The sequence below is a fragment of the Bidens hawaiensis genome, unplaced genomic scaffold (assembly GCF_021521415.1).
Source record: "Bidens hawaiensis isolate Kalapana, Puna unplaced genomic scaffold, B.hawaiensis_p1.1 tig00010796_1, whole genome shotgun sequence".
NCBI lineage: Eukaryota > Viridiplantae > Streptophyta > Magnoliopsida > Asterales > Asteraceae > Bidens > Bidens hawaiensis.
The window spans coordinates 589,324-733,502 of NW_027491829.1; the positions used below are offsets into that span (position 1 = coordinate 589,324).

Consider the following 144,179-nt stretch of genomic DNA (forward strand, 5'->3'; position numbering starts at 1 on the left):
TCTACATATAACATTTGCGTAATTGAGCTCCATTCCATGTTCTTGGGATGGGAGTGCCATCGAGCCTTTCGAGCCGGTATGCGCCCTTTCCCAGGACTTCTTTGATAATGTATGGCCCTTCCCAGACCGGGGCCAGCTTTCCAGGGCGTTCTTGGTTCGAAGCCTCGTTGTTACGCAGTATGTAGTCTCCTATATTGAAGTTGCAGAGTTTTACCCGCGTGTTGTAGTACTTTTGCATTTGTCGCTTGTAGTTCTCTTCACGCACTGCGGCTAAGTCTCTGCGTTCCTTGGTTAGCATAAGATCCAACCGTCTTTCCGCATCATTGTCTTCTGGCTGAATCAAGACCCTTGGTGAGGGTAAACCAATTTCGACCGGGACCATGGCTTCAGTGCCATAAGTGAGGCTGAACGGGGTTTCTCCCGTACTGGCCTTCTTCAGCGTTCTGTTTGCCCAAAGGACGTGCGGAAGCTCGTCCACCCAGCCGGATCTGTGTTCCAATAGTCTTTTCTTGATGCCTTCGACGATGCTCTTGTTTGCTCTTTCCACCTCACCATTACCTTGCGGGTGTGCCACTGAGGTAAAGGTGTGGGTGATTTGAAGTTCTTTCAGCCACTGTTGTAGCTTCTTGTCAGCAAAGTTGGTGCCTTTATCGCTCACCAAATTCTGTGGAAGTCCAAAAAGACAAATAATAAATTCCCAAATAAATTTTTTGATATGTTTTGCGGTTGTTTGGGCTAGAGGTTTTGCTTCTATCCACTTGGTGAAGTAGTCGATGGCTACCACAAGGAACTGAACATTTCCTGCTGCTGTAGGAAATGGGCCTGTCACATCTATGGCCCACTTCTGAAATGGCCATGAAGAAGTGACTGGAACAAGTTCATTCTTCGGGCGGTGCGTGTTGGGTGCGTAAAGCTGGCAAGACCTGCATTTTCTGATGTATGCCAGTGCATCCGTATGCATCCCCGGCCAAAAGTATCCCGCGTTGTTTAGCTTGGCTACAACAGCGCGGGGACCTGCGTGTACTCCACAGATGCCTTCGTGTACTTCCCTTAGGAGGTAGTTAGCATCTTGGTTGTCCACGCATCTTAAGAGTGGGCCAAGAAAGTTACATCTGTAAAGGATGTCATCGATGAGTTGATAATTCAGTGCTTTACAGCGTAGTTTTCTTGCCTGTGTTTTGGACTCCGGGAGTGTACCTGTCGCAAGGTATTTTATTATTGGTGTCATCCACGTTTCCGTGCCTGTTTGGATGACACAAATTTCCTTGTGCGGGACCGATGGTGTCTTGAGGAGTTCAATGCGGATATCCTTTCCTAAGTGGGTGAAGGCTAATGATGCAAGCTTGCTTAACGCATCCGCATATTTGTTTTCACTTCGCTTGACGTGTATGACTTTGCAGTCATTGAAATCGCGCATAAGGGATTTTGCTTGTTCGAGGTACAGGGCCATTGTATCGTTCACGGCCGTGTACGTCCCGTTGATTTGATTGGCTACTAACATGGAATCCACGTGGGCTTCCAAGTTTTTCACTCCCATCTTACGCGCAATTCTCAGCCCAGCCAGGAATGCTTCATACTCGGCTTCGTTATTCGTACTTGGAAAATCCAGTCGAATAGCGTAAGTGTATTCTTGGCCTGCTGGGTTGGTTAGCTTTAGCCCTGCGCCTGAACCCTCGTTACTGGCTGCTCCATCAGTGTAGAGTCGCCAGACATCATTGATGTCTTGTGCTGGAGAGGGTTGAGCCTCTTCCTGGCACTCTTTTTCCCGCGATGCAGGCACTTCTGCAATAAAGTCGGCCAGAACCTGGCCTTTTATGGCTGGTCTTGGCTTATACTTTATCGCGTATTCCCCCAACTCAATTGCCCATTTGGCTAGGCGTCCCGATAACTCGGGTTTGCCTAGAACGTTTGCAAGTTTGAAGTTTGAGAGAATGGTGATTGGGTGACCCTGGAAATATCGTCTTAACCTGCGTGAAGCGTGTATTAGTGCTAAGACTAATTTTTCTAGGGTAGAGTACCGGATTTCTACGTCTGTTAGGACACGGCTAACATAGTAGATTGGCATCTGGATGCCTTTTCGTTCTACTAGCAGGACTGCCCCGGTTGCTCTATCAGTTGCGGAAAGGTATAGGATTAATTCCTCTCCCGCTTTTGGTGCTGTCAGCGTTGGGAGTTCGATCAAGCGTGACCGAATCTCCTGAAAAGCTGCTTCCGCTTCAGGTGTCCAGCGGAAGTGCGTTTTCTTTAAACAGTTTCTCAATGTTGACACGAATGGAAACGACTTATCCGCGTGGTTTGCCAAAAAGCGATTAAGTGCCACCAGTCGTCCATTAAGTGTCTGAGCCTGTTTGATGGTAGTAGGTGATTCCATTTTGATAATGGCTTCGACCTTTTCAGGGTTCGCTCTGAAGCCATCTTTAGTGACGATGATCCCCAAGAACTTCCCTTCTTCCATTCCAAAGGCACACTTGCTCGGGTTGAGCTTCATGTTTATCTTCCTGAGCGTGTTGAAAGTTTCTTCGATGTCTTTCAACATCGCTTCTGGGTCAGGGCTTTTGATGACCAAGTCATCCATGTAGACTTCCAAGTTCCTCCCAATTTGGGAATGAAACTCTTTGTCCATCAGGCGTTGGTATGTGGACCCGGCATTCTTAAGTCCGAATGGCATCATTTGATAACAAAATGTGCCATCGGGCGTCCGAAAAGCAGTTTTGTCCTGATCATCAACGGCCATGTGGATTTGAAGGTACCCCTTATACGCGTCCAGGAAGCATTTAAGGCGGAATGGTGCCAACGAATCCACCTTAAGATCAATTTCGGGTAACGGATAACAATCTTTGGGGCATGCTTTGTTCAAATCTTTGAAATCTATGCACATGCGCCATTGTTTGTCATTCTTCGGTACCATAACGGGATTTGCAACCCAAGTTTGATATCTACTAACGCGTACGATGCCTGCGTCAAGGAGTTCCTTGACTTGGGTTCTACACGCGTTAGTTTGTTCTGGCCCCATTACTCTGCGCTTTTGTACGATCGGCGTGACAGCCGGATCGCATTTGAGCTTATGCTCTGCCTTACTCCGGGGTACACCAGTCATGTCAGCTGGTGTCCACGCGAAGATGTCAGCGTTCCTTTGTAATAAGCGCTTAAGTAAGGTGCGTGTGGGACCAACATTTGTTGGGCCAATGGTGACGGCCTGGTCCGGGTACTTGCCGTTGAAGGCCCATCTTTCTGGTTCGGTGGTGGTTGGTTTAGCCATCTTTGGTTTGGGTTTAGATGAGACAGATGCGATGCATACCTGGGGAATGCCGGTGATCATCGCTACACCCTCAGCTGTTGGCCATCCCATCATGCCATGGACTGAGGATACCACGGCGTTGAATCTTGCCATCCCGTCTCTCCCGAAGAGAATGTCGTACGTGTGGTGTGGCTTCCTCATCACGACAAAGTCCACATCTTCTGTGCGGGAGTGTTTCCCATCCGTAAGAGTGACGGGGAAAGATAGGATACCCAGGGGGGTGTTTGTGCTGCCATCAAACCCTTCCATCGAGGCGCAGATCGTTTCCAGGCGTTCCTTGTCTTCGTCATCTAGCTTGTCGAAGAACTGCCTGTACATCACCGTCGACGAGGCGCCGTTGTCAGCAAGCGTGCGGGAGGTGATGTAGTGCCCCAGCTGGCTTTTGATGACGATAGGGCCTTCTTTGCTGGGTCCTCCGGGTACTCGCGGGAAGCGTACCTCAGCTTCCTTCCACGCACATGGTTCTATCGTTCGCCTTTTTCTTCCTCTGATATTACCATGAACCATGTTGATGCTGATGTCAACGGGCTTTCGTCCGTTGCCTCGGTACCGGTTGTCGTTCCGTCCTCTCTTCTTGATTGATGCCACCAGGTGTGCCAGTCTTCCATCCTTGACAAATGTTTCAACAATATCCTTCAAGGATGTACACTCTTCCGTATCATGACCTTTCGTCCCGTGGAAGTCACAGGATTTGCTCTGATCCGCATTAGGTCGCTGCCGGATCATTGGAGCTTTTGGCCACGGTAGCTTTTCAGTGGCAAATATCTCCGTGACGCTTTTGGTGAATGGCGTCCACCGGTGCCTTTGGCTTGGAGGGTGCGTGTGATTTCTTCTGCCAACAAGAGGTTGAGAGCTGGATGTGGTGTCAAAGTTTACCCTTGACTGCCAGATACCTAGCTTCCTCTTCTTGTTCTGCCGGGCGATCCGGACATTGTTCTCTCTTGTCCTCTGCGTGTAGAGGTGTGTACTCTGGGGAAGATCTCTTCCCAGTTGCTTCTCCGTCTCGGCAAAGCGCTTGGCCGCCGTCATGATGGCATCCCATGTTGATGGCATGCCATCCTTACCCGTCAATGTGCGGATAAGCTCCGGGTATTCGGCGCCTTGGATGAAAGCGGCGCGAACAAAATCTTCACTTATGTTGCCGAGACTTAGTTTTTTGGAGTTGAAGCGGGTGATGAAGTCTAACAAAGATTCATCCTCCTCCCTAACGCAGTTGAGAATCGTCCACTGTTCTTCAGTATATTTCCTCTGTTGGCTGAAGTGCTGGCTGAACTTGTTCTGAAAGTCCGCCCAGTCATATATGTGGTGGACCGGTAAACGGTCGAACCATGCCCTGGCCGCTCCGACCAGAGTCATCTGGAACATGTAACACCACGTGGGTTCCGTCCAGTTGCTGACGGTAGCCCCCGCAATGAACCTGTTCAAATGGTCGTCTGGGTCGGATAGACCATCATAAGTGCCAATGTTGGACATTTGTTTGGCACTTCTCGGGGCAATTGCTTCCGCAATGTCCCTTGCGAATTTTGACTTTCCTGCGTTTGTAGCAGTTGGTCTAAAGGTTTTGGAGAAGTCACGCGGGTTTCTCTCCGCATTTGTTGGTTTAAAAGCTTCCCCAAAATTCCTTTTTGGTTGGAAGTCCGTTTCCTTACGCTTCCCTTTCGCCTTATGGCGAGGGTTCGTGTCGGTATCGGATTCTTCCCTCTCGTCGTCTGAGTACTCGCACTCACTGTTCATATTGAGGTGTTGGCGAGTACTGCCGAATTCGTCAGCCTGTTGAACTGAACGCAAGCGTTCATCCAATTCAGCTTGGAACTCTCTTTGACGTGCTTCGGCCCACGCCTTCACTTGATCTAGTGTTTGGCGAGGGACCCTCGTTCGTTTTTCCAACTGGGCATCAGTGAACCCCAGTGGAATATTTACTGCACTTGCCCCGGCTTGGGTAGTCGGGGTAGTGTTCGTAAGATTTGTATAACCGCCGGTGTTCCCCCCAGTTGCTGGGGTTGTGGTTACCGGGGTTTCCTGGTCGGTTACTGGCCTTGGGACCGGAGTAACGTTAACCATTTCTTCAGAAATTTTGAAAAAACTAAATTAGTTCTAGCTTTTATGCACGGATGGCGCCAATGAAGAAACACTAAGTGAACCCTGGACAGATTATAGATAATCTGGGGGTTAAGTAATGTTTCCCACGGGGATGAGGTCCAGCTGAGAAGGTTGTTCTTCTAGAGACCTGCAAAACAGACACCGTAAGCTCGTCACTGAGAAGGGGGGGGGGGTCCTCCTTGTGACCACCCTCCGGCGTGAGAATCAGACTAGATTGCTCTGAATATAGGTGTATATTAAGAGATTGCTAGATAAGATTGAGATATCAGATGATGTCCTTACCAATCCAAGATGTTGGAGTATTTATAGCCGAAGGTAGGTTTCCAAGCAGGTACAGCCGGCTGAATAGTATTCCTGTTCTACCAACAGTGGACTACGCACAGGCCATACTGGTTGGTGGATAGGTTATGGCCAACAGTAATAAGGTCGGCTGTATACTGTTCCTTTTCTGCCGGCTACGCACTGTTCCACCAACTGTAGGCTGCGCGCGTCTCATCGTAATGGTTGGTGAGTAGGCAGCGGCTAATAGTGACAAACAGTACTAGAGGGTGCTCCTCCTCGTATTGTTGTCGGTGAGCTGTCACCCTGTGATTAGTTCATGGGCTGCTCTGGTCAAACTGTCTGTTCCACCCATACCTTAGTAGGTATAGTACGAAAGACCTTCCAGAAGCATACGGACTGGCTCATTTAGGCGGGAGTGTTCCCGCCTTGCTCATTCCTTCATGTGACTTGAAGTAACGAATGCCTTGTGCGTGTAGCCTTGCTGATAGTGCGGGTAGCCTTCCCTGATGGCTTGTATCCGCAGCTGCGGGAACAGGCGGGGTACTTCACCATTGGGAGGCTTTCCCTGCGGGTACAGCTGGCGTACTGCGCGTAAGGTTCTTTGAGCATGGTGGGTCCTGCTGGAGCAGTTGGTCATTGCGCAGACGTCCCTGTTCAAGGTGAGTCTTGCGGGTCCAACTGGGCTCTGCTGGGACCTACCTCTTCAAATGGTGATTTCATGAATAATGTCTTGTTTGGCTGTTTCAACTAAGATTAAAAGCCTAAAAACAACTTTAAACTCCTATTGCTTCTTTCTCTTTCGAGCTTACCGTGTTATTATTCGAAAACATATGTTATTAATAACGTCCAAAAGTATATGCTTTCTTCCTTCAAATATCTCACACATAACACCACATAAGAAAACAATATAATGCTTTTCCTTCAAATATATGGCCACTATCTCTAAAGCCTATATCTGCTCTTAACCAACTCAAAGATTTCAGAGGTCTAAATCGAAATGAGATTTGTGGCCCTTTCATGATAGTTGTGAATAAAAAAATAATAAAAAACGCTTGAAACAAGTCTAGAAATCAAGATTTAGAGCTAAACAACACTAATGTTTACCACTAGAAAACGCTTGGAACGATTTTGGAGGTCTAAATCAAAATAAGATTTTATGGGCCTTTCATGATAACCGTGAATAAAATAAATACTAAAAAACACTTGGAACAAGTCTGGAAATCATGACATACAGCTGAACAACACTTATGTTTACCACCAGATCAATTAATACATAATTTTGTTTTTAATATTCCAATTATAATATATCTATATTTAATAGGGTTTTCTTTTTTTCTGGATTTGGAGACCTTAATTAAGTATGGGCCAAAAGCCATTGCTTGATGTCCCTGACCCACGGGCCGACCCTACCACTAACGTCGTGCACGCATCATATATGCCACCCAAAGGTGTAAACCATTTCGTCAAAGAAACATATAAAATGAACATAATCTGAAGATTTTTTTTATAAAAATAAGAACTAATATGTCACTGGCATATGATACGCTCACCACGTATCAAACAATGGTCTCGAGAAGCTACACCCAAAGAACTTGTTATACACAAGCTTAGCAAAATACTAGGTCACATACTAGGATTAAATTTTATAGGTGTTCGTTTGAGGCTCGAGATATCACCTTGGGTTTATTGGCATAGAAACTTAACTTTTCAAATGAATTGAATTACATAGAAGCAAGTTACCGAACCGACGGCTGATTCAAGATCGAGTCTCGACGCGGATCACCGAACATGAAAATTTTGAAAGTGATGGTTATTGTCAAAGAATCAAACTAAGCAGGTTGTATATTAATTGATTTATATTTAGAACTAGACTCTTTCAGTTGTTGATAAAATTTTATAAAGCTGGAAAGACACGATCTTATACATATCGATTTGAAAATATAAGAGCACTTTCGTGGTATATATTTTAGAGTAAAATTTAGAATAATTCTTCTAAAAACAAAGATGTGTGATATCTAGAAACATAAATCATGGGATTCATGGTTAACAAAAGTCGAGTAACATCCAAAAGATAGATAAAAAAAAAAGAAAAGAAAATTGGGTAAAAGGATATTGAGTTAAATTTGACAAATTGTAGTAGAAGACTCCGACAACGAAATAAAATCGGGACGAGAGTAATAAATTCGAACATACATAATTTGGTGTGACCTTTCACTTTCTGATATTAACAAATAGGCCCCTCACCTTTCAAAGTACTCACCGCATTTTTTTCTTTAAGCTTTTCATGGACCCATGCACGATTTGTTTATTTATTATATCAAAATTTGAGTGGAAATAAGTCAAGTCCAATCAAAAAACTGCTCCACTTGACTACATCATCTTGAAATATATTTGAAATTTACATTATTATTTATTTAGTAAGCTTTATATGTTAAATAGACTTGTAAATCTCTTAAAAGTCCAGTGACCTTCATTCTTTTATGTGCTTAGTCTTTGTTTATACATAACTTACCAATAAACCGAGTCAAGCTTAAAACTTAAAAGTATAAGTGGATAAATCATACATTTCATTAATAAAATTGAGAAATTTTATGACACGGATAATTTGATGGGAGCTTAATTAAGCTCGAAACTATCAATTACACCATTGAGCTTTTAGGTGTACCAATCTGGGCCGGCTATTTTAAGGGCATGAGTAATGATTAATGTCTTCTAAAGAGTATTTTCCTGTCACATTATCATAACACATTTTGGTTAAAAACATGTTAATGGATAATGCCCTTCAATAGTGATCACTTCAAGACATATAAGGCCATAACACCCCATAATACCCATGGGGGATGGTGTGAGGATTTTATCCACTTCTATAAAATCTATTACACATAGCCTAAGGCTCTAAGTAGTTTTTTTTAGCATCCTGCCTTAGGCTCATAACTTTTTTTTCAGCCTACTATCTTGGGCCCACAAAATTTTCAGGCCCTTGGGCCTCAACTAGAGGTGTACAAAACCGGTTTTGTTAAAGGTTGGTCAAAACCGGTTTAATCCAAACCGGTTTGGTTTATAAACCGGTTTAAAAACAAGATAGGCCGACCTGGTCCAGGTCGGTTCAGTCCGGTTTATAACCGGTTTTCCTCAAACCGTTCGGTTGTAAAACCGAAAATGGGAACTGGTACCATAACCGGCGGTTTGGGTTAGTTCATGAACCGGTTTTGTTAAAACCGGTTTTGGTGAAACCGATTTTTTTGTCACCTCTAGCCTCAACTACTCAAGATTTGATAACTCACCAAAATATTACTGACCCAAATGTCGTTTGATGTGTTAAGTGTCAAATTAATACTAAGCAAACATAGATTGCTTTGTTAGATTGTGTTATTATTTTGGATAATAAATCCCCCTTGTGTTAACTATAAGTTGAAGGTAAAACTTGTCAATTATTTTATTGATATGTTGACAAAACTACTTACCTTGCAATATCCATCTCTTATATCAACTAATATTTTTCTTATTATTTGAAGAAACTAACATCGTATATTACCGGAGTCAAAACTCACAGGAAAGTCAAATCATCTTGAATTATTTCCATTAACTGTGAAATTATGCTATTACTCACAATCAATATGTACATCTAATCAGTTAATGTGGAAAAAATATCGGATATCGGTTAAGAATCGATATCTAAGATATCGGTTATCGCAGTAAGATATCAGTAGGATATCGGTAATTTTAATATCATGTAACATTCATATATATAACATTTTAACACTTATCATTCGGTATAGTCTTCTATCATTAACAAATTAACCTTTTGCAAATTGCAAAACACTAATAATCGTGGCAAGTAAGAATTGATTAGGACTTAAAACATTAACATTGAACACTAAAAGTTGACAAGTAAGACTTAAAGCACTGATATCGAGAATATCGGTGATATATCAGTCAAATATTAGTCAAATATCGGTCAACATCTGTCACACCCGGCCCTGAGCGGCGGAAACAGCCGGGCGCGCGCGAGTGGGGATTGATACTTAAGCACGGGCCATTGCAAAACATTCAAAGATTTTTATTGCGCATGAGAAGTTTAATACAAATACATTACATTGTTTAAGTATTACATAAAAACATCCAAGTACAAAAACTGAAGATTTTCTCGCCATATCCCCTTGCGCGGCGGGTAACCGCGCGCATCGAGGGGATAAAACCAAAATCTTCCAAAAAGCTTGTTTTAGATGTTCAGCGTGTGGTGCTCTAAGTGTGACTCCATGCGCTACCTAGTTATCTCCTGAAAGACACGTAAAAACATTTGAATCAGTATAAACTGAGTGAGTTCACAAGTTTTAGTAACTTGATAAATCGTATTGCATCATAATCATTCTGAAACATAATTCTGTTAGCATCATTAAAACACATGCTTGGTAAAACATAGTTCTGTCAACATATTCTGATAAAATCGTTCCGCGGGTTACGCGCGAACATTTCTGGGAACTGTGCTCGTCTGTGTAAGTGGCGCTGCCACTACGAGCTAAAATAACGTAATACCGTCCCGCGGGTTACGCGCGGACACTTCTGGAAAACTGTGCTCGTCTGTGTAAGTGGCGCTGCCACTACGAGCGAATATATGCTGTAATACCGTCCCGCGGGTTACGCGCGGACGTTGTGCCGGAAAACAAGGCGCTCGTCTGCGTAAGAGGAGCGACCTCTACGAGCGGGCTTAATCCCATAGTACTGCCCCGTGACATGCTAGGCACTCGTCTGTGTAAGAGGTGCGACCCCTACGAGTGGCGGATCAAACCAGCAGTCCCTACCCTTAGAGTTCCAATGGTAAAGTGATCACTTACTCGAATCTGGTGCACTATCATCGAAAAACCATAGATAACTGTTCGCATTGCTCATCATGAAACATAACTTAAACACGTAATCGTTTGCTTAGCTTGTAAATATACCATGATAAAACATTATTTAAATACGTGTCCCTCGCCCCGAAAACAGTTTAAAATGGTGAAAACAGTGAAAATAGGGGCTGTGAGACTCACCTGTGGTTCTTGTTAAGGGATTAATCGAGATTCGGGTTTTCTTGGTGTTGGCCTCGGAATCGAAGGTCTAGAATACGATTAAATAACAAATATATATATTAAGATCAAGATATAAGGGTTGGAAAGTAGATCTCAAGGTTATAATCTCGGCTTACCTAGTAACAGGATCGGAGCTGGAAACGACGGATGCTTGGGAAAAGATTAGTGCAAGTTTGTAGTTCTTTGAAGTGTGTTTTGGGTGATAATTTAGGCTACAAATTTATAGGCAAACTCAAGGGAACATAATCCCTTGCTTTAGGGAATTGTAATCTTTTGAAATGATGATAAAGTATGGAAATTATTATTATTTATTAAAAGAGTAGAAAAGTAGATTAAAGATTCTGATTTGATATGGACAGGACATGCAGGGCTGTGGTTGGTGAGAGTGGGTGGCTGGCAGTTGACTTTTACAGTTTGCTTTTTCAGTGCTTTAGACAGTGTACAGTAAAAAGTAGAAGTTTTCTGAAACACGCTACCGCCCTCTTTTGGGCGGGGACAATTTCCTTAAATCTGATCATTTTGACTAAGTGTTCTGCGCGTATAACTTGGTGCGCATAGCTTCCTGCGTGTAGAACATTTCTTTGCTGCGGGTAGGTGCGTAACCTTCTCGCAGTTAGGGACATTTGAGTTTCATTTGTAGATTCTCCAGGTGGTTTTGGTATTTCAACATAGTGATCAGTCATGTTGAAGTCAATTCCATCCTGGAGCTTCAGACAAACTAGCTCTCAAAGTTCCCGCCATGCGGGTAGGTTAGTTCCCTTCCGCACGCGCATAAACGATGTAGGATGCACCCGCCTTAGCATCATGCGGGATGGTCAACCCATAGACAACATAAAAGTTACATGAAAACATAAGGCCAAAACGTTCACGCATGGCGCATATAACATATGCTCACGCTGGTTCTTAACATGGTGCGTTCGCGCAGGGCGCACATAACACATGCACGCGCTGACTAACATATGCTCGCGCCGGGCGCACATAATGTGCCCGCGCTGATTCTTAACATAGCGCGCTCGCGCAGGGCGCACATAACAAATGCACGCGCTGACTAACATGGCGCGCATAATATTTACAATCACCTAATTATTAGGTTGATTACTTAGTTTAAGGGGTTGGGAATTTACCGGGTGTCACATTCTCCCCTCGTTAAACGAATTTCGTCCCGAAATTTAAGAGACGTTGCTGGCAGAAGCCATATTCTGAAAGAGGTGTGGGTATTTTATGCGCATCTGATCTTCTCTTTCCCAAGTGAATTCAGGCCCACGCCTTGAGTTCCATTGAACTTTTACCAACTTGATTCTGCTTCTGCGCAACCTTTGTTCTTTCCAATCGGTTACTGCTATAGGCTCTTCTACGAAGTGCAGCTGTTTGTCAATATGAATCTCTTCCATCGGCAAAATTAACGTTTCGTCAGATAAACATTTCTTGAGGTTGGATACATGAAACGTATCATGAACTCCACTGAGTTCGGCGGGTAGACGGAGTTTATAAGCAACTGGACCGATCCTCTCCAGGATCTCAAAAGGTCCAATGTAGCGCGGATTTAGCTTTCCTCGCTTACCGAAACGGGGGACTCCCTTCCATGGAGAGACTTTCAAAAGTACTTTATCCCCTACTTGAAACTCCAACGGTTTCCTTCTCATATCAGCATAACTTTTCTGTCTGTCGCGTGCTGCCTTAAGGCGATCCCTTATCTGAAAAATCTTGTCTGTTGTTTCTTGGATCACTTCTGGACCAGTCATTTGCTTGTCGCCCACTTCAGCCCAACACAGTGGGGATCTACACTTGCGCCCATATAAAGCTTCGAACGGCGCAGCCTTAATGCTTGTGTGATAACTGTTATTGTAAGAAAATTCAACCAACGGGAGGTGGGTATCCCAACTACCTCCAAAATCGATCGCGCACGCGCGCAGCATATCTTCCAATGTCTGGATCGTTCGTTCGCTTTGTCCATCCGTTTGGGGGTGATAAGCCGTACTCATGTCCAGACGAGTACCTAACCCCTCTTGTAATGATCTCCAAAACCTTGAGGTGAACCGACTATCTCTATCAGAAATGATGGACACTGGGACTCCATGTTTTGAAACTACTTCTCGAATATATAGTCGGGCTAACTTTTCCATTTTATCAGTTTCTTTAATCGGCAGGAAGTGCGCTGACTTAGTTAGCCGATCTACAATAACCCATATCGTGTCATAACCCCCAGGTGTCCTTGGTAGTTTGGTGATGAAGTCCATAGAGATTTGTTCCCACTTCCACATGGGAATTTCTGGCTGCTGAAGCAACCCCGATGGTTTCTGGTATTCAGCCTTTACTTTCGAACACGTCAGGCACTTACTGACATACGTCGCGATGGCGCCTTTAAGATTGGGCCACCAATACAGCGTTTTAACATCTTGGTACATCTTGTCTGCGCCAGGATGTACGGAATATCGCGTCTTGTGAGCTTCGTTTAAAACTTGCTCGCGCAATCCTCCCTTGAGGGGGACCCATATGCGGTTAGCGAAATATAGATTGCCGTTCTCTTTCAGTTCCAAACTTTTAACCATACCCCCAAGGCATTCGTTTTTAACAAACTCTGGTTTCAAGGCTTCTTGCTGAGCGTCTCGGATGCGGGTAGAGAGATCTGCGTGAATGGTCAACCTTAGAGCCTTGACTCGTAGCGTTTTTATTCGCTCCTTTCTGCTTAGCGCGTCTGCTACCACATTCGCTTTCCCCGGATGATACTTGATCTCGCAATCATAATCATTCAACAATTCAACCCATCTTCGTTGCCTCATGTTTAATTCCTTCTGATCGAATATATGTTGGAGGCTCTTATGATCCGTAAAGATTACACATTTCGTACCATAGAGGTAATGGCGCCAAATCTTTAGCGCGAAGACGACAGCTCCAAGTTCTAAATCATGCGTTGTGTAGTTCTTCTCATTGGTCTTAAGTTGGCGCGAGGCATACGCTATAACTTTGTCTCGCTGCATAAGGACACATCCGAGTCCCTGGTGTGAAGCGTCGCAGTAAACAACGATGTCATCTGTCCCCTCGGGCAGGGATAAGATTGGCGCACTACATAACTTCTGTTTCAACATTTGAAACGCTGCTTCCTGGTTCTCGCCCCAAATAAACGCCTTGTCTTTCTGAGTTAGCGCGGTCAGAGGTAGAGCTATCTTGGAGAAGTTCTCAATGAAGCGTCGATAGTAGCCAGCTAGTCCTAGGAATTGCCTCACCTCAGTTGGGGTTTTTGGCGCTTCCCAGTTTTCGATGGCTTTAACCTTAGAAGGATCGACGTGTATTCCTTTCTCGTTTACAACGTGACCGAGAAAATGAACTTCTCTAAGCCAAAACTCGCACTTGGAAAACTTCGCATACAACTTTTCCTTCCTTAACAATTCCAAAATCATTCTCAGGTGTTGCTCATGCTCGGCCTTGGTTCGAGAGTAAATCAAAATATCATCTATAAACACAATCACAAACTTGTCCAAATATGGTTTGCACACACGGTTCATCAGATCCATGAATATAGCCGGCGCATTAGTTAGCCCGAAAGGCATCACTAAGAACTCATAATGGCCATATCTGGTTCGGAAGGCTGTCTTTGGCGCGTCTTCCTCATGGACCCTAAGTTGGTGGTATCCTGACCGTAGATCTATCTTCGAATAATAACTGGATCCCTGCAACTGGTCAAATAAGTCGTCAATCCTCGGTAAGGGGTACCGATTTTTGACTGTCAGCTTGTTCAGCTCCCTGTAGTCAATACACATCCGGAACGAACCATCCTTCTTCTTTACAAACAGTACTGGAGCTCCCCAAGGTGAAAAGCTTGGGCGTATGAAACCCTTATCCAATAGTTCCTGTAACTGATTGGATAGCTCTTGCATCTCAGACGGAGCTAAGCGATAAGGCGCTCGAGCTACTGGCGCAGCTCCTGGGACCAAATCAATACGAAACTCAACTTGTCGCGGCGGCGGTAACCCGGGCAAATCTTCAGGAAAAACTTCTGGAAATTCGCGCACTACTGGTAAGTCTTCAATTCTTCGCTCATCTCCTTTCTCTACTACATGCGCCAGGAAGGCGTAGCACCCTTTCCTTAGGCACTTACGCGCCTTTAGGCACGAAATCAGTTTCGTCGCAACTCCCCTTCTTTCCCCTTGAATCATCAAAGTTTCTCCGTTCAACAGTGGAATCCGAACCTGTTTCTCATGACAAACAATCTCCGCGAGATTCTCGACCAACCAATCCATACCTACCACAATATCGAAACTTCCCAAATCTATTGACAACAAATTTATATTGAACTCATGACCTCCCATGAATAATACACATTGCTCAGTCCTTTCATTCGCGCATAACTGCCTACCATTGGCTAGTTCTATAGTATAAGGTTTGTCTAGCCTACTGGTCGCTAAGCCCAGGGAGTTTTTAAACTCATGGGATATAAAACTTAGGTCAGCGCCAGTATCAAATAAGACAGATGCATAATGACCGTTAAGCAAAAACGTACCGGTTACCACATTCGGCTCTTCCTTTGCTTCACCCGCGCCGATCACAAAAGCTCTCCCGCGAGCTTGGTTTCCTTTCTGTGGGCAATCCCGACTGAAGTGTCCAGGCTTCCCGCATGCGTAGCAGTTGTCATTGGCTCCAGCTTCTTTAGCACGGCAATTCACCGTCTTGTGTCCTGGTCTGCCACATTTGGCGCACGTGACGTTCGCGCATTCGCCTTCGTGGTGATACTTGCATTTGCTGCACCATGGGTAAGGCCCGCTGTATCCTTTCCTTGATGGTTCCGCGGCTTGAATCGCGTAAACCCTTGTGCTTTCCTGCTTCTTGGGCGGTGGCTGCTTGAAGTCTGATCCTCGGTGGGAGTTCCATTTCCTCTTGGAGTCAGAGGTTCGCTGCTCGTTCAAGCGGGTGGTCAACATACCCGCACGAACCGTATCCCTTGTAAGGGTGATGGCTCGCGCAACCGCCTCGTCAAAGGTCGGAGGTGCGGCGGCGTTGAGCGGGACTCTAACGACAGGAGGTAACCCAAAAATGTACCTCTCGATTTTCTTTTCTTCTGTGTTTGCCATGTCTGGCACCAGCTGGCAAAGCTCGTTGAAACGATTGGTGTAGGCATCGATATCCGTTCCTACCATGGTGTGGTTCCAGAATTCTTGTTGCAAGCTCTGAATTTCTGCGCGAGAGCAGAACTTTCTCATCAACATTTCTTTCAATTCTTCCCAGGTCTTGTGAAGAGCAACTTCTCGCCCCAAAGTCTTTACTTGGAGCTTCCACCAAGACGAAGCTGCTTCTTGGAACATGCAGGTCGCGTAAAGGACCTTCTGGTTTTCACTACATCCGCTGATGGAGAGAACTGTCTCCATCTTGTCAATCCAATTGTAGAGCCCAATGGCTCCTTCGGTGCCTTTGAACGGCCAAGGCCTACAGGCCATGAATGTTTTATAGGAGCAACCTTTGTCCAAGGCTCCTGATTCGGGTTCTGGGGTCTCGTTCTCTTGGCGACCCTGACTAGATTCGGCCTTGCTGGCCTCATGTGTTGCAATCGCCTGCGCGATTATTTCTGCGAGCTCCTCGGGTGTCATGGTAATTCCCTTGGCTCTGGTTGGAGGCATTCTTTTCATAAAAAGAAAATATAACAAACTTAGCGCATGTACTCAGAGCACATAATGTTCTTATCTCTAGACACTGTGACCCGTGTTCCTAAGTGCGTGTGTGATTTTTCTTTTGAAAATATTCTTTGAAAAATATTTCATGCGATTCCCCAAAGGTTATAGTCTAGGTTAAAAACTTCTTTTCCTAGTTCGCTATAACCAGTGCTCTGATACCAATCTGTCACACCCGGCCCTGAGCGGCGGAAACAGCCGGGCGCGCGCGAGTGGGGATTGATACTTAAGCACGGGCCATTGCAAAACATTCAAAGATTTTTATTGCGCATGAGAAGTTTAATACAAATACATTACATTGTTTAAGTATTACATAAAAACATCCAAGTACAAAAACTGAAGATTTTCTCGCCATATCCCCTTGCGCGGCGGGTAACCGCGCGCATCGAGGGGATAAAACCAAAATCTTCCAAAAAGCTTGTTTTAGATGTTCAGCGTGTGGTGCTCTAAGTGTGACTCCATGCGCTACCTAGTTATCTCCTGAAAGACACGTAAAAACATTTGAATCAGTATAAACTGAGTGAGTTCACAAGTTTTAGTAACTTGATAAATCGTATTGCATCATAATCATTCTGAAACATAATTCTGTTAGCATCATTAAAACACATGCTTGGTAAAACATAGTTCTGTCAACATATTCTGATAAAATCGTTCCGCGGGTTACGCGCGAACATTTCTGGGAACTGTGCTCGTCTGTGTAAGTGGCGCTGCCACTACGAGCTAAAATAACGTAATACCGTCCCGCGGGTTACGCGCGGACACTTCTGGAAAACTGTGCTCGTCTGTGTAAGTGGCGCTGCCACTACGAGCGAATATATGCTGTAATACCGTCCCGCGGGTTACGCGCGGACGTTGTGCCGGAAAACAAGGCGCTCGTCTGCGTAAGAGGAGCGACCTCTACGAGCGGGCTTAATCCCATAGTACTGCCCCGTGACATGCTAGGCACTCGTCTGTGTAAGAGGTGCGACCCCTACGAGTGGCGGATCAAACCAGCAGTCCCTACCCTTAGAGTTCCAATGGTAAAGTGATCACTTACTCGAATCTGGTGCACTATCATCGAAAAACCATAGATAACTGTTCGCATTGCTCATCATGAAACATAACTTAAACACGTAATCGTTTGCTTAGCTTGTAAATATACCATGATAAAACATTATTTAAATACGTGTCCCTCGCCCCGAAAACAGTTTAAAATGGTGAAAACAGTGAAAATAGGGGCTGTGAGACTCACCTGTGGTTCTTGTTAAGGGATTAATCGAGATTCGGGTTTTCTTGGTGTTGGCCTCGGAATCGAAGGTCTAGAATACGATTAAATAACAAATATATATATTAAGATCAAGATATAAGGGTTGGAAAGTAGATCTCAAGGTTATAATCTCGGCTTACCTAGTAACAGGATCGGAGCTGGAAACGACGGATGCTTGGGAAAAGATTAGTGCAAGTTTGTAGTTCTTTGAAGTGTGTTTTGGGTGATAATTTAGGCTACAAATTTATAGGCAAACTCAAGGGAACATAATCCCTTGCTTTAGGGAATTGTAATCTTTTGAAATGATGATAAAGTATGGAAATTATTATTATTTATTAAAAGAGTAGAAAAGTAGATTAAAGATTCTGATTTGATATGGACAGGACATGCAGGGCTGTGGTTGGTGAGAGTGGGTGGCTGGCAGTTGACTTTTACAGTTTGCTTTTTTAGTGCTTTAGACAGTGTACAGTAAAAAGTAGAAGTTTTCTGAAACACGCTACCGCCCTCTTTTGGGCGGGGACAATTTCCTTAAATCTGATCATTTTGACTAAGTGTTCTGCGCGTATAACTTGGTGCGCATAGCTTCCTGCGTGTAGAACATTTCTTTGCTGCGGGTAGGTGCGTAACCTTCTCGCAGTTAGGGACATTTGAGTTTCATTTGTAGATTCTCCAGGTGGTTTTGGTATTTCAACATAGTGATCAGTCATGTTGAAGTCAATTCCATCCTGGAGCTTCAGACAAACTAGCTCTCAAAGTTCCCGCCATGCGGGTAGGTTAGTTCCCTTCCGCACGCGCATAAACGATGTAGGATGCACCCGCCTTAGCATCATGCGGGATGGTCAACCCATAGACAACATAAAAGTTACATGAAAACATAAGGCCAAAACGTTCACGCATGGCGCATATAACATATGCTCACGCTGGTTCTTAACATGGTGCGTTCGCGCAGGGCGCACATAACACATGCACGCGCTGACTAACATATGCTCGCGCCGGGCGCACATAATGTGCCCGCGCTGATTCTTAACATAGCGCGCTCGCGCAGGGCGCACATAACAAATGCACGCGCTGACTAACATGGCGCGCATAATATTTACAATCACCTAATTATTAGGTTGATTACTTAGTTTAAGGGGTTGGGAATTTACCGGGTGTCACAACATCGCTGATATTAAAAGTACCAATATTTTGACTGATATTTCGCCAAGGGAGCGATAACCGATATATCACTGATATATCGGCGATATCAACTACATAGATGTACATATAGCACAAATGCACTCTTGATATACAGATTGAACATTCCTTGTACTGTGGTGTACGGAAATCTTTATATATCAATAAGATCGAGCATTCGTTATATTGCAATGAACGGTCATAATTCTTTATATCAGTGAAAAGACTATGCAGCATTTGTGTAACTAAAACAATACATAAACAATTTAAATCTCTTTATATGAAGCAGGGCGGAACTTCTAAATATGTATTTGGAATAATTTTGAGATGAGAAGTGGTAATATGTGATTTTTGTTAGTAAAACCAAACCTACAAAAGAAAAAAGAAAATATTGGTTAATAGTTTTCAGGATTATGGTTTTAACTCTTTAGATTGTACGGCACTTAAATGCACATTGCCGTTACTTTATCGGATACAATACCATACACAAAAAATACAAATACTACTACAAGCACCTAATTGAGACGAATTCTTGGTAGGGCTGTCTCTGATCTGGTTTTTCACTGCTGTCCAGTCCAAGCCTTCCATTTCCATTATGTCTGCTTGGAATAAAAAATTCGATCAACACCCCATAACATTAATATGCTCATAACATTAATAAGCTTATGTTAGGGCCGTCTAAACCGCTCGTCGCTCGCTCGAAAATTGCTCGCTCATTTTTTCGCTGGATTGTAAAAAAGCCACTTTGCTCGGTTTGGTTTGTAAACGAGCCAAGCAATGAGCAAAGGGCTGCTCGGTTTGATTCTGCTCAAATATTTTTAATTTATTTTTATATAATTATATATAAACAAATATATAAATATATAGACAACAAACATAATATATAAGTATACAATTTTTAAAACCCTTCTAAATTTTTCATATCATGTCAATTTTATAGTTTCATTAGTTCGATTCAAAATTTCAGAATACTAAAAGTTTGTTTATATATTCATTATATCTTACTTCAAACTACTTTCTTTTAAAAATTTTCAATATGTAACACGTTTGTCTAGAAATTACTAATTTGTTTACAAAATATATTATTTACACCCTTGAAACTTGTTTTTTATTGAAATTTTTAGATAAAAAAGAAATAAATAATGCTCGAAAATTGTTCGATGTTCGATCGAAAAATGCTCCATTCAATATTGGCTCGTTTCGATTTTCGCTCGGTTCAAATTTCAGCCGTTCGGTTCGGTTGTAAACAAGCCAAGCAACGAGCAAGCCTTCGCTCGGTTCGGCTCATGAACAGTCCTATTTTAGAAGGAGCTTTTTTTGGGCTGAAACCTGGAAATTTTGTACTGTAGAAAAGCCCATTTATGGTGCGTTTGCAATTTTAGAATAAGAAGCATTTTGGGCTTATGGATCCTCATTAAAAGCCCTTTTTTTCTGGCTGATTAACATTTGTGAAAAGATGTTACTAGGATAATACTTTTATCATTAAGTTATTAACCATTTAACCTTACATAGATTATCTTATTCCTACATGATCATCCAAGAAGCTACCGTTGATGAGATGGCTTCTAATAGTGTTGACTTCCCCTTTGACTTCACATCTTTTCCTTTGTAGCACACATGATTTAAGGATCTTGTGTTATCCGTTGGAGCGGTAAATGGACGGGATATACCAAGGCAAGCTCGGGGCACCTTAGAACCTTTATAAGCTTTACATATGAAACTTATGAAATCTGTGTAATCCTACGTGTCACAAAATAATGTCATTAATTTCTCTAGACAAAATTCAACAAACGACAATTTATTTATTGTTTACAAACATATGAAATACTCACATCATAAAGCGGTTTTCCATCCACAACGACCCATGGCACATATTTATGAGGAGGTTTAAGAGCGGCTGTTTCATCCGCGTATTGTAGCTCAAGCTGCATACACAGGATAAGAATAAGAGCGATGAAATTGGTATAAACTTAGCACGCGGTTAGCAAGGAAACGAACCTTGTGTCCGATACCACTCTTGTAACAGTCAACAATGGGTTTTGGATCCAAATCTAATTTCTTAAAGCATGTATTCCACTCGGTGTACCTCTCTTCGAGATTTAATTTTTCCACGCAAGATACAAATGGAAAGTGACCACTCTGCATCAAATAACCGTGTTAGAAAAGGATCAATACTACTACATCAAATGATGTCTTAACCCTGTTAAGGCTACATGCACACTGTAAGTTGTATTTTACCTAGTCCCAATGGCGGATCCGGGAATATATTTAGGCGGTGCACTAATTTTAAATATTTCAATTTCATGGAGTCAGATAAAAAATTTTGGGTCGATTCAATGGTTCGGTCAAAGTTCATTACATAAAAAAAATACCATTGAACAATAATTATAAAAAGACACCATCATTAGAAATTAGAATACACATGATATAAATACAATGGGAGAGAGCAAATGTCTATAACTTTGTATAATTGTAACATGTTTAGAGAGTTGAGATTTAAACCTAAGACCTTTAGTTAACAAAACTAGTGCCTTATCCACTAGACCAGTTGCTTTTAATGTAAATAGGATAGTTCTCTCCTAACTTATAAGTAGTTCACTTTGTTATTTTATATATACAGATAGACTATTATTTCGAAACTCGGGTGGTTCCAGAAAACCACCCATTGCTTAACTAGATCCGCTCATGGTTCAATTGGTTAGCAGGGTATTGATGATGAGCCTCTAAGTTTTTACTATATATCGGGTTCTCGTGGTTACTAAAAAAGGAACTTAAATATAGAGCTTTGGACAATAGTCTTACCACAGCAGGCCGTGCATGAATTGCACAAGCCTCTACAGTATTAAGTGCACACTCCCATTCACCATGCTGCAACAAAATGAACAAATAAATTTTATAGAATAAGGGCTTGATTATTAAATGTTGCAAGTTGAAAAACTGTATTATTATTGCTTAGAAGCCTTATAACTTACCTCATCATGATATTTGTGATTATTATATCGTACTAGTTAGTCAAGGTGTTGATTAATATTGTCATTGCAACCGACTGAACCATCGCTGGTTCGACCGTTTGAGATTCAAACGGTTTGATTCATGTTTCGGTTTTGAAAACGGTTTGGTTTGGTTCCGTTTGCAACTTGCAACTAGTCGTGTAAATGTAAATCGAACTGACAATTTACCTTTACTATTAATACATTTAAAAAACAAATTCGAATATGCAAGCATGTGTAATATACTAATATGTAATCAAGAAAACCCATATTTTTATAACTTTTAACATAGACTAAAGATTTTCTAGAAAAATAAAATAAAAAAATCGGTTCGAACCTTTAATCATCATGAAACTTCTCTAAAAATTTTAACTCAGACTAGCTAGTAATGCATTTACGAGAAAGTTTTTAGAAAAATATGTTAAAACATATATAAACAAACACAAACAAACGGTCACAAACATAAATGAATTGAACAAACAAAAACAAAACATGTTCGTTTGTTTAGTTACATGAATAAAATTTTGTTCATGTAAATTGTTCATTTAATAGTTTTAATAATAATAATAATAATAATAATAATATTATTATTATTATAATAAAATGATCCCATTTCAGTAAAGAGTAAAGAGGTAGGTAATGCGCCATCACCATATTTTGAATGGTAAAACCGATCTACTGAAAACAAAGTTTAATAAATAAGCTAAACGAACTTCCAGCCAAACAGTTAATGAATGCTCGGTTTGTTTACTGGCTTTATCAAATCAAATAGACAAACCTGGCAAACGATTGTACCGTTGGAACTGATCATAGCGTTTCCATACGGACTAAGCTTAAGATCAACAATCGAAATCAATCCGTCATCGAATATCTTATACAGATCATTGACTATGAAATCGGCACAAGACGGACACAAAGCTTCGTAGTACAATGTCAACTTCACTTTATGATCATCGGCTTCAACAACCACCAATGACGAGACGATTAACAAAAATATTGCAATACTTGATCGGCGATGAGAATCCATGTTAGGTTAGGATTATTATTTATTATTATTATTATTATTATATACGGTGAATGAAATATTTGTTTATGATGGTTTTGTGGTTTATATTTGGGGTTGTGGTGGTGGTTATTTACAGTGGTGCCACTGTGTGTTTTAGTTGGTTACAGTGGTGCCACTGTGTGTTTTAGTTGGTTGCATGAAAAGTAACTGAGATTTTTGACGGTGTAGCCGCGGTCGAGAAGGAGGCGGACGAGCCGATGAAGCCGCTGGCGCCGGTAACGCAGACGGTGGCTTTAGCTGTTGATTCTGCCATAGTTTCAGTGAGGTATGGTGGTGTTTCATCTGATATTTGGGTTGCACACATGTCCTGATTGATACGGGTGGGTCCAGTGACGTGGGAAAGATACCCGACTTGTGTAATTCTCACTAGAGTTTGAAAAGATTCTTCAATGCAGTTTTGGCGTATTACTATTTACCGCTGTTAATTATACTAATAGATTATCATTGTGATTCAAAACTAACAGTTGGATAAAAATCTAAGATTTATTCTTAGCCCTTCAACAAGCCTATTATAGTAAAGTTTATATCTGACTATCCAATAAGAATGAAGATTGATTATCAGCTGAAGAAACACTAAGTGAACCCTGGACAGATTATAGATAATCTGGGGGTTAAGTAATGTTTCCTACGGATGAGATCTAGCTGAGAAGGTTGTTCTTCAGGAGACCTGCAAAACAGACACCGTAAGCTCGTCACTGAGAAGGGGGGGTTCCTCCTTGTGACCACCCTCCGGCGTGAGAATCAGACTAGATTGCTCTGAATATAAGAGTATATTAAGAGATTGCTAGATAAGATTGGGATATCAGATGATGTCCTTACCATTCCAAGGTGTTGGAGTATTTATAGCCGAAGGTAGGTTTCCAAGCAGGTACAGCCGGCTGAATAGTATTCCTGTTCTACCAACAGTGGATCACGCACAAGCCATACTGGTTGGTGGATAGGTTACGGCCAACAGTAATAAGGTCGGCTGTATACTGTTCCTTTTACTGCCGGCTGCGCACTGTTCCACCAACTGTAGGCTGCGCACGTCCCATCGTAAGGGTTGGTGAGTAGGCAGCGGCTAATAGTGACGAACAGTACTAGAGGGTGCTCCTCCTCGTATTGTTGTCGGTGAGCTGTCACCCTGTGATTAGTTCATGGGTTGCTCTGGTCAAACTGTCTGTTCCGCCCATACCTTAGTAGGTATAGTACGGAAGACCTTCCAGAAGCATACGGACTGGCTCATTTAGGCGGGAATGTTCCCGCCTTGCTCATTCCTTCATGTGACTACTGAACGAATGCCTTGTGCGTGTAGCTTTGCTGTTAGTGCGGGTAGTCTTCCCTGATGGCTTGTATCCGCAGCTGCGGGAACAGGCGGGGTACTTCACCATTGGGAGGCTTTCCCTGCGGGTACAGCTGGCGTACTGCGCGTAAGGTTCTTTGAGCATGGTGTCCTGCTGGAGCAGTTGGTTATTGCGCAGACGTCCCTGTTCAAGGTGAGTCTTGCGGGTCCAACTGGACTCTGCTGGGACCTACCTCTTCATCAGCCATCCAACAAAATTAAATTAAAAGGCAGTTTTTTTTTATTATCTTCGTCTTTGGGAGGTTACACGCGGTTTACCATCCTCCCACGTCCCTTTTTCTTCTGATTTTGATTTGTAAATATCACTGATTGATTTATATATTCTCCGGTGCCCTCAATCTGAGCATAGCCTCCGCTCACTCGATCTTCACCGGTGCCAAATCGACCATCGCGGCCGCTGAATTAACAGTCGTCGCTGCTCAATTCTCCAGAATTCAATCTCATGGCCACCCATTAGTAATAAAAGAATTTTCATAAACGACGACGGAGACCAAATCAATGGAAGCAACACCAAAACGACACCGTTTCCGCCACTATAAGTTGTGGTAACTTCGATGTGAGTTTGAATCTGTGTAGTTATTGTTATTTTATTTACTTGCAAATTTTATGTTTTGATATTTAATTGGTTGTTAGAGACCGTAATATTAGGTCCCAATTTAATGTTTGATATTTATTAATTGGATCGCTTGGTGCTTGGTGGTTATGCAGGAATTGAAGTCTACTGAAAGGGGAACGAGACACACGAACAACGATGATTCTGATTTCATATTTAGGGCTTACAACACATTCGTGGACCGCCTTCTTCGACAGCTATTCAATTGAGTCAATCGAAGTCGTTCTGTTTGAAGGTACATTGTTTTTGCATTTCTATTTGAAGCTTTTGTTATTATTTTATGTTGGTATTTTTGATTATTTTGTTTGATGATCATCGCTTTTCTGTTGACAGTCACAGACTGTTTTGATGATTTTGTTGAGATGTTGTTTTCCTATCCAAAAATCTTTCAAATATGATGCTTAATATAGCTAAAGTAAATTGCAGTTGCAATATGTTACTATCTTACCCTCCTCAGACCCTACCATAGCATTGCTATTGGTGGGATATACTGAGTACGATGATGATGATGAATATGTTACTATCTAGAACCTTTTTTGGCCTTTTTTTTTTCTACTTTGTTCAGATTCCAGGGTAAAACCTATTCAAAGAAAGTTCTATTATTTGATCCCTCATTTGGCTACAAAATTACAAGATCATGGTTTTGTTTTGTGTAGAAAAAGTAGACTTTGCTTCATGGTGTTTTCCTTCAATGTCTCTTATTGTATCATGATTTCCTGTAAATGTACAGTTTTGTATTTCAAAAAATTATAATCAACTACTTGTATTTATTAAACCATTAAAATTGTATATTTCGATTGCAGTTTATGAACTTTGCACACCGGGTTTTTTTTTTTTTTTTTTTGGGAGGGGGGGGGGGAATATGCAACTATCTTTTATTTATAATAGCATAGGCGTCATATTCCCACGTCGATATTCCCGTCCACCGGACGGGCTAAGTGCTAGTTATTAATTAGTTTTACATGTTAGAGCCTAGAGGTGGTAAAAGAATCGGTTAATCAAATCGACCCAAAAATCGTATCGAAACCAAACCGACTATGTAGAAACGGTTTGGAGACGATTTAAACCCTAAGTTCTAGACCAGTTTGTAAGTCTCTCTATTGAAACTGATTTTAAAACAAACTCAAGTATGAAGTGTATTTAGTTTGAGGTCATCATGGCATGTTGGGCTATTTTGGACCTATGCAGTTGATATCGCCGATATATCAATGATATATCTGTCTCTTGGCGAAATATCAGTCAAAAATATCGGTACCGATAATATCAGCGATATTGACCAATGTTTGACCGATGTTTGACCGATGTTTGACTAATATCTTACCGATATATGTGTTTTAAGTCTTAATTATCAACTTTTAGTGTTCAATGTTAGTGTTTTAAGCCTTAATTAATTCTTACTTGCTACGATTGTTAGTGTTTTGCAATTTGTAAAAGGTTAATTTGTTAACGGTAGGAAACTATACTGAATTATTAGTGCTAAATTAATGCTATATGTATATATATATGAATTTTATATGATATTAAAATTACTGATATCTCACTGCAATAACCGATATCTCAAATACCGGTCCTTGGCCGATATCCAGTGTTTTTCCGCGCTAGCTGCTTAGTTTTGGACACGACATTGGTTAAACAGGGTACAGTAAATTTCATGGGTTAGAGTGGGCTATGTATTAAGTATTGTAGACGAATATGACAAAGATGAAAAATATGACAAAGATTTCATCAATCGAGCGACTCTCTTGGTGTTATCGTTTTTCCATTTAGGTTCCCCATGTTCGTGTTTTCCATACGCTTGATGTAGCTTTTATCAATAATATTTTTGTCGTAAAAAACGTACATGTTAAGGTATCATTTGTGAAAACAAGTTACTAAGTGTAAACTTAATAAGCATACCATTAGCCTTACATAGATTATGTATATTCCTACATGATCATCCAAGAAGCTACTCTTGATGGGATGATTTCGCCTTTGTACACGATTGCAGGACTTTACGGGCGTCAGTTGGAGCGATAATTAATATTTGACTTAGAACAATAGATCGATGTGTACCAGATAAAATGAAATAATATGAAAAGAAAAACCACACATAGAACTTGATCTAAAAATCAGACTTTTTATTTGATAACAATAAAAGGAATTTACTTGTTCAAATCAATAAACCATGGCCCTTGAAATAATAAACCTAGACCTAATATTGCAGTCCTTTCTCTTGTCTAGCTTTTCATGCCAAATTCATTAAGCCTGTTTCACAACTCGTTCACGTGTAAACCCACTCGGTTAGGTCCAATAGTAACTGGGCGGGTTATACCAAGGCAAGCTCGGGGTATGTTAGAACCTTTATAAGCTTTACACACGTCACGTACGAAATTTGTATAATCCTACATGTCACAAAATAACATCATTTCTCTTGCAAGTATCGATAAATGCCAATTTTATTTAGTCGCTACAATCTTAAGATGTCAAATACTCACTGCATAAAGCGGTCTTCCATCCACAATGATCCATGGCACATATTGTTTAGGAGGTTCCAGAGTGTTTACCTCATCGATATATTGTAGCCCGAGCTGCATACACCGAGCTAAGAATAAGATCAATGAAAAGGTATAAATTTAACATGCGATAATTACCAAGAAAACTAACCGCTTGTCCAATACCGCTATTATAACAATCAAGAACGAGTTTTGGATCTAAATCTAATTCCTCAAAGCAAGTTTCCCACTCGGTGTACTTCTTTTCGTGATATAACTTTTCCACGCAGTATATAAAAGGAAAGTGATCACTCTGCGTCAAATACTCATGTTAGAAGGACCCATATTAAATATTGTAAAGTCAAATGATGCTCTAATGGTTTCCTATCTTAACCCCCTTAATGCTATCTACATAGCGTAAGCTGTGCTTTACATGGTTCCACTAGTTAGCAGAGTACTGATGGACCCGTGAGCTTTATGATCACCAAAAGAAGGGTTCAAGTAAAAAGGCTTTGAACAATCGTCTTACTGAAACAGGCCAGACATGCATTGCACAAGCCTCCATAGCATTCAACATGCACTCCCATTCTCCATGCTGCAACACAAATGAAATAAATCCAACTTAGCAGTTTACCGAATAGGGTAAATCGTACAAATAGAATAACGGTTTAATTGTTCAAAGTCATAAGCATATCGGTTAGTTTGGTAGTTAAGCTAATTAATTTTCAATTGTACTTAAGGATGATAAATAATTCGTAAGATATATATTAGCTTAAATGTGAATACACATTGAATTGTATTTTATTTATAGAAACTAAACACATTATTCATGCATCCTTATTTTAGCACAATACATTAGTTATGCATAGAAAATAAAATTTAGCTCATTAAAATGTTTATGATTGATATCATACTAATTAATGTGATTTTGATTAGAGGTGTTATTTGTTAATAAATCGTTGACACCTACTGAACCAATGCAAGCTGGCCAGTTGAATCGGATTGAGATTCGAACAACTGGTTGAAGGTTTGATTCGCGTTGGAACATGCAAACATGTTTCAACGGCCGTATAAACTGAACCAGTCATTTAACCTTTATAATTTTTTTTATTTATCGAATATGCATATACGTGCACAGATGCATGTATTATAATCATGAACCATCTTTATATTAAAACAAAACCAATTAATCAAACAGAGTGAATATATTCACCTAGATGAAATCAGATCTAAAAAATGCCATTGGAATGTGATATGCCATCTGAATCAAATATTAAACAAACCTGGCAAACGAGTGTGCCATTGGAATCGATCCAAGCGTTTCCATAGGGAATAAGCTTGAAATCAACGATCGACAAGTTTGTCATCAAATATCGTGTATAGATGATTGATTATGCAATTTGCACAAGCCGGACACATAGATTCGTAGTATAATGTTAATTTCACTTTCTCATCCTTGGCCGCGACAGGTGACAGGAGGAGATGCGAGACGATTAACACAAGAAGTATTGCAATGTTTGATCGGAGATTATTGCAACGATGAGAATCCATATTTGGTTAACCACGGTGAACAAAAAAGCGTGGTGTTTGTTTATGATGCTTCTGTAGTTAACTGTGACCACCCATAATACAGTTTGTTTATTTTATTAACTTTATATGGAATTATACTAAATAACAAATATACTAATTTACTAAATAAAATTATATAAAGAAATGGTTGTTTAGGCTCGCGAATTTTCTTTAGCTCAGTGAGAAGCAGAGACTCGGGACTCATCTATTAAGGTAGCTTATTAATTTTAAGCATTTAGCGAGATGATTTTGAGTAGCTTACGGGCGTGACTCGTTTACGTCCATATTATTAATTAATATTATTCCACATTATATATTTATATATGAGGTACAAACTATCTAGTTCAAGTAGGCTTGTAAACAAACCGAGCAACGAATACAAACGAACATCAATGAACAGAAAAGAAACACAAACAAACAAGTCCAATACATTAAGTATCCAATAATGTCAATGGCTAAAAGACACGTCTTAATTTTTGTAATGAATTGGTTTAAGGGATTTAATTATTCACTAGTCGAATGCTTAAACTTTAAGCATTCAACCCAATACTCTAGATGAAAGTAAAACAAATGCTCAAAAAGTTTCCCAATGTGCATGAAATAGATGTTATACATGACCTATGGGAATGAATAACATAATTATCTAAATAGTTCCCCAAATCTGAAAAATGATGTACATGGATTATGGGAACTAAAATAATGCATCATTCATTCCCAATGTGTATAAACAGATGTTATATACATGACCTATGGAAATGAATGATACATAATTGTCTAAACAGTTCTCTAAATCTGAAAAAATAATGTACATGGATTATGGGAACTAAAGATGTGCAATATTGTGATTGCCTAGTTAGTTCCTCATTATACATATGTTATATGTAACGGGGTGATCGCCGAAAACATGTTGACTCATAGTACGCCCGACAAGAAAACAAGGTCCGGGATAACTTTAGATATAGATTTCAGCCAAGAATGGGGTCACAGAGAATAACTGATATTGGACATCTCCAAAGACGCATTGAAGATGTAGTAAGTTGGGAGAAGGTTAGATGTTGCACGTGCCGGTAATGGATGCCTTGTGACGAAAACTTGCAATGAATTTAACAACCACGATCTTAGCAGTCGTCAAATCTTCAATCACTATACAAGAATCACTAGTCTTTCGATTTGTTCATCAGGCTTATTTTTTACTCGTAGGATAAAACATATCACCAGCTGGCATAATGATGTAACTCTTAAGACATTGAATGTGTCTAAGGCCATTCCCGTTTGTGGTATAAAGTCAATACCCATGAAGAAACACTAACCGGACCCCAGACAGATTACTGGTAACCTGGGGGTTAGATAGATGTTTCCCACGAGGGGTTAGACCCTTGGAAGATGGTTCTTCTGATAACCTGCAAAACAGACACCGTGAGCTCGTCACTGAGAAGGGGGGGTTCCTCCTTGTGACCACCCTCCGGCGTGAGAATCAGACTAGATTGCTCTTTAAATATAAAAGTATATTAAGAGATTGCTAGAGCAGATATCAGGTATATTATGATGATAATGTGATAAGATATGATAAGATGAGATGGTCATACCATTTGGGGTATTTATAGCCGAAGGTAGGTTTCCAAGGAGGTGTGGCCTGCTGAATAGTATTCCTGTTCTACCAACAGTGGCCTACGCACGTGCCCTGCTGGTAGTTGGTGGGTAGGCAGCGGCTGATAGTGACCAGGCCTGCTGTGTACTATTCCTTTTCCACCAACTGCCGGCTATGCACGTGGTATGACAGGAGTTGGTGAGTAGGCAGCGGCTAATAGTGACATACAGTACAGGAGCATGCTGCTCGCCATACTGTTGTCAATGAGCTGTCGTATCTTTAGTCAGATCTTTTGCCCATACCTCGTCAGGTACAGTACAGAAGATCTTCCCGTATCGTACGGACTGGCTTATTTGGGCGGGAGTATTCCCCCTCCCGCCCTTGTGCGGGATTGTTCCCGGCTTTGCTCATTCCTTCAGGTGACACTGAGTGATTGAGAGCTAAGTGCCTTGTGCGTGTAGCCTTGCTGCGCGGGTGGCCTTCCCTGATGGCTTGTATCCGCAGCTGCGGGAACAGGCAGAGTCCTTCACCATTGGGAGGCATTTCCTGCGGGAACAGCTTGCGTACTGCGCGTAAGGACGTCACGTCTCTGAGCATGGTTGGTCCTGCGGATCCAGTTGGTTTCTGCGCAGACGTCCCTCTTCAAGGTGAGTCTTGCGGGTCCAACTGGGCTCTGCTGGGACCTACCTCTTCAACCCAGCATGTGAAAAGGGGCGTTAATTTCAATCCAACTAACATTTATCAATAACATAAATACATCAGCTCTAATCCCCAAATCGATATTTTCACCCGTTCGAGAACAAGAAGGCAGTTGCACTTGCACCTCGCTTCACGTTACTTGCACCCATAATTTGCACACTGTATATGCGTTGAATGCATTCTTAGTGAAATTAAACAAAGTTGTATGCATATGTGCTTAAAGTTTATGAAATGAAATTATGTTTATATATTTATTCAAATGGACCCCTAAAGGGACATTTTGTTGGTAAAGTGGGATGCTCCTCAAGTAGTCGCGGGTTCAACATCTACAGAGTGCTGTGTAGGTGTTGTGACTTTAGAAGTAGAGTATGTATAGAGTAGAGACTATCTATTTACTAGTAAATAAGAATTATTAAAATTGAAACTTTGTACCTAAAGTATAACATGACAACAATAATAACACATGAGAACAATATACCACACTAGCTAGTGAGATTGTAATCTGTAAACACAAGATACAAATGTAATTTTCCCTGACAAAAATAGAATGCCTAAGTATTTTGTACGGGATGACCTAATGGCGAAAGGTCACCGCCAACTAGCCCAGCCTAGCCGTAGGGAGCCCTTAAGCGCCTTCAAGTTATCTCTAGTTCCTCTAAAACCTAGACGCCCTAAGGATCGAATTAGAAATCACAAAAATCTCAGTCTTTCTTTATTAAGCCGTCCGTATACCCCAAAGTGTTGTACGTGGAGTTTGAACTTAAGTCTCCATTTAAAAACTCATGCTTCCTATAACTACAACACATTGTCAAGTGGTATAATGAAAGTGTGAAACATTTATATTTTTTAGAGTAAAGTGCCAAAATCGTCACTTCCTAAGGTTTGGTGAATTATATGATTTTCGTCAAAAAAGTTTATTTTTTACAACCACGCCATCGAGGTTTTCAAATTATTGCCAATTTCATCCAAAATGATAACTCCATTATTTTTTAACGTTAAATAAAGGGTAAAACAGTTTTTATATATGTTTTTTTAATTTAATTTATTTTTAAAATTACAGGGACATTTTAATTTAATTTATTTTTAAAAACAGTCTTTATATAAGAAAATCAAATGTGTACTTAAAATAAATAAATAAATAAGGCCATCACCATTTAATTAAAAAAACCGTTTTACCTTCATTTAACAATAAAAAACTAAACAAGTTATCGTTTGAACGAAATTGATAATAATTTAGAAACCTCGATGATCTAGTTGCAAAAAATAAACATAGTATAATTCATCAAACCCCATGAATAATTTTGACACTTTACTTTTTTTTAACACAGTAAAATTATTATTTACAACCTCAAACTCCCAACCTAAACCTTAACTAAATAAATTCTTAAAAAATCAAACAATACCCCACAAAACACACCCAAAAACCCCAACAATGTTTAGTCACACACCCACACGGCCACACCACCACTACCATGGTTCCACACCACCACTCCTTACCAGCAGTCACACTCCTCGCCATCACACTTCTCTACACCACATCCAGGGTTCAATCCATCGGAGTAACCTGGGGCACCGCCGCATCCCACCCTCTGCCACCGTCAACGGTGGTGGACCTACTCAAACTCAACAAAATCAACAAAATTAAACTCCTCGACACAAACCCACAAATCCTCGAAGCCATTTCTGGATCCCCAATCGATGTCACCGTCGGCATTCCCAATACCATGCTCCGGTCGTTGAATGCTTCGGTGAAGGTTGCTGAGAATTGGGTACATGATAACCTCACTCGTTACATATCCGGCCGTACACGTATAGAGTATGTTAATTTGAACAATAATGATGATATATTGATATAAATAGAATTAGGGGTTTTATAAGTTTGATCATTTTGCCTTGGGGTGTAAACGATCCAATTCGAGCCCGAGCTCGACTTGTTTTGACTTATGAAGTCTTTGTTTTTCAAGCTCGGGTTTGGCTCGTTTATTATTTATTATATACATTTTATTATTATTATTATTATTATTATTATTATTATTTTGAGAAAAAGTTAATTAGTCGGCTCGAGCCTGGGTGGGTATTAAGTGTTAACTTAATACATAAGTTTCCGAAAAGGGTAAAACTTAAATGAGCTGAGCTTTCCATACAGGGCTCGAGCTCGGGCTTGATAAATAAACGGGCTTTATTTGAGGTTTGGCTCGTTTATTATTTAATATATACATTTTTTATGTATTTTGAGAAAAAACTTAATCGAGCGTAAGCTCGGCTCGAGCTCGTTTAGTACCTTAAATGAGCCAAAGCTTGGTTCAAGCGCATCTGTGAAGTGTTAACTTAATACATAAGTGTCCAAAAAGGGTAAAACTGAAAAATACACAAGGCTTGTTAAGGCTTGACGAGCCTAAACGAGATTCCCATACGAGGTTCGGGCTCGGGCTCGGGCTTGATAAATAAACTGGCTTTATTTGCTTGGCTCTAGCTGAAAAAGCTCAGATCGTTTCGGGCTTTCTATTGATCCGAACTCGAGTATCTCGCAAGCAGCTTGGCTCGTTTGCACCCCTGTTTAGTTACTTGTGGCGGTTTATTTCAAATGGGTGAAATATAAAAAAACACTAGTATAAGGGGTGAGTTGGATGGGTTAAAGGTTGCAGTAGTCTATTTCTAATGCACAGAACATTGTTCATATAAATGTATATATAACCTATTTTATAGAACATATTCTAAAACGGACAACTGGTTATTTTTCCAGTTTCTGGGTCAAAATTGTTCAAAATTAGGATATGTAGAAACTAGGGGTGTATACGAGCCGAGCCGAGCCGAGCACGACTAGCTCGAGAAGCCCTGTTTGTTTTGACTTACAAGAGCTTAAGGTCGAGTGCGGCTTGTTTCGAGTTCTTTTTTCTAAAGCTTGAGTTCGGCTTGGAAGTCATTTTTCCAAGCTCAAGCTCGACTTGGGCTCGGGCGCTCGGCTCGTTTATTGTTTATTAGTTACTTTATTTATATACATTTTTTAATGTTTTTATGTATTTATTATAATAATTATTTTTACATATAACATAGTGTTTATTATTTAGTTATTACTTTTATCATATTTTTTATATTAAAAATATTATTATATAAATATATATTTAGTACATTAAGTTAAAAATTCTCTAAATTGTATGCTCGTTTACACTCGCAAGCCGGCTCAAGCTTGATAAGTGAAGCTCAGGCTTGGGATCATTATTAAACAGCTTATTTTAAGGACTGGGCTTGTATAAGCTCAGCTCTATTTGAGGTTTTAGCAAGCCAATCTCGAGTAGCTCACAAGCCATCTTGGCTTGTTTACTTCCCTAGTTGAAACTACCAAAGGATGAAGAAATTATAAAATGTTTACTTAATAAAATGGTTTGTGTAAATTAGACAACAGAGACAAAACTTCTGGTTCTATACAAAGTTTATTTGGTTGTAGTGTTGTACACAGAGCAACGCCTCGTGTATGTGATGTGTTCGCTTTTCAAACTAAGATGTATATGCTCTTTAAATAGATACACATTGTGTTTTTATGATAATTTGATATTAAAAAATGTCTACACACATTTACAGGTACATCACTATCGGAGACGAGCCATTTCTCCAACGATATGGCTCCCAGTTCTACCCTTATGTCGTTGGCGCAGCCATTAACATCGAAGCAGCACTGATCCGAGCTAAACTATCAACCAAGGTCAAAATCGTAATTCCATGTAGCTTTGATGCATTCGGGTCAGAATCCGGTCAACCTTCTAAAGGACAGTTCCGAGCCGATATTAACAAAACCATGATTGAAGTACTCAATTTTCTCACAAAAACCCGATCCCCTTTCTTTGTAAACATCTCACCGTTTCTTAGTTACTATCAAAACAAAAACATTTCACTCGATTTTGCGTTATTTAAAGAAATCGCGCGCCCTCATAATGACACACGTAGAATATATAAAAACAGTTTTGAGTTAAGCTATGATACACTTATTACTGCTTTAACGGTTTTAGGGTTTCCAAATATAGACATTGTTGTTAGTGAAATCGGTTGGCCGACTGATGGAGCTCCAAATGCCACAGTTTCAAATGCTGAGATATTCACAAAGGGTCTTTTGGACTTTTTCCGTAGCGGAAAAGGGACTCCGCTTCGGCCTAAGGTGATGCCGCTGGAAATTTACCTATATACCCTTTTGGACGAAGATCAAAAGAATATAACCGCGGGGAATTTTGAAAGACACTGGGGTTTGTTTACGTTTGACGGTCAAGTCAAATACCAGGTTGACTTTGGTCAAAGCACGAAAAAAGTTGCGAATGCACAGGGCGTGGAGTATTTCGCTTCTAGATGGTGTGTGGTGAATAATAACATTAATATGTCGAATGCGACCGCACGCGCGATGGAAGCATGCACGAATGCTGACTGTACCGCGCTTTCGCCAGGTAGTTCGTGTTTCAACCTTAGTTGGCCGGGCAACGTGTCGTATGCATTTAATAGCTATTATCAACAGCATGATCAACGTGCGGATAGTTGTGATTTTGGGGGGTTGGGAATGATCACAACCGTTGATCCATCGGTTGGTAATTGTAGGTTTAATGTAGAACTGAAAGCTTCTTCCTCGGTCCTGCTTCGCGGGTCAGAGTTTGACTATTTTTTGGTCTTGATTGTTTTGATGGGTTGGTTGTTGTTAGATAGGTTCTAATGGTAAAAGTTTATGTAGTAAGTAGATTAGGGTTATTGATGTTTCTTTGTGATTTTATGATGAAACATTTGGAATTTTTGCCACTAATATTGATGTGTTTTTTTTTTTTACATTTCACAGTTAATGGTAGTGGTTTAGTTGGTTACACAATTGAAATGTTGATTGGAATGTGATGCAAGCATGTTAGTTTCGTCTGCGTCAGGTTGTATAAATCGAACCTTGTTGTTTCTTGATCTCAGTGGTGCACCATAATTGTTATAGCGATTAATAGTTGCTTAAAATCTAGCCAAAATGGCGGGGTACGAGTCTCGCATGAGGTGATGGCTAAGTTTGTAAACGAGCCGCTCGGATCGGTAAAAGCTCGAAATGAACCGAGCTTTATCGAGAAACAAAGCCTGTCTAGTTATCGAGCCTGAGCTTTAACCGTGTATGCGAAGCTAATTTAGGCTCGTCAAGCTTAACGAGTCTCGTGTATTTGTAAGTTTACACTGCCCTTTTCGACTATATATTAATTTATTGACTTCTATATATTAATTATACTGCACAGTCTAGCTCTGAGATTGACTGCTTTGCTGATTTTCCTTTGTCCTCGGCTCGGCTCGGCTCGGCTCGGCTCGTTTATATTCTAATGATGGTGTGAAGTAAATTTAGCTGATTTTCCTTTGTCCTTGGTGTTTTTTTTTTTTTAATATATTAAATGGATCATGGACGACATAAAATCAAATTTTGCTTCCTTTAAAGTCAAGATTGGTGTCAACATACTGTCACATGTATTATTAAAAACTTATGCAGCTGAGGTTTAAAAAGAAATATAATACCCCTACAAGATAACCAAACTACACAACACAACTTAACAAAGATCACCAATCCATCACACACCATCCCTTAATCTCCTAATGCCGGTCTCCGTCAGCCACCACGTCGTGGCGATCCCATACCCCGGCCGAGGCCACGTCAACCCCATGATGAACCTCTGCAAGCTCATTGCCCTACAACGCCCTTCCGACTTCCTCATCACTTTCATTGTCACCGAAGAATGGCATGGCTTCATTGAAAGTGAACCAAAACCACCCAACATCCAGTTTGCGACCATCCCAAATGTTATCCCGTCCGAGGTAAACCGAGCAAATGACTTCCCAGGGTTTGTAAAAGCCGTGCAAACTAAAATGGAAGAGCCGTTGGAGCAGTTGCTTCGGAAGATGGAGGTACCGATCAGTGTCATCATATACGACAGTTACTTTTTGTGGGTGTTAAACATGGGCAACCGTTTGAATACTCCGGTCGCTAGTTTGTTCCCCATGTCGGCAACCGTTTTTTCCATGTTGTATCATTATCGTCTTCTCGTTGAAAATGGCCACGCTGGTGATAGCTTCTCAGGTCAGTTTAATTAGGGCTGTAAACTAGCTGAGCTTAAAAACATGAGTCAAGCATAGCTTAAATGAGCTCGAGCTTTTAGAATATTATGTGAATATCCTAATAGGGTTTGCCATTTTTTTTTTTTGCTATAAACACCATGGACTTATTTTTTAAAAAATAACAATAAAGTGGCAGGTAAGCGGGCAGCAAGTTACGCCGCAACCTCATTTTGAAAAGCAAATCCACTAAAAACGAAGTTTGTGGGTTTGCCATGTAAATCTTGGATATGTGTATGAATTGATCTGAAACTTGAAACTTAGTTTGTGGGTTTGATATTCTGCAGGAAACACCAATGAAATAGTTGATTACATACCCGGGGTTCCTAATATTCGGGTGGCCGATCTTGTGACTGGGTTTAATGGGAAGGGCAAGGAAATCACTCAGGTAGCTTTAGATGCCATTTCGATGTCGACTAAAGCTCGGTTTCTTATATTCGTGTCAGTTTACGAGCTCGAAGCCCAAGTCATCGATGCGTTAAAATCGGATATTTCCATACCCATTTATGCTATCGGCCCGGCAATTCCTTACTTTAATTTGAGCGATGTGCAAAATGATCAAAATACCCCCGATTATGTTAAATGGTTAGATCATCAACCGGAGGGTTCAGTGTTATATATTTCACAAGGGAGTTTTCTTTCGGTGTCAAGTGACCAACTAGACGAAATTGTGGCGGGTGTGCAAGATAGTGGAATACGATACATGTGGATTGCACGTGGGGAAATGACTCGTTTTAAACAAGAAAATGACGAAAAAGGGCTTGTGATACCTTGGTGTAACCAGTTAAGAGTGTTGTCCCATGGTTCGGTAGGGGCATTTTGGACACATTGTGGGTGGAACTCGACTAAAGAAGGTGCTTTTACGGGAAAGCCGATGATTACTTTTCCAATAGTCTGGGATCAAGTTCCGAATAGTAAGATGATAGTGGAAGATTGGAAAATTGGAAAGAGGGTGAGGATTGATGAGGGTATTTTGGTCACTCGAGAAGAAATTTCAAAACTCGTAAGGAGTTTTATGGATCTGGAAAGCAAAACGGGGAGAGAGATGAGAGACCGGGCTAAAGAAATCGAGAAGATTTGTCAACAAGCGATTGAAGAAGGAGGTTCTGCTCAAATAGACATCGACTCTTTCATTAGCGACATTTCAAAAACTACATAGAAAAATATAACAATATCACGCTAGTTACCTCCATGTCACATTCTCTAAAATAGAGAGATGCTTTAAGCTTTAAAGAGGTTAAACTTCTTTCTTATTGATCGAGTCTCTTAATCAAATCTCTATAAATTATTTTGAGTGTATAATAAGTGAAACATGATCAAATAAATATTTATGAGTATATAACAAAGAGGCATATTTGTAGAGTCTCATAATCAAATCTCTATAAATTAATTTGAGTGTATGAATAGGATTAAAATGATTAAATAGATATTTGTTTAGAGGTTTAAACATTAAAAGAAAAATGTGTTTTTTAATTAAATAATATAGATAGAGAATTAAGAATGTGATGTGAATTATACAATCCCGACGTCAGTGATACTCTTTTGCTTACTACCGATAGTAATTGGGCTCTTGGAGGGAAGTGTTTATAATTAATATCTACAAGCTCAAGTTTTTATTCATATAGACTATTTGATTAGCAGTAGATAACACGAAAAGCTAGATTATGAGGTGTTATATTTCCGTTTTATTGAGGGGAAAAAAAGTTATATTGGTTTTAATATATTAGCATCTTTTGTGAAAACTTATATTGTTAACTTATATTAGACTTCAAATAACACCTACAAGAAATTATTAAAGATTCTTGAAACTTAAATAAAAAATAAAAAAATCTAAATTCCTAAATACGTACAATCTGTTACCATAATATCAATCTGTTTGGTATGGGGTAATTGAATGGGTGATGGAATTGAATGAATGAGGTAATGGAATTGACGAGGTAATTAAGAATGTGATGTGAATTATACAATCCCGATGTCAGTGATACTTTTTTTTGCCTACTAGTGATAGCAATTGAGCTCTTGGAGAGAAGTGTTTGTTAATATCTAAAAGCTCAAGTTTTTATTCATATAGACTATTTGATTAATTAGCGGTAGATTACACGAAAAGCTAGATTATGAGGTGTTATATTTATGTTTTTTTGATGGGGAAAAAAAGTTATATTGGTTTTAATATATTAGCATCTTTTGTGAAAACTTATTTTGTTAACTTATATTAGAATTCAAATAGCACCTACAAAAAATTAATAAAGATTCTTGAAACTTAAAAAAAAAATCAAAAAAATTTAAATTCCTAAATACGTACAATTTGTTACCATAATATCAATTTGATTCCTAACGAGTTGCATAGCTAAAAGATATATATATATATATATATATATATATATATATATATAACCCTAATTAAAAGTTTAGCAGTATATTTTGTAATATTGTAAAATATAATCCATGGAATGAGATAACCACAAAAGTAATGAAAATCCTTATAAATTTGATCGAACTTAAATAACAAACATTCTATTTTTTTTTTTTAAATAAATGCATATGACAAATAATATTCATTATCAAATACATATGGCTTATAATATCCCATAATATTTATCAAATTGAATAAGAAAAGTTGTTATCGTTTAGGAGTTGTTGAAATATATGAATATATATATTTTTGTTTTAATTCAATGTAAAACATAGAAATATATAATCGTATAAGATATTCCGTACAGTTCAATATCATACTACATATCTAGGATAGGCTGTTTGGTGTTAATTATATATTTTTTGGTTGTGTGTGTTGTATGTATGTCTACAAATATCTGAGCTGGTGATGGATTGGGCTGATTGGATTCTACATTTGTAGGGTTGTTACTGATTGATTGGCGTATAATCGCATCATCCACTGGTAAGGAAGATCTATGGAGCGGCGGTCTTGATAGTCTCATCCACTACTCTTCCAGGTGTATTGAAGAGTTGTTCTAACAGTTACAAGAAGCCATAGTAGTCCTTACCTGCAAACCTTAGATCTGAAACTCTAATCTTCTTAATTCGATTGAAGTGTCTTGGTTTGAAAACCTACAATATTTGGGTTTCGTCTTTGTGAAACCCTAGTTATCTGGTAATTGTTCATCTGGTATGTCAACTGCTTGTCTGCATCAATAGTTGAAGGTGTCTTGTAGAATCGAGGTGTTTCACGAATTGTTGCTTGGAGCTGTATGTCTAAGTGAATGATGCAAGTTATCTCTCTTTTGGCTCTTATGGCATTGTAACTCCCTCTGATTCCTGAAACAATAGTTATTTCTCGATTGGACCCGGCTAGATGGACCATTGTTGATTAATGATGAGAGACACAACACAACACAACGTTGTCTTAGTTGTTTTTCAAATTTTGTTGTGTCTATGTATTATATTTTAGCCTAGAGTATATGTGCCTGAAGAGTGTGAAATCCTGGAATGTGATTAAGGCCTAGCTTGTAATAGACTATTATTGGGTTTATTGTCTTGGTTACGGTTTTGTGCATAATAGTTATGAAATGCTAGGAGATGCCCTAGATTCATGACTGGGAGTTTATGAGCTGGATACAACTCTAGCTATTTTGTTTTTCATGAGACTAGTAAGTAATTGTGAGTCGTGTGTATGATTAAAGTGCTTATGTTATTAATAATCAGTTTGTGCTCTTGTTCTGCTTTACATGGTGAACCTGTTAATGGTACTTCTTTGTATTCTCAAAGAGAAATTAATTGCTTGGTTTGATCTACTATGCTAAGTCATGTCCACACATATGTCCAGGTAAAGTTTGTCTTGGTGCTTTGATTTGCATATTTTCTTATGAATACAAAGTATTTTTTGGAAATATCATTGTAGTTCAAGGTTTTATTATTTGGCAAATTATGCTTGCTTTATTATTCTATCCTTTTTACTAAACAAAAGGAATAAAGGGGGCATTTAGAGTCTGGTTTTCTTTTGAAATTTGTTATGATGATGGTTTGTTTGTTTTCTTTTTGCAACTGTTACACTCTTGTTTGTATTATTTTTTTCCAACATTGGAAGAAAAACAAAATAAATAAATAAATCCCCGAACTAAGATGTGTGTGTTATAAGTTTGTTTTCTTTTTGTATATACAAGTGGGCATGAAGTTCCAGATTTTAATGTTGTTTATTTTGTTTCCTATGAATGTTATGCTCACTTAGTGGTTTATTTTATTGATTGGTCTTTGTTACCTATTGACTTTGTTTCTTTGTGGATGATATGTTCGATATAGTTGATAAGGTTAGTACCGTATTAACAAACTTATCCTTATACATGTTATTTAAAGTGATCGAGAAATTATTGTATTGGGTGATTCGATCTTGTCTTGTCGTCTATAGTCTTGCTGTTGTTGTCTGGTTAATTGAACCATGTGGTTCTTGTTTTTTAACTACAAGTATTGTCAAGAGTCAAGACTGTTCTTGATTTCTTTTTGACAGTCTCGTATGTTTCTTTTGTGTGAGAGATATGTTCGTTTCTGATTACAAATAGTGTGATTTTGTTTTTTGATCAGTTTTTTGTTTGGCTATCTCTTTGATATCTGGTATAGATCATATTTTTCTATGTTATCAGATTTATCTCTTGAATTGTGTGATTCAGTATTGTTTGTGAGGTTGTAAAAGTTTTTGCTTGAGTCAAATTAGTCTTTATGTTCCTCACAAGTTTTTCAGGCATAGTTCTGAAGTCTAAAAATCGTGTGACTTTTCTCTTATAAAATCTTTCTAAAAGTCGTGTGACTTTTGTCTTATGATATATGTTTATCATAGTCTTATTGAATCTTGTGATTCGTTTTTTTTGTGAAGTTGTAAAAGTGTTTTTCTTGAGTGAAATTAGTCTTTATGTTCTTTACAAAGTTATCTCTTGATATGGTTCTTGTAAAGTTGTAAAAGTTTTTTATCAAGTCAAATTAGTCTTTATGTTCTTCACAACTCTTGTCTTCAGACATGATTCTGAGTTCTGGAAAGCTGTGTGGCTTTATTTTCTTATCAGATGTGTTTCTGATAGTCTTGTGAAATCGTATGATCTTTCATTTTATCTTAATCAGAATTTTTTTTTTATTTCTTTTCTGTAGTGTTACAGAAAGTTCGTATATGTTGTGTGGCATGTCTTTGTCTTAAAAGGCTTGTGGCTTTATGTCATGGCTAGATATATGTATGATATCTGGTATACAATCACATATTTCTGTTATAATTTGAAATATGTGTATGATTGTCTTTTTATATAGTGTTCACTGCATGTTATGGTATACTATGTGCCATTTTTTGTGTTAATTTTGTCAACATTTGAATCTAAAGTTCTTTGTTGATTTAATTTTTTAATTGAAATAACTGTGGTGGAAGAAACTGTTTAATAGGTTGTATTATAACTTGGTTTGTTTTTTTTGTGTGAGGTTTTTTCGGTGCATTGATCATTGGATTGCTTGGGTTCATGTTCGAGCTTAGATCTCATACACCTACCTTACTTACCTTGTTCTTATATGAAGACCCATATGTAAGTTCTTTACTAACGCTAAGTAGTAATATCAAACCTATCTCCATATGTTGAATGGTTTTCTCTCAATCGTGGTGCTTATATTCTCTTTACTTGAAGGTTGTTGAAAAATTAAACCAAACAACCTTTTAAGTGGTATGTCTTGAAGGCTTTATTGTTGTTTGTTATGTTTGTAATCTGATTGGGTCATTCTTATGCATCATTTATTTATCAAAAGTCAATTTATTTTGAATGCTATGAAATCATCTTTGAATAGTTTTTTTCTAAAAGTGAAGTACAATTGTTCTTGTTAAGTCTTTTAAGGAGGTTGAAGGTAAGTATGCTAATTATCTTTCTAAGCTGACCGGTAAAAAGATTGTACCGGTGGGTCCTCTTGTCGCCGAGCCTAGTCATAATGCAAACTTGAAACAAGACAGTGTGATGCAGTGGCTTGACACGAAAGCCGCTGGATCCACTGTCTTTGTTTCGTTTGGGAGTGAGTATTTTCTTTCTAGTGATGATTTGGAAGAAATAGCCCATGGGTTGGAACTGAGCAATGTGAACTTCATTTGGATATTAAGGTTTCCAAAAAGTGAAACCAAGGTTGAACTTTCAGAACATTTGCCATTAGGGTTTCTTGAAAGGGTAAAAGATAGGGGTTTATTGGTTGACGGGTGGGCCCCACAAGCAAAAATATTAAGGCACGAAAACATAGGTGGGTTTGTGAGTCATTGTGGATGGAATTCAGTATTGGAAGCAATGAAATTTGGGGTTCCAATAATTGCAATGCCAATGCATCTTGACCAGCCGGTCAATGCTCGGTTAGCAGTGGAAGTAGGGGTTGCGGTGGAGGTACTTAGAGACGAAAATGGGCGAGTGAGGTAGGACAAGTTGTTAAAGAAAAAGCGAAGCAAATGAGAGTTTGTTTAATGAAGAAAGGGGACAAGGAGATAGATGTGGTGGCTGCGGAGTTGTTGAAGCTGTGTCAAACCAACCGCCGTGGCAATGGTCATCGGAAGACGAAAAGCGAAAGTTTTGCCATTGACAAGTTATATTGTGGGTTGAAAACTGAAGTTTAAATGAAGTCACTAAGATAGGAGAGAGTTAAGAATATTGTTCCTTCAGAGTATAACTAATTAGCTAAGGGTTTGACTGTTTTTGAAGATGTTTTTATTATTATTTTCACAAAGACTAACTCACTTTCTAGTGTTTTATTTCGTTTTGTGGAAGGCTACCCTCTTTTGTGTAGCTTACATTAATATATAACTATTATTATGAAAATTTGGAGTGCATGTTTTATTTTTTTGGTTATATAAACCATGCAATTTGGCCCTTTTTCTAGTAATTAAGTTGAGCAAATGCAAAGATTATGTTAGTAGTTAGTAACTTAGTATGCCACCTATACATTGCTTTATTACAATTTACATGATTTACTTTGTTCTTTGCTTTACTTATATTTTTTACAATATTATATATAACTTTGTAATACTTGCTGGTGTTGTCCAATGAATTGAATATGATCACTACAATTTAAAGAGGTGTAAGGGTTTTTGAGTATTTGAGTAAAAGTGACTAAGATAATGTTTCTATGGTAATTTAGGGTTTAAATTATCATATTTATAACACAAGTAGTTTCTGTCAAAAGTTTAATTAGCACTCTAATGGTAATTTACTGGAATCACTAGTATTGTGGTATTATTGATGTCTTATATTGAAACTTTCGCGTGAAGGTATAAGCATGATGGACAACACGAGTGGTGGCATTTTGGTAATTTTGACTCTCATTAATGAATGTGACTATTTATCATCTTTTTTAGCCTTTGTGCAATCTACAAATTACATACTTTGATGATTTTGGAAATCTTTTGGGAAGAGAAACCAATAATTTAGTGTTAACTGAAGAACATGAAAGATTACAACATCATTTATCACAAATAAGCCACCGGTCCTAGCTGGCAAAGAGGCGGTCGCCACCACACAGACATCAGCCATTGTGGGCCTCACATTTGATTTTGATGTCCGGGCATTCGGACGAGTGGTGGGTCCCATGTTAAATGGCCATACCAGTTTTATTTTTTATTTTATTTTTTTTTCTAAAACACACCCCAAACTTATACCACTCTCATTCAAACCATTTCACTCTCAAACTCAACCTACACACATTCGATCTCAAATATGGGTGGCGACTGGCGAGTATCCATTTTCCATTGCCGATTCCGTAATTTGTTAAGTCTTTAAAATGCAATTTACAAATCAATAAATAATAATAATAATAATAATAATAATAAAAATAATCCTCTTTACAAGTAATGTATAGTGATCTTACTCATAGAAGCAAGCAATACATTCAGGATTATCAATCATATCAATCACTTACCACTTTACCAACAATTACAGTTATATCATCCATCTTTCCACCTGCACAAAACACTCGGTCAACACGGCTTGTTGACCACAATTTATTAACTTTTTAAGATCAAATTTATAAAGCGATTAAATTGCGTTAATCATGCCTGTTAGCTTCTGTCCCAAAGCCTTTTTCCACCATGGAACATCAAGTCCCTGTGTCACCAAAATTAAAATACTTTTTAAAATAAATATGAATATAATATTGTGTTATTTCAAAATTTAATGATGTAAAGATATATTTACTCTGTTTCTTGCTTCAATTGAGTATGGGGAGTCAAAGTAGAAGTCAACTGAGTGTTTGTAGGCGAGATCAGCCAATACCTTTGCTAATATTCAAACAAAAACTTATTAATGACACTTGAAATTAATTTGTTTGTTTTTAAAATATGATATTATATATTCAAGAAACAGTTACCGGTTGTCACGGCATCTTTATGTTCTTTAACTATTGTTACAATTTCATGGTCAAACACGTTATCAAAAAGCCCGTCCGAGCCCATTACTATGATGTCCCCTTTCATTGAATCAATACTTGTAACCTGCGTTTGTTTGTATAGATAATAATATAATTTAAGAAACATAAATAATAGTTAGAGGTGGCAATTCTGACCCATTACGCACACCCCACCCACCCATCTATGAACTTTGTTACCGTGGCGTCTAGATATGTCTGGCTGACTGTCTCGGAGCTCAACTGATATGGACAATCAAAATAATGCTCTTGTGGAAATGTGGAAAATATTATTTGACCTAAAAGTTCAAGTTTTATAGGAATAATGTTAGGCCTGTATACAAACCGAACCAAACATGAATGATGCATGTTCATGTTCATTCATTTAACTTTGACTGAACAAACGATCGAACACGGACAACTAAATGAACAGACTTCTCTTGTTCGTGTCCGTTCATTAAGAAAATTAGCGTGTTCGTTTATGCTTGTTTGTTAGTTGTTTAAATGAACGATTCACAAACGTAAACAAATGAACATAAATGAAGATAGATGAATGGACATGCTTGAGCGAACACCAAGTATTAATAAGTTAACGTGAGGATCTGCTTGTTGGGCCTATTTATCAAAACTATATTAAATTGTAACATTGCAAATTTTAATTTCATAAAATTAATCAGACAAATATAAATAAACGAACGTTTATGAAATGAACAAAAATGAACGAATGAGACACATGTTGTCATCTTCATGTTCGTTCGTTCAACAAATGAACAAAAAATGTTATTTGTGTTTGTTCATTGACTAAATAAACGAACATAAATGAATGAACTTAAACAAGCAAACGTTCACTAACATAAACGAACAAACTAGACATGCATTCATGAGCGTTCATTTAACTAAATGAACAAAAAATGATGTTCGTGTTTTTCGTTTATTAAATAAATGAACTTCCTACCAAATGGTTCACTGAACGTTCAATTCATTTACAAGCCTAAATAATGTAACTAAACAAATAACAACAAAGTCGAACAAAATGATTAAATATTGTTTTACCTTTGCGAATAACCCGAAGTCCACAATCTCCAACATTAGCAATCTTAAGAATCCCATTATTGTCTAGCATAGAAACAATTCTACAGAAAACAAAAAAATTATTGTGTAAGAAAATATTTAGATGTGGATTTAACTTGTGATTAATGATTTAATTAAGATAACATGTTAAAACATACACAGTAGCTGAACCTGTTGATGACGTGGCAGCATGTGCTTTTCTAACAAGAATCCTAGGATCATAGTTAACCTGTTACAAAAAATTTCAATAGTATAAATTACACTTTTCATAGTTTAGGTTTACACCAAATTGCAGACTGTTTTCTTTAGGTTTATACTGATAAAACTGTTTAAAAATGACCATTTTGCCCTTACAACAAAAATGAAAAATGTGTAATTTTCACAATTCTTTTCTTTTCAGCCTTTCTCTTTTACTCTCTTTTTCTTATACATGTCGTGTTCGAGTTCATAATTCAACTTGTTTTCTAATTATTTAACTGCTTCTGACAAATATCTTAAAATCACTATAAAAACAATAAAATTATTTAACTACCTCCTCATCATCAACTAACGATGAAGCTCTTCTCATAAGTTCTCTTGAAAATTGTGCGGGGTCCACATCTTTTTCAGCCCACCTACCATTATATTATTTGCATATCAAAAGATTGTATGAAGCTTAGGCTACATTTAATAATAACATATTAACTAATATTCTTAATATTTATGGCTGCAATCTTCAAAGAAATCAACACGACATACCCTGAAACACCGTCTGCAACTGCAATAACGCCACCGCTATAACCGCTCACAAAGAAAGCATCTTCCCCACCTTTGTCAACCTTAATAATAAATATAAAAAAGTTGCAAAACAGATCAAACGAGTCATTTTTAGTACGGGTCAAAATAGGAGTATAGGACAAGTGATGTGTGTTTATACGAGCTGCTAAATGTTTCTTGTAAATAGTGAATGTGTTGTTTATTATGACTTATGAGTTATGATTATGAGAATACTGCTTTACAATCATACTTGTCTTATATAAAACACAGCCCACATCAACGTATTCATAAGTAAACGTAGGCCTGTAAACGAACCTAACAACACAAACGGATGAAAACCGAACAAACGATCGAACACAAACAATTTTCGTTCGTTCAAAGCCTAAACGAACGGTTCACGAAAGTAAAAGACGAACATAAATTAATGATCATAACTAGCTAAAACCAATAAAAAGTAATGTGGCACAACAATGTGTCAGACTGTCAGGCCTAAAAACTTACTGATACTAGACTAAACTGTACTGAACCTAAAATAATTAAATGAATATATAAACAAACGTAAACGAGCAAACTAAAACAATCGTAAACTAACAAACATAAACAAACGAACATACACGAATTTAAATGAGCAAATGTAAACCACGGTTCACGAACGTAAATGAACGAATGTGGTCATGTTCAATTTGGAATTAAGGGTGCAGACGAGCCGAGCTTAAACGAGCCTGAGCCCAAGCTCAAGCCTAAAACTAAGTATTATTATTATTATTATTATTATTATTATTATTATTATTATTATTATTATACCGTAAAACAGGATTGGATACTGGGGAAGTAGAACAACGAATAAAGCTTAATCTCCTTTTCGAAAGGTTAATTGCAGGTCCAGATGAAGAAGATAAGAAGATATGATGATGAGAAATCGTGACCGTCATTTTCCGACGACCGTTGCTCAGCTGCTCGTGTTGGTTGCAAAGGTTAGTAAAGAGTGTGTTTGTGCCTGTGGGTTTGATGGACATTCTGCCACGTCACGTCATTCTTTTTTATTTTCAAATAACTATGTTGTATAATATGACTAAGACTTAACAAGGCATGAAGCACCAGTAGTAGAATAGTAGTACCCTGTCACGATACAGACCCGGGTTCGATTCCCGGCTGGTGCATTTGATGTGATGTTGGGTCATCACATGTCTTCAATCATTCGAATTATATAGCGCATCTGAGCAAAACAATTTTTGGTTTTTTGTTTTCACGTTAATGGGATGAACGACTCGGCCACTAACACCACTCAACTTCTTTGAACTCATGCGGTACCATTTCTCTGCTTTAAGTATATGAAGTTTGGTTATAAAAAAAAAAGTTTGTCAAAATACCAAATGGTAAGACAACTTGGTTGTATACTTGTATGTGATATTATTTGACTCTTTAGAAAGTCAAAAGCTAGCAGGAAAGGAATCAGAACCGAGAAGTTCTACACGCCAAGGTGAGTTCACACAACTGCTCAAATATTAAACTTATGCGATATTGTTCATAAAGGGAAATTATTAAGTAAAACTTATATGAATCTGTTTTTATTTCCATAAGTATATTCATAGAGTGTTAAGTTTAAATATTAGTAAAAAGTGTGTTTATCAGAACTAGATATGTTCCTATAATATAAAGGCATGTAATAGGTGTGAATTGTGTAACCATAACCCAAGCAAGACAACGAACAGAACCTGTCATCATGCAGAAAAACGAACAGGTAAACTGTTGGGAGTGGAGGCCATGCCAATCTTGTCTATATCATTCCAATTTCAACAATGGTTGCAACCTGCTCTACGTAAACTCAACGCATATTAGTCTTCTGACCGATGTGGGATAAACAATAGTACTTTCTTTTTCTTCATTCTACAAAAGTATTTTTTTTTATCAAACAATGTAAAAAATGAAGGGAATAATCTACATGCAAATAATCAAACATAACTTAAATTATCTCTAGTGGTCCTTTCAATATTCTTGTAGAGTTGTAGTGTTAGCTTGCAGTCATAATGTCTCTTAACTTGTTTTTTTATACTTGCTGAGAATAGTTAGGTGATTATATAGATGCATATACGGTTAAACAGATGCGCTTGACCGTTCGTATCACAATCATTAGTGTCCAGATTTTCTCCTCATGTTCTGGCTTGTTTAATTTTTATTTGTATTATTGAGTGTTTGCTCAAATCTTGTAAGTAAGTAATCCTGTGGCCTGGCTCCTTTTTTATACAGCATCACTCGTTCTTTGCTTTTCTCACCAACCGATGTGGGATAACCTCTAAACTGCTTATCTAACCTTTCCTTCTATGTTTTTCAATCCGACTTGTAAAACACTAGCAAACTGCAATCATAACTGATAAAAATCCTGTTTGTTACACCACTTGCCCCTCAAATTCTTTGAACTCATCGAAAGTTGTGCCATTTGTCTTCTCAGTGAATTGGCTTAGTCTTATGGGCACGGATTGATCCTTTGTACCTAATCTGATGTGGTTATGGCGTTGAAGTTGCAAATGAAATGTGTTCAGTATGATTCGTATCATTCGTGTAAGTCTTTATTTAAACGAGCCAAAACGTGATTGAATTAACGAAAAATAGGTGAAGAGAAAAGCATGTAAACAAGAAGAATCTTGGAAGCCATAATGTTCTGCGCAGAGGGATGATTCAAAAATAAAAATCCATAAAAGGGCTCGCGTTAAGCAAGAATTTGAGTAATGAGCGGTTAGGATAACGGCCAAAGTCCGGCGTGTTACATTGACTCACAAACACTTGGTCCCTTCACTAATTCGATATCATTATGCAGAAAAATGAGGTACAAAACTGTGAAGTTTTTGCGCATACCACCCATGAACTGAACTGGATGATCAGGTGGAGAAAAAGGGACTGAAAAAATTTGGACCATTTCTCGATTTGTGCGTGTCATCCTTGCGCAGGGGCCATGCTAATCTTCTCTGTATCGTTCCAATTTTATCGGATGTCCCCGAAGGGACAACGTTTTGCTCCCAGGTGTTCTTTATAAACTCAACACATATTCTTCTTCTGGGCGATGTGGGATGAACTGATGTTAAAAAGCCCCTTTTAGTTTGTTTCTTTCTAGTTTCAAAGCATTTAATTTTTTGTAATATTGTCTTTGCCTATATTCTTTAGATCTGCATATGCTTAATTAATTCTCACTGTATTCTTCTGCACTTTGATTAAATATTGACAGTATTTGATCTCTTGATTTTTTATAAGGTTATCTTTTCTTTCTCTAATTACGTAACCTTTATTATATTTATATAAACATGTAGTTATATAAATACGTAACCTTTATTAAATAAAAACATGATTGATCAATCTTTTCACTACTCATTTACTATGAAGATCTGTGAAGGTGAATAGGTGATCATCACTTTGCTTAGTGACAAGCTTAGCAATGAAGATAAACTCCTGGTGATACCAAGGACTTGACGAAGAGTGAGTTCATTAAATCCACCTTAACCACTATAAATTATCGTCTATGAAAATGATCCTATAATGTAAGACACCCTCTAATAGTGATATGCGATAATGCAAATCTTTAAGACTAGCCTAATGATAATTTTTGTATGATATGATGCTTGAATAATTGTTACTGTTGTGATTAAACGTCAAAAGATATCATTAAAATGTTGTGATCGCGATTTGCATGTAAATAACCACACGGATTATGTGTCAATTTTTCACTTTATAAATTGAGATTCTGGCTCATTCATTTTCTAACTGGAACCTTGGTTTCAATGTGTATATTACTACCTTAGCAATTATTTATGCCACAAAAAATCTATGCTATATTTAACATCCTGAGAATTAACTAATTAACAAGCACCAGTGGTCTACTGGTAGAATAGTACCCTGCCACGGTACAGACCCGGGTTCGATTCACGGCTGGTGCATTATTATTTTTTGAATTTGTAACATATTTTTACATAAATTGCTCATACAAAACTAAAATCATACACAAAACATGATTGTGTTAATTTGGTCTATATAAGCTCCGGTTGTTGTAAAATGGCAACAAATCAAACCCGTTTTCACATGCTAATGTTCTCAATCAGCGACATTTTGTCCATCCTTTTAACAATCCCGGCAATAACCTGAATTTATATTCAAGTTAGTACATGTTTAACAACCGGAAAAAGTTAAATTTGATAATAAACAAAGACTATTTTTACCTTTCCAGGTCCAAGTTCATAACTCTTTTGCAATCCTCGTGATAGAAGAGTCTTCACCGTTGTCTCCCACTGAACCGGTGATGTAATCTAAGACAATCATTATTCATTAAAGGTAATAAAAAAATAAGATTTATTTGGAGCATACGAAGTTTTCATTTGTAAAATTGTTAGCATCAATAATTTTTGACCAATGGGTCGTAGTTTGGATTATTAAAATTCAACTTACGTAATATTAAAGGCATATTTTCTTACTTTTTTAGAATGTATTCGCATGCTATCATGTATGTTATATATTTAGCAAGGAGGAAAGAATTTATCGGGACTAACGTGGCGAGCCAAGATTTTCTTGATTGTTTCAGGGTCAGCATGTGGCTGTGCATCGACGTTAGATATAACTGGTATTCTTGGAGTTTTGATTTCGATTGCCGCCAAAGCCGACTCTAGTTGGGATAAAGCGGGCTTCATGAATCTTGTGTGGGAGGCCGCGGCAACAGCAAGGCGCACCTGCAAAAGAAAATTAAAAAAAGTGCATATAATTACCCGCAAGTGTGACACGCATAATAACTAACTAGCAGGATATAACTCTAATAAGACTGCATGCATATAATTTACCCACAAAATCTACTTATCCAAACATTAATAGCAAATTACTGCGACCTAAAGGGGCAGAAGTCAGAACCAATAATATGTTGAGAACTGCATAATGCATTTATTATACTTGTTTCTTTGAAATTCGCATAATTACATAATAGGTTCTTAGAGGATGGAGAGAGGGCATACCGTCATTCGGGCCTTGAATGATTTCGCTTTTGCCTCAACTGCTTCAATTCCTTTCACGCCTCCCGAGACTGCATAGTTTCCCTGTTCGATATAATATATCAAGAGTCCACATTATAAAAAAAAAACTTGCAATTTGACTTTTGAATTTTGTGGTTAAATCTACCACTTCCCATTATGCTATAAGTTCAACATATCTATTATGAAATTTGGTTGTTAGCAAATGCTTTTTAATAGATTCAATAATAATGTATATGTGAGCATTACACTGCATAAGAAATTTGCAATTTGAACTTTCCCGTCTTCCTCGACTTCTTCATTGGCTGCATCACAGAGTTGTTGCACCTTGCATGAATCAAGTCCAATGATACTGACCATGGCACCTTTAGTAGCATTTGCAGCTTCCTGAGATATATAATACCATAAATTTATATATTTAGAATTTTTATCTAGTCCAGTGACTTAGTATGTAAAGTCTTTTAAGTCATAGAACCAATACCTGCATTGCTTGACCTCTTAGCTTAACCTCTTAGCACCCCTTTCATTAAGAAATGAACCATAATATGTATGTTAGTATAGTTATGATGAGGACAAGGACGATGACGATAACGACAATAATAATGATAGGGGATCACACTTGTATTAATTAGACGACTCACCTAAATGCTCCAGCAAATGCAAGAGCTGTGTATTCCCCTAAACTTAATCCGCAAGTAACATCTACAGAATCGATTATTTGTTGACCTCCAGCACGGGCACGCAACATCTCTACAGCAGCTAGACTAGTAACATAGATAGCTGGCTGCATAATTATACAATAATATGTCAATTAGTATATATGTGTTTTTAGGGTGCACAAAACTTCCTGAATAAATTTATTAAAAATAATAATTATTTAACTGAAATAATATAACATGCCTGGCAAAAAACAGTGGAATCCAACTTTTCTTTTGGCCCGTAAATGCAAACGTCCAAGATGTCAAACCTTCATGCATGTAAAGATCAAAACTTTGGTCACTGAATCATTATGAACTGTTTTATTCTCAAATTTAGAACAATGGATGAACAAAAGTGATACAAAATATATTTGTGTAATCATAATTTAACTAAAGAAAGCGTCGATCTAGCCCACCCTAAAATTTTATTTGCCTTGTTGTACAATTCTGCAGCAGCAGGTACCTTGAGAGCCTCATGTCCCATTCCAACTGCTTGTGCACCCTGAAACAAATTTAACTATGAAACTAAGCAAGAGTATAATGAAAACCCCGTAAGTTATTGCGTATATATTGTAAAAGAAATGGACTACATAAATAAACCATAATCCGCCAAACCCAACCAAACCACACGAACCAAGAAAGTTAGCCGGTTTGGCCAGTTTGAAATATGTACAGTCCGGTTTTAACAGTTTGACGATTTACGTGTCGGTTTTGTGTTTGAAACTTGGAACCTACCCATTTAACATTTGTTGTTTATTTACTTTAGAAATATAAAGTTACAAGTATATATAGAGAAAATTGTACAAATTGTTCATGCGGTTTGACAATTTTGCAAGTTTGGTCCCCATATTGTAAGAACTGCTAACTTAGTCCAAACATTTATGATAGAGTTACATATATTTAGTCACCACCGTTAATCTCAATTAGTTTTTAATAGAAAAATGGTGCTATGTGTCATATAAATGTGAGGGTAATTGTTTCTTTTTTAATATTGAAACCCTAATAAAATACTTTTTTAAATCACATAACTCCTAAACGTCATAAAAAAATAATATTATACGTATATTCAATAATCCGTATATTATTAAATAAGTAATACAAAATTATGATTAAAAAAATTGCACAAAAACACAAAACCAAACCGTAATTACCGGCAGAACCTACCTAACATTTATAGAGCCTACCCAAATATATGGATTCTGTATGATAACAAATTTGGCATAAATTTGCTACTCTAATCAAACTTACAAGTTCATCTTGTAGCTAACAGGATTTACAATTAATCATAACATAAGTTCATAAACAATTTCCACAATTTCTGTAGTCACTTTCCAATAAAACAATGAAAGCACAAAAAAAAACAAATTTCAATTCACAAATTTGACCTGGCCGGGGAACATGAAGGCAGTTGTAGGCTTATAATTGGCGAACAATGCATCGTCAATTCCAGTGTTCGATCCAACTGATGCGCTCATGGAAACTCTAGATTTATTCAAATTACGACGTTGAAATCCATGTTTAAGACCTCCAAAAGAATATGAGGTTTTTAAGGTGGACGAATCGTGAGCATCAAAACATGCATGGTTATTAAATGAAACCGAAGGAAACACTAGAGACAATGACACCATTGTTGAGACTTGAGAGATGAGTGAAGGTAGAAGATAGATTGGTTATGAGTTTGAATTTATAGTTTGAAAGCATTGCATTAAATCATAATTAACACATAAGTTATTTCTTGTAGTTTTTTTCTAAATCACATCACACTATCATAGCCTTGTGATCTTCCTTCACATTAATAGCCCAGACCCATCTAAATGGGGACTAATTAACTTCACTTCCATAAATACATCTAATCTATCTAAATATTTAATATAATCTAAGTACCTAACTATACATATGATGCCAAGTAGATATCATGTCAGGGGTCTTGAAACCAACATCTCATGTTTCAAACGAAAGATGCTTACAAGCTTCGCTTAAATGGTTAATTGTACTAATTTTTTTGGCATGACATCTACTTGTGCTATTAAAGCAAAATATTCTTCCACGTGTTATTCAACTAGAGTAGCCAACTATGATGTCAACTAATACTATTACCATTTATAGAATTACTAGCAAAGTTACAAATGTAACTTTAAATTTTGTATTAAATGAGGTTTTTAGATATCTATGAATTATAAAATTTTATTTAGCATTATTTATATCTTATGAATTCATAAGGTACATTATTACGTATATTATTAAATTTAACTTTTTTGATGTATTTTTTTAACTACCCGTGTATTGCACGGGCTATATCCTAGTATATAAATATGTCTTCTCTTCAAGTGTAAAACCAAAATTATATTTAATTACTGACATTTCCATAATTCACAATATACAATTAATTATATCTTTTTTTTCTTATTCTCATTGACCAAAATCAAATAATTATTAAGTTTTTATTAAATTTAATTACGTAAAAGTATTTGTTCTTATAAATAAGACATTTACAATTCCTTAAATATATAGCATACACATATATAGTACGCTTTTTTATCTTCTATCTGTGTAACATGAGCAACTAACCTAGTATACATGAAATCAAACACATCTCGAATGGCAGCACCAGACCTAAAAAAATGTTCATCAACATGCAAACTAATTTAAAATATAGTAAACTATATCTATAATATATATAAACAAAACCCATAAAATCCTATATGTCACAAGTCTAAACTTCATGTTATAAATTACTAAATTAATTGTTGCATCATCTATTTCTTAAACGGGGTTCGAATAAATGGATTATGTAAATGTCCTGTTTATTATCATGTTTAATTATGAAAACAATGATACATACATCTTTGTGCTTTATTTTTATACTGGTTATTTTTTATATAATAGTAATTATTATTATTAGAGGTGTATAAAACGGGTATTAAAATACCCGGGTTCGGGTATAAAATCGGGTTCGTGTATGATCGGGTATTAGAAAATCGGGAATTAATAATACTCGGGTCTGGTTCGGGTATTGGCTTGAAAAACTATACCTTATGTACCGGGTCCGGGGTGTCAGGTATTGAACCTGGTCTTCAATACCCATGTATTTGAATACCCTATTTCCAAAAATTAAAAAAACATTTTTCTGCAGTATTCTTATGTTAACGGGCCTGCTTTGTTTTCTTTTATTCTAACTCCATTTTTTGCATATAAACTTCAAAGTTCATTCAAACATATGCAAACTACTAAACAATAAACAATGATATAAAAAACATATATTTTATGTGTTTTAAATTGTTGTCTGGTATATCAAAATGCGCTAATATAAATAAGTATTTATATCAAATATATACTTCAAAAATGATCCGCTGGAGAACGGCTATAGATCTGTGGTTAACCACACAACAAGTGGCACACAGACACATGTGCACAAACACTTATATCCGGGTATGCAAAAAAAATCTAGTTCGGGTATGCAAAAACCTGATTCAGGTATCCAAAAAACTCGGGTTTCGGGTATACTAGAACCGGGTTTCGGGTATTATCGGGTTTATATCGGGTTCGGGTTCGGGTTTCAGCATTGAAAGTCATACTCTATCCGTACCCCCACGGATAGGGTCGGGGTCGTGTTCGGGTATTAAGAACCCGGGTTTAAAAAAAACAATTCTGGGTTTTTTTCAGGTCCGGTTCCAGGTTTGGGATTTTTGTGTGCCTCGAATTATTGTTAGGCATTATCAACCTTTAAATTTCTTTTTTTTTTTTAATTATTGAAATTATGTTAAATCAAACTTACATATCGTAAACAATAAAATTTTGCTCCATGGACCAAAATGCTGGGTCAAGTGTTAATGGGCTACCGTTGTGTACTTGTGTTCAATATATGTGCCCACAGCCCATTTACATGATGATGCCACCATTTCCGTTAACGGGCTTCCATTGTGCTCAACTTTTAAGCCCAACAAAAATGGTGATTTGATCAATTCTGTTGATGGGCTACTGTTGTGCTCCATTTACCAGCCCAATAAAGATTGTGAGTTACTGAGTTGATCACTTTCATTAATGAGCTACCTGCTTAGGGTTGTCCATACCGCTCGTCACTTGAACTCGCTCGCCGCTCGTTCGAAAAATGCTCGTTTTTCGCTCTATTGTAAACGAGCAGCTCCGCTCGGTTTGGTTTATAAATGAGCCAAGCAACGAGCAAAGGTTTGCACAATTCGGTTTGGTTTGAATATTTTTAATTTGTTTTATATATAATTATATATGAACACATATAAATATATAGACAACACACATAAATATAAATATACAATTCTTTAAACCCTTTAAAGTTTTCCCAATTCCGTCACTTTTGTAGTTTTATTTGTTAGTTTTAAGTTTTCAGAATACCAGAAGTTTGTTCACATGTTTATTATATCTCAGTTCATTATTTCTTATAAAAAATTACAACCTATTACATGTTTGTCTGAAAACTAGTGATTTGTTTAAAAAATACATTATTTACAACCTTCAAACTTATTTCTTATTGAAAATTTTAATGTGAAAAAGATATAAATAATGTTCGAAATCGCTCGATGTTCGATCGGAAAATGCTCGATTCGATTCTGGCTGCCGTTTATTTCGGTTATAAACGAGCAAGCCTTCGCTCGGTTGGCTCGGCTCGTGAAAAGCCCTAATTGTGCGCAGCTAATAAGTCCAATACACATTTCCATTAATGGATTTTATGCTTTCTCTAACTTGAGGGTATGTTTTGTTTGGGGTAATAGAATGGGACGAGGGAATGAAGTAGGCAAGGTAATAGAATGGATCGTTACTATATATGGAATGCGTTATTACTTTTTGTGTTGTTTGATAGGCGGGGAAAAACGGAATAAAATAAATGGGCAGCGGGCGGTAATGGTTGTGGGTAGCGGGCGATAATGCAAGTATTTGAGTCCACGACCTCATAACATTTGTAAGGTTTGACACCATACCAGTAATTTAAAATAAATTAATTGAAACTGAGAATTGGTCAGAAGTAGATTATGGGTGTAGTTGCTTTAAAGAACAATGAAATCAATGAAAAGCAAACATAATACCCACAGATGAAACATCACGTTTATGCCAAGATGTAACTATTCATGATTGATTGTCAACCCCTATCACTTGTTCCTTCCCGAGGAACACCTTTTCCAATAAATCCTTCTTAAATTGTAATAATCTCGTATAAAAATGGGTCCTGCTAGGGACACCGCCGCAGCACCACCCTAGGCGTCGCATATAGGTCTATACGCGACGTTTTAGGGTACGATTTGACGTCCTAGCCTGGCCTGTCATAGGGTTATCGGATCGTACGGGCTATACGCCGCGTATAACCCTATACGCGGCGTATTGGCTTTTGTATATTTTTGAAGCCCGGCTCCCTCCTCTCCCTCTCTACCATTTCTTTTTTCCTTTATTTTTTTTTCTTAACTCTCACCCTCTTCGTTCAACCAACACCAACAACCATATATGTTTCCGGAGTCGGACGAGGAGATGCCGGACGGGTAACGGTCAGTCGGAGTAGAACCATGAATGTTTCCGGAGTCGGACCAGGAGATACCGGACGGCGCTAACGGTCAGTCAGAGTTAAACCAGGTTTCGTTTTATCTTTATTTTTTACATGTTAGGACATGGTTGAAGATGTTAAGACAGAGATTTGGTGAATGGTTTACTTTAGAAATTTGTCTAGGCACCGACCGTTTGACGGTAACCCTAGTTCGCCGAGCCTCCTAAACTTAAAATAGATTTCCCGTATTGTTACCGCGATGCTAAAATTTTTATTATATTATTACTATTAAAATATTAATATTATTATTAAGATATTGTTGTTATGAAAATATTATTGTTAGTAAAATAAAATACTATTATTGTATTTATTAAAATATTATTATTATTATTATTAAAACAATAATATTTAAATACTATTTAAATATAAATTATTATATTTTTATTATTATTAAAATAATTATAGTAAAATACTATTAAAATATTAATTATTATATTATTATTATTTTTATTCTAAATATATAATTATTAGTATTAAAGCATTTAGTTTTCTATTATTATTAGTACTAAAATATTATTATTATTAGGTACCTGATGTACGCCAAAGAGTCAGATGTCGGGGTTAGGTGGTGACGCAAGACTTTCGGGGGTACGTTTGTATAGCGTATTGTATAATATAATATAACATAATACAATATAATATAATATAATATTATTATTATATTATTATATTATATTATGTTATATTGTATTATGTTATATTTATGTTAGTGAGTTTTTCTAAAAAAGCCTACCAGTGTTGTCTTATTATGGTTTTTTTCTTCCTTTTTTTTATTTCTTTTCTTTTCTTTTGTTATTATTAATGTTATTTATGATTATTATTAATATTAATAATATTTAATTATCAATAACATATTATTATTGGAAATTCGATAAAGGGCGTTTAGTAGCAGGACTTATTTGGGAAAATTGACAGTGCGAAACGAACTTTAAAATTATTGGCTGCTTTCATTATGGGCATCTTCAATCAGTTACAGTGGCTTACTTGGGAAAACTGACATTTCCAAAAGAACTTTCAATTTCTTGGCTGCTTTCGTTATCGACATCTCAAATCTGGCTCTTCGATTTCTTCGAACTCCAACGGTCTTGACAGCCGATCACCACCGACAACCGTAGTTGTGTTCACTCGAACACATATCAGTCGTCACTAAGCTTAAGCTTAGGCTTGTTATTAGTTTTATTTTTAGTTTGGGATATTCTAAGTTATTCATGTTGCGTATATTAAAGAATTATCGGCTTTTATATATACGTATATATATATATAGTAGATGGCGGTATAAGAATTCATTGCGTCGAGATAACCAGCACCAGATCAAGACGCTAGTTTGATGAGTTTGAATCTCTCGGATCTGCGGTATCCGCTAACGGCAGCGAGAACGTGGGCCCCTACTTTGGACAGATAGGTGGAAATTCGGTCATTGCTCCAACATAACGAGCACCAGATTGAGATATTAGTTCGCACTTAGCTGAACTGGTTGACACGTATGCAGACGTGGGTTTAGGTTCGGTGCTGACCCAGATATTAACACGTATGTTTACAGCATTCGTTGACACGTTTGCATAATACACAATGAAAGCACAAACTCAAACAACAATCCATACAATAGCAATTGTCTTCGTTATTTTTCTCTTCTTCTTGTTTGACTGGTCGTTGAAGAGAATTGCTATTGTATGGATTGTTGTTTGAGTGTGTGCTTTCATTTGTATTATGCAAACGTGTTAATATCAGCGCCAGCACGGAGCCTAAATCCACGTCAGCATACGTGTCAACCGGTTCAGGTAGGTCCCGGCTAATATCTCAGTCTGGTGCTCGTTGAGATGGAGCAAGGACCGAATTTCCACTTATCTGTCCAAAATATGGGCTCATGTTCTCGCTGCCGTTAACGTATACCACGGATCCGAGATATTGAAACTCATCAAACTAGCGTCTCGATCTAGTGCTGGTTATCTCGACGCAATGAATTCTTATACCGCACATCTACTATATATATATATATATATATAAGCCGATAATTCTTTAATATACGCAACATGAACAACTTATAATACCCCCAACTAAAAATAAAACTAATAACAAGCCTAAGCTTAAGCTTAGTGACGACTGATATGTGTTTGAGTGAACACAACTACGGTTGCCGGTGGTGGCCGAAGGTCAAGAGCGTTGGAGTTTGACGATATCGAAGAGGCGGATTTGAGGTGCCGATACCGAGAGCATCTAAGAAAGGGTTCGTTTGGCACTGTCAGTTTTTCCCAAGGTAATCATCGTAACTGATTCAAGATGTCCATAACGATAGTAGCCAATAAATTGAAAGGTCATTTTGCAACGTCAATTTTCCCATATAAGGCCTGCTACCGAACACGCTTTGCCGAATTGTGAATAATAATATATTATTCATAATTAAAATAATATTAATAATAATATTATAAATAACAATAGATAACAAAAAAAAGAGAAGAAAAAAAAACATAACAAGACAAACTGGTGGGTTTTTCTAGAAAAACTCCCCTATCGGCCACGTATAGACCTTTCCGCGGCGTCTTTTCATGACTAAGACGCCACGTATAGGCCTATACGCGACGTCTTAGTTTGATTCCAACCTGCCCTACAAAAGCTGGGTTAGGTTGTCAACTCGTACCTTAGACGCCACGTATAGACCTATACGTGGCGTTTTGATGTTGCTGAGTTATTGGAGGCCGGCTCCCCTCCTTTCCCTCATTTCCTTTTTTTATTATAAATGTTGTTGTTGGACTATGTTTCATCGTTCAACGAAAAACAATATAACATTTGTACTATATATACCCAGAATGTCTTGGTTTAACCATTTATTTCCAGGAGATGACCCGGGTTACGCTGCTAACGATCAGCCTAGCACGTCGTGGTTACCCGAATTGAACCAGGTTTCGTTATATATTTATTTAGTATGAATTTGGTAGTTTTTTTTTTACTAACACATGCTGCATTGTGTTTTGTTAGGAGTATGTCGGGTATGACACCCAGCCCGAACAGTTTTATGGTAACACTAGCTCGCCGGGCCTGCCAAACTTGAACCAGGTTTTGTTATACAGTCTTTTTGTAAATATACGGTTATCTTATTATTATTTTAATATTCTTATTTATTATTAAAATATTATATTTTATATTATTATAGGTATTATTATTATTATTAATTATTACCACTGGCACTGTTGTTTGAATTTCTAATTTATGTATGGTAGGAGTACTTCGTGTTGGATTGCAGTAGACAGCTTTCGTACCCGTCATCTGTCGCCTGGTCGGATTACGGAGGTCAGGCTACGTCATCGTACCAGCCACCAGTAGCAAATGATCCGTTTTATGGAACCGAGTCTTCATCGCACCACGGGCGAAATGATTATGCCGGGCCAAACCCAAATAACGAAGGTGGGTACGATGACGAATACATACGCGAGGTGAAGGTTTCGTATAAAACAGATGCTGTAAGACACCGTGTGTTTTGTTTAAGTTAATATTATTTGTTTGTATGTTATTTAATAAACGGCTTAAGAGTTAGCGTAAAACTGTTTCAGATTTTTGAGAGCCGCAAGGAGCTGGAGAAATGGGTAAAAGTTAGAGGACGAGAGCATGGGTTTATTGTTGTGGTCCAGCGGTCAAGGAAAAACGCCGTGGACCTTGCATGCAATCTTGGAGGCGAACCCAAAATAAAGGTGACGGTGAGACGTACCGGCAGCATAAAAAAATGTTGTCCGTTTAAGATCCTGGGCACGTACGACTCGAGGGGTGCATGTTGGAGGGTTCAAGTGGTAAACGAGACTCACAACCACGATCCCGTTGAATTCGAGGAGGGGTGTGCGTCTTTTAGAAAAATGAACACCGACCAGCTGGATATGGTTGAGAGTTTACACAGGGCCGGCGTGAAGCCGCAAGAAATCGAAGCAGCCCTCCGCGAAAAGTTTCCCGGTGTGCAGCCTGTATTAAAAGATATATACAACCACACCGCCAAGATTAGGAGGGATGGGCTACTAGGCGACACCGCTATGAAGGTAGTTCAAAACACTTGTAATTTTAATATGTACTTGTCGTGCTTGTAATATTTAGCAAAGTTTTATTTCATCCAATGCAGGCGCTGGAAAACTTTCTCGCAGGCAACGGTTTCACATTCTATACCCGGGAGAGTGATACCGACTACAGGACGGAGGAAATTTTCCTCTGTCATAGTAAGTCACATAAGATGTGGCGTGCGTTCCCCGAGGTGCTGATGGTTGACACGACGTACAACACCAACATGTATGACTGGCCGTTGGTTCAGTTTATCGGTGTGACCTCGACATCACAGTCGTTTTGTATCGCCGCCGCGTTTGTGATCGGGGAACGGCAGAGGAACTTCGGCTGGGCTCTGGAGAAACTTAAACAAATGCTCTACGACTGCATGGAGCCACGCGTGATCCTGACTTATACGGACCAGGCCCTCATGAACGCATGCGACGCGGTCTTCCCTAATGCCACCACAAATTTATGCAGGTGGCACATATCCGAGAATATAAGGAGAAAATTTAAGGGCCTATATAGCGTGGAAATGGGGACGGACTTTGCGTACTGGTGGAAGGTCCTGTATCAGTCGCCGACGATTCAGGAGTACGACCACCGTCGCCTCAACAGGAAGCGTCATTTGATACGGGACGATAAAGCCGGTGAGTCCTTCGCATCACCTGACAGTTTTTAATAGCCTAAACATACGTGTTAATAACGTTTCCTTTTATTTTTCAAAGGTCTGGCAATACATTCGTAAGAGCTGGCTGGATCCATACAAACACAAGTTTGTAGCCTGCTGGATCGACGAACGCCGAAACTACGGCGAAACTACGACGAACCGAGTTGAGAGCCAGTGTGACATCTGCCCGATCCGACCCGACCCAGGTACCCGTTTCTCTGACCCGATCTCTTTCTTTTATGATTTAGTATTTTTACTTTATTTTTAATATGTATTTTATTTAGTATTTATACTTTATTTTTATTTCCTTCCCGCCTTTCGTTTCCTTCCCGCTGTCCCGTCCCTCTCCTCTCTTTCCGCCTTCTTTTCCCTCTTGTCGCCGTCCCGCCCTTACGCCTTGTGTCCCTCTTTGCTTGTCCTTTGGTCCCTCCCGCCTAAGAATGTCTGCAGCTCCACGCGCCAGACTCCTTACATGGAAGCCTGCGTGAAGACATCTTGTTCCTGCGATGCGTGAAGAGAACTCTTCTCGCAGCGCGCTAAGAATGCATGTTCTTCTCGCAATGCGCTAAGAATGTATGTTCTTCCCGCGATGCGCTTAGAATTCTTGTTCTTCACGCAGCACGCTAAGGATTTGTGATTCTTCCCGCAGTGCGCTAAGGATTGTTGTGCCAGCCTTCGCGCTCGCGCACTCAGCCTTCTCGCGCTTGACCCTTTAGTCTAGTCTTCTGTTTTATCCAGCCTGTATGCTTTGTGTTGTCTTATCTTCTGTGCTGTTGACCTAACCTATCTAATGTCTGAATAGTTACTTTCGGCGCAGCATGCGTACCAACTCCATTGGTTGGTAGAAAAAGTGACTGACATTATCTTTTGAGATCTGCTTTTGCCATGCTTGACCAGTACCTTTATCTGACCTGCCCATGCCTTTTTACTGTTCGCTGTCAGCTTTATCTTGCCCCCTGCAGCTGCCATATCTTTTGATATCTTTTGTTATCTTTTGTTTTGTCTTGTTCTGTTTGTCTTGGAACCTTTTCTGGATTTATGTCTCCTAGGGTTTTCCTATAAATAATAGTATTATTTTCTTAACACTACACACACAAACACTTATTATCTCTTCCTCCCTTTTTGCTCTCTGCCGTTGTCCTCCTGCCGCCTCCCTCTCTGCCTCCGTCTTCCTCCTTGTTCTTCCTGCTTTTCCGGTAATATATATATATATTATATATAATAATTTACTTATTAATTATGACTTAAAGCAAATCATTAAAAACAATAATCTTAATTATAGGTTAACTTGTGCTTGTTTAAAGTTGGTTCTTGCTTTATCTATCACCGCATCGTTTATCATGTGAGTAATCTCGTACCTAATCCCTTTTTATCTTTTTAATGTTTTGGGATGTTCATGTGTTCATACAAACTTAGAGTCTTAAAACTTGTTTATGAACTTTAGTCGCGCAGTATCCCATGTGTTGAGGACGTTTACTTGGCTGTTTATTTGTATGTGTGTATCATTAACCGCTTTGTTCGGCCTATTCCGCAGTTCCGTTGGTACCATTAGTTGAACACGGGAGACCTATCGTTTACGGTTTTCTTGTTTTACACTTGCACAGATGTTTCTCGTTTTTATGCTCAATTGGGAGCATGGATTGAACTATGATCTATGAACTATCTTAGGCTTGATCACAATCTGATTACACCCTTGTTAAACTCTAGACATACACGTGTTGCGCGCAGATTTACTGTGATTATCTATGATTATCTATTAAACTTGATTTCTCACCAACACGCAAGTGTTTGACGTTTATTTTAACACATGTTCAGGTTTGCAGTAGCTGTTTTGGGAGCTTAAGGACACGTAGGAAGTTCTTTATTTTGGACCTAGATTAAAATGTATCAAGACAAGTTTTTGCTGTTCGAATATTATGATTTATAATATATTGATTTATGTTGGTTTATTTATATCTTATGTATACGTTGCGCATGCGTGAATGAATATATTTATTAAATATTGACACCCAATAGTGTCACGAGTAATGAAACAATATGTGGCGCCCCGATGTATAATCCGCCTTTGGTCGGGGTGTTACAGATTGGTATCAGAGCTCGTTGACTTTAGGATAGGTGGTTAGACGTAACGGCCTAGAATACCTAAGAGTCCCTTCTCGCGCATGAGAGAAATCTCATGATTGCGCGCTTATTGTTAATTACTCGTTATTTATGAATATGCTCGCGCTTGCGCAGTATATGATTTTATGTTTTATTTCGCGATATTTCGATTTTTGTTGAATTTCGATTTTTATTGATTTTACTTACATATTCGTTTGTTGGATTTGAAAATCCGAAAAGTCATGGTGATACATGAATAGTTGATTTTCAATTTCCATTTACGATTATGTTCTGAGGTTGGAGACTTGAAAAGTCATGGTGATACATGAATTGTCAACCTCCAATACTCATTTTCTTGAATATTTTATATTGAAGATTGAAAAGTCATGGTGATACATGAATCGTCAATCTCCAATACTCGTTTGCTCGTATATTTTAAATTGGGAATTCGGAAAGTCATGGTGATACATGAATTGCCGATTCTTGATTCGAATTTGTTACCTTTATTAAAGTCTGCATTTAGGATCATTTATTTTACTTTAACTTTTGACAGTAACTGACTCCGTGAAACCAAGCTTTATAAGATTAAAACTTTGCGCTAAAACCAAGATATTAACTAAAAATTAAAATTTTTATAGAATGCCTCCGCTATCTCGCCGATTTCAGAGAAGAGAAGCCTCGCGCATGCGTAGACAGCAACGTTCCCAGGAAATGGCCGCCGCAATAGCCCAAGCCTTGAGCCAAAACAATACCTCCAGTTATAACATTAAATCCTTCAACGCGGGTAACCCTCCAAAATTCACAGGTCTTGAAGGAGCCACCGTGATGCTCCAATGGCTTGAGAAGATTGAAAACACTTTCCTCCACACCCAATGCCCCTCAGACAGACGAACCCTGTATGCTTCCAGTGTCCTGGAATCTAGAGCGCTTACATGGTGGAATGGAGTAGCTCATGCGCGTGGCGCAGAGGCTGCTTCTAGCATGACATGGGAGGAATTCAAGGAAATTCTTACGCGAGAATTCTGCCCTCCCAACGAAGTTAAGCGCCTGGAGGAAGAATTCTGGAACTTGAAGCAGTACAGCGGTGAAGCGCGCGAGTACGCGACGCGCTTCCACGAGTTAAGCTTGCTTGTCCCTCACCTTGTTACCCCTTCACGCCGAGCCATAGAGAAATTCCTTGGGGGTCTCCCCATGGAAATTCAAGATTCTGTATGGGCCAGAAACCCAGTAACCCTCTCTGACGCCATCGAATTGGCCGCTGTGCTCAGCGACAACCATGTCAGAGCAGGAACCCTGTTCCTGCGGGGGTCTGAGAAGACCAAACTCACCAAGACTGCCCCTGAACCCGCAGAAACCAAACCTGAACCCTCAAACCATAACCAGAAACGTAGGCGCAGACAAGCTTACGCGCTTACCAACCCGCCCGTTGTCCAGCAACCCGCATATCAACCTCCAGTTTACACGCCTAACCCACTGTCAACCTACCCAGCACCTCCTGTAGTCCACAACTATGCCTTAACCAATCCAGCACTTCCTGCCCCGCCAACTAAGAAACCTTACACAGGAAACCAACCCTTTTGCCCAACCTGTAGACTTCATCACCCACCTCAAGTCCCGTGTCGACAATGTAACCGATGTGGCCGCGTAGGTCACTCCGTTGAGTAATGTAGAACCCCTCCCGCCAATCCAATTGCGCCAACACCACCAGCCTACCCGCAGAACCCACAACCAACATACCAAAACCCACGACCCAGGTCGTGCTATAACTGCGGTGATCCCAGTCATTTCCGGAACGCGTGCCCAAGACTACAAGTTCAGATTACTCAAGCAAATCCGGTGAACCAAATTTCAAACCAAGTGACACGCGGACGAGCTTTTAACATAACCGCGCACCAAGCGCAAGCGAATAATGACGTAGTTAATGGTACATTTTTGCTTAACGGCTTTTATGCGTCTGTACTTTTTGATACTGGCGCCGATCGAAGTTTTATCTCTCGCGCCTTCGAGCAGAAGCTTGCGCGACCGCGCAGCGATTTAAAAGAGGATTTTTCAGTTGAATTGGCTAACGGTGAAACTATTTTAATTAACTCTGTGATTAAAGATTGCACGCTTAACCTTAACGAAAACGATTTCCTGATTGACCTCATCCCTATGCCTCTTGGAAGCTTTGATGTTATCATTGGTATGGACTGGCTTTCGAAGAATCGCGCCGAAGTTATTTGCGCCAAGAAGATGATTCGCATACCTCGAGAAAATGGTGATCTTCATATTTACGGCGAGAAACCCTCCCGCGGTCTTAAGCTTATGTCTTGCGCCGAAGCCCAAAGACTCATGCGGAAGAAGTGTATTGCATTTTTAGCACATGTGGTTAAACCTGCTGAAGAAAAGAAGCTTCGCGATATCCCTGTTGTGCGTGATTTCCCTGAAGTTTTTCCTGATGATCTTCCTGGTATCCCTCCCGCTCGTGAAGTCGAGTTCCGTATTGATCTTGTCCCTGGTGCTTCCCCCGTAGCTAAATCTCCTTATCGTCTTGCACCCGCTGAGATGCAAGAATTGGCCAGCCAACTTCAAGAGTTGACAGCTAAAGGATTCATTCGCCCTAGCTCTTCGCCCTGGGGTGCTCCGGTGTTGTTCGTTAAAAAGAAAGATGGATCGTTTCGCATGTGTATTGATTACCACGAGTTGAACAAACTCACCATTAAAAACCGGTATCCCTTACCGCGTATTGACGACCTCTTCGATCAACTCCAAGGTGCCTCTTGTTTCTCGAAGATCGATCTCCGCTCTGGCTATCACCAGTTGCGTATCCGCGATGAAGATGTTCCGAAGACTGCTTTTCGAACTCGTTATGGCCATTTTGAATTCTTGGTCATGTCCTTCGGTTTAACCAACGCACCCGCCGTTTTCATGGATCTAATGAATCGGGTGTGTAGGCCTTTCTTAGATAAATTCGTGATTGTGTTTATCGATGATGTTCTGGTGTATTCTAAGACCAAGGCCGAGCATGAGCAACATCTCCGATTGGTATTGCAAAAGCTTAAAGCTGAGCAACTCTATGCTAAGCTTTCCAAGTGTGAATTCTGGTCGGATGAAGTACAGTTTCTTGGTCATGTTGTAAACAAGATGGGTATTCATGTCGACCCATCCAAGATTGAAGCAATCAAGAACTGGATTACGCCATCCTCTCCTTCTGAGATCCGTTCCTTTCTGGGCTTAGCTGGTTATTACCGGCGTTTCATTTCGAACTTCTCAAAGATCGCTTTGCCTTTAACAGCTCTAACGCACAAAGGTAAACCGTATATTTGGGGCTCGAAGCAAGAAGAAGCCTTTCTGACGCTCAAGCGTTTGTTGTGTGAAGCTCCTGTTCTTGCGCTACCTGAGGGTAATGATGATTTTGTCGTGTACTGCGATGCCTCCAACCAAGGTCTCGGTTGTGTTCTTATGCAACGAGGCAAGGTTATCGCTTACGCATCAAGGCAACTCAAGGTTCACGAAAAGAATTATACAACTCACGATCTCGAACTTGGTGCAGTTGTTTTTGCCTTGAAGATCTGGAGACACTACCTTTATGGTACTAAGTGTATCCTCTACACTGACCATAAAAGCCTTCAGCATATCTTTGATCAAAAGGAACTTAACATGAGACAACGCCGATGGAACGAACTCATCAGCGATTACGATTGTGAGATCCGGTATCATCCTGGTAAGGCTAATGTGGTAGCCGATGCGCTCAGCCGAAAACCCTGCCAGCTTAACTGTATCTTGCCGCGCACCCAGCTTCACTTTGCGCCAATTCAAAGCAACCTTGAATCGCGTATTCGTGACGCGCAGCGCGCATCCATCAGTAATGGTAATCTTCGCGCCGAGTTAGCGTGTGGCGCGGAAGCACATTTTGTGCCTAATCTGAGTGGAATTCTCTGCTATCTTAATCGCATCTGGATTCCCTTTAATGAGAATCTTCGCGCTGATATCCTGTGTGAAGCGCATAAGTCTCGATATTCTATTCATCCTGGCGCTGATAAGATGTACAAGGATTTGCGCATTACTTATTGGTGGCCTGGCATGAAAAAGGATATTGCTGTGTTCGTAGCTAGATGCCTGACTTGTTCTAAAGTAAAAGCTGAACACCAACGCCCATCTGGTTTGCTCGAACAACCAGAAATTCCTACGTGGAAATGGGAATGTGTAGCGATGGACTTTATTACCAAGTTACCTTTGACAGCAAGCAAACATGATAGCATTTGGGTAATAGTGGATCGATTGACTAAGTCTGCTCACTTCCTGCCCATTCGTGAAAACTACCGTGTTGAGCAGCTCGCGCAGCTTTATGTCAAGGAAATCGTCTGCCGCCATGGTACTCCTTTGAGCATCATATCCGATCGCGATGGCCGTTTTATATCTCGCTTTTGGAATTCTCTCCAATCTGCGCTAGGAACTCGCTTGGACATGAGTACGGCATATCATCCTCAGACTGACGGTCAGTCTGAGCGAACTATTCAAACTCTTGAGGATATGCTCCGATCTTGTGTTCTTGATTTTGGAGGTAATTGGGATTCACACCTGCCTTTGATCGAGTTCTCTTATAACAACAGCTATCATTCCAGTATCGGTATGGCCCCATTTGAAGCACTTTACGGTCGTAAGTGCCGCTCCCCGATTTGTTGGAGAGAAGTGGGTGAAACTCAAATCACAGGACCCGAACTTGTTCAAGAGACAACCGATAAAATCGCCAAGATCCGTGATCATCTGCTGACTGCCAGAAGCCGACAGAAGAGTTACGCAGATCGCAGGCGAAAGCCTCTCGAATTTCAAGTTGGTGATCTTGTTCTCCTCAAAGTGTCGCCTTGGAAAGGTGTTGTCCGCTTTGGGAAGAAAGGTAAGCTTGCTCCTCGTTATGTTGGACCATTCAAGATTCTCGCGCGTGTGGGAAAAGTTGCCTACAGACTTGACCTGCCGCCCGCGCTCAGCAATGTGCATCCAACGTTCCATGTATCCAATCTCAAGAAGTGTTTAGCTGACGAGAACCTTCACATTCCACTTGATGAAGTTCAAGTTGATGAAACTATGCATTTCGTTGAGAAGCCTGTTGAGATTATGGATCGCGAGGTAAAGCAAACCAAGCGCAGTCGTATCCCTATCGTGAAAGTTCGCTGGGAGTCCAAGCGCGGAGCCGAGTTTACATGGGAAAGGGAAGATCAAATGAAGATCAAGTACCCGCACCTGTTCTCTGCGCAACCTACTTCGAGATAAATTTCGGGACGAAATTTCTTAAAGTAGGGGAGACTGTGACATCTGCCCGATCCGACCCGACCCAGGTACCCGTTTCTCTGACCCGATCTCTTTCTTTTATGATTTAGTATTTTTACTTTATTTTTAATATGTATTTTATTTAGTATTTATACTTTATTTTTATTTCCTTCCCGCCTTTCGTTTCCTTCCCGCTGTCCCGTCCCTCTCCTCTCTTTCCGCCTTCTTTTCCCTCTTGTCGCCGTCCCGCCCTTACGCCTTGTGTCCCTCTTTGCTTGTCCTTTGGTCCCTCCCGCCTAAGAATGTCTGCAGCTCCACGCGCCAGACTCCTTACATGGAAGCCTGCGTGAAGACATCTTGTTCCTGCGATGCGTGAAGAGAACTCTTCTCGCAGCGCGCTAAGAATGCATGTTCTTCCCGCAATGCGCTAAGAATGTATGTTCTTCCCGCGATGCGCTTAGAATTCTTGTTCTTCACGCAGCACGCTAAGGATTTGTGATTCTTCCCGCAGTGCGCTAAGGATTGTTGTGCCAGCCTTCGCGCTCGCGCACTCAGCCTTCTCGCGCTTGACCCTTTAGTCTAGTCTTCTGTTTTATCCAGCCTGTATGCTTTGTGTTGTCTTATCTTCTGTGCTGTTGACCTAACCTATCTAATGTCTGAATAGTTACTTTCGGCGCAGCATGCGTACCAACTCCATTGGTTGGTAGAAAAAGTGACTGACATTATCTTTTGAGATCTGCTTTTGCCATGCTTGACCAGTACCTTTATCTGACCTGCCCATGCCTTTTTACTGTTCGCTGTCAGCTTTATCTTGCCCCCTGCAGCTGCCATATCTTTTGATATCTTTTGTTATCTTTTGTTTTGTCTTGTTCTGTTTGTCTTGGAACCTTTTCTGGATTTATGTCTCCTAGGGTTTTCCTATAAATAATAGTATTATTTTCTTAACACTACACACACAAACACTTATTATCTCTTCCTCCCTTTTTGCTCTCTGCCGTTGTCCTCCTGCCGCCTCCCTCTCTGCCTCCGTCTTCCTCCTTGTTCTTCCTGCTTTTCCGGTAATATATATATATATTATATATAATAATTTACTTATTAATTATGACTTAAAGCAAATCATTAAAAACAATAATCTTAATTATAGGTTAACTTGTGCTTGTTTAAAGTTGGTTCTTGCTTTATCTATCACCGCATCGTTTATCATGTGAGTAATCTCGTACCTAATCCCTTTTTATCTTTTTAATGTTTTGGGATGTTCATGTGTTCATACAAACTTAGAGTCTTAAAACTTGTTTATGAACTTTAGTCGCGCAGTATCCCATGTGTTGAGGACGTTTACTTGGCTGTTTATTTGTATGTGTGTATCATTAACCGCTTTGTTCGGCCTATTCCGCAGTTCCGTTGGTACCATTAGTTGAACACGGGAGACCTATCGTTTACGGTTTTCTTGTTTTACACTTGCACAGATGTTTCTCGTTTTTATGCTCAATTGGGAGCATGGATTGAACTATGATCTATGAACTATCTTAGGCTTGATCACAATCTGATTACACCCTTGTTAAACTCTAGACATACACGTGTTGCGCGCAGATTTACTGTGATTATCTATGATTATCTATTAAACTTGATTTCTCACCAACACGCAAGTGTTTGACGTTTATTTTAACACATGTTCAGGTTTGCAGTAGCTGTTTTGGGAGCTTAAGGACACGTAGGAAGTTCTTTATTTTGGACCTAGATTAAAATGTATCAAGACAAGTTTTTGCTGTTCGAATATTATGATTTATAATATATTGATTTATGTTGGTTTATTTATATCTTATGTATACGTTGCGCATGCGTGAATGAATATATTTATTAAATATTGACACCCAATAGTGTCACGAGTAATGAAACAATATGTGGCGCCCCGATGTATAATCCGCCTTTGGTCGGGGTGTTACAGCCAGCACGCAAATCTGAAAAGGTACCTCAATGGAAGCAACAACTCTCTTAACACAATTGCCAGGCAAATCCTTAAAATGGTCAACTCGCAGATGAAAGAAATCGGTAAATCTTTTGAAGCCTCTCGCTCGAAGGTCAAGGAAGGACATCGACAGCACGTCTGGTTGAAGAAGCTAATAAACAGGGTGTCGATTCACACTCTGGGTCTACTTGTGAACGAGTATGGGTTGATACACAAGATGCGTGACGGCGGCGCTTCATGCAACCACCATTTGTATTCGTCTTCGGGGCTGCCATGTGCCTGTCGGATTGAGGGATACATAGTTAACGACACGTGTATCCCAATAGAGGATGTTGACCCATTATGGAGGAGGCTTAATTTTGATCCAGCCTGTCCGCCGAACGAAGAGCTAGACTACGCAGCAGGTCTACGAGACATCACAGATACGCTATCGTCCATAGATGACCCTAATCAAAAGAAAAGTTTTTTCGCCAGGCTCTTGTCTGCTATTCCAGGGAGATCTAAAAAGAAGGAGCCAGAAAAAATAGAGGATCCTCGAGGGCGTCCCAAAAAACCAGATCCCCCGAGGCACAGCGCATACACCCCCGCTCCAGATCTCCCCAGACACAGCTCCTACAACCCATCCTCGTCACAGGGGCCCAGCCAAGAAAACCCCACCCCATCCTCGCTGAATCGTTCGTTGTCCCAGTCAGCGTCGTGGTTTAAAACTCCTCGTGGACGACCTACGGGAGCTCACCTCGGGTTTCCTTTGATGGTTTCGCCTGCGCAAGTACCGGGGATAGAAACGTTTAGGAGCGTCATTCTTAGCTGGGCCCAGCCGTTCGTAGCAGACATCAAAAACGTATGCCCAGACGGTAACTGCGGTTTTCGATCAATTGCAGTGGGTTTGGGGATACATGAGAAAGTTTGGCCGGATATTAGGCGGACAATGCAAAACGAGCTGGAAACGAATGAAGGGTGGTGGAGGGCGATGTTCAACAAAGAGGATGACAGATTGTACGGCTGGGTTCATTCCAGCATTCCGTACTACAACACGGTCAAACTGGCGCCACCGAGTCGTTGGTTCAGCTTACCCGGTCACGGGCACGTGGCTGCTCAGACATACGCGTGTGTGTTAGTCAACCTAGTTGGCAATCAGACCGAATCTTACTTCCCATTGAGAATCGGTCCTGACTTGGTTCCGGATCCATAGGTTATTGGCATCGCTAACTGGGGAGGTGATCACTGGATATATACAAACCTGGTAGGGGATTTCCCAATGCCTAGGCCAAACCCTAATTGGGAAAGAAGCCGCGCCGGTATGGAAAACTCGGTTCGGACAGCGTTTGAAGGAGTACGAAGATATACGCCAGGGTTGGCGAAGAGAATCCTCTAACGTAGATCTAGACAGCTTATATAATATATAGTATCAATGGACAAAAAAGTCTATAATAATAATAATAGTAAATATTAAATAATAAATAATAAATAACAATAATTAAATAACAAACTAATATTAATATTAATAACTAAATAATATAAAAAAATAATAATAATAATAACAATAATAATAATAAAAAATAATAAATAATAATAACTAAATAACAAATTAATATTAATATTAATAACTAATAAATAATAAATACTAATAGATAATGATAATTAAATAAAAAATATAGGGCTAAGACGCCACGTATCGTATCAATAGACAAAAAGTCTATAATAATAATAAATATTAAATAACAATAATTTTAATAAGAATAAATAACAATAATTAAATAACAAACTAATATTAACATTAATAACTAAATAATATAAAAAATAATAAAAAAATAATAATAATAACAATAATAATAATAAATAAATAACAAATTAATATTAATATTAATAACTAATAAATACTAATAAATAATGATAATTAAATAAAAAATATAGAGCTAAGACGTCACGTATAATATCAATGGACATATAATAATAATAATAATAATAATAATAATAATAATAATAATAATATATTAAATAATAAATAACAATAATTTTAATAATAATAATTAAATAACAAACTAATATTAACATTAATAACTAAATAATATAAAAAAAATAATAAAAATAATAATAAATAATAAATAATAATAACTAAATAACAAATTAATATTAATATTAATAACTAATAAATAATAAATACTAATAAATAATGATAATTAAATAAAAATAATAGACCTAAGACGCCACGTATAGGACGCCACGTAGCGTCTAGGATTCCTTATATCAGCAGACGTCTGCTCAGCTACCAGACTTAGATCTAAGACGCCACGTATAGGCCTATACGTGGCGTCTAGGACCCCATATTATCAGCAGACGCCTGCTCAGACGCCCACTTTCAAATTTCAAAACTCCCGCACGAACGACCGAGCATCCACACACGAGCCTATATCGGACGGCGACCGGAATACCAAACGAGCCGACGAGATTTACCCGACACCGACACCGACACGATATGGAGGTAATTTTTAATATTATATTAGTGATGATGATTAGGTTAACATGATCATTAATATGTGTTGTTGATGATGTGATGATGTTGATTATGTTGTTTGGATGGATAAAACTGTCGCCGGAGTCAGGCCGTCGGTTTACCTGGACTGTCAGACGCGGCGTATAGCTCTATACGTCGCGTCTGATATAATTTTGTTTTCTTTTTATTTTTAATAATAATAATATTATTATTATTATTATTATTATTAATATTAATATTATTATTAATATTATTATAAATTTTATTATCAATATTTATTACTAGTATTTATTATTATTATTAATATTTTTATTATAATTATTATTATTATTTGTTATAAACATTATTAACAATATTTATTATTAGTATTTATTATTATTAATATTTTTATTATAATAATTATTATTATTTGTTATAAATATTATTAATAATATTTATTATTAGTATTTATTGTTATTATTAATATTTTTATTATAATAATTATTATTATTATTATAATTATTATTATTATTGTTGTAAATATTATTATAAATATTATTACTATTATTTATTATTACTATTTATTGTTATTATTGTAATTGTTATTGTTTTAATTATTATTATTATTTTTTATTATTATAGCTTGTGGACGACGAGATTGAGCACGAGCTCGAGCAACTCGGGCAGGGCGAGGGGCGGGGGCCGCGGGGCCGCGGGCCCCCCGAGGGCAACAACGTGTTGCTCACTTACCCTCATGTGCAGTTCGCTGAGGGTTCGGATGCCCACACACGATACATTCGCCTACCCCAGATTCACCCGTTTCCCAGCACGATTATTTCCTGGTCGTTTTTGGAGTCCTGTGACGCGCACCAGCGGGCGGCTGAGTACATTGGACAGGATACGCCCTAGAGCCGATGCTTCAGTATGCCACTATCAGCTCACCGGGAGCTGACACTAGAGGTTTACTCCACAATACGCGTTACGTAAGTTTACTCCACATTGTTATGTTTTTAATATATTATATTATATTATTGCAGGCCTCGCGCGCCTGGTACGCCGAAGATTGAGATGAGGGTGCCAGGCGCCGATACGACACAGTCCGAGGTTTACTTCCGCATGTTCGGGCATGACGTCCATCTCTCGATGGAGGAGTTCGCGGTTGCTCTGGGCTTATACACCGCGCAGGAGGTACGCAGCCCGATATACACGAAGAGCATCCACCAGATGCCAGAGGACGAGCTGCGGGTATGGTGGCGGGCCATCAGCGATCACGACTTCGGGGATAGGACCTTGGGCACCAGTTCCAAGGTCTCGTCTATTAGGGACCCGCTGCACAGGTATGTTCTTAAAATGTATTCTATTGTTTAGTATAACGTAATATATATTAATAATATAATATTATATTATAATATAATATAATTTGCAATAATATAATATAATATTATTGTTAATAAATTATATTATCTTATATTACACATGTACCTTCACAGGCTGATTGCGATGTCCATTGCGAGTCGCAATCAGGGCGCAGATCACTGCAGCCTACGTGACCTGTTTTTTTAGATGTCTGCTGACTCACAGGCACTGCAACCTCGCTAGGGGGTTTGCAGACTATTTTGTCGCCTACCAGTTCAGGCAGGGACGAGGGTCCTTGATGGGTGGCGGGTACGTCACCCAGCTTGTGATATCTCTGGGCCATGGAGACCTGGTGGACGGTCTGCGTATCACTCCGACCCCTCCCTGCCCGCTGGACCGCCAGCGTTGCAGCGGCATGCACATTGTGCGTTCGTTCCCCGGGCCCCACGGCCCGCGGGACCGACTGGTGGCTGGGGCGGGGGCACGTGCTCCTTACGTCCCGGTGCCTTTAGTCGAGCCTCCCCCGATCGCGGCACCGGAGGTGGAGCTTGTACATGAGCCTGTCGACGCGGGGGAGGGCGCCGACGGGGATCCTGACGACGGTGGTGCCGAACGTGAGGATCCGGGCGCATCTCAGGCACGTTTTAATATATTATCGTTTTATCGTTTCTTTTAATTCGACTTCGTATTAAACGTATTTATGTGGTTTTGTTGTAAGGGGCCGATGAAGCACGTTCCACGCACATATCGCGCGGTGCGTCTGGGTCCCGCCACTGATGCTAGGTTGGAGGCCCTAGAGTTGGAGATGAGGCGGATGTCGCGCCAGACGGACTGGCGGATGAGCCAGATTTCGCGCCAGATTGACTAGCTTGTTGCCAGTCGGGTAACGGAGCTATCTGGATAGCAGTACACCGTCCCACTGCCACCGCCCCCCAGTTTTGACCACGAGGCGAGCACGTCAGGCGTGAGAAGCGGACGGGGCGACGACGTGGATATCCCGGACGGTTCGGGGCTGAGGTGCACGGGAGAGGACGACACCGACGTTGGCGACGCGTTCGGGGGGCTCGTGGGCCACGATGACATGGGCATGGATATGGGGGACTTCACGTAGATTTTATTTTTTAGTTGTCGTATTTTCTTTTATTTGTACATATTTAACAATGATTTTTGGTATATATATGTGTTAACTGTTTTTCACCGAAAGGATATTAAATAATAAATAAATAACTAATTAATATATAATGATGATAATAATAATAATAACAAAATAACAAAGAAAAAAATAAAAAAAAAACATAATAAGACAAAATTGGTTGGATTTTTTAGGAACAACGGCCTATATACCGCGTATAAACCTATACGCGGCGTGTAGGCCGGTGTTTTAGCAATTGGGCGGTGTCCATAGAAAATCCGATAAAAATAAGACTTAAATCATTAAATGTTGTTAATTTGAAAAAAAAAAAGAGTTATTATTTATTTTATAAAATGAGATTAAGTGCAACTAGTTTTTAAAAAGAAAAAACTAGCAGGTTCCTCTATACAATAAGACTGGAATTCGGCCTGTATTAACTCAATACGATTCATTACACAAGATAAAACAATTTTCTGATTACCCATAGAATAAAACAATTTTAACATATAACTCTCTAGTTCCATATCCATTAAAATACATAGAATCTTTTTGCATTGAAATAGAAGCCGAACGGGCAACAAGTTGTATCGTTAACCCCTTTTTGATTGTAAAACCAAGTTTTTTATAAACTATATTGATTGATCAGTCATAATATTAATGTGCATAACCTATTAAACTCGGCTAGGTAGCTCCATATCAGCATGCTTTTCCTAAACTAATGTCAACTTTGATTAAACCATGTTTCATCATTACAGAGATAAAATTTGTTGCAATCAATCCCATCCCTCCATGTGAGATCCTTACACAATAACATGGCCTTGTACCTTGCCTTTTGTACCATGGAAAACATTTCTTACTTATCTACAACCACTTACATCCCACTAACCTAATATTTACGTGATTTTTCAACCAATTTTTATATGCTATTATTGTACAAAGATTGCATATCTTCTATCCTTGCTTTAATCCACATGTCTACAATGACACTTGACTATATATGTTATACCTCTTCAACTACAAAGCATATGCCAAAATATAATCTAATGAAGATCTTGGTTACATAATCTTAAGTTTGTTTTTTCGTGCTATTGCTTAACTGGAGAATATATCAGTGAATAGTAGATTTTCTTTTTCAAACGCAGTTCAACAGAAAGCTTCATACCCATGACCTAATGGTCTAGTGGTATGATGTCCACACTTACAAAATGAAAGTGGTGGGTTCAGATCCTTGCGAATGCAAGGTTTGGTGAATTTAGATGGAAATAAATTTGTTGTTCAAAATAAAACACAAAGCTTCACATTATAACTATTTATAATTCTTTAAAATAAATCTTTTTACACAATACTTACACTATCCTTTTTTCTCTAAGTCAAAGCACAAAATGAATAACATATGCTAATTGCTTTAACTTAGTTTAGTTTTTTTTTATGCTGTTACATAAGTTAATTAAACTGAACTACTTTTATTTTACATAAATACTTGGCATGTATATATGACTAAACAACATTTACCACTTATGAAAAACTGATTTAATATCAATCATTTATGAACTGTAAAACAAATTATATTCCATGTATATAATTTTGTTTTCATTTTAAGTTTGTTACAAAATGATACATCAACTAAAACGTAGGGCCCAACAGAAAAAAAAATGTGTGACAAGGATAGAACATTAAAATAAATTAATTCAATGGGCTAGAATTAACAGAACATAAGGCATTTAAGCACCAACAAATAAATACATTTTTTTAAGATGACAATTTGACTAGGAAAATCAAGCAAGAAACTAGAAACCCGAAAGAAAACAAAATGTATTATAATGAAACCAAGCCCAAATAAAAACGAATAGCGATTAGATCAATCAAACTTGGCTCTATTACACACCCAAATGATAAATATAGATGCCAAATATCAAGCATTCACATTTGAGTTCTCAAATCAAACTTGTTGATTAAAATGCAAACGGTGGACAATAGTTCAAGGTGGCAGTCTTGCCGATGATCATTGAACTGTTAGATAATGTAACGTTCTAAACATATTTAGATAATGTGTAGTGGATAAAGCTCATATAGGGAAGTTTTACATCATGTGACGCTACGTTATCATATGAGTTTTTTACAACAAAAGGGTGTGGTGGATTGTGGATGGAGCCCCTTCAACCATTACCCAATTAATGTTTTTTTTTTGTATTTTAATAAAAATAAAAGAAATGATTGGTTAGAGTTAAAGGAAAAAAACTTGATTGGTTAGATGAATAATGGAGGAGGCGATTTGTAGAAAACGTTCCCAACCCAAAACTAGCCCAAAGCGCCCAGAAGCGCTGTGCTCGAGCACTATGAGCAGGCCTGGCCAAGGGTAGGGCACGGAGGGCTCAGGCCCCAGGCCCACTCCCCTTAAGAGCTCATAGGTTTTTAAAAACTTTTATATATATGCGTGTTTTTTGGACCATGCCCATCACTCACATCATTTTACAATTATAAATAACAGTAATAAATAATAATAACCGGCTAGTTCAATCAAACGTGCCCCCCCCCCCAGGGCCCATGTGTTTTTATTGTAATGTTTTAGAGTTTTTAGGTATATGTATTTCATATTGATTAATTAATTTTATTAATTAGTATAGCATTGATCAGTTCATTAGACTTTTTAATTTAATTTTTTTTATCTCATATATTATCCCCCTAAAGCTAACATTTTCCGTTAGTCAAAAATGTAGAAATAGAAAAATAGAAGAAGATTTAAGCGCAAATAGAGAAAAATGTGAAGACACGTATGTTTTTGGGTAGCAGACGATCAACAATGTTTCAAGAAAAGCTTAACAGATTAACGATTATTAATATTTAGAACAATGTTTTAGAGATCATGGATCATTTAAAAATGCTTGAGGAGCATTGGATTCATTTAAGTATTTTAGTTAGATCATTTTACTAAAAAAATTTCGTTTATTATTATTATTATTATCATCATCATCATCATCATCATCATCATCATTTGTCTAAAATATATAAAAGTTATTTACTTTGCATTTTAAGGCCTTTTGTTTTTCTTGTCCCGAGCCCCGAGTTTTTTTTATATTTCCAGAGACGGTCACAGGGGTTTTTTGGGTGAGTATAGCGTCCACTATGTTTGGCCTTAGGGGTTTATAAATGCTAAATTGTTAAACTCAAAGGTGTGAATGTTAAAAAAAACAAGTACATATATGTGCTTTCCCGATGGTGTAGAAACTTGGTGAGTCGAATCACAGTTTTATGATTAGATAATAGGCATAGGCCTACCTACCACCCTACTGCTCTAGGTTTCAGATAGGCATGTTGAGGGTATTTATGTCCTTTCCATTTGAGTGAGTGGTCAAAGGGTGGTCAATAGTCATAGGTGAGTAGGCATGTGAAGGGTATTAATGTCCTTTTAATGATATCCCATGTATGGTCATAATAATGAATCAGGGGATACGATAAGAGAGTGTGTGGGCACACAATTGCCTCTGAGTACATTGTACTATGTTTCCGAGTATTACGCCGGCTCACTTGGGGGGTCAAGTACGGATCACAACATTTTCTTTACAATAATATTCGTACCACATATGATTTGAGTGTTTAACTGTTTATGGATGGATGTACACGGGTTACGGTTTGAGTAACCTAACTACGTAAGCAATAAAAGTTGATAAACGAAGAGGAAAGTTGATTTGAACACAAAATATCTAATATATGATTCGCCTATGATGAACGGATAGGTATTTTCATTGTTTGATTAGAGTAGTTTGTGTATACGAGTTTTTTTTTAGAAAGATAAGTTTCATTACACATCAAACTGTAAGATCCCGGATCCCGGGAATTCTACAGTTGGTAATCACATCCACAATTTCACAAAAATTTAAAACCAAACAATTCTTTGTATTTAAAACCAGTTCAGAGTGAATAACAGCGGAAAAAGTTTAAGTATTAAAAGTCCCAAACACGGGTACAGATGTCCAAAATCAAATGTAAATAAAATATTTGTTTTATTTGAATTCCTCGACCAGAAATGCCTTCAACCTCCCGAGTAGCATCCCGCACGTCTAAGCAGTAGCATGATAGCATCCACTTCTTAACCAGAAAGTCAATCTAACATACACACAAAGTCAGCTTGAGCTGAGTGAGTTCAAGTTTTCATAAACAATAATTCATACTTTATTTCAAAGTTATAGTTATAAACAATAGAGAGGATAAAAATAAAATAAATAATATAATTCACCAAGTAATACATTCATCGTCGAACACACGTACACGGACCTCTCCACCAAGAGTCAAGACTCGAGTAATATATTTGACCCGGACGCGGTAAGACCTAAGCATGTGACACGAGCCTCTCCACCACGGGTCAAACCCGAGTAATATATTTGACTCGGTCCCAGCTTACACATCCAAGCACGTGATACGGGCCTCTCCACCACGGGTACAACCCGAGTAATATATTTGACCCGATCTTGGCTCACACATCCAAGCACGTGATATGGGCCTCTCCACCACGGGTACAACCCGAGTAATATATTTGACCCGATCGCGGCTCAACATTCAACGGGCCTCTCCACCACGGGATTTTAAAACCCGAGTAATATATTTGACCCGCCAAAATGATGATCATGTCACACGGCCCTCTCCACCACGGATACAACCCGAGTAATATATTTGACCCGGCCGTGAATCACAATGCACACACACATCAATAAGCCTACTCATATCATTCTTAGTCACGAGGAACTAAATATCATCACACAAACTTAGGCTATAAGGTAACACATACCCATACATACATACATACCTTCATACATACATACATACATACATACATATATATATCTATATATATATCATCCCTTACGGGAACTAAGTAAATAGGTTTACTCATATTCAATTACTACCAAGTCTATTAACATCCTCGAGTCTAGACCATTAATAATGTATGTAACCTTAAAGGATACAAGACCATAAACGAGTCTAAAATATCCTAAAGCATATAAAATAATTCAAATATAAATTTCAAAACGCACGATCACGAGTGAGACCATGTAGTACCATTCAAATAGTTGTAACAGGTAAAATCGTATAAAATTGGATTTCGGTGTATATGCTAGCCCAAAACGTAAAAAGAGTAAAAAGGGCATCATGAACTAACCTGAGGTCAACCAAACACCAGCAACGAGCTAAGGACTCCCTAAGTACTCACTCCAAGCAAGGGCCTGTAAATTGCACGCAACGCGTCACTAAGCTGGACCGTAAGAACACTCTTTCCTAATGGGCCGTTCAAGCCAAACACTTTGGCCCAAGGCTTAACAACTTGGCCCAAGGCCCAACACTTTGGCCCAAGGCCCAACAACTTGGCCCAAGACCCAACCACTTGGGCCGATGCCCAACCCAAACCCAATTACTTTACCTCAGCCCTTAAAACCTTTCAACTAACCAAATCCACCCTACGATTATGGCCGGGGCTAACCATGATGCACAACTCACCCGCCGGTAATTAAATCGAGTCGAATACGCGCGTAATAAATCTTAAAACAATTTGTCAAACGAATCAGCCCCAAATGGACCAAATTCCCATCTTAACCTTTTCTTACATCATAATTATGTCACCCGAGTTGATAGGGTTGACGGTTCCTTTTTACAAACTTCAATTTAACATTTAAACGAAAATTCATGCACCGCCGACTCGATTGACCAATCACCAACCAAAACAGCCCCGAGTATCAAAATTTTAATTTTCCCACAACCCTTAAACCCCCCTAGGGCTGTACAAACTGATTCGGTCGGTCATCCGATCGATTACCGCATCAAACTCAACAATTGCCAATCCTACACCCGATAAACCCTAGTTTTCGAACTAAAATCGATTGACCGACCTAAACACCTCCATTGGCCATGAAAATATAATATGATGTACATGCCATACCTAGTGGGATTTTGACGCGAAAACCTCACTCAAAACAGCCCCGGAAAAGCTTAATTGGACAGCCACCCAGTTAGCCTACAACAAGACGTTTGTCGATCAATACGTGCAATATAAGGATCAATTAACGTGTAAAAGACTTGGTGAATCATAGAACCGACCTGGAATTGGAGTTTTATGGTCTAATCACAGCTGCAAAAAAGAAAAATGGGGGGTGCTTGGCTCTTGCTTACTGCCGATCGCAGGTGGGGGGGGGGGGGCTAGGGTTAGGATTGTTTGTTTTATGATATAAAATAATAATTTACACTCTAGTCCCTCCAGTATGAAGTGTGTAGCAACTTGGGTGGAAATTTAAGTGAGAAACGTTTTCGAGGGTGGTCAAGGAGCCCTCGGAAGGATGTCGGGCCAAGCCCGGAAGGTGAACACAACACTACAAGGTAAAACCTTTTTATCGAAAATTTACGGACGTTACACAAACGATTTACAATGAAGTGGCAGGTAAGCGGGCAACAATCTGCGCCGCAACACCCTTTTGGATAGCAAACCCAATCCTACTAAAAACAAAGTTTTGATCCTTATGAGCCGATAAATTGCTATGCATGACTTTTTGAACTCTGTTTAAAAGGTCCACGGCATCTGGAGCTAAGTAACAAAAAGTGTCAAAGGCAAAGGGGATAAACACGTGTTGATTCTCCAAACAAGCTTTCTCATGTTTAACAACCTTAACCGAGGCCGCCTTCAATGCTGCCTGACAGGCAACAAACCCATTGTCCCTTAGCCCAACAAGGGGGGAGACTCCTGTGAGATCTACACAAGCGTGTATACGAGTTATATAATTTGATAAACAAAAAGTGTCATCAAAATCGATAATGGACGTCAAATTCATGTTTGTTCTCGACTTTTGGGTTGTAGACGTTCTAAATCGTCAATTTCACCCTTTCAATCTCATTTCTAGTTATTTATATTTAATCCATATTTAAAGACATTTAAAAGTGTCTTTGACCTTTAACCAAAAGCGTGTGAGTTTTCAGAAAAATGGTAACTTTTGATTTTGTATTTTTTAAAGAAGTTTTGACGTATTCTACTTTGATCTTGGTCATTATCGTTTCAAGTGTTTGTGTGTGTGTGTGTTTTTTTTTGGGGGGGGGGGGGAGGGGGTTGATATCGGGTATGATTAGACCGAATTCACATTGGATGTGTTTGGGCCGAAGTGTATTGATTATGATTGGGCTTTAGTTGTGATGCCAAATCTATATTGAATAGTGAATACGATTATGTTAATCATGTGCGGGTTTGAGTTGGGCCCATTGTTTATTGGGCCGAACTAACACTTGACACCTTGGTGAATTTGTATTTTCTAATTTAATTTATGCACACATATATTAATGTTTATGTGTGTGCGTCTCTCTCTCTCTTTATATATATATATATAGAGAGAGAGAGAGAGTATTTAAAAGAAATTTTTGACCTTGAAAGTAGGGTATTAATTATAGTGACGTCAATGATGATGGATGTGGCAACAGAGAGTATGGCGTGTGAGGCGCTAGGGTTGGTTCATTTAGACTCGCTCTAAATTTAAAATGCTTTCCCAATTGAGCCACGAGAGAATAATATGTTCAAATTCATTTAGGCAAGGTCGTGTTAAAAAAATTAAAAACAACATTTGCACCCATCGTACAATTTGAGTGCATTAAACAAACTAAACATCCTAAATTAACCAATTGGAAAATATGTCATTGTCTAACCATGTATAATATTGATGGATTAGTTAATAGTTATGACCTACAACTGTCATATCAAACATCAACATCATGGTAGTTATAGTGTACGTTGACTAAACAAAGTAGGCAAAAACACGATCATGTTCTTAGTTTCTTAGATATATAGTTTATGATAAATATAAGTATTTTTCCAACTTTTAAGTATGATTATTGTTTGAAATAAAGCATGCATATCATTTAGATATTCCAAGTTTAATGATGTCAAAGCACCCGTACAATGACACTATAAGACTATGCGTTATGGGCGTGGAAGGGAGGGGGAGACGGGCGCGGTGGGCTCCAAACACCGTCGAGGGGCGCCGATAGGTGGGGCGCGGAGGGGGGAAAGGTGGAGGGAAAGATGGGCGCGGAAGGGGGGTGAGGTGGGGGGCCCACCACCAACGGTAATATAGCCGTTTAAAAAAAAATTTTAATTAACATTTCTATATAAATTCAAACATTTTTCTCAATTTTACTCAAACAACTTTCATATTCACACCAAATTTAACCATCTTCACAACATTCATCTTCACACCAAATTTAATCATCTTCACAACATTCATCTTCACACCAAATCATGAACCCTAACTCGAACCCGAATCCGAACCCGAACACAGGCTCAAGCTCAACACCGAACCCAAACTTGAACCCGAATCAAAACCCATGGGATCCGAGTTGTATGTGGTGGGCTAGTTTGCTCGCAAATAATGTTGACCTTAGCAACCCGTTCTATGCAAATCAACAACGACCGACGATTCCTCCATCCATGCCACCGTTTACCCTCGATATGTTCTTTCGAGCGCCAACGCCGTATACGTTTTCGCAAGTACCACAAACCCAAATACTCGGAACGCAAGTCCCGCGTCCAAAAAGAAGTCATAAAAAAAAGAACCCCGGTGACGTTCAAACAACCGAAAAGGGCGAACGACAAATGTGGGAAGCGGACGAGGTAATGACGTTAGCCTTAGCGTGGATCGACTCTTCTGAAGACTCGATTCAAGGTATATTATAAAAATATTTATATGTTTACCATGTTATATTTTTTTGTTTACTAATATTAAGCTTTTATATGTATCGAAGGTGACGGCAAACATTCGCCGGAGTTTTGGATACAAATACGCACCAAGTTCTTTGCTTTAATGGGTCGAGGAGAGTATCGCGGGAATGACTCCGACTACAACAAATGGAAGTCATTACGCACACAGATAACCGAACCGAATTCACAGCTGTTCACACCCGCGTACAAAACAACAGAAAAGCGGTATGGGCGATGCCGATGTGTTGGAGGCATGCTTAAAACAATAAAAAGCCCTTTATAATAAAGATTTTAGCATGTTGGATGTTTGGAGACAATGCATAAGCTCGCCAAAGTGGCATACGGTCCCGACATCATCACCACTGCGACCGTCCAAACGGTCAAAGACAACGTTTACTTCGGCCGATCAATCGCCGTCGCAGCCCATGTCCGATGGTCGTTGTCAAATTAATCTAAACGAGTTGGATCCGGAATTAATTTTTGACGAACCGGATGAGTTGCCACGGCCGTTAGAAAGAGATAAAGCCAAGGCGGCGGCTAGAGGTGGAGGATCATCGTCCAGAACCACATCCTCTAAGAGTTCCGACATGAGCTCGCATCTTGAAAACTTGGAGCGGAGGCTAGCCGAGATTACCAACATTAAAAAACAAAGACAGGAGGGCCTCATGAAGGTGCACGAATAAAGAAAGACGATGCTTGCGGAATACAAAGCGATCCACAAGGAGCGAACGAAACAAAAGGAACTCGAGCTCATCATAAAAGATCTATCACATCTAGATCCTATGTCGCGGGCGGTGATGGAAAAAAGAAGAGCAAAGATATTGGCCAAATATGCAAATGAGGACGAGGATGACGACGACGAGCATTGGTTATATTTTTATTTGTAGGATTTTTATTTTTATTTATAGGGTTTTTATTTTTATTTGTATTGGTTTTTTTATTTATATGTTTTTTATTTTATTTGTATTGGTTTTTTTGTTTTATAAAAAAAATAAAATAAAAAAGGTTGGGCTTCGAAGCCCCCTCACCATAGAGAGGCATTATGCCCTGGGGCTTCGATGCCCCCAGTGTCTACGTGGCACTGACGTGGTACTGTGGAGGGGCTTCGAAGCCCCCCACCATAACACGCAGCCTAATGGTCCAAGCTGCCTCCTTTTTTGCTTATGGGTTAGATACTCGTAATCTGACAGCCTCCTCACACTATTGTAGATCAAGTCCTAGATCGAAATTACTTCCAACAGTAGACCACCATTCCAACTAATCCATAAGGGTCTATTTTTAATAATGGCAAATTGAAAATAAATAATCTCACCTTTTGTGTATTGGCCAATAATAATCCCATCTTTAAAAATCACTGCCAATGGTCCCACCTTTGAACTATTTTTCTCACAATGGTCATTCGTTAAAAAATACTTAACGTCGTTAAGTTTTTTCCTGGTTTCAAATCAATGTTTTAGGGCTTTTGATCGGAAGAAGGATATGAGTCGAAAGATGTAAAACTTATCTCAAAATGGTGATCTAAACGACGAAACAATGTTTCTATTCGGGTGCTTGAATTTCCAAATAACAAAAATCGAGTCATTTGAATCACCGTTTCGAGATAAGTTTTACATCAGTCGAATCATATCGTTCTTCCGATCAAAAGCCCTAAAACATCGGTTTGAAACTAGGGAAAAAACATAACGAGGTTAAATATTTTTTAACGGAGGACCATTGAGATAAAAATAGTTGAAAGGTGGGACCGTTGCTAGTGATTTTTAAAAGTGGGATTATTATTAGCCAATACACAAAAGGTGGGATTATTCATCTCCAATTTTCCTTTAATAAAAGAAAATTACATTATTTAAAAAAAAATGTTTTAGAAAGATAAACCAAACGATTGACGTTCTATAGAACTCGCGACAATATTGATGTTTAAATCTTGCATTGAGGTGAACTAATACTATGTGTTGCGGTTTCATGTTAAAGAGCATGCCCATGTGCCATGTCGTCATGTAAGCAATGAGGCCTTTAACTACCAACCACTAACTTTGGTGCAGCAGTTTTGACAAACAATTAAATTAAAGAAAAAACACTAAGAAATAAAAAAGTGTGATTAGTTATTGGGGATGACCCCACCTCTCACGCCCTACTTTCCCGTTAAACCCTTGGTGTAGTGGGGTGGCGCCCCTCAATGGCGCCTGCATTTCCGTTTTAGCACCCAAAGTTGATGACATGGACACCTTTGACGCCCCCATTGCAACCGCTATAAGACCATTCGCTATGGGCGGTGTAGGAGGGAACATCGTCGAGGGGTGTTAAAGAGCGGGGGGGGGGGGGGGGGGGGGGGAGTGTGGTGAAGACGGGCGGTGAAGGGGGAAAGTGGTGGGGCCATCTCTCTCACTCTCTCATACATACATTCAACATGGTAAAGAGGCACTAAATTAAAGCGGTGCGTTATGGAGAGAGGTTTTAAAGCCATGCTTCCTACGTGATGATGATGTGGAAAGGCGTTAAAGCCCCCTCCATAATGACCAGTTTGAGGTAGAGGTGTACAAACCGGTTTAAAACTCAAACCAGTTTGGGTTAAACCGGGTTCGGTTTGGTCAACAAAAGTAAAAACCGGTTTATGATTGGTTTCGATTCGGGTTGAAATCGGTTTCTTACAATGTTACGATCGGTTTCGGTTTGGGTTTTGACCGGTTTTGGCCGTCGGTTAACCGGTTTGGAACCGGTTTTGATGGAGAAAATTACAAACCGGTTCCAAACCTATGGTTTCAATTGATTCCAAACCGGTTTCTATATAATCGGTTTCAAACCGGTTCATTTTTTGTTCAGTTTTCAGATCGGTTCGGTTAACCGGCTTATTTGCCGCCTCTAGTATGAGGAGCCTGATAAGATCTTATTATCTTACAAGGACTCTTGTGAATATTTACTTGACAAGTTTACAACAATGGAATAGAGATTACATTTGTGCCCTTAAAAGTAAAAGATGCCCTGCAACCAATCAATAAATTCGTGTTAATGACCATAACATACGATACGAACAATAAGTGAGTCGAAGAATATTAAATTATAATTGAAATGATTTTAATAAAATGGAGCATAGGTTGGTAAGCATTGATGAATTTGACATCATGGTCAATGAATTCCTTTTCAGGCTTTGTTTTAAATATACCGACTGTCAATATGAAGGCATTTAGTAGCACTGCAATTCTCACTTTACCTTTTTTACTTTTTGTGAAAAATAATCATATTATATTCAGTTTTAAAACTTTATGATAAATGTGATATCGTTAAATATCATGGAATTACGTTAGTAATTGGTTTTAAATCAGATTGGTTTGTGGTTTGTGATTTGCTTATTTTGAAATACAAGAAGTGAAGTCATGATCATCTTCCCAAACAATTCGGGTTGTGTTTTAAAAATGATAGGGCATCAAATCATTAGCTTTCCTATGGATAAAAAACCCGTTTTGACTTTCAAAAACCGTGTATGGAAAATTTTGTATAATTGTATATGTTTTTAAATTTTGTTTTGTTTTTTTTCTTATTTGGCTTTTGACGCATTGCTAGTTTGTTTTAGTAAATTTGCCGCTTCAAGAAAAAAATATATCATAACGGCTATATATATGATATTTCCATAGTTTAAAAAAAGGTTTTCTATATGTCAAAAGTTTTTAAAATATTATGTAATTTTGATATTTTATTTTGCTTTTATATTTTAAAGTCGAGCGGTTTTTGTAAGTTTGAGCGGTTTAATGAATGGTAAACATGAAAGTTTATATTGTAGGGAAAATATTTATTGGGAGAAATCTGCAAACTAAAATAAAAATATATATGCATTTTGTGTAGAAAAGAATACAAATATTCTATGATTTGGTTGGCGAGTAATGATGTAGTCTTCCATAACACACCCTTGTCAATGTCCAAGATGGTGTTTGAAATCAAATCGGCTTTTTTCTTATGGGTCAAACAAAGGAGCAAAATGATTAGTCTTGACTGGGAGAAGTGATGTCATTTTAATTTCGTTAATTTCCTGTTATAATCTTTGTTGTTTAGCTTTTTCGTTTTTTCATTTTTCGAGCTACTTGCCTCTTGTAAGTGATTACACTTTTTTTTTTAATATAGTTGGCTTAAAAAAAAAAGATAATGAACACCTTAACACAACAGATGTTTTCAATTATCGAAAATGGGTCATTGCGAATCATCAGGACCCCCCCCCACCCATTCGTTAAGGCCTAATGCAACTAGTACAAATTAATCAACCCGCTTTTAGCGAACCATACAAAATGAACGTAAAAATGCTTAAACCCAACGATGATTATCTCCTCCTTTGTTGATCAACCGATCTTTAAGACATGAACAATCCCTTAAACTGTTCGGATACATGTTTAGTAACTTAATTATATAGTTTTTAAATCATTAAATATTTCGTCTTTTTTTTCTTTTTTGTGAAACTATTTTATATGTATTAATGTATTATGTCTTCACACATCTCAAATGGTAGACCTTTTCATCATCCTTAATAGTTGCACACTTGCACTACTTAGATCCATCACTTTAAATTCTGAAATACAAGAGTTTTGGCGTTTTGCTATTAGAAACTAATTATTTATTCATATAAAACAAAGTAAAACTAAAATATAAAATAATATATATTTTTCAACAGGTAATTAAAAGTTTAATATAATATATGCTAATAGAATATTACCTTTTTCACCTCACTCAGATTTGTATCTATAATATATATAAATGAAGACCTTAAAATCCTATGTGTCATGATGTGGTCACTCCCTCCTTTTATGGAAGCCACCATATTGCTTGATTTTAAATAGAGGCCTCTCATTGATTTAACCCAAATTCATGGGTATGGGTTTTACAAAAACTAGATGGCTCTTAAACGGGTTGTAACATCTCATTAAATTAAAAATTAATCTTACCAATTATTTGATATGAAAATCTTATAAAATAGAGATATACTAAAATTTAATATCCAATTGAAAAAGAAAAAGATATTATTTATAATTAATAAGCAATTTTATAGTAAAAAACATAAGCGGCTCGTGGGTCACCAAATCCAGACAACTTTTAAATGGGTTATAACATATCATTTAGAGTAAAGTGCCAATATCATCTTTGGGGTTTGGTCAAATATGCGATTTTCGTCCAACTAGTTTATTTTTTGCAATAGAACCATTGAGGTTTCCAAAATATTGCCAATATCGTCCATTTTGCTAACTTCGTTAGTTTTTTCAAGTTAAGTCAAGGGTAGATGAATTATTTGTGAAACTTAAATTATTTGTAATAATTACAAGCTCTAGATCCACCTCAGTCTTGTTTCGAAAGAACATGGATGACTGTATGTTTTGGTGGTTGTGGTTCTTGCAGATGAATTAGGCTTTTAAGGGTTTGGGAAATTGGTTAAAATTTATTAAAATAATAAAGAAACAGAAAAACGGATCTACCTTGACTTAACTTGAAAAAACTAATGAAGTTAGCAAAAGGGACGATATTGGCAGTATTATGGAAACCTCAATGGTTCTATTGCAAAAAATAAATTATTTGGACGAAAATCGCATATTTGACCGAACCTCACGGACGATATTGGCACTTTACTCTATTTATTTATGAAACCATTTCATCATCAAACCCTAAGTATATTATTAACCTTCTTACAATAAAGAAACTAAAATCCAAAAAATAAATATTAAAAAACAAAAAATGTAAAACAACCATTCTCTCAAGCCATCAGATTGCTTTATTTGTAAATGAATGTTTCTCACGCATTTGACCCGAATTCACTGGTAAAGGTCTCACCAAACTCAGATAGCTCTTAAACGGGTTATAACATCTCATTATATTAAAAATTAATCTCATCAAATATTTGATATGAAAATCCTATAAAATAGGGATATACTAAAAATTAATATCCTATTTTATTTAAAAAAAGATATTATTTATAATTAAGAAACAATTTTATAATAAAGAAAATAAACGGGTAATGGTATCACCAAACCCAGATGACTTTTAAATAATTATAACATATCATTTATTTGTGAAACCATTTTATCATCAAACATCAAGTATATTAATTATTAACTTTCTTACAATAAATAAAATTAGAATCCAAGTGTGTGTGTGTATTAAAAACGAATAATGTAAAATAACCCCCGTAATACGGGGGCTAAAATCTAGTAAAATTATAAATGAATATAAACTTATGATATATAAAATTTTCAAAACTCGTGTCTCTTAGCACATTCACATAGTTTATGAAACCCTTACCAGTTTACCATAGTCATGTTAAACGCGATTATTAAACGGGTTGGAGTGTTTGTAGGTTGAGGGTTAGACTTAAGAAGAGGAATATTATACGCATACTCGACATCAAGTTTTTTCAAATTTTATCGCGCTCTTCATAGCACGAGATGCGGGGTTACTAGCTAGCTTTTGAACACGTGCATCACACGCGATTTGAAAATGATAAAAATAAATAAAGTCCGTTTTTAAAAGAAATGAACCAAATTATGATACAAACAATAAGTAGTCCAGAATATTAAATTTACAAATTTGAGAAAATTGTTTTGACCAATGACCGATAAATAGTTATAATGAATGAGATGAAAGATTAGAAAATTAAAAGTGAAATTATAACTCATTTGGTAAAATAGTTTTGACACATGACCCACGAATAGTTAGGATGAATAAGATGAGAGATTAGAGAACTGAAGGAAAATTATAATTCATTTACCAAAACGATTTTGACTCATGAATAGCTATGATAAATAAGAAAGAGAGATTAAAAACATATTGTCCAAGAATAAATGTGAGATTAACATATCACCCTTATTATTACCTTTATTAGTATAGTTAGATTTGGTTAGATGGGTCGCTATGGGGCGGTAAAGGGGGCTTGGCTGGGGCGCCTTTAGGCTTGAACACCGCCGGGGGGCGTTCTATGGGCGACCTCATTTTCTCACACACACATACATATATAATGGGACGGTAAATGGGCTTTAAACCACAACGAGACGCTATGAAGAAGAGCTTCGAAGACGTGCTTTCTACGTGACGATAATGTGGAGAGGCTTTAAAGCCCCTCTATAATGAATAGCCTTACATTCCTAATTCCTAAACAATAATATAAAAATACAAATTGGTGACTTTAATGGAATTCAGCGCAGTTATCATTGCTTAAATGAAAAGGCGAGCTTTCAAAGTACGTGCACAAATGTAATGTTCGGGTGTTGAAGGACAAAGCCACGAAGCAAGGATTTGAATTTTTGTGATTACCGATTTTGACCTTTGACTCCTCCAAAAGTCTTGTTATTTTTTTCATTTGAGTAAAATATATATTTAGTATTTTCGTGAAAAGCTACAATATAACTAAAGATAAACCAAATCAAACACTATATTTTGAAGTAGACATCCCACTAGCCCATTGTCAAAATTCTAACATAATTTTCAAGTTGTCTACTTATTTTGTAAGTAGCTTTATAATATGAAGCTGATAGGTATAAGGAAACGCTTAAACCTACGAAGAATTTCCACCGGTTCAGAGGTGAGGGAAAAGCATGTTTCGGTGATGGTTAAAGGGCATCCATGATTCTTCACACCATTTGTGTTGCTTGTTAATGTGAAGCTTCACTCGTTTAGTCCATTTTTTTGTAAACACATTAATTTGTTACGCAACAAGAAAAAAATGGAGATCGAAAAAGTGTTAAATAGACATGATGAAGAGCATAATAAAATGAAAGAGAAGACAAAGGACAGTATGGTGTCTTTGAAGTAGGATTAGATTATCGTGCTAGAGAATGAGGAAAGGATGAGGAAGATAATATGAGAGCTCAAATTTATATTATTTTTAATTTTTAAAGTTAAAGACAAATTACGATAGCCAGTCCGCCTGTAATTAGTTGGAGGCCGGAGAAAAGTTCGTCGTTGATCCATTTGAAAACCGGTTGGCAACGCATAGGAAGAAAGTATTACTCACAAGCATTATACCAACGACTATTCACCGAAATGGTCGAAGCTTCTTAAGGGCAAGGGTGCCCCCAGCATCCTTTGTTTTTGCTCAATAGTGTAAATATATCTGTTTTCGTCCAAAAATTTTTATATGTAGTTTAAAGTTACCTGTTTACGTCTGAAAATTTGAGCTTGCCCCCTCTGTTTAAGAATACTTTCATACGTATTTTTCATTCGCCCCCTCGGCGCTTTCGTCCAAGCTTCGCCACTATTCACTGATGGATTTCCGTCCATGTTGATTTTCACCGATGGAATTTAGGCAAAATAGTCTTTCGATTAAAGTCTAGCTTTTTAGCATTGTATAAGCCTTAAATCACAATTATAGGAGAATATAGGGTGGAATATGTTGGCAAGATTAGATATAGTTAAGATAATCAGATAAAATTAAACTTAATCACACGAATTATTATATTTATATTCAACAAACCAAATTTAGAATGTAAAAATAAGAAAGTAACAAAAAGTTTATATGAAAAACAAAACAACAACAACAATCATACCCAGTAAATCCCACACATAGTAAAACTATTAGTAGGGTCTGGGGGATGGGATGTAAGCAAGCCTTACCTCTATCCTTAAAGAATAGAGAGGCTGCTTCCAAGGGACCCCTGGCTGCAAAGACTTGCAACATAATAGTAAAATAGTAAATAAAGTATAAAATAGACTATTGGTTACAAACGGAAAAAAGAAAAAGAAAAAAAAATGATAAGTAGATAAAATAATTATAATACATGACACTATTAATAATAAAAATAAACAATACAAGTAACATAAATAAATTATACTAAGCTGGTCAGGTCATGATTAAACTCGGTTTTGTATGCAAGCACATCTGTGTACAAAGAATAAGAAAATAAAAGGCATAGAAAATATCACATATCCGAATTCCCAAATAGAAAATAATAATTTTTGGAATATATTGAATTCCAATTTTAAGAATATTTTGTAATTTTAGGACGAAAAATCCTCTAAAAGTAGCTACTTTTCTTTGTAATTATTCGAAGACGAAGTCATGAATTTAAGGTCTCTTTTGTCTTTTGGTCGAATGATTTCATAGTTTGATGTCCTTTTTTGTATTCACAAAATCATTATTTTGTATTTTTTGTTTATATTTAATTTTATGTGGAGACATGTAGTTGATATTTGAGTAGATTTTTGGGGTTTACTTCAAAAAATACAAAGAATATACCCTATAATGTTTGGGCCTCGTATATTTAATATTTAGAATTTAGATAGTGTTAAATAAGGAAAAAGTTATTGTATTTTTTTTGAACGACCAAATTTTTACGCTCCACGATCCCTGACCTCTATTTCTCACCCCAACTACCTTATCACCCTATAAAAAAATGAAAAGACTAATTTTATTTATGCTGTTTTATAGAACAACTATTATAATACTTGAAATACAAGAAATAATATGTATTTTAGCAAGTCAACACCAATAAACTTTCAATAGAAATTCTAACGTTATTTCATGAAAGAAAAAGACTAGTGTAGTGACCCATAGACATAAGCATAACTTATTAAAATCTATATTCAAAACAACAATCTATTTTTACCACATGAACCATCTATATCTTTTTTTTATCGATCCTCTTAACTAACATCACAATTCACAATTAAATCTCACACTTAAGGATCTGAAGCCTCATTACTCTGATGAGGGGAATGCATCTTTTCATCATTAAGAGGACTTCCGGAAAAAAAACCATCCATGTAGTTTTCTTCAGGTACCTAAATGGCTAAAAGAATAACAGATTTTTAATCAATTAACATAATATTATATGGTTTCAAGATCAAATTCAAATATTTCTTAACATGAAAACAGTGAGCACTAATTTGTTTTTATTATTAGGTTTGTTTTTTATAAGTGTTTGCTGTTGTTTATTGTTCATATTTGCTGATTTTTTATTATGGGACGTTATAAGCAGCTGTTATTATTTTGTTGTCATTATTAGGTTTTTTTTTTTTTCATTTGCTATTATAAAACATTACTTATATAGATTGGTGTTATAGCTGATATTGTTTATAATGTTTTTATTTTTTATAGATTGATATTCTTCCCTACATTCTTATGTTAAGATTATTTTGTACAACCCTCCTCGTATTATTGGTAACCAACCATATATGGTTATCTGTCTTATGTTATGTTTTATTTTATAAATAAATTATAGAAATGTGTATTTCCCTTTTACTGATAAAAAAAAGTTCATTATAAAACTTGATGTTCTTGTTAAAATATATTAACACTAGCATTTAATCATTACTTATCTTTTGTAAGCTATACATCTTATTTGAACTTTATAATCTGTCCAACTGGACACCTTATATGTGTGTAAAATAAACTTCCACACCCTCACCTCGATCACCCCTCCCCCTGGCCCCTACTATATATACTGACCATGGCCTCTTTGATTTCACCACCCATCATTATGAACAACACCACTATCACTTTATGCCTTAACACTCTCTAAACTTATACATACATATACTTACACATCTGAATATATAGTGATAGCTATGATGATGATGATGAGGACTTGCAATGCATTTTTTTCTCTTTAAAAGGACAAATCCAATCCAGTATGAAAGAATCTGTAAAGCTCAGGAGGGATAGCGCCGTACAAAATACATATATATCGTGTTTATGTGGCGCTATCTATCCTGAGCCTCACCGCTTCTTCTTGCTACATTCACAATAACTTACAAAACACACATGTCTTCAAGATCTTGATGGTATGATTTCTTTTTCCCTCTTTGTTCTTCCTCATCACCCACCCACCCATCACAATTCACACACATGTATAACACATATATACACAAATACATACATGCATACATATACATATATGGATATACGCACAACTAACAAGTGCATTCACACATGCTAGTTTTTTCAAATAAAAACAATAAAAAATTGAAATTTCATTAAAAATAATTAAGATCGTCTAATTTGTTAAACTATTTAGTATTTTATATGTTATCCAAACACATATTTTGTTTTCTTTATATCAAACATGACCAAAAGCATGAAAATTTAGACTTTCTAAAAAATTTTAAGCATTTCTTAATATTTTTAATATTTGTTTATATCAAACATGAATGTGGTTTTTAAAAGATTGGGTTTTGCAATTCAAAAAGGAGAGCGACGCAACTTGTTGCCAGTTTGCCTTCTGTTTCGATGTAACCACTTCATTGCTTAATGATAATACGGAATTACATTTCAATTTAAAAAAAATAATAAATAAATATAAAATTTGCAGAACAGAATGAGTAACCAAACATGTTTTTATCTTTTATTCTTTTACAAAAAATTTAAGATTGCATTTATCATTGATCAGTTATTTTCTAAAATATTTAATATTAATAATTAATAAAATAATATGAGAGAGTCTGAAATATGACTCATGTGTAAGCAGGATAATTAGCAACAGTCGTCCATTAATGCTATCTGAGATATCAGGTCTCTGCTAAATAAAACTAGGTCTGCATTTCTGCGTTATTTTGATGCAGTATATATTAAATACTGATTTTTAAGATTATATTATTAATTTAAAATAAATTCATGAAACAACTTTTTTTTATAAGATAAAATGTTTGTGATTTTAAATTTAAACTAGATTTATATTTCTTACATAATATTTGGTTTTATAATTAAGTTATAGTTTAATGTTATATTCAACAATGCTATTTTTATTGCTATATACATTAATATTATAACAGATTTATAATAATAGACGAACTTTCACATTATAATCAACTTTTTTTTAACAGCTAAATATTTCCATTATCTCTCAACTACACAACTTTTTTAAACATAAATACGGAATCGAACTAAAAGCTGTACTTTTTAAAAATGATATGGGAATCGAATAATACATTGTACTATATTTTAAATGTAACGCAAACAATTATATAACCCTTATATCAGATTCTTTCGGATTCATTTCATGTGTTAAACACTCCTTTAAAATATATCACCAAGTTCTATGGTTTTTCTCTTTCTTTAACGATCAACGAATAACGTCCAGCTATTCGGGGTAGAAGTACACCATCTCACGTTCCGGACAACACCGGTCACCCAAAGACCCACCGAGGTAAAATTCGGTTCCAACATAATATTTTACTTTTCCTCCAATGTTAGTTGAGCTAAAGCTTATTAACTATAAAAAATGCTAGTATTTTAGTTTATAGAAAACGTAGCAAGCATGCATTTTTATAAGTTATTGACTTGTTGGCGTATTAATTTTTGTTACAATATTACTTTTGTTTTCGATGGCGTTCTCTAACGTAAAATGGATGTTGACTTGTTTCCCCACTTCGTTTAAGTCACGTCTCCTTCATTATTATATTTGACTCTTCAATGCATCTTACTTTTAGATTTTCGATTTTTTAAATAACTATCGCTACTTTTAAACTAATATTATATCTAGCTATATAAGATCTCATTTTGATGAATGTAAACTTATTTATTATTACTTATTATTATTAATACTATTGATGGTACTACTATCACCACTAGCAATGTTTAATTATTATTATTATTATTATTATTATTATTATTATTATTATCTTCACAAGATATAGATACCGTCACTACTTCTTGCCCCACTGGTTTCACCGGCACACCAAGAAATCATAATAATGCAACCAACATCCAAAAACCATAAATCCGAACTTTTAATAGAAACCCTTACCAGGACTTGCTAACCAAATAAAACAGAAGAAACCCATATCTCAAATCAAGCCCTTGAAGAAATGATATTAAAACCCTTTGAAAAAAATAAAAGAAAATAGATCGATATTGATAGTGATGACAGGAGTGTTGTCGCCTGTTGATGACATCGGACGCCAATATTCATCATATTGAATAGTAGTTTAATTTTGACTAAATAATTCATAAAAAAGGCCATCTCATTTGCCACTTTTGTATTAAAGAGTTTTTGGCTTAGCGGTACCAATATGTTAGATAATTTTGTGTATTTTCAACTTTCACATGGTAGGAAAAAAAACATGTAACCTTGCAGAGGTAAAGTTATAAATGTGCGACTTGTCATTCTAAAAGACCCTGTCACTTGGCAAGATGAGTTAATCAATAGTTACTTTGGGATCGGGATTTTATAATCTTTATTTCAAAGGCTTATTTTTTAAACTAGCCTTAACTTAATTTTAATGGAGAACATACATTTCGTTCAAGACAAAAATAAAAACTGGAGCTCACTTAATAAACGAGTATGAGTCCGAGTTTACATGTCGAGTTTGATTAGATTTGTTACTCAAGATACTAAATATGTCTATTATTTATAAAAGCATAATTATTTTTATCTAATACAATCAATATATAATTAAGTAATACACACACTGGTGACAAAAAATATCTAGATAGTATATAACATAATTACAAATATATAGAAAAATAACTATATGCGTATGTTCAATATAATTTACATATACCATATGAGCGTATCCTACTTTTACATCAAGCAAGCTAGAGCTTAGACATGTTTGAATTCAGCTCGACTCTTTAATTCTTTATAATCATATTCACATGTCAGATACGTATGATTAGTTACATTATGTGATGATAAATAAAAACGATGGCGAATCAAGATATTTTTTCATATAATTTATTATTTTCTTTTAATCATGTGTTGACTTCTTTATCACACATGATAGTTTATTAATTTATTTTCGTTATTGCCCACTACTTAAGAGAGGTTTAAGGCATTAAGCAAGTCAAACTAAATGCATGATCATCGGTTTGAGATCAGTGTTTTAAAAATCGGTTTAAACCGGTCGGTTGAACCGGTTAAACCGAATTTCGTATAGAAGGCCGGTATTTTGAGTCTGGTATTTTTGGCCAGTTTGCTAAAACATCGTACCGACGGGTTTTTCTAAAATACCGGTTTTTACCAGCAAACCGGTTTTATGTCCAAAAATTTTTTTGATATTTGCGACTCATATTTTATCAAAATTACTTTTAACTCAACAATTTATATTCAAACGTGTAAACTTTAGAACTGTTTTTTTTTAAATTGAGTGCTTTTATATTATTTTTTCAATATAGATTAACTTTTTGATTATTTTTTGTTATGAAACATTTACTTTTTGGGTTACTTTCGGAGTTAAAGTTGTATTTATAGAAATTATAAGGTAAACTATTCAACCGGTTGAACCTCTCGGTATAACCCGGTTCAACCGGTTGTACCATTTTTTAGCCCAATCCGGTACGACTAAAAAACCGGTTTTTAAAACATTGTTTGAGATAGTAAAACAAGGTGGTTGAATAACCATCAAAACATTCGTGCTTGTGTTGTGTAATCCTAGTCAAACAAGCGCCCTACACATTGATTTTTCCGAACTCACATTGTCACATTGTCCTAAATAAATTATAAGAAAAATAAATTGCAATTCTTTTGTTAGTGTTACCAAGCCAGGCCTGTACAGCTAGTGAATGGGCCGCTGCAGATGGGCCTAGGTATACTGATGGGCCACTGTTGTGTGTGACTTCATTTCAGTCGTCACGATTAGAGGTGTACAAAAAAATCAGTTTGGGACCGGTTTTATGTAAACTGAACCGAACCGATTTGACAATAAAACTTGTTTCACCCAAACCGACACAAACCGCCAGTTCCAGGACTGGTTCCCTTAAGATCTACCAAATCGGTTTTAAACCGAACTGGTTTGAGAAAAACCGGTTAAACCGGACCAAAGCGACCTGGACCAGGCCGACCTATCTTGCTTCTAAACCGGTTTATAAACCAAACCTATTCTTAAATTAAAATGATCAAAGGAACTATTATTAAGTATACCAACAACAACCTATAACATGGAACAACTATTAAAACAAGTATACGTGACACAATGAGCATAACTTGTACACAATACAAACTTCGGAAAGAAACCAACAAGCCTCTTAATGATTAAACTTTTGTTACTTTGAAAATGGATCGAATCAACAATCTTGATCGATCAACAACGAGGCAGATCCGAAGGAGGTGGCAAAAGTTTCTGCGACAGTCCAACTCCGTCTTCAACAATAAACGCCATTGCGAAACCCCAAGCCAGATGAGTATCAATGTGACAATGCATCAACCATACACCTGTTGCACTTCAAATCACTCAACAATGCCGATTTTTATGAAACTTGGATTACAAGAGAACTGTTGTTTGATCAGCTTTTCTTAAGGGCATTCAACGAATCGAATTTCGAGTTATTTGAGTTAATTTTATCGAGTTTATTAATTTTTTAGTAAATGAAAAAAGAAAAAGAAACTAAACTTACCAGGATTATCAGCAACGAAGCGAATGGCAGCCCACCCACCAACCGGGACATCAATTGTGTTCCTTTGTGGCGGATCGATTAGATTAAATCTAGCAGGATCACTTGAAGGATTAAAGTTACCAAAACCTTGTCCCACAACATAAAAATGGTACCCATGTAGATGAACAGGATGGTCTTCGGTTGTGAAGATATTTGTATCTTGTAACACTATTTGAACATTAGAACCAAACTTCAAATTGTAAAGTTTTGTTCCCCTAATGGGCTGCCAAAGTCCCCGTGGGACACTACCCGTGTAATCGAATTTAACCGGTGGTGTTGGTGGAAAATCGGTTGTATAAATATTAGGAATCTTGTTCGTGTACGCTTGAAGTAATGAAACTCGACTAGGAAGCACGAACGAGACGTTGTTCATGCTAGCACCGAACCGTGTGTTATTCGGTCCTTGACATCTTGGGCCTGGTGAACAGTTGAAAAAACCGAAACCAATGGCGAAAAATAGACTTTGGTCAAATTTTGTTGGGACGTTGACTTTTTCGGGACTCTTGAGTTGGTTTGAGAAGGCGGTGACGGTATTGGTGTCGTTATAGGCAGGGAGTGGTGGTAGGATTGGCCTTGAAGTGGCGGATTTGTACTCAAGGATGGCGGTGGCGGTTGTGTTGTCAAAAGGGGCATTTCTAGCACTAGCGTAGGCTCGGGCTGCCATGTAGTATCGGCCTGGTTTTTGATTGGCGGTTAGGAGGACGTCGGTGGTTTGTCCGGGTCCCACCATGATGACATCGGTGGCGAATGGTTTAGTGTAGACCGCATCAGTGGCGACCACAGTTAGTTTGTGGTTTGCAACGGTGAAGAAAAGTTGTTGATTGAGTGCAGCGTTGATGACTCGTAGTAAAACGGTGTCACCAGGGTTCACTGTATATCTTACGGTACCTACATTGTTACATACATAATACGCACATGATGATTATGGGTGACATTTTTGACCAGTTTACTAATTTAAATACGTTTATAGTTACTTAATAAGATTGTTATTGAATTAATATATTATTATTAATTATTATTTTAAAAAATGTTAATCAAAGTTTTAAATAGAAAGTGTCTTGAATTAGCATATTTGTTTTAATTTGTTATAACCCGCTAACCAACTAGATTGTTTGGTTAAAAAATACGGTTTAACTCGTTAACCAACCTGTTCATTTGATCATCTCTGGCAGGAGAGTCTTAGACTAAACGTCTAAACCTCCAAACCCCCCAACCACTTATTTTTTAATCTAGGTTAGTGCTAACAAACCTTGTTGTGAACATTTGAATAGATCACCGGGTTGACCGTTGATGGTGAGTGCATCGGAAATGTTAGGAGCCGCACCACTAAATAACGCTTGTTGCATGACACTAACAATGTCCCGTGTCCACCATTCGCCTGCGACGAGCATCAAGTGATTAATAGTATTTAACGAAAATCTAAATGGTATATAAAGTTTTCGACATGTAATAACTTTATAAATGTACCTAAAACAATAGGGAGTTCTAGTTTTGGTTTAGGAAAAGGGTATGAAAAACCCAACTTTGGATGAATTATGAGGGCACCATAGACGGTGGCTCGTAGCCATCGGCTATGGGCATGCCACCACAATGTGCCCTCTTGATCTTGGATGATGAACCGGTATGTGTACGAGTTGCCCGACCTGATTGGGCACTGAGTCACGAACTCTGGCCCATCGGCCCATGGGTTTTGCATTTGTCGAAGCCCATGCCTAGTACATAATGCACCAAGAATATATTAGCAGTTTATAACTTCATATTGCTATGGAAGAAATAAAAGTTTAATGACAAGCAAAACACCAATGGATTGTGACATTGTAGCGAGCTTTGTTTGTGACTTTGACCGTAACGGCATCTCCGTTACGCACTTCCACTATTGGACCGGGAAACTGTCCATTGACGGTAAGTATTTGATGGGATTTGCATAACCGTGTCACCGTTTGTTCTTGAACCTTTTATTAGTAAAAAAATGTTAGCAAGAACAAAAAATGAGGACAAAAAATGAGGACAAAAAAACAATGTTATCGTTTACAATCGTTCATACAAAGTCTACTACTGTTTATTATATAAGCGCGTATTTCTTATAATGGAAAACTGATTACCAAAAATAAAAACATGCATATTTAATAAACTACAGTAGTGGCGAATCTAAAGCAGTGTAACAAGAAAGCCACGGTATGTATATTTTACATTTATTTTAACTACTTATCGATGATAATTTAAAAGGCCAAACTTTCTAAAACGACGACTTTAAATAACCCTGTAAATAGATAATTTATCAGTTAGAAGGTTAAGGAACATAAACAAGATTTAGAAACATACATTGAACTCATAATAATGAGTTGCTTCATTTGCTTTGGTCATGGAAACAAGTGTTAAGAGAATGGCAAGTAAACCAACAATGAAGACAAGGTTGGACTCCATTATGTTTAGAAGTGTGGCTTTTGTTGCCAGAAGAGGTGGTGTATTTATAGTAAGATTAATGAAGGGTGACTAGGTTATATCACTAATGACTTAATGAGTCAATAGTAAACAAAATACGTTTTGCAACTTGGTCAAACAAACAAGTAAGATTTGGTGCAACCACTAAGTAATCAATTGTTTTATACTTGACATTTAAGTTAATAGCATGGTTACTTTTGAAACTTTCAAACTATTTATTATTTTTTTTTCTGTTGTTGACAAAACTAATATATATTAAGAAATCTCTCTTGTGACTTATGAATGCATATATATCGATATCTTTAGTTTGTTAATATTTCTAGCATATAAGTTCTGTTGAGGTTTCCCTAGAGCTGCCATTTATGGTATGATACCTTAATTAAGAAGAGTTGACTCGACTCAAAACAAAGTTAACCGAATAAGTGTTTGGGTAAAAACATGTGAGGGTCATAAACAGTTCGGAATGTTTATAAACTTGTAAAAGGGGATTCAACTATAGCTGACAATCATGACCGACTGTTCAAAAAATGAGTGTTACTAGACAAAAACGATTTTGCATATGGATTCATTTAGGTTAACTTAAACCAGAGAACGGATCGATTTACTTATACTAAAATTATACATCAAGTCACTCTTGTAAACCTCGTTAGCATAAATGTGTCCAAAAGGGTTAGCACCACCAACGACCATTGTCTGGTTGTTGCATCACAGTCATTGTCGCCTCTAATTAATGTCTTTGCCACCATGACGTCATTACCGGTCTACCACTGTAGCCACCTCCATAGTCTCCACCGCCCCACCTCCACACGTCATTACCGCCCGTCATAAAAGATTTAAAAAATAGCATATTAACATATTTTGTTACTTTTTTTTTAAAACAACTCATTTTAACTTGAGTCCATTTGTTTTGACTTCAAGCAAATTAATAACTTTCTTATGATATGTTGTTTTGCCCTGCAACCCACTTAACTTGCCGTGTTTTGTCCCGCTTAAATACAACCTTCTTAAGACACATCTAAACATATTTACATCACGTTGATAGATTAGTAGGTCGACATGACAACTTTATGACTCATTCATAGTTATAAATAATTAAATATATAGTGATCATATTTGGATTTTAAATTTTGGTATTTTTCAATCATGTCAATTGTGTCATGTTACTTTTTAACCGTGTCTAGTGAGTCATGTTAATAATTGCGTTAAAACGTGTTGTGTCATTATGTTATTGAACAACTTATATTTGATGTGTTAATGTGTTGTGTCTTCTCATTCATGTTAAACGTAATAGTGTTGTGTAATCCGTTGTTAAAGATGTTACTATTAACAAAATGACACATTTTGACAAACATGTCGTGTTCGTCTATTATTACCCGTTTAACACAACACGACATGTTTTATCATTCGTAACTTACACCACAAGGTAACTTTTAAAGCATTAACTACCTTTCTGCCCCTAGAACCAAAGTCTCGTTTTTAGTAGGATTGGTTTTGCTATTCAAAATAGGGTTGCAGCGTAGCATGTTGCCTCGCTTGAGTAGCATTGAAATTTCGTAACCAACAAAAAGAAAGTAACTAATAAAGTAACTTTCGGCCCTAAGAACCAAAGTTCAACTTTTAGTAGGATTGGTTTTGTTATTCAAAAAGAAGGTTGCGGCGTAGCTTATTGCCCGTTTACCTGTCCCTTTATTATAATCGCTTGATTTAGCAATGAAATTTCGTAACCAAAAAAAAAAGTAACTAATAAAGTTACAAGTAGACATTTCCTTTCTTCTTTTTATCGTTTATTTCTCTTACGTGTGACTGGGTTTTCACCGATATATAAATATTTATTTGTGATTGTAAATGTGTGAAGGTTTGAACTTGTAATGTGTACAAGTTGAAGAAGATGCATATAATATTCATTTGCTTTTTTACTTTTTTTCTCTCTTGGTTTAGCCATTGTATATGTTTCCTATATTTGTTTTTAAAGATGTTTTTAAAGATTATAACTAATTACAAATTAATAAGGTTAGTTACACGTGGAATGGGCACCTAATACCAGATTAGTTCTGCTACCTCTTTCTAGAATGTTTGAATAATTTGAAGGGTAACACATAAAAATTGTGAAATAGATTATGCACACAATAGAGACTCATAGCATATTAGCATGGACAGGACCTACTATTGTATAAATTTAAAGAGTAGATATACTGTTCATATATAGATTTAGGGGTGAGAAGGATTTAGGGGTGAATCAATCGGCAAGTGGAGGTGCGGTGTAGGTGGCAACAACGGCGGTAATGGAAACTCATGTACCGGTGGACTATAAATTTTACAGTTTGCTTTTTTTAACGGCAAAGTTACAATCATTCTAACACTCACAAAACTTCTATATAAACTTTCTAATATGCAATTTTTTTATTTGAATATTAACTGAAAATAATATAAGTAGATAGTGTACATCAATTGCATAAATATGTGTTATCGACTATTGTCGAGTAGAAAGGCAAAGAAGGTTCATGTGGTGTGCTTAACAACAATTTGGTGCCTTTGGTATACAAGAAATCGTTGGTCTTCGAGAGAAAATCGCCTAACTTAAGGAGTGTGGTCGTTGAGATCAAGGCTTTAAGCTATTTGTGGGTAAAAAATCGGTCTAAGTGGCCGGATTTAACATGGGATAGGTGGTGTGCGCTTAATGTATGATCATAATTACGGGTGTAATCGGGCGGAACTTGGGGGTATGTAGTTGCAATTTAGTTTTTGTTCGGGTGGTTTTGGTGTTTGCTAGTATCTTGCTAGTGTTTCGAATAAAATTTTGTTGGTCGTTCAAAAAAAAAAAGTATACCTCAATAAATAAAATTAAAAGAGCCACATAATTTCAAAAGTAGGTTAACTTAGGTAAGGGTTGAGCTTGAGCCTTCAATCAAGGCCATAATTAGCAAGCACTAATAAGGCCTAACTAAATTTGTTAAAAAAAAAAAAACCTAAAGAATATGCTCTTAAAAAATGATTAATAGTTAACCAAACAAATTCAACCATGGCAGTTGTGCCTTTGCTTTTGTATTTGTCAACTCAATTACCTAAACAATGAAATTTGAATGGAAGCATCATTAGTTTATACCTATAAAAGTATGAAAACAAATATATGTTACATTATGATACATATGATGAAGACTCGTGTGTTTCGTCCGGTTTTAGAAATAGGGTTCTTCACTCGGCAGATCATTGATGATGAAACTATCAAATTGTTGGATCATTGTTGTGGTAGTTGAGTTGTTTGACATGGTCTAGTGGATAATGATAGTTACCAAATGCCGAGCAAGTACTCGGTCTAACAATTTTGCAACTATGTTGATCATAAAAGAATAGTATTTTGCACTTGACGAAATCATAATATTAAAATAAAATCATAGATTCAGAGGAGTGTATATAACATCTTGAAACAGAAGAGAAAGACCAAATCAAAATAATAATAAAAAATAATCAGAGACTCGGTCATTCTGAGGCTAGTAACCAATATTTGTTTACATGTTTATGAGTTGACTCTTGAGAGTTACGCTTATTACCTTTACTTGTCTATTCTAGTACAATTATCGTCCAAATTGGGCTTTCAAACTAACTAATCTAATAACTTATAACTTATTTATATGATATTGGTGTCCTGGGGTTGGTAGTCCAATATCAGATACACAGTCTGTTAATTATTTAAAGGTCTTTGGTTCGTGTCTCGCTTAGTAAAAGAAAATTTCCGTTTTAAAAAATTATATGATGGCCATCTTTTTAATTTGTCTAAGCTGGCGAATACGGAGGGTCGGTTAACAGGTCAAAACAAGTAAAATATGTGCCATTCTAAAAATAATAGCAATTTAAGTTAGGCTAAGACGGTTTGGAGAAAAATATACTTCAGCTGAACTGAGTTTCTATTTCTTTTTATCTCACAGCTAGTGATGACTAGTGGAGGTGACGGCATGGGTGTTGGCAGTGATGGTAGTGCGGAATTTGTTAATACTAGGGACATATTTCTAGGAATCGTAATTCAATACCATACCATCCATTATTAAGATTAGAACAATAACAAACGAAAATAGTGATCATGTAATGTTTTAGGAGAGCTCGACACCTTAATAAACCCGTGATGGGCTTTGGTTAACCAAAGCCAGCCCAGCCCAGCCCATGCACACAGTTCATACATAAATGTTTAATGACCCAGGGTCGTCTGTAAGAGCACGATGGTCTTCGTGGGCCTCGCACGAGCTATACATGAAATATATTCAAAGAAATTAAAAACTTATGGGCCTCAAACCTCGATGGACTTTGCACGATTGCCTAGCCCGCACATGCTCTAAGACGGCCATGTAATGACCCACATGGATTAAGTAGAATTAAGTAGGGCTGACCGAATCGTTCACCGTTTGAACTGGCTTGAAAATTGCTTGGAATATGCTTGTTTGTTTTTTTGCTTGATTGTAAACGAGCCACTCTGCTCGGTTCGGTTTGCAAACAAACCAAGCAACGAGCAAAGATCTGCTCTGTTTCACCTAAAATATTAATACCTATTGCATGCTTGAATAAAAACTACTAATTTATTTACAAGATATATTATTTACACCATTCAAACTTGTTTTTTATTGAAATTTTTTAGAGTGAAAAAGAAATAAACAGTGCTCGAAAATCGCTTGACGTTCGATTGAAAAATGCTCGATTCGATTTTGGCTCGTTTTGATTTTCGCTAGGTTAGAATTTCAGCCATTTGGTTCGGTTCGGTTGTAAACGAGCTAAGCAACGAGCAAGCCTTCGCTCGGTTCGGCTCGTCGTGAACAACCCTTCAATTAAGGTTCAATAGGATTGCAGATTTGCAGTAGTGACGACAACGACGACAGTGGCGGTTATATGGTGTTAGAAGGGTAGTGGTGGCGGCATCCGCAACGAGGTGGCGGTGACAAACCATTATTTGAATGAAAAACCTTTTAACTTTATTTTTGGAAAATTGTTCCAAAAAAGCAGCTCATCTAAAAAACAGGGTTTTACCGTATTGAGCTTTTGGGTGATGGGTTTTCCCCATAACAGGAAATGGTGGGCTAGCTAGGGCAATCCAACGCTGTTTGCGATATGGGATCGCTTTTGCTGGGTTACCTCGGGAAATTTACGGAAAACAAACATAAACTAAAATTTAAAACATCATTTATTATAAAACCCCATTTTCCAAATAAGAAATGATCATTTCAAATATTCCTGACTTACACATTTGTTACGTATCTAATCATTTCTTAATTGGAAAACAGACTAACTTCACTTCCCTTGCAACCTCAGAAACTACGACCGGATTTCTTCATGTAACCGAGGATTTGTTTCAAAAGGCTTTTGGTAATGTAACGATACGCGGCTTCACTCGGATGAATGCTATCGAAAAACAAGTGGTTTGAGGGGTTTGAACATAGTGGAGTATAAGGGGTACATATTGGTCCTGCTTCCAAAAACCCAGTTCCACAACATCCCACTTTTGTTTGGGTAAATCCTGCAAAAACATTTGGATTATTTTATTATAATTATTTTTGACATGTTAAAGAAGTAAATGCTTCCAAAAACCCAATTCCACAGCATCCCACTGAGTTGTATGTGACAATAACGGTTGAAAAGGTAATTAAATAAATGCTTTAATTGTTATATCTTGTTTTAATGATCATATATTTTAAACATTTTTTTTATTTATTTACATTAAAATGTGGTTGACCATAATAAATTATTTTTAATCATCTGTTTTTTTTTGATAAATGGCATCATAACTGTGATATAATTGGAGAAAAATAATTTATTACCGGTCAATCACAATTTAATGTAAAATAAAAAAAATGCTTAAAGTTATGACCATTAAAACAAGATATAACAATTAAAGCATTTATTTAATTACCTTTTCAACGTTAAATTATTTTGTGTGACTCGATTAATAATAACTTTTTAATTTCACGCGTAAAGAAATTAATGTCAAGATTGTACCATGTTTTCGTGGATTTTGAAGCAGCTCTTTCATGGGACTGTAGACATCGGTGTACATAATCTGGCTTCCTGGAAGAGACGATTGAATTTTAGTTAACAACATCTTGAGCTTATGATTATAAATTCTTGCTTCATAATTTTGTTCCTTCAAGCAGTTTCTTGTGAATCTAGACGCCATTTGAATCGGTAAACACCCCATCGACGGTAACCCTGAAATCACCATTGTCCGAATTCCAAGCTTGTAGAGCTCCTGTTAAAAAAAAACCAACATCATCTTAAGAAAACTGAGTTGTGCCCGTTTGATTGAATATCATATGCATTTATATGGTAATTATAGATACGAAAATAACAAATTGATTATGTATGCAGACTTCTTATATATGTGTAAATGCGTTAGCAAAAAAATGTGGATCGGATGATTATATATGTAATTTTCATCATTCACCCATTTTTGCAACGAAAATTACATATAAGAATTTGAATTAGGCATGCTTCATTTCGTATGATAATTAAAACTTAATGCAAATGCAAATGAAAAAAAAATTGAAAAACAAGTTTGATAGTATGCACAAGTTCTTATCGTTCAAAAAATAAAAAAGTTTGCACAAGTTATTTACGGTCCTCAAAACTCGTCATAATTCTTAAAATATCATATTCCCAATAATATACACACAAAGAAAAAAAACAATACTCATAACAAAACCGTGATGCATAATTAATAAAATACACAATTTATAATTTATAAGACAAAACTTTTGTTATTTGCCGGTTAATATTAAAATTCAGGAATTTAATTTAAAAGAGCCTGTTAAACGAGCTTAACAAGCAAGCCAACAAGCTGAGCTTACCTTGGCTGGAGCTTGTCTCGTTTAAAAACCAAGCAGGGGTCATTTACAAACCTAGCCGATTTTGAGTGAACTTTTTCTTTGAAAGTACAACAATAATGCAAAATGCCAAAAAAATGTAAAGACATAGAGAGAGGTACTTACTTTTGTAAAGTTTTGAACCTTCTTCAAAACAAAATCTTGATACTCTCCGATAGCAAACTCTTCTTTTCTTGTCCGCAAACCATAATAACTAACAGTAAAATCATTAGTCCCGGAATTAAGTGACACCATTGCACCTTCAACTATACTTTTAGCCTCTTTCACTCCCACAACTTTTTTTAACTTTTTAAGATACTCCTTAAAATAACTCAACTGTTTGCTAATCGGAATCACTTGAGACACACCAGCAGTTATGTCATCGTACCCGGATCCAGCCGAAGCAAAGTTGACGCCTGTCCGGATATCGAAACGTGTCAAATTCGGTTTCAAATAGGGTGGGATTGTTTGTTTTATTCCCAACAAAGATACCCAAAAATCCGCCACGAGTTTTCCATTAGAAAACCGGCCTGTGGGGGTTTTTCCTGGGAAGTTCATGCCGTATGGAAGGTGGTCGGCTTTGAATGGGGTGGATATGTAGTTGTTGTTGCCTGAGTCTGCGGTGGAGTCACCAAACACTAGGACGGCTTTGAATAAGTTGGTGAGGTTATGTGTGGGATCCGCGGTGGTGAGTTTGAGAAGAGTGATGAAGATTAAGAGGATGAATGCCATTGATGAGTGATGGATCATTTGGAGGGTTGTTTTACATGTGTGTGTCTATATATATATGTGTGTGTTTATTATTAGGAAAATTGGAAATAAATAAACTCACATTTTGTGTATTGACCGATAATAATAATCTCTCTTTTAAATCACTAGCAACGGTCCCATCTTTCAGCTATTTTTGTCACAATGACCCTCCGTTAAAAAATACTTAATGTCGTCAAGTTTTTTCTCTAGTTTCAAACCGATGTTTTAGGGCTTTTGATCGGAAGAACGATACGAATCGACTGTTGTAAAACTTATCTCGAAACGGTGATTTAAATGACTTGATTTTTGTTAATTGGAAATTCAAGCACTCGACTTGAAGCATTGTTTCGTCGCCTGAATCACCATTTCGAGATAAGTTTTACATCAGTCGACTCGTATCGTTCTTTCGGTCAAAAGCCCTATAACTTCGATTTGAAACTAGGAAAAAACTTAACGACGTTAAGTATTTTTTAACGAATGACCATTGTTACAAAAATAGTTGAAAGGTGGGACAATTAGCAGTGATTTTTAAAGATAAGATATCAGTTAATACACAAAATATATAATTATTTATTTTCAATTTATTATTTTGAACTATAAAAAGTTGAGCATTAAATGATGTATATTGTGTAATGTTTACTTTATTATGTGATTGTTGTAATAAGATTGCGTTTGACTGCACGTACATGGTAATATTAGTTGTATGGTAATTGAAATAATGTAATTATGACGATATCATGAACAAATACAATGATCTCACCTTTTTTTTATCAAACAAAACCAAGTGCTAAACAAAACCGTGAAATGGCTAATTAGACAATCCAAGGTAGGGGTCGTGCGCATCGGGTTGGGTACTTGGGGAACGCTATCACGAGCCTATCGAGTTAGGAATCGGTTTAGGGTTTCGGAGATGAAGCTTGTAAATTTATGTTGGTGAATGGTAATAATCCATTACTTAAAATAATAATAATTAATAACCCGTGTTTTTATGCATTAAATTTAATCATTTTTCTACCAATTTGCCATCACCACTTTGGTTGGATTGCCAAAGAAGTATTGCCAAAGAGGTTTTCACATAAGGTTTTTCTTTCTGTGAGTAATCAAAGGTTCGAGTCTTAGGAAGAGGAAATTTGCCAAAATTACCTTTGAAGGACAAATATCTATTAGCTGTTAAAAAAATTTCGATCGTTTTTTACACCAAAGCTATAACATTTTTTTTACTCTTCTACTTAAATGCTACCAAGAAAAAAATTAAGTTCCACTCAAAATCAACTGAACCTAAAGTCAAAATGAATCAATTCCACCCCTTGAAGGATCAAAATCGACAAACTAATGACAAGTGAATATATATATTAATTTAAAGCGAAAGTTACATATGCAAAAGACAAATGTATCTATAAGATGTAATAAAGTGATGGTAAAAACCGATTGTCAGTCCAGGAATACGATAATTTTATAATACTAAATTTGTAATTAACTAATTAACCGAGCAAAGAAATCTTGATTTAATTTTTTCTTAGCTAAATGAACATACAATTAAATAAAATAAATAAAACACAAAAAACATTCAATCCAAAGAAGCTATCTAGACCATGTATCCACTTAACTACTGATAATAATAATAATAACAATAATAACAACAATGAAAATGGCAAAACATCATGAATTGAGATAAAAATAAATATTAGATTTCAATCAAGTTGACATAATACTAGCATAAAAACATCATGATTGGTATTCATTCAAGTTAATAATCATAAATTTGGAGGTTTGTCAAAACAACCCAATCTCACAATTAAAGGAAAGCTAGTATGAAAACAATATTTTAACCGCCTAAAATTATGTGAAATTTAGATAAGCTCAAGAGACCAAAATTAACACACGAATCTTTCATATAGCAAACATAAACCAAGGATTGTGGTTTCGATCACTAGCAAACATAAACTATTTTAAGAAAAATGTTATCACCATTCAATTTTCTAATATCAAGTGATAGATTTCACAATTGTCAAACTTTCACAACTAAGTTAATTTTCACTAGTCATTTCTAACATATTGTTATAAACCAAGCATGCATACACATTACGTCATAAATAAACACTTTATACATAGTTTTTCAACATAATATGGTAAAGCATTCATCAAACTAACAAAGTCATTCAAAAATAAAAAATATTTCAGCTGTAAATTTTAACTCAAGAGTGCATCATAAACTTGAAAGAACACCAAAATCATGCATGGATAATATATCACATTAGTAAAACTTCAACATGATCTAAGTAAAAATAGTATTTATCCCATAGGGTTTGGAAATGGGTTGAAATCACCAATTTGGAGTTAGAAACAGTGTGTTAAACTCCTCTAGAACTTTTGGCTGCGTCTTTTGTGAATGCTCTGTATGATTTTTATAGAAAAACACAAACGTAGCCTAGCTTCTATTTTGACAAGGCCCTGCAATGTGAGGCGTGTTCATCCACAACCACAATCATCACAATTTCTATATACTCCTCAAGTGTTCCACAATTCTCACAAGTTTAAACACCAAACTATAATTTCACAAGTAATATATACAAATAGGCGTCTAATCTCATGAAATTAATAATAATAATCATTAATAAAACAGGGGTAAATGTAAGTAATAAAAATGCGTAATTTTAAGCACATCAACTACCCACAATATCTATCTACACAAAACATGTGTTTTCAAACCGCATAGGATAATTCACATTTTCACCCACCTAAAGAGCCACCTTTGACCGTTGTGCATATCGTGACCAAATCCCCACTACATATATCGATCCTACCAAAACCCCACCCTTACGGATTATGATGAAGATGAGAAATAAGGACAAGATGATGAAGATGAGGAAGAAAAAGAATGTAATTAACAGTATGAGGAAGGATGATAAAGACGATGAGGCCCCAATGAAAATAAAAGAAATATTTTAATACGGCGACTCATAAGTCATGGAATGAACATGAAGACATAGCATTGTCCAAGATTTGAGCTACTGTAATATTTTCGAGTGATTTAGAGTCACGAATCAATAAAAGGCCGACTCATTTTGGTGTCGAGTTCTTGAACATGTACTTTTAACATGTTCGATGGAAAAAAAAAGCTATCAAACAGTCCACTAAGTATATTCAAAGTGGAAGGGACAAAAATTAAAGATTCAAAGGGAAGGATTAAAAATTTAAAGATGTGTAGATTCAACGAACACCATATCAAAGCTATATAGTTTCTATTAATTTATATTTAAGTTATTATTTTTTATTTTTAATAATATACACAACATATTGATTGAATTGATCACAAACATATTAGTTACATATATGCTCTCCCAACCTATGACTCTCTCAAAGATCATATCATAACCATAGGAGGGTTCACAGTGTAATAACTTGCCCGGTCCTAATTTGTAATGTAATAAATAGCCCAATTTTCTTGTTTAAATATTCATCCTTTAAAACCGCAAGCCTAGCAAAAGGATATACGTAAATGTCCCTTAGTCTAAATATTCACCCTTCAAAACTTCAAACCTAAAACCCAAACCAATCGAAATCTAATCTTAATTGGTTACTTTGACTTTTTAATGCATCGTGTCATCGTTAATAAACCTCCGCCTCCTGTACACCGCTCCAACTTTTTATATTCTGCTTCCCCTCATGTCACATTGCCTCACTACCGCTACCGATCCGTATTATGTCTCCTTACAAAAGTTTTATGTATTCTGATCATAACGGAGGCAATATATAAGCGCATGACATTCAGGATTAAGTAGCGCGTATGGACACTATTGAAAAGGGTAGTCGATTAGCATTTCGATAACACCTTATGCGAATTTGCATTTTTCGTAGATTTCTTAGACAAAATCATTATTCAAGAAAATTATCCATCAAAATATCATTACTTAATGAACAATGCAACTTTAGAGTAGATATTTTTTGCAATAATATGAGAAGACAATATTACATCATCATTAATCAACAATGTGATTTAAAAGACTAGGATCAATGTCCAGAATTATTCATGACTTCATGTAACGGATGATTTGTTTGAAAAGCGTTTTGCTAATGTAACAGTACGCAGCTTCGCTTGGATGAACGCTATCAAAAAACAGATGGTTTGAAGGGTTTGGACACAGTGAAGTGTAAGGGGTACACATTGGCCCTGCTTCCAAAAACCCTAATCCACAGCATCCTATTTTAGTTTGGGTAAATCCTGCAAAAACATATGGATTGTTTTGTTATAATTACATTATTCTTCAAAAGTAAAATTATTAATATAAAAATACTTATAAAACAAACTATTTGGTTTCATTTATATATATACTAGCTTTTATCCCCCGTATTATGAGGTTGCTTTACACTATTTGTTTCTAGTATTTATATATATATTTTTTGACCTTTATTTTATTTATTGTAAGAAATTTCATAATATACTTAGGATTTGATGATGAAAGAGTTTCACATATAAATAAGTTTTTATAACCCGATTTAAAAGCTATCTGGGTTTGGTGAGACCCATGACCCGCTTATTTTTTATACTATAAAATTGTTTCTTAATTATAAATAATATACATTTTTTAAAAAATTGAATATTAATTTTTAGCATATACCAATTTTATCAGATTTTCATATCAAATATTTGGTAAGATTAATTTTTAATTTAATGAGATATTTATTATAATCAGTTTAAGGCCTATCTGGGTTTGGTGAGACCCATACCGTAAATTCGGATCAAATGAATGAGAATCCTTCATTTACAAATAAAACAATCTGATGGCTTAATAAAATATAGGGAGCAAACAGATAACTTTTAAAGGTTTCGTTTATATATATTAAAGATATTTTTTGTTTGTCTCAGTTTTGATTTAAGTTTTATTAAAGCTGAGTTGTATATAATTATAAATATTTTTTGAATATTATAAAAAACAAAAGTATGTTGGACACAACTTAATTTTCAATAAAATTATATAAAAATTGGTTAATTAAGTTGTAATTTTAGACTTTTACTAAATAATGAAGATTATTAGAAAAGAAACTAAACTATATTATAAATAAAAATCAGAAAATAATGAAGGAAAATTTTAGCATTTCAAATATGTGAGCTGTGGAGGGTAAAAAGAAGGGGAAAATTTTGCATTAGCTATAAAACTATTATAACATTTATTGTAAGTATTAAATTTTATCCATTTGCTGTATATAGTATTTAATTATTTATCAAAAAGATATGTCAAATAAGTTGATTAAATTCAAAATATTAATGAATACTTAAAGCATATACTTATCTTCAACTTTTTTTTATCTTAATTAATTATTGGTTTTTTGTACTTGCATGCATAAAGATACAGAAAGTTGTGTTTGTCATTTAACTTGTTATAAATGAAACTCATCCAACTATTACTTACTTTTAAGTTTTAAGACATAATCAAAATAAAGGCTTTGTAAATCATAGTATTAAAAAATAATAAAAAATAATTATTTTATTAAGGAAAAGTAATTTCTTACGGTCAGCCGTATTTAATGATAATAAAAAATATCATTATAATTAATTTATGACTATCAAAACAAGATCATTAAAGATATATCTAACCTCTTTGATATAAAATTAAAACGTATTTTTAGATACCTTTTAAACCACTTTTTTTACCTTTTCATTAACTTCTTTGACTCAATTCATTAAAAAGAATTCATTTCTTAATTACTACGCGTGAAGAAACTGATAATGTCAAGATGTTACCATGTTTTTTTGGATGGCGAATCATCTCCATCATCGGATTGTATATATCCGAGTACATAATCCGGCTTCCTGGAAGAGAAGTTTGTATTTGCGGTAACAACTTCTTGAGCTTTTTATTATAAGTTCTTGCATCAAAATTTTGTTTCTTTATACAATTTCTTGTGAATCTAGACGCCATTTGAATCGGCAAACACCCAAGCGGCGGTAACCCTGAAACCACAAATGTTCGACATCCATTCTTATAGAGCTCCTGTTAAAAATCACCATCGTTGTCTTTAGAAAAACACAATAAAATATATCTAGTAGAATTTTACTTATAGCAGAGCTATTGACAGCTATTGACGTCTCAAAAATGATGACTCATGAGAAAATTCTTAAATTTATAAAATGTGACTGAAGTAAAATGAAATGTGACAAAAAGAAAGAAGTTTTACTTTGGTGTAGTATTGAAGCTTCTTCAAAACAAAATCTTGATACTCACCAACGGCACCGAAATCTTCTCTTCGTGTACGAAGATCGTAGAAGCTAATCAGGAAATCATTACCCCCTGCACTAATCGACACTAATGAACCCGAAAGTATACTTTTCGCCTCTTCTACTCCGACCGCCTTCTTCAACCTTTTAACATACTTCCTAAAATACGTCAGCTGTGTGCTCATCGAAATCACCTGTGAAACACCCGATGTGAGGTCATCGTAACCCGATCCTGCAGAAGCAAAGTTGACTCCCGTCCTGAGATCATGACGGGAGAGATTTGGCTGAAGGTACGGGGGAATTGTTTCTTTAATTCCCAAAAGAGATGCCCAAAAATCTGGCACGAGTTTTCCATTTGAAAACCGGCCAGTTGGGACATGGCCAGGAAAATCCTGGCCGTATGGTTGGTGGTCGGCTTTTAATGTTGTGGATATGTAATTGTTGTTGCCTGAATCCTGAGTCGAGTCACCAAACACGAGGATTGCTTTGAATAAGTTGGTGTGGTTATGGCTAGTATCCGCGATGGTTAGTTTGAGAAGGGCGATGAACATGAAGAGGGTGAACGCCATTGATGGATCCTTTTGAGATTTAATTATATGACATGCAAAGTATGTACGTGTGTATATAAAGATATGTTAAAAGAGTTTTGTAATAAATGTGTAAATTGTAATATATTGAAATTTGAAAATATTACATGTATTAAATACGCACATAGTATACTACTAGTAATATTACTTGCATCTTATCTTATTTGAAATAAAGTCACTATGACGTAGTCATAAACAAATAATGTGTTACCAAATTTTTATTGTTTTTTAATATTTTTGTTATATAGGAGACTTGAACCCAAAACCTTCTAATCCTTTGGTGTTTTAAAAACTTTTAAATTTTGACACTTGATTCTATTTTATGAAATTGTCTCTTTATTTTTAATTCTTATCCATTTGTAAAAATAAAATAGAAGGTAATATTTGTAACAAAAAAAAAAGAAAAACAAATAGATTCTAGATTCAAAATCTTCAAATTAACTATTTTCCCATATTAATATATATATATATATATATATATGATGTTTTTACTTTACTGAAAGATTTAGGTGTTTATAGATATTAAAAAGGTTATAGTTTAACACTTATAAAGTAAAAGGAAAATTTCAATTAAATTTATTTAAGTTTGTTAAAGAATTTAATACGAGATTACTTGATGATGAGTTGGCTGGAGTGCTGGACTGAAGTTTAATGAGTTTTCTTTTTCAAAAGGTGTTAAAAGAATTATTTAAATAAATTTGTTGGTTTAAAAATTATACTATATATAGAAGAAGAATGAATTGCGACAGTAAAGAATTGGATTTTCTTAGTTTAACCGTAGAGTTTTGTTTTTTTACATATTAGCTCCTTATTCATTAGATCATCTTAACATACATGAGGACGTACAATAGTGATTAATTATGGAAAAATACGTGGATTATAATCTCTATTGGGACAAATGTGTTTTCTCTTTGATGAGATGAGCTCAGGTCATTTTCTTAACAGTTCTAACTCAAGTTATGTTTTATTTATAATAGGTTAATTCGGGTTATATTTTATTTATAGTGGGTCAGTTTTAAAAGAATAATCAAACTCAGGTATTAATTATGGAAAACCATGTGGATTATAATCTCTAAGAGCATTTTCATCCAACACCTCATATTATGTGAGGGATGTTTTTATAATTTAAAGAGTGATTTAGAGTGTTATGAGTGAAGGGTTTTATATTTTAAAAAAAGTAGTGATTTTTTCGTATATTTGAAAAATTAATGTTCATCCCCTATAATTTTTTAATATATTTTGAAAGTGGTTGTGAGTGAAGGAAAGAGAAAAGGTAATGATAAAAGGTATAAAAAGTATTATTTAATTGAAATGAAAAGAGAAAATAAAAAGAGTTTTAGTGTAATTTTTGGTTTGGAGATAGAGAGTGAAATGAAAATGCTCTAATGGGACAAATGTGTTCTCTCTGTAATGAGATGAAACTCAAGTCATTTAATTTTTCTTAATAGGTCTAACTCCAGTTATGTTTTATTTGTAATGCGTTGATTCGGATTATTTTGTATTTATAATGGGTTAATTCGGGTTATGTTTGATGTCGAACCAATACTAGCCGATTTTTCGTTGCGTGCATTTCAAACTTTCAGTAAAAAATGCATATGTTAACAGCTAAGGCCAATGTTTTAAAAACTGGTACATATCAGCCGACTGAACCGGATACTGGATTTTCGTAAGGCTACCGGTATTTAGCGTTCGGTATTTTTGGGTGGTTTGTCAGAACATCGTACTGCCGTTTTTTAAAAAGTACAAGTTTAAATCGGCAAACTGGTTTCAAATCCAAAAGATTTTTGATATTTTTTGCGTCCCATATTTTTTAAAACTGACTTTAACATAGTTGACAAAATAGAAACGGGTAATCAAGATAAACGGCGATTTGTTAATCAACCAATTTTGTATCATGCAAATCCAATGTTAGTTTATTTACATCTTTTGTAGTTGACTAATTTCATATAAGAAAAGTGCAAACTTTCTATTTGACTCGACCATTGTTCATGTGTACTGATATTTGTTTCAAGTGTGATGTTTATTATATACTTTTGGGTTATTTTTTGAGTTGACTAATTTCATATAAGAAAAGTGCAAACTTTCTATTTGACTCGACTATGTTCATGTGTACTGATATTTGTTTCAAGTGTGATGTTTATTATATACTTTTGGGTTATTTTTTGAGTTGAAATTGTATTTATATGAATTACAAAGTAAATTATTCAACCCGGTTGAACTTCTCGACACATTCCAGTTCAATCGGTTGTACCATTTTTGAACTAATTCCGTATGAGTAAAATACCGGTTTTTAAAACATGGGTTGCGACACAAGGCGCATAGGCACTAGTATCTATCAAAAATAATTTCTTTTGTTGTTCATGTCATAAAAACAAAACAATTTACTTTTAATGGTCTATGTAAAATTATGTCCTTAAATCATTCATGTTGTAAATTCATCACTTGTGTCCTAGTGGTAGGAATGTTTGGGTTTTTCGGTGGAGATCCAAGTTTGATCCCCCACTTGTGTCATTTTTTGTGGACAATGAATGATTTGAGTTAGGCTCGTGAGATTATAAGTTTGAATCCCATGCCCACCTAATTTTTTGTATCACTGTGTGCCACACCAAAGAGTTATGTTCTTGTGGCGGCATAATGACTGTTAAGTGGCAGTCGGCAGCATGGTTTTCCAGGATACGTCCAAACCAAACTCTAAAGCCGGCATGAGTCCGATTAAGACAACATAGTCTCGTCAGAGTGGAACAACGGACTCTCAAATTTAAAGAATACAGTGGCCTAAACACAAACAAAATCTTCGTCCTAAAAAAATCATTTATGTTTCTCAAGTATGTTCTTAAATTGGGCACGTACGAGCCATCTGCTTTTAGGCCTATCATATAGAGGCCACTGAAAACCATGGTGGCTCCTTATGTTAAGGCTACTCCACCATACTTGTATTCTCTTTAACTAATCACTCATGTTTGTCAATGGTGAAACCCAATACCGTCATGAGCTGGGGCAGTCAAAGCGTGGTTGCTTTATTGATCTCTTTAGTTGTCGAGGATATCCATAGTCGCCTGGTGACCGAAATTTAGAGGGGCATTTGAACGTTGGTTATAGGATTAGGAGCGTGAGCAACTTGGCCATTTTACTAGTATTTCTCGCTAAGCATTGTAATTGATGGGTACGAAATTAATGATTCGTTGAAGAAGAGGAACAATCGCGAGGGGAAGGAGAATGGAGAACAATATTTTGTTACGATTCATGTTTATGATCATTTGGAATTCATTTTTGAGTGTTATTGTTTAATTCATCATATTAGCAAATCAGATTCAAGATCGACCATTTACAAAACATAAAATAATCCTAATATCATATGCATGCTTCTAATATCTTAATCATACAATTGTTTATTGGATTACATCGAAACAGAAGGCAAGCGGACAACAAGCTGCGCCGCTACCCCCTTTTGAATCGCAAAACCCTATCTTGTTTTATCCTTTTTTTTTTGTTTAATTTTCTTGTTTTCACGAGATTTGAACATATTCTTCTGGATTAATATGTGCTTGCAAGTTGTCTTCCAGCACTACTTGATTCTTATCTTGTTCATCTGATTGAACAAGACTTACCATCTTAGTGATCTTAGTTCTTATCTTGTCCGGTAGAACCTTTGTTATCTGGGTATCCATCCGGTATATAGCCTGCTAATCCGAATAAACTTTGATCCGCTATCATGGGTTCATCCGGATAAACCATATATCCGACATGACCTCTTCTTCCTTCACAAGTTAATAATCTTGATTAACTTGCTTATTTTTCTTTATCCGGCACAAGTTAACGTTCACTTAAATCATTTTTTGAATTTCATGTTACTGTTCAAGATGGCTCAACCAAATGCAATGATCAACAAGATAAATACTGACATTCATTAGAGTCAAAAGCAAACATATATAGAACAAGCATACAAAAAAACTCTTTTGGGTGCCTTTTATATGTATTGAAATATACACAATTCAATAAAAAAAATACTAAAGAATTCAATAAATATATCTTATTTATGTCGTAATTTGCCACTCATTTTTCACAATATTCTTCAGAAAAATTCTCACAGTTATTCTATCTTGATTACTCATATATTCTTATCTTTTCTTTTAAGTAGAATTAAGTTTTATAAACAAAGTGGACACATAGTGGGATTATGACTAGGATATGCATTATAAAAATTCCGACTTAAGTGTCATTTTAGTACCCATGTCTAGGGGTGGCTCGTGGGCTAGCGAAAATAAATTAGGGCTTTAGGCCCACACTTAATTAAGGCCTCCAAATAAAAAAAACATTATATATAGATATACTATAGCAGGTAAAGTAAACTCAAAGTAATGTTTGGTGTTGTGATACGCTTGGTTGTTACTAAAGTATAGGTTATGAGTATTAAAAATAAGCAATTTTTTTTCTTAACAATTGTCATGAAAAAGCCCCAAAATCTTGTTTCGATTTAGACATCCACATTCGTTGAGCCTACCCTACCCGTGGCTTGTCCAATTATGCAACTTTAATATCGTTTTTGAATTCATTACAAATGGCTACCTCACTTGTCACTTTAATATTTTTTTCTAACCCCGTCTAAATTTTCCATTAAGTTATGGGTAAATTGATAATTTCATTTATTTTAATTATTTTCTGTTTTAAGTTAAGTGTCATTTTCATAAATACGGGTTGCTCATTTACACAACTTTAGTACTTGTTTTGAATTTATTGAAACTGAATACTTTGATTACTTTTGGATATATAGGCCAATCAAAAAAGAAAAAATATTTACGGTGGTCAAAATGGTTACAAATCTCCATAAGTGGTTATTACCAACCAATTTTGTGACATCTGATGGTCATTACTCATTAATATCCAATTTCATAACTTTGACACCACACTCAACCGAGAACACATAATCAAAGTTTGGTAGCTTTATTATAATGCTCCTAACTCCTAACCTGTAAAAATACTTAAATATATTTATTAGATTATGTATTTAGTTAAAGGATTTATTTTGATTAAACAAAGAGAGAACTAAAGCATTAAATTGCGAAAGCTTGATGTCCGGAAACATGAAGCAAGCTAATATATGTTCACCAGCTTCTGATTTTTTTCTAGTTTTTTTATCGCTATTAAATTCTCTCCAAAAAGATTTGCAAATAAATATCCAGCTGGAAAAGAGTGGCAATAGTCAAACTAATTGGACTCTAGGCATAAAACATGTTGTGCTTGCTTTTGTTTAATTTTTACATATTTCTTTTATTCACAAACAAACGTATCAAAATAAAAAAAAATTAATATGCAAATATATGAGTGTGGTAAAATAAAAAACTTAAAGAAACTCAAATCACTAACATAAATAAGTTTGGAGTTAATTAAACGGTTTCGTACATGTGGTTTCCAAAAATTTTCATCTTTTGGTACTAAGAATTTTAATTATTAGGTTTTGGTTCTATGCTTTATTTTTGTAACATACTTAGGTAAATAACCAACGATCATTAAAATTTCATTGTGAAGCCTCTCACATGCCTTACACTCGAGGGGGCTTTATTCTCTTTTAAATTGAATGCCCTGTGTAAGTTTGACCCTTTTCGTTCTTCAAAATCCCCAACCTCCATTTAAGTTCCTAACTCATTGCAATCAAAAGAGATGATGATGATTTCAATTACGATATGCATCATAAGTTTTATCAATCCCATACAGCGCACCAAAAAAGATTACTTTTTGTAAATTCTTTGATAATTTGTGCGATTAGAAAGGTTTCGATGATGTCTATTACATTATTTTTTCAGGGATTTATTTCGAACTTAGCTATTCATAGTTTCCAATAGGGTTTATGAAAATGGTAAGGCTGATCATGTAGCTAAGTTTGTTTTTTCAGGGCGTGGGCCTGAATTCCCTGAAAAAAATAAACTTTCAAGGGATTTATTTCGAACTTGTATATTCGAGAAGTAGTTTCAAAACATGGAGTCCCAGTGTCCATCATTTCTGATAGAGATAGTCGGTTCACATCAAGGTTTTGGAGATCGTTACAGGGAGCTCTAGGTACTCGCCTTGATATGAGTACAGCTTATCATCCTCAAACGGATGGGCAAAGCGAGCGAACAATCCAGACATTGGAAGATATGCTGCGCGCGTGCGCAATCGATTTCGGAGGTAGCTGGGATACTCACCTCCCATTGGTTGAATTTTCTTACAACAATAGCTATCACACAAGCATTAAGGCTGCGCCGTTCGAAGCTTTGTATGGGCGCAAGTGTAGATCCCCACTGTGCTGGGCTGAAGTGGGTGACAAGCAAATGACTGGTCCAGAATTGATCCAAGAAACAACAGACAAGATTTTTCAGATAAGGGATCGCCTTAAGACAGCGCGCGATAGACAGAAGAGCTACGCAGATGTGCGAAGGAAACCATTGGAATTTCAAGTAGGGGATAAAGTACTTTTGAAAGTCTCTCCATGGAAAGGAGTCCCCCGTTTCGGCAAGCGAGGAAAGTTGAATCCACGCTACATTGGACCATTTGAGATCCTGGAAAGGATCGGTCCGGTTGCTTATAAACTCCGTTTACCCGCCGAACTCAGTGGAGTTCATGATACGTTTCATGTGTCCAACCTCAAAAAGTGCCTATCTGACGAAACGTTGATTTTGCCGTTGGAAGAGATTCACATCGACAAACAGCTGCACTTCGTAGAAGAACCTATAGCAGTAACCGATTGGAAAGAACAAAAGTTGCGCAGAAGCAGAATCAAGTTAGTAAAGGTTCAATGGAATTCGAGGCGTGGGCCTGAATTCACTTGGGAAAGAGAAGACCAGATGCGCATGAAATACCCACACCTCTTTCAGAGCATGGCTTCTGCCAGCAACGCCTCCTAAATTTCGGGACGAAATTCGCTTAACAGGGGGAGAATGTGACACCCGGTAAAATCCCAATCCCTTAAACCAAGTAATCAACCTAAATATTAGGTAATTATGTTATATGCGCCCTGCGCGAGCGCGCCATGTTAGTCAGCGCGTGCATGTGTTATGTGCACCCTGCGCGAGCGCGCCATGTTAGTCAGCGCGTGCATTTGTTATGTGCGCCCTGCGCGAGCGCGCCATGTTAGTCAGCGCGTGCATTTGTTATGTGCGCCTTGCGCGAGCGCGCCATGTTAGTCAGCGCGTGCATTTGTTATATGCGCCATGCGCGAGCGCACCATGTTAAGAACCAGCGTGGGCATATGTTATATGCGCCATGCGCGAATGTTTTGGCTTTATGTTTTCATGTACCTTAACGTTATGTCTAATGGGTTGACCGTCACGCATGATGCTAAGGCGGGTGCACCCTAAATCGTTTATGCGCGTGCGGAAGGGAACTAACCTCCCCGCATGGCGGGAACATTGAGAGCTAGTTTGTCTGAAGCTCCAAGATGGAATTGACTTCAACATAACTGATCACTATGTTGAAATACCAAGACCACTTGGAGAATTTACAAATGAAACTCAATGTCCCTGACTGCGAGAAGGTTACGTACCTACCCGCAGCAAAGAAACATTCTACACGCAGAATCCTACACGCATAAGGCTGTACGCGCAAGGTTACACGCACAAAACACAGTATTTTTCAGAATAAAGGGGATTATTCCCGCCCAAAAGAAAACAGTAACGTGTTTCAGAAAATTTCTACTTTTTACTGTGCACTGGCAAAAGCACACTGTGGCATGAACAGTCAACTATCAGCCACCCTACTCTCACCAACCACAGACCTGCATGTCCTGCGAAAATCAGAATCTTTTACCCACTCCTCCACTTTTGAATAAATAATAATACTTTCCATACTTTATCATCATCACACCTAGATATGAAAAGATTACAATCCCCTAAATCAAGGGATTGTGTTCCATTGAGTTTGCCTATAAATATGTAACCTAAAATTATCACTCAACACACTTCAAACTTCTCTCTTAAAACTGCAATTCTGCTCTGAATCATCTCCCAAGCATCTATTTGATTTTCAATTCCGTTCCTGTTACTAGGTAAGCCGAGATTATAACCTTGAGATCTACTTTCCAACCCTTATATCTTGATCTTAATATAGATTTCTTGTTATTTAATCGTATTCTAGACCTTCGATTCCGAGGCCAACACCAAGAAAACCCGAATCTCGATTAATCCCTTAACAAGAACCTCAGGTGAGTCTCACAGCCCCCATTTCACTATTTTCACTGTTTTTAACCTGTTTTCGGGGCGAGGGACACGTGTTTAAATTACATTTTATCATGGTATATTTACGAACAATGCAAGCGATTATGTGTTTAACTTATAATTCATTATGGTAAGTTTTCGAGCAATGCAAACAGTTATCTATGGTTTTCGATATGAGTGCGCAAGAACGAGTAAGTGATCACTTTACCATTGGAACTCTAAGGGTAGGGACTGCTGGTTTGATCCACCCACTCGTAGGGGTCGCACCTCTTACTTAGACGAGTGCCTAGTATGGTTAAGGGGCAGTACTATGGGGTCGAGCCCGCTCGTAGAGGTCGCGCCTCTTACTTAGACGAGCGCCTTGTTTTCCGGCACAACGTCCGCGCGTAACCCGCGGGACGGTAATACGTTATTTTAGCTCGTAGTGGCAGCGCCACTTACATAGACGAGCACGGTTTTTCAGAAATGTCCACGCGTAAACCGCGGGACGATAATACATTATTTTAGCTCGTAGTGGCAGCGCCACTTACACAGACGAGCGCGTCCACAGAAATGTTCGCGCGTAACCCGCGGGATGGTTTTATCAGAATTATGTTGGCAGATCTGTTTCAAGATGGTTTTATCAGAATTATGATGCAATATGATTTATCAAGTTACTAAAACTTGTGAACTCACTCAGTTTATACTGATTCAAATGTTTTTACGTGTCTTTCAGGAGATAATTAGGTAGCGCATGGAGTCACACTTAGAGCACCTCACGCTGAACATCTAAATTAGCTTTTTGGAAGATTTTAGTTCTATCCCTTCGATGCACGTGGTTGTTCCCGCCGCGCATGGGGATATGGCGTGGAAATCTTCAACAGTTTTTATACTTGGATGTTTTTATGTAATTTTTAAACAATGTAATGTATTGTATTAAACATTTCATGCGCAATGAAAATCTTTGAATGTTTGCAATGGCCCGTGCTTAATTATCAATCCCCACTCGCGCGCGCCCGGCTGTTTCCGCCGCTCAGGGCCGGGTGTGACACGGTGGGTGGTGGTAGTGGACAATGGTTGTGGCCGACGGGTGGGTGTTGGTGGTGGTGATGGACGGTGGTGGTGGGTGGTGGACGGTGGTGGTGGATGGTGGTAGGGGACGGTGGGTGGTGGCGGTGATGGACGGTGGTGGTGGCGGACGGTGGGTGGTGGTGGTGGTGGCGGTGGCGGACGGTGGGTGGTGGTGGCGGCGCACGATGGGTGGTGGCGGTGTTGGACATTGGGTGTTGGTAGGATGTTAAGAAGTGTGAAGATGTGTGAAGAAGTTAAACAATAGCTTCTTTTTTAAGACCATAAAAGCAGTTTGCAGATCTTATTTAAAAAAAAAAAACAAACAGTCTTCAGAAGCTTATGTCTGCGCGTCCGCAGACATAAGCCTCATGCAGATGTTTTAAGCAAAAACAAACACCACCTAAGTATATATACGAAATGACATTTATTGAAATGCGAAGGAACCGAGAACTAGTAAGAAACTAATATCAAGTATATGACATATGCGTCTACAATGGAAGAAAAGGGGTTCTAGTTAGAGTCATACGTTTTGTTGTAACCTTTCAGTTTATGTTTGTATAAACTGTTATTTGCGTACGAGTATTTTCCCTTTTGAGAATTGTTTCTTCAATGAAGATAGTTTAAACAGTTTTATAGATCTTATAGTAACCTAGTATCACTTGGATAGCATTATTTTTCTATGAGTGTTATAGTGATTACTAAATAGAAGGTGCATCACCAAAAGCGGATCGGATTTGAAATTGATCAATGATTCAATTATAAACACACATATCTTATTTAAGTCACACGCATAGCAGGAACCATCTTACTTACTGAAACAAAGTTCACATTATACGATACAACCATGTATACTTGTGTTGAATCATATCATCAAGTCATAGTGATTGCTAAATAGAAGGCGTACTACACTACAATTTGCATTGTTGTATGCTGGAAAATAGTGCAAATAGGAGATTAGAGGATATTGATGCCCAAAACACAAAACATACAACAATGTGTCTATTGATGCATAATGCTATGAGTATTATACACAAACTTTATATATTGAATGTACGCTTTATGTATTTATTAGAGCATACAGAGTTGTTTCCCTCCCCATCTCCCCCGTTTGTTTGGGGGGGGGGGGGGTGTTTGGTTCTTCCGGGTCACGTTTTCCTCGACTTCCCAACTATCTTCTTGTTTTTTTATCATTCTTCACATAAAACAGGAAATACTTTACAAATTTTGGTGAAAAATCACCCGGAAGAACACGGAGGATGACGTTTCCACCCGGTCCCTTTTTTACCCCACCCCTCCACGGCACTCAGTGTGCTCTTGGTGAAATTTGATTTTATAGAAGGGTAATTTTTAAAGTACGAACTATATATCATTTTATTAGAACCTCTTGAGTTTGGAAAATGTGAAAGAAAACAAAAAGAACATGTGAGGCATATATTCCAAAATCATGAATGTATAAAAGATCTTCATTACATATCTCATCGAATGAAGAGGTAGGTCATTTGAACAGGTTCATAGCGGGGGCAACCGTCAGCAATTGGACGGAACGCACCTGGTGCTACATGTTCCAAATGACGCTTGTTGGGGCTGCTAGAGCTTGGTTTGATCGTCTACCGGTCAACCACATCTACGACTGGGCAGACTTCCAGCAGAAGTTTAGCCAACACTTCAGCCAGCAACGGAAGTATACCGAGGAGCAATGGACAATCCTCAAATGCATACGAGAAGAAGATGAATCTCTGCCAAACTTCATCACTCGCTTCAACTCAAAGAAGCTAAGTTTGGGCAATATCAGCGAAGATCTTGTTCGCGCTGCCTTCATCCAGGGCGCGCACGACCCAGAGCTCATCCGCACCCTAACGGGTAAAGATGGCATGCCATCCACATGGGATGCCATCATGACAGCAGCAAAACGCTATGCGGAAACGGAGAAGCAACTGGGTAGAGATCTCCCACAGAGCACAAACCTCTACACTCAGAAGACGAGAGAAGACAACGTCCTCACCGCCCGACAAAATAAAAAGCGGAAGCAAGGCATTTGGCAGTCAAGGGTAAACTTTGACACCTCATCCGGCTTGCAACATCGATTGGGCGGAAGGGATAATGCACACCCGCACCGGAACTCCAGATGGACGCCGCTCAGCAAAAGCGTCACTGAGATATTCGCCACTGAAGAGCTCCCGTGGCCAAAGCCTCCAATAATCCGACATCGTCACGATGCTGATCGGAGCAAATACTGTGACTTTCACAAGACAAAAGGCCACAACACTGAAGAATGCACAGACGTAAAAGACATGGTCGAAGCATTTGTCAGAGATGGGACGCTCGCGCACCTCGTGGCGCAATAAAGGCTGAGCAGGCGGATGCGTATAGAACCCCAGCTGGGGAAAACACGAAGCAAAATTCCGGCTTCAACATCGAGACTACATGCTGCGTAAAGAACGAGATCCCGAACCAGGTGCGTATCGGCTCGATGGCACTCCCATCCCAATAACATGGAAGGGAGCTCATTTACACAGTTTGCATGTAAATCAATTCCAATTTGTAAAGAAAAGGCCAAGAGCCACTTCTAATGGAAATGATTCTCTTTAAGAACATCGAAGCTGATGATTTTACATTTATACTTTTCTGAACACTAATATGCCGGTTTTCACCGCATAATTACGTGAAGTCATTGCGTGGGAAGGCGGTCCTACCCGCACGAACCCAATAACGTGACAAACCTTCACGCAGGTCAGTTGAAGGGGAAAAAGTTCAGCACCCAAAAATGAAAGTGCCGGTCCAATCATAACGAGGAAACTGAATAAAAACCTATCAACAACCGCGCGTCGAACGGTTAAACTATGCAACACTGGTGACGGCACACATTACGTGAAGTCGTTGCGTGGGAAGGCGGTCCTACCCGCACGAACCCAATAACGTGGCAAACCTTCACGCAGGTCAGTTGAAGGGGAAGAGTTCAATTATCCCATCAAATGAAAGTGCCGGTCTATCCGCATGAATCATTAAAGGAAACTGAACACTAACCTATTGACAACCGCGCGTCGAACGGTTCAAAACAATTCTTAAAAAGGATGAGGAAAACCTACACGCAGGTCAGATAAGGGTAAAGTTTTGCCATCCTACTAAGTGCAAGTGACGGTTCTACCCGCACAATCACGAAAGAGGAAGCAAAACTTCACACCTATTATCAACCACGTTCAAAGGTTAACTTATCCTCAAAGGATGAGGAAAACCTACACGCAGGTCAGATAAGGGTAAAGTTTTGCCATCCTACTAAGTGCAAGTGACGGTTCTACCCGCACAATCACGAAAGAGGAAGCAAAACTTCACACCTATTATCAACCACGTTCAAAGGTTAACTTATCCTCAAAGGATGAGGAAAACCTACACGCAGGTCAGATAAGGGTAAAGTTTTGCCATCCTACTAAGTGCAAGTGACGGTTCTACCCGCACAATCACGAAAGAGGAAGCAAAACTTCACACCTATTATCAACCACGTTCAAAGGTTAACTTATCCTCAAAAGATGAGGAAAACCTACACGCAGGTCAGATGAAGGTTAAAGTTTAGCCATCCTACTAAGTGCAAGTGACGGTTCTAACCGCACAATCACGAAAGAGGAAGCAAAACTTTAACCCATTATCAACCACGTTCAACAGGTTAACTTATTCTAAACACTTGGAAAATTGCTAATTTAAACTAAATATGCAAGTCATAAGTTTATAAAGCAAGGAACCCAAAGAAGGAAATAACAATCTTATACGCAAAAAGATTAATATTTCACAAATGAATTATTACAAGAATGGCCGGGTAACTACCCGCCTACGAAAAGAAAAATAAATACATCCGTACAAGACTATCCTAGCAATGGGAAGGGATCTTCGGGATCAAGCCTCAGGGCCGCCTCCACTTGGACCCGCCCCATCAGAAGAACGGGGCGGTTCGAGGAAGGCTTTAAGGACAGCTAACCCATCATCAGCAGCAGCTACTTGGTTCACCTTCTCCACCACTGGATGCGGGAAGGCGGCGTATTGATTTACTGCCTGGTCATATATGGCTTCAGTATCAACATTGTACAAAGGGAAGTTGGAAGGCGGGAAGCCTTTCTCAACGAACCCTAGACCAAGCAGGAAGCCAGCCCGTTCCCCATCCTCGTGAGAAGCATTGAGGGCTGCACTCATAGCATCGTCGTAGGATGTCTCTGAGAAGACATTTTGCAGAAAGAAGAAAATGATTTCGGGAAAATGCTTGCCTGAAAAGGGGAGTATTTGCCGGAAATCACTAAGAAGAAGAAGAAAGGTGAAAGTGTGGATTACAAAGAGGCCTCTCCCCCTTTATATACTAATCGCAATTAATGCGGTGAATTTAATGCGGAGGAGAGAGAAAACGAAGGTGCAATGAAACTATGACACGTGGCAAAAAGCAGGCTGGCAACAGCTGTTGAAAGGACGTGTGCCAGTAATTTCGCGGCCACGCGCCCGAAAAATCGCGCCCACGCGCCTGAAAAAGCGTCTGGAATGACCATATAACGTCACGTCACCATAACTTCCTGCACGTCCTGACGCAGTCAGAAGAAACTGTCGCACGACGTTTCAGAGGTTTGGACTGTTCCTATCTTTCCACCAACCTTTCGAATTTCAAAATTCAAAATTTAAAAATATTAAAAAGTAAGCGGGAAAATACCCCCTTACCTTGGCGAACAAGTAACCGTAAGACGGATGCGGGTACAGTGTTAAGGCAAAACCCTTCACATACCTAGCACCCGCAGGGAATTGAAGCCAAGTACCTCGGCAACCAAGTAACTATAAGACGGGTGCGGGTACAGTGTAAAGGCAAAACCCTTCACATACCTAGCACCCGCAGGGAATTGAAGCCAAGAAAACCTTGGCGAACAAGTAACCGTAAGACGGATGCGGGTACAGTGTTAAGGCAAAACCCTTCACATACCTAGCACCCGCAGGGAATTGAAGCCAAGTACCTCGGCAGCCAAGTAACTATAAGACGGGTGCGGGTACAGTGTAAAGGCAAAACCCTTCATATACCTAGCACCCGCAGGGAATTGACGCCAGGAATACCTTGGAAGTAAAGTAACCGTAAGACGAGCGCAGGTACAGTGTTAAGGCAAAACCCTTCACATACCTAGCGCTCCGCTGGGAATTGAAACCAAGAAGGATCTTCTGGGCAATGCTTGCGGAAACGGAAATAACATCCCCGCATAGCGGGAACGTCGGGAACTACGTTGTTTGAAGCTCCAGGATGGAATTGGTGGTTTTAACATAATTGATCACTATGTTCAAAACTACCAAAACCTCATGGAGAATCCACACAAGTGGGACTCAACGCTCCTGATTTGCGAGGAGGTTACAGACCTGCCCGCATCATACCCAAAGACCAAGCAGGAAACTCGGGAATTTCTGCAAGTGGCAAGGACTTCCGCGGGAAGAATCCCCATGGAAAACCTTAAAAAACCCTTTTCAAAACCCTCTGCTTAAAGTCCAAAAGTTCACCTCACTTTATTAAACACTCATGAGAAGAACATTGGACTGGGGGACTTGAAGAGGTAGGTCCCAGCAGAGCCTAGTTGGACCCGCAAGACTCACCTTGAAGAGGGACGTCTGCGCAGAAACCAACTGGATCCGCAGGACCAACCATGCTCAGAGACGTGACGTCCTTACGCGCAGTACGCAAGCTGGTCCCGCAGGAAATGCCTCCCGATGGTGAAGGACTCCGCCTGTCCCCGCAGCCTCGGATACAAGCCATCAGGGAAGGCCACCCGCGCAGCAGGGCTACACGCACAAGGCACTTAGCTCTCAATCACTCAGTGTCACCTGAAGGAATGAGCGAAGCCGGGAACTATCCCGCACAAGGGCGGGAGGGGGAATACTCCCGCCCAAATAAGCCAGTCCGTACGATACAGGAAGATCTTCTGTACTGTACCTGACGAGGTATGGGAAAAAGATCTGACTAAAGATACGACAGCTTTGTGACATCTGCCCTGATCCGACCCGACCCAGGTACCCGTTTCTCTGACCCGATCTCTTTCTTTTATGATTTAATATTTATTTATACTTATATTTTACTTTTAATAATAAAAATATATATTTCCTTCCCGCCTCTTTCTCTCTCTTTCTTTCCGCCGTCCCCTCCCTCTTCCTTCTCTCTTTCCGCCTTCTTTTCCCTCTTGTCGCCGTCCCGCCCTTAAGCCTTGTTTCCCTCAACTCTTTGCTTGTCCTTTGGTTCTTCCCGCCTAAGGATGTCTGCAGCTCCACGCGCCAGACTCCTTACATGGAAGCCTGCGTGAAGACATCTTGTTCCTGCGATGCGTGAAGAGAACTCTTCTCGCAGTGCGCTAAGAATGTATGTTCTTCCCACGATGCGCTTAGAATTCTTGTTCTTCACGCAGCACGCTAAGGATTTGTGATTCTTCCCGCAGTGCGCTAAGGATTGTTGTGCCAGCCTTCGCGCTCGCGCACTCAGCCTTCCCGCGCTTAACCCTTGTATCTTCTGTTTAAATCTAGCCGTTTGCTTTTGTGTTGTCTTATCTTCTGTGCTGTTGACCTAACCTATTTAATGTCTGAATAGTTACTTTCGGCGCAGCATGCGTACCAACCCCCATTGGTTGGGAGAAAAAGTGACTGACATTATCTTTTGAGATCTGCTTTTGCCATGCTTGACCAGTACCTTTATCTGAACCGCCCATGCTTTTTACTGTTTCCCTGACAGCTTTATCTTGCCCCCTGCAGCTGCCATATCTTTTGATATCTTTACTTTTCAGAACTTTTTACCGTTGATATCTTTTCTTTTACTTTTTGAGATCTTTTCCCCTTTTTCTAGGGTTTGTGTCTCCTAGGGTTTTCCTATATATAATAATAATATTTTCATAACACATCACACACAAACACTTAATCTCTCCTGTTCTCTTGCTCCTTGCTCTCTCTGCCGTCTTCCTCTCTGCCTCCGTCTTCCTCCCTGTTCTGCCCTGCTTTTCCGGTAATATATATATATTATATATAATAATTTACTTATTAATTATGCTAACTTATAATCAAGACTTAAAACAGATCATTAAAACAATAATCTTATTTATAGGTTAACTTGTGCTTGTTTAAAGTTGGTTCTTGCTTTATCTTACACCGCACCGATTATCAAGTGAGTTATCTCGTATCTAATCCCTTTTTATTTTAAATGCTTTGGGATGTTCATGTGTTCATACAAAACTTGAGTCTTAAACTGTTTATGAACTTTAGTCGCGCAGTATCCCATGTGTTGAGGACGTAGACTTGGCTGTTTATTTGTATGTGTGGATCATTAACCGTATGGACGGTCTATTCCGCAGTTTTCATGGTACCATTAGATGAACACGGGAGAACATTCGTTTATGATTTTCTCTTTTGTTACACTTGCACAGTTAGTCTTGTTTGTGAGCTCAATTGTGAGCACTGGCAGTCTTGTCTCTTAGAGTTGGTCCCGATCAGATTACACCCTTGTTGAAAACCAGACATACACATGTTGCGCGCAGATTTATTGTTATCTATGTATTGTATTAAACTTGATTTCTCACCAACACGCAAGTGTTTGACGTTTATTTTAACACATGTTCAGGTTTGCAGTAGCTGTTTTGGAGCTTGTGGACACGTAGGACGTTTTTACTTTTGGACCTAGAATTAAAATGTATCAAGACAAGTTAATGTTGTTTGAATGTTATAATTTATAATATATTGATTTATGTTTGATTTATGTTCTTTATTTTCCCCGCTGCGCGTGCGCGATAAAATGTGTATTAATAAATATTGACACCAATAGTGTCGCGAGTAATGAAGCAATATGTGGCGCCCCGATGTATAATCCGCCTTTGGTCGGGGTGTTACAGATTGGTATCAGAGCTCGTTGACTTTAGGATAGGTGGTTAGACGTAACGGCCTAGAATACCTAAGAGTCCCTTCTCGCGCATGAGAGAAATCTCATGTTTGCGCGCTTATTGTTAATTAATCGTTATTTATGAATATGCTCGCGCTTGCGCAGTATATGGTTTTATGTTTTATTCCGCGATATTTCGATTTTTGTGAATTTCGATTTTTATTGATTTTACTTACATATTCGTTTGTTGGGATTGAAAATCCGAAAAGTCATGGTGATACATGAATAGTTGATTTTCAATTTCCATTTACGATTATGTTCTGAGGTTGGAGACTTGAAAAGTCATGGTGATACATGAATTGTCAACCTCCAATACTCATTTTCTTGTATATTTTATATTGAAGATTGGAAAGTCATGGTGATACATGAATCGTCAATCTCCAATACTCGTTTGCCCGTATATTTTAAATTGGGAATTCGGAAAGTCATGGTGATACATGAATTGTCGATTCTTGATTCGAATTTGTTACCTTTATTAAGTCTGCATTTAAAGTCATTTATTTTACTTTAACTTTTGATAGTATCTAACTCCGTGAAATAAGCTTTATAAAGTTAAACTTTGCGATAAAAACTAAGATATTAACTAAAATTAAAACTTTTATAGAATGCCTCCGCTATCTCGCCGATTTCAGAGAAAAGAAGCCTCGCGCAGACGCTCGCAGCAACGTTCCCAGGAAATGGCCGCCGCAATAGCCCAAGCTTTGAGCCAAAACAATACCAACACCTCTGGTTACAACATTAAATCCTTTAACGCGGGTAACCCTCCAAAGTTCACAGGTCTTGAAGGAGCCACCGTGATGCTCCAGTGGCTTGAGAAAATAGAAAACACTTTCCTCCATACCCAATGCCCCTCAGACAGACGAACCCTGTATGCTTCCAGTGTCCTGGAATCTAGAGCGCTTACATGGTGGAATGGAGTAGCTCATGCGCGTGGCGCAGAAGCTGCTTCCAGCATGCTTTGGGAGGAATTTAAGGAAATTCTGACGCGAGAATTCTGCCCTCCCAACGAAATTAAGCGCCTGGAGGAAGAATTCTGGAACTTGAAGCAATACAGCGGTGAAGCGCGCGAGTACGCGACGCGCTTCCACGAGCTAAGCTTACTGGTCCCTCACCTTGTTACCCCTTCACGCCGAGCCATAGAGAAATTCCTTGGGGGTCTCCCCATGGAAATTCAAGATTCTGTATGGGCCAGAAACCCAGTTACCCTCTCTGACGCCATCGAGTTGGCCGCTGTGCTTAGCGAAAACCATGTCAGAGCAGGAACCCTGTTCCTGCGGGGAACTGAGAAGACCAAACTCACCAAGACTGCCCCTGAACCAACAGAAACCAAACCTGAACACTCAAACCATAACAACCTCAAGCGCAGGCGCAAGGCCTATGCGCTTACCAACCCGCCCATTGTCCAGCAACCCGTTTACCAACCCCCAGTTTACGCGCCTAACCCACTGTCAACCTACCCAGCACCTCCTGCAGTCCATAACTATGCCTTAACCAATCCAGCACTCCCTGCCCCGCCTCCTAAGAAACCTTACACAGGAAACCATCCCTTTTGCCCAACCTGTAGATTTCACCACCCAACCCAAACCCCGTGTCGACTTTGTACCCGATGTGGCCGTACTGGTCACACTGCTGAAAACTGTAGAGTCCTTCCCGCCAATCCAATTGCGCCAACACCACCAGTCTACCCGCAGAACCCACAACCAACCTACCAAAACCCACGACCCAGATCGTGCTTTAACTGCGGTGATCCCAGTCATTTCCGGAACGCGTGCCCAAGACTACAAGTTCAGATTACGCAAGCGAATCCGGTGAACCAGATTTCAAACCAAGTGACGCGTGGACGAGCTTTTAACATAACCGCGCACCAAGCGCAAGCGAATAATGACGTAGTTAATGGTACATTTTTACTTAACGGATTTTATGCTTCTGTACTTTTTGATACTGGCGCCGATCGAAGCTTTATCTCTCGCGCCTTCGAGCAGAAGCTTGCGCGACCGCGCAACGATTTAAAAGAAGATTTTTCAGTTGAATTGGCTAATGGTGAAATTATTTTAATTAACTCAGTGATTAAAGATTGCACGCTTAACCTTAACGAAAACGATTTTCTGATCGACCTCATCCCTATGCCTCTTGGAAGCTTTGATGTTATCATTGGTATGGACTGGCTCTCGCATAATCGCGCCGAAGTTATTTGCGCCAAGAAGTTGATTCGCATACCTCGAGAAAATGGTGATCTTCATATCTATGGCGAAAAACCCTCCAGTGGTCTTAAACTTATGTCTTGCGCCGAAGCCCAAAGGCTCATACGGAAGAAGTATATTGCATTCCTAGCCCATGTGGTTAAGCCTGTTGAAGAGAAGAAGCTTCGCGATATCCCTGTTGTGCGTGATTTCCCTGAAGTTTTTCCTGATGATCTTCCTGGTATCCCTCCCGCTCGTGAAGTCGAGTTCCGTATTGATCTTGTCCCTGGTGCTTCCCCCGTGGCTAAATCTCCTTATCGTCTTGCACCCGCTGAGATGCAAGAATTGGCAAGCCAACTTCAAGAGTTGACTGCTAAAGGATTCATTCGCCCTAGCTCTTCGCCCTGGGGTGCTCCGGTGTTGTTCGTTAAAAAGAAAGATGGATCGTTTCGCATGTGTATTGATTACCGCGAGTTGAACAAACTCACCATTAAAAACCGGTATCCCTTACCGCGTATTGACGACCTCTTTGATCAACTCCAAGGTGCCTCTTGTTTCTCGAAGATTGATCTCCGCTCTGGTTATCATCAGTTGCGTATCCGCGATGAAGATGTTCCGGAGACTGCTTTTCGTACTCGTTATGGCCATTTTGAATTCTTGGTCATGTCCTTCGGTTTAACCAACGCACCCGCCGTTTTCATGGATCTTATGAATCGGGTGTGTAGGCCTTTCTTGGATAAATTCGTGATCGTGTTTATCGATGATGTTCTGGTGTATTCTAAGACCAAGGCCGAGCATGAGCAACATCTCCGATTGGTATTGCAAAAGCTTAGAGCCGAGCAACTCTATGCTAAGCTTTCCAAGTGTGAATTCTGGTCTGATGAAGTACAGTTTCTTGGTCATGTTGTAAACAAGATGGGTATTCATGTCGACCCATCCAAGATTGAAGCAATCAAGAACTGGATTACGCCATCCTCTCCTTCTGAGATCCGTTCCTTTCTGGGCTTAGCTGGTTATTACCGGCGCTTTATTTCGAACTTCTCGAAGATCGCTTTGCCTTTAACAGCTCTGACGCACAAAGGTAAACCGTATATTTGGGGCTCGAAGCAAGAAGAAGCCTTTCTAACGCTCAAGCGTTTGTTGTGTGAAGCTCCTGTTCTTGCGCTACCTGAGGGTAATGATGATTTTGTTGTGTATTGTGATGCCTCCAACCAAGGTCTCGGTTGTGTTCTTATGCAACGAGGCAAGGTTATCGCTTACGCATCAAGGCAACTTAAGGTTCATGAAAAGAATTATACAACTCACGACCTCGAGCTTGGTGCAGTTGTTTTTGCCTTGAAGATCTGGAGACACTACCTTTATGGTACTAAGTGTATCCTTTACACTGACCATAAAAGCCTTCAGCATATCTTTGATCAAAAGGAACTTAACATGAGGCAACGCCGATGGAACGAACTCATCAGCGATTACGATTGTGAGATCCGGTATCATCCTGGTAAGGCTAATGTGGTAGCCGATGCGCTCAGCCGAAAACCCTGCCAACTTAACTGTATCTTGCCGCGCACCCAGCTTCACTTCGCGCCGATTCAAAGCAACCTTGAATCGCGTATTCGTGACGCGCAGCGCGCATCCATCAGTAATGGTAACCTTCGCGCCGAGTTAGCGTGTGGCGCGGAAGCGCACTTTGTCCCTAATCTGAGTGGAATTCTCTGCTATCTTAATCGCATCTGGATCCCTTGTGATGAGAATCTTCGCGCTGATATCCTGAGTGAAGCGCACAAATCTCGATATTCTATTCATCCTGGCGCTGATAAGATGTACAAGGATTTGCGCATTACTTATTGGTGGCCTGGCATGAAAAAGGATATTGCTGTGTTCGTAGCTAAGTGCCTGACTTGTTCTAAAGTTAAAGCTGAACACCAACGCCCATCTGGTTTGCTCGAACAACCAGAAATTCCTACGTGGAAATGGGAATGTGTAGCGATGGACTTTATTACCAAGTTACCTTTGACAGCAAGCAAACATGATAGCATTTGGGTAGTAGTGGATCGATTGACTAAATCTGCTCACTTTCTGCCCATTCGTGAAAACTACCGTGTTGAGCATCTCGCGCAGCTTTATGTCAAGGAAATTGTCTGCCGCCATGGTACTCCTTTGAGCATCATATCCGATCGTGATGGCCGTTTTATATCTCGCTTTTGGAAATCTCTCCAATCTGCGCTAGGAACTCGCTTGGACATGAGTACGGCATATCATCCTCAGACTGACGGTCAGTCTGAGCGAACTATTCAAACTCTTGAGGATATGCTCCGATCTTGTGTTCTTGATTTTGGAGGTAATTGGGATTCACACCTGCCTTTGATCGAGTTTTCTTATAACAACAGCTATCATTCCAGTATCGGTATGGCCCCATTTGAAGCACTTTACGGTCGTAAATGCCGCTCCCCGATTTGTTGGAGCGAAGTGGGTGAAACTCAAATCACAGGACCCGAACTTGTTCAAGAGACAACCGATAAAATCGCCAAGATCCGTGATCATTTGCTGACTGCCAGAAGCCGACAGAAGAGTTACGCAGATCGTAGGCGAAAGCCTCTCGAATTTCAAGTTGGTGATCTTGTTCTCCTCAAAGTGTCGCCTTGGAAAGGTGTTGTCCGCTTTGGGAAGAAGGGTAAGCTTGCTCCTCGTTATGTTGGTCCATTCAAGATTCTCGCGCGTGTGGGAAAAGTTGCCTACAGACTTGACCTGCCGCTCGCGCTCAGTAATGTGCATCCAACGTTCCATGTTTCCAATCTCAAGAAGTGTTTAGCTGACGAGAACCTTCACATTCCACTTGATGAAGTCCAAGTTGATGAATCCATGCATTTCATTGAGAAGCCTGTTGAGATTATGGATCACGAGGTTAAGCAAACCAAGCGCAGTCATATCCCTATCGTGAAAGTTCGCTGGGAGTCCAAGCGCGGAGCCGAGTTTACATGGGAAAGGGAAGATCAAATGAAGATCAAGTACCCGCACCTGTTCTCTGCGCAACCTACTTCGAGATAAATTTCGGGACGAAATTTCTTAAAGTAGGGGAGACTGTGACATCTGCCCTGATCCGACCCGACCCAGGTACCCGTTTCTCTGACCCGATCTCTTTCTTTTATGATTTAATATTTATTTATACTTATATTTTACTTTTAATAATAAAAATATATATTTCCTTCCCGCCTCTTTCTCTCTCTTTCTTTCCGCCGTCCCCTCCCTCTTCCTTCTCTCTTTCCGCCTTCTTTTCCCTCTTGTCGCCGTCCCGCCCTTAAGCCTTGTTTCCCTCAACTCTTTGCTTGTCCTTTGGTTCTTCCCGCCTAAGGATGTCTGCAGCTCCACGCGCCAGACTCCTTACATGGAAGCCTGCGTGAAGACATCTTGTTCCTGCGATGCGTGAAGAGAACTCTTCTCGCAGTGCGCTAAGAATGTATGTTCTTCCCACGATGCGCTTAGAATTCTTGTTCTTCACGCAGCACGCTAAGGATTTGTGATTCTTCCCGCAGTGCGCTAAGGATTGTTGTGCCAGCCTTCGCGCTCGCGCACTCAGCCTTCCCGCGCTTAACCCTTGTATCTTCTGTTTAAATCTAGCCGTTTGCTTTTGTGTTGTCTTATCTTCTGTGCTGTTGACCTAACCTATTTAATGTCTGAATAGTTACTTTCGGCGCAGCATGCGTACCAACCCCCATTGGTTGGGAGAAAAAGTGACTGACATTATCTTTTGAGATCTGCTTTTGCCATGCTTGACCAGTACCTTTATCTGAACCGCCCATGCTTTTTACTGTTTCCCTGACAGCTTTATCTTGCCCCCTGCAGCTGCCATATCTTTTGATATCTTTACTTTTCAGAACTTTTTACCGTTGATATCTTTTCTTTTACTTTTTGAGATCTTTTCCCCTTTTTCTAGGGTTTGTGTCTCCTAGGGTTTTCCTATATATAATAATAATATTTTCATAACACATCACACACAAACACTTAATCTCTCCTGTTCTCTTGCTCCTTGCTCTCTCTGCCGTCTTACTCTCTGCCTCCGTCTTCCTCCCTGTTCTGCCCTGCTTTTCCGGTAATATATATATATTATATATAATAATTTACTTATTAATTATGCTAACTTATAATCAAGACTTAAAACAGATCATTAAAACAATAATCTTATTTATAGGTTAACTTGTGCTTGTTTAAAGTTGGTTCTTGCTTTATCTTACACCGCACCGATTATCAAGTGAGTTATCTCGTATCTAATCCCTTTTTATTTTAAATGCTTTGGGATGTTCATGTGTTCATACAAAACTTGAGTCTTAAACTGTTTATGAACTTTAGTCGCGCAGTATCCCATGTGTTGAGGACGTAGACTTGGCTGTTTATTTGTATGTGTGGATCATTAACCGTATGGACGGTCTATTCCGCAGTTTTCATGGTACCATTAGATGAACACGGGAGAACATTCGTTTATGATTTTCTCTTTTGTTACACTTGCACAGTTAGTCTTGTTTGTGAGCTCAATTGTGAGCACTGGCAGTCTTGTCTCTTAGAGTTGGTCCCGATCAGATTACACCCTTGTTGAAAACCAGACATACACATGTTGCGCGCAGATTTATTGTTATCTATGTATTGTATTAAACTTGATTTCTCACCAACACGCAAGTGTTTGACGTTTATTTTAACACATGTTCAGGTTTGCAGTAGCTGTTTTGGAGCTTGTGGACACGTAGGACGTTTTTACTTTTGGACCTAGAATTAAAATGTATCAAGACAAGTTAATGTTGTTTGAATGTTATAATTTATAATATATTGATTTATGTTTGATTTATGTTCTTTATTTTCCCCGCTGCGCGTGCGCGATAAAATGTGTATTAATAAATATTGACACCAATAGTGTCGCGAGTAATGAAGCAATATGTGGCGCCCCGATGTATAATCCGCCTTTGGTCGGGGTGTTACAAGCTTATTGACAACAGTATGGCGAGCAGCATGCTCCTGCACTGTATGTCACTATTAGCCGCTGCCTACTCACCAACTACTGCCATACCACGTGCGTAGCCGTCAGTTGGTGGAACAGGAATAGTATACAGCAGGCCTGGTCGCTATCAGCCGCTACCTACCCACCAACTACCAGCAGGGCACGTGCGTAGGCTACTGTTGGTGGAACAGGAACACTGTTGCAGCCGGCCATACCTCTTTGGAAACCTACCTTCGGCTATAAATACCACAAATGGTATGACCATCTCATCTTATCATATCTTATCTTATATCATCATAATATACCTGATATCTGCTCTAGCAATCTCTTAATATACTTTTATATATTTAAAGAGCAATCTAGTCTGATTCTCACGCCGGAGGGTGGTCACAAGGAGGAACCACCCCCTTCTCAGTGACGAGCTCACGGTGTCTGTTTTGCAGGTTATCAGAAGAACCATCTTCCAAGGGTCTAACCCCTCGTGGGAAACATCTACCTAACCCCCAGGTTACCAGTAATCTGCCCGGGGTCTGGTTAGTGTTTCTTCATCGAAGCATTAACCCACTAATTAATTTAATTATAAATCAACCCGTACACTGAATTTGGAACAACCCCGCACCCGCACACACCCCCACCCCACCACCCCCAATTAGTATACTTGTAATTAATTAATTAACAAAATATACTTCTAATAATAAATTAATTTGCATAAAAGTTGATAACCCATGTTACTGCAGTGTTTTAAAAACCGGTTGGCCGGTTGAACCAGTAATACCGGATTTCGTATATTAGACCGGTATTTTATGTCCGGTATTTTTGGACAGTTTACTAGAACATCAAACTGACGGTTTTTTCTAAAATATTGGTTTAAACCGGCAAACCGGTTCTGAGCCCAAGTGATTTTTGATATTTTGCGGCCCTTATTTTTTAAAAGTTACATTTAACATAGCAATTAGCATTGAAACGAGTGAACCTTTGGATTGTTCTGAAAATCGAAAGCTTTTGTATTATGGATTAACTTTTGGATTATATTTTATTATGGAATCATATAATTTTGGATTATTTTTTGAGTTGAGGTTACATTTATATGATATTACAAGGTAAACTATTAAAACGGTTGAACCTCTCGGTACAACTCGGTTCAACCGGTTGTACTATTTTTTTTACCAAAACCTGTACGAGTTAAATACTGGTTTTTAAAACATTGGTTACTCGTCATGTAATTTTTATTTTTTGTAAAAAATATTTATTATTAAAGCTATAAATATAAAAAATTATTATTTTTAAACAACTATTTGGATTAT

General features: G+C 37.9%; 9 protein-coding genes, 1 non-coding gene and 2 pseudogenes across 11 annotated transcripts; 4 read left to right on the forward strand and 8 right to left on the reverse strand.

The window, feature by feature from the left end:
- Positions 1-20,355: 20,355 nt before the first annotated feature.
- Positions 20,356-22,848, reverse strand: LOC143536367 (gamma-interferon-responsive lysosomal thiol protein-like). The gene is made up of 5 exons (XM_077030371.1): positions 22,600-22,848; positions 21,634-21,699; positions 20,830-20,970; positions 20,664-20,756; positions 20,356-20,571 (listed from the first exon to the last, which is right to left on the reverse strand). Exons 1-5 carry the CDS (start codon positions 22,846-22,848, stop codon positions 20,356-20,358), a joined length of 765 nt encoding a protein of 254 aa, XP_076886486.1.
- Positions 22,849-26,915: 4,067 nt separating this feature from the next.
- On the reverse strand, positions 26,916-28,864 carry LOC143536413 (gamma-interferon-responsive lysosomal thiol protein-like; annotated as a pseudogene).
- A 3,777-nt stretch (positions 28,865-32,641) lies between these two features.
- Positions 32,642-35,886, forward strand: LOC143536411 (glucan endo-1,3-beta-glucosidase 9-like). The gene is made up of 2 exons (XM_077030411.1): positions 32,642-32,985; positions 34,749-35,886. Exons 1-2 carry the CDS (start codon positions 32,642-32,644, stop codon positions 35,857-35,859), a joined length of 1,455 nt encoding a protein of 484 aa, XP_076886526.1. The 3' UTR covers positions 35,860-35,886.
- A 264-nt stretch (positions 35,887-36,150) lies between these two features.
- On the forward strand, positions 36,151-38,430 carry LOC143536368 (UDP-glycosyltransferase 87A2 pseudogene; annotated as a pseudogene).
- Positions 38,431-42,428: 3,998 nt separating this feature from the next.
- On the forward strand, positions 42,429-43,645 carry LOC143536369 (mogroside IIIx synthase-like). The gene is made up of 2 exons (XM_077030373.1): positions 42,429-42,454; positions 43,057-43,645. The coding sequence occupies exons 1-2, from the start codon at positions 42,429-42,431 to the stop codon at positions 43,643-43,645; spliced, it is 615 nt and encodes a 204-aa protein (XP_076886488.1).
- A 1,442-nt stretch (positions 43,646-45,087) lies between these two features.
- LOC143536394 (putative protein phosphatase 2C 26) lies at positions 45,088-47,556 on the reverse strand. Of its 2 annotated transcripts, XM_077030396.1 has the most exons (9): positions 47,430-47,556; positions 47,224-47,305; positions 46,850-46,920; positions 46,674-46,753; positions 45,822-45,919; positions 45,585-45,708; positions 45,413-45,495; positions 45,274-45,322; positions 45,088-45,178 (listed from the first exon to the last, which is right to left on the reverse strand). In XM_077030396.1, the coding sequence occupies exons 2-9, from the start codon at positions 47,257-47,259 to the stop codon at positions 45,126-45,128; spliced, it is 594 nt and encodes a 197-aa protein (XP_076886511.1). In that variant the 5' UTR covers positions 47,260-47,305; positions 47,430-47,556; the 3' UTR covers positions 45,088-45,125. The 2 variants fall into 2 exon arrangements, with proteins under 2 accessions (XP_076886511.1, XP_076886512.1); XM_077030397.1 differs by lacking the exon at positions 47,430-47,556 and having other exon boundaries at positions 46,863-46,920.
- Positions 47,557-50,346: 2,790 nt separating this feature from the next.
- LOC143536421 (U6 spliceosomal RNA) lies at positions 50,347-50,449 on the reverse strand. The gene has a single exon (XR_013135883.1). It is a non-coding gene; the product is annotated as a U6 spliceosomal RNA (small nuclear RNA).
- A 1,025-nt stretch (positions 50,450-51,474) lies between these two features.
- Positions 51,475-56,230, reverse strand: LOC143536370 (uncharacterized). Its single transcript, XM_077030374.1, is given in 11 exon segments — positions 51,475-51,574; positions 51,653-51,739; positions 51,980-52,156; positions 52,433-52,513; positions 52,697-52,834; positions 52,929-52,955; positions 53,067-53,231; positions 53,348-53,414; positions 53,562-53,647; positions 54,531-54,627; positions 56,187-56,230. Coding segments are annotated over 11 exon segments (1,032 nt in total). The 3' UTR covers positions 51,475-51,511.
- A 16,536-nt stretch (positions 56,231-72,766) lies between these two features.
- On the forward strand, positions 72,767-73,903 carry LOC143536371 (uncharacterized). Its single transcript, XM_077030375.1, has one exon. The coding sequence runs from the start codon at positions 72,767-72,769 to the stop codon at positions 73,901-73,903; it is 1,137 nt and encodes a 378-aa protein (XP_076886490.1).
- A 27,464-nt stretch (positions 73,904-101,367) lies between these two features.
- Positions 101,368-104,207, reverse strand: LOC143536395 (laccase-3-like). The gene is made up of 6 exons (XM_077030398.1): positions 104,048-104,207; positions 103,526-103,677; positions 103,193-103,437; positions 102,975-103,103; positions 101,687-102,613; positions 101,368-101,504 (listed from the first exon to the last, which is right to left on the reverse strand). Exons 1-6 carry the CDS (start codon positions 104,147-104,149, stop codon positions 101,374-101,376), a joined length of 1,686 nt encoding a protein of 561 aa, XP_076886513.1. The 5' UTR covers positions 104,150-104,207; the 3' UTR covers positions 101,368-101,373.
- A 5,200-nt stretch (positions 104,208-109,407) lies between these two features.
- Positions 109,408-111,797, reverse strand: LOC143536396 (GDSL esterase/lipase At2g31550-like). Its single transcript, XM_077030399.1, has 3 exons — positions 111,133-111,797; positions 110,144-110,393; positions 109,408-109,664 (listed from the first exon to the last, which is right to left on the reverse strand). The coding sequence occupies exons 1-3, from the start codon at positions 111,754-111,756 to the stop codon at positions 109,456-109,458; spliced, it is 1,083 nt and encodes a 360-aa protein (XP_076886514.1). The 5' UTR covers positions 111,757-111,797; the 3' UTR covers positions 109,408-109,455.
- Positions 111,798-115,736: 3,939 nt separating this feature from the next.
- Positions 115,737-118,542, reverse strand: LOC143536397 (GDSL esterase/lipase At2g30310-like). Its single transcript, XM_077030400.1, has 3 exons — positions 117,934-118,542; positions 117,500-117,749; positions 115,737-115,978 (listed from the first exon to the last, which is right to left on the reverse strand). Exons 1-3 carry the CDS (start codon positions 118,540-118,542, stop codon positions 115,785-115,787), a joined length of 1,053 nt encoding a protein of 350 aa, XP_076886515.1. The 3' UTR covers positions 115,737-115,784.
- Between the last annotated feature and the right edge of the window lie 25,637 nt (positions 118,543-144,179).

Bases quoted from the DNA above. Each gene is read 5' to 3' on its own strand.
- LOC143536367 (XM_077030371.1), bottom strand. From the start codon at position 22,848: ATGGATTCTCATCGCCGATCAAGTATTGCAATATTTTTGTTAATCGTC. The intron at 20,971-21,633 runs GTAAGACTATTG...TATTTGATGCAG, and splicing joins TTCATGCACGGCCTGCTGTG to AGTGGTCACTTTCCATTTGT. The intron at 20,572-20,663 runs GTGAGTATTTCA...TGTGACACGTAG, and splicing joins ATGGAAAACCGCTTTATGAT to GATTACACAGATTTCATAAG.
- LOC143536411 (XM_077030411.1), top strand. From the start codon at position 32,642: ATGGTTCCACACCACCACTCCTTACCAGCAGTCACACTCCTCGCCATC. The intron at 32,986-34,748 runs GTATGTTAATTT...ACACATTTACAG, and splicing joins TCCGGCCGTACACGTATAGA to GTACATCACTATCGGAGACG.
- LOC143536369 (XM_077030373.1), top strand. From the start codon at position 42,429: ATGGCTAGATATATGTATGATATCTG. The intron at 42,455-43,056 runs GTATACAATCAC...CTAAAAGTGAAG, and splicing joins AGATATATGTATGATATCTG to TACAATTGTTCTTGTTAAGT.
- LOC143536394 (XM_077030396.1), bottom strand. From the start codon at position 47,259: ATGAGAAGAGCTTCATCGTTAGTTGATGATGAGGAG. The intron at 46,921-47,223 runs GTAGTTAAATAA...TTTTTGTAACAG, and splicing joins CGTTAGTTGATGATGAGGAG to GTTAACTATGATCCTAGGAT. The intron at 45,496-45,584 runs GTAACTGTTTCT...TTTGAATATTAG, and splicing joins TAAAGATGCCGTGACAACCG to CAAAGGTATTGGCTGATCTC.
- LOC143536371 (XM_077030375.1), top strand. From the start codon at position 72,767: ATGGTCAACTCGCAGATGAAAGAAATCGGTAAATCTTTTGAAGCCTCT.
- LOC143536395 (XM_077030398.1), bottom strand. From the start codon at position 104,149: ATGGAGTCCAACCTTGTCTTCATTGTTGGTTTACTTGCCATTCTCTTA. The intron at 103,438-103,525 runs GTGTTTTGCTTG...ATTATGTACTAG, and splicing joins TACAATGTCACAATCCATTG to GCATGGGCTTCGACAAATGC. The intron at 103,104-103,192 runs GTACATTTATAA...TGCTCGTCGCAG, and splicing joins AGAACTCCCTATTGTTTTAG to GCGAATGGTGGACACGGGAC.
- LOC143536396 (XM_077030399.1), bottom strand. From the start codon at position 111,756: ATGATCCATCACTCATCAATGGCATTCATCCTCTTAATCTTCATCACT. The intron at 110,394-111,132 runs GTAAGTACCTCT...TTTTTTTAACAG, and splicing joins AGGTTCAAAACTTTACAAAA to GAGCTCTACAAGCTTGGAAT. The intron at 109,665-110,143 runs GTACAATCTTGA...ATGTTTTTGCAG, and splicing joins TCAAAATCCACGAAAACATG to GATTTACCCAAACAAAAGTG.
- LOC143536397 (XM_077030400.1), bottom strand. From the start codon at position 118,542: ATGGCGTTCACCCTCTTCATGTTCATCGCCCTTCTCAAACTAACCATC. The intron at 117,750-117,933 runs GTAAAACTTCTT...GATTTTTAACAG, and splicing joins AGCTTCAATACTACACCAAA to GAGCTCTATAAGAATGGATG. The intron at 115,979-117,499 runs GTAACATCTTGA...ATGTTTTTGCAG, and splicing joins TCGCCATCCAAAAAAACATG to GATTTACCCAAACTAAAATA.